Source organism: Juglans regia, chromosome 3 (assembly GCF_001411555.2).
Source record: "Juglans regia cultivar Chandler chromosome 3, Walnut 2.0, whole genome shotgun sequence".
Classification (NCBI taxonomy): domain Eukaryota; kingdom Viridiplantae; phylum Streptophyta; class Magnoliopsida; order Fagales; family Juglandaceae; genus Juglans; species Juglans regia.
Genome location: NC_049903.1, coordinates 13,715,070 through 13,851,543, shown reverse-complemented (window position 1 = coordinate 13,851,543; position 136,474 = coordinate 13,715,070). Strand labels below are relative to the sequence as shown.

The following is a 136,474-nucleotide window of genomic DNA, read 5'->3' as shown; positions in this document are numbered from 1 at the left end:
AATGATTTTAAATATTTTTAAAAAATAAAAAAATTTATAATATTATTAAAAAATACTTGCTTAATCACGAAGTAAAATATAAAATATTTTTATATGATTTTTTATTTTACTTCGTGATTAATGAAATATTTTTTAATAATTTTTTTTTACTTCTTGATTAAGAAAGTGTTTTTAATAATGTTCTAAATTTATTTTATTTTTTAAAAAATATTAAAAAATATTAAAAAAAATTATATAAAAAACAACTTAAAAAAAAACATATACAAAAATACACTACAGCCCCAGCGGGAGCCCCCAGCGGGGGCTGTAGCACGATCCATAATAATAATAATAATAATAATAATAATAATAAAATATTAAATAATAATAAAAGATAATTAAAAAATAATAATTAATTAATAAAATATTATAAAAATATTCTACTACTCAAACTAATAATGTTATTTTCTTTAGTTAGATGTTACTTTTTTAAAAAATTGTCCTAAACTTGCACACTACAACTTATACAAGGATTGATTCATTCTGAAAAGTGCTTAATTTAAAAAAAAAAAAAAAGAATTAATGGATTTTGTTAACGTGTAGGATGCTCGTTATTTAATGGGATCAACTGTCTACATTAATGCATCTAAGCTGGAAAAAATTGTCACATATATTTTACTTTCTTTTTTAATTTTATGAATAACCATCATGATAAAATTTATATAAAGCTTATCTAATTGTTTGTTTTCTTCACACAATAGAGGTTATTCATTTGCTTATAATTCGTACCAATTCGTCAAAATTAGCAGTTTCTAAAAGAGTGATGTTAGGTTGCACTCCAAAAGTGACCCTATTGCATTTATTTTTTAAATGTTAAGAAAATACACACAAAAATTTATTAGCTTTAAGTTTTTTATTATTATTTTTTAAGAAATTTAATTATTTTAATATATATATAGCCACTATCTCAGCTGAGTATTATTTATTATTTCACTATTCTTTTGTCTCTTTCTCGCATCTCTCTTCTCTTTCCAAATTTATATTTTTACAAAGAGTAATGATACATACACAATTATTTATATAAATAAAAAGCTTTACTTTTCTTGAAACATTCATCCTCCATATTCTGTCCCGGCCTTTAACCCTCTCCTCATGCCTTCAATTTTCACTTTTGAAGGCCTACCTTCTTTCCACCTCCAAATGGTATGCACTCTTGATAGAAAATAGACATTTTTTTTGAAGACCCCCATACTAATTTGTCATCCACCCCCATACTACTTAATGGAATGTTACAAATTTGGTTAGCTGCCGCCTCTTTACTGAAAATATTTCGAATTAGTGAGACATTCCACTCTCCTTTAAAGGCCTGCTTCCTTTCCATAATTTTCTTTCTCTAACTCCCCCCAAATTCATCCATCTCTGCTTCGATGGTCCCGACAAAGCAATTGATATTGGGTGTGGCAATTTTGAATTTATCCAAATAGTCAAGAAAATAATATTTGTAGTCGCAGGCTACGTAAGTATCATGTATTCATTTTAAAAAAATGTGTAAATATGAAATCTATGTATAAAATTTAATTTTGTAATGATTGATAAAGCCGATCTTTATCAAAATGAGCGTGCAGTGTTTATATAACCTGTGGCTATAGCTAACATTGTTCAATGCCCAAATTGAAACCCATCTTAGAGAATCAACATGTCAGCACGAGGTACTGTTGGAGCTTTATGAGGGGACATACGGGCTCGCGAGTTTCAGCATGGGCAGAGGAAGGCTTTGTGTTGAAGGCCAGAAAGTAGAGCTACAGCTCTTGGGTTTGGTGGATCTTCTTCTAATTAATTGGGTTGGTATTCGATCGTATCGGCTTAATTAGGCTTCTTGGGTGGAGGAATCATGCAAAAAGATCAAAGAATCATGCTCATGGTCCGGCCAATTAAAAATATTTTCCATGATTGTTTACGGTTAGCACTGTTCACCCGACCTGACCCGACCCGAAATTAACCGTTCTGACCCGACCCGAACCCAAGGCCATTCCGTTACCCGATTACCCGAATTACCCGATTGGCCGACCCGCACCGTGTTTTCGGAATACCCGATTACCCTTTTTTTTTTTTTTTTTTAGAAAATAGGTATATGTTAGTCTCTTAATCTTCTGACTCCAAGAATTACAAAAAATATGTTTGTAAATATCCACATAAAAAAAAAACTAAAAAAATTAAACCGGACCCACAAAAAAGTACTTCCATAACACAACATCTCTTACTTTAATCCTATTAAACACTTAGCGAGCACTTCCAACACAAACACACTTGGCATACATATCAATTAAACCAGACCCACAAAAAAGTACTTCAAGTAATCTGCATGCCCACAAAAAATTGGATAATGATACTAAAATTGGACATCCTCTATTGCTAAGAAAGAAAGTGAAGATTGAAGAACATGCCCACAAAAAAAAAAAAAAAAAAAAACAAAAGAAAAAGAAAAAATGGTCTTACTCTTGGATTAGCTAGTTTTGGTCCAAAAGTACTTCAAGTAATATTTTGCTTCTCTACGCATGACTTGAACTTATTAAGTCTTGCAGGGGAAGATTTCACATATTTTACTGCATTTCGAATCTTGACAATTGATTTATCAACTTCTTTCAATCCATCTTGAACAATGAGATTCAAAATATGTGCACAACATCTTATATGCATAAGTTCATTCTCTAATACCATACAACCCCTAAGTTTGGCAATTTTCCTCAAATAATCAATGGCCGTAGTATTAGAGGATGCATTGTCGACTGTGATTGTAAATATCTTCTTTATGCCCCATCCAAGAACAGATGACTCAATCTCTTTTCCTATTGTTATTCCTTTGTGATCAGGAACTTTCTTAAAATCTATAATCCTCTTATGTAAGACCCAATCATCATCAATAAAATGGGCTGTTATGCACATATAGTTAAGATTTTGAATTGATGTCCACATGTCAGTAGTGATGCAAATCTTATAATCAGATGCCATGAACATGTTCTTCAACTTATATTTTTCTAACATGTACATCTTCATACAATCTCGCATAATAGTAATGCGAGAGGGGATTGGAAATCTAGGCTCAACTACGGCCATAAAGTCTTTAAAACCTTGTTTTTCTACAAATCTAAACGGTAACTCATCCATGATTATCATTTTAGCTACCGCCGATCGTATTTTCTGTTCATTGTACTTAGCAAGTCCAACACTAGGACTGCTAGTTGTACCATCCACCCCCGTCTTCCTAGCCCCAGTCATTTTTGATTGGGGGTTATCCATTCCAACTCCACTAGCATTAAAGACTTTACATGTCTGATGATGGTACTTCAAAGATGAAGTACCTTGTTTTTTAGGATGACATAACAAAACCTTACCACAATAATCGCACGTGGCTTTGGGCTCATTGGGATCCTCGACATTCTCAATCCTCGTAAAGTGTTGCCATACATCTGATCTTCCCCGTTTTCTTGTGATAGGAGGGCGAACTTGAGGACTAGTTGTTGGGAGAGAGCTATCCAAAGTTGGAAGTTGAGTACTATCCAAATGAATCACATTGGGCATTGATTCAGACCCAGATGAAGGCATAACAGCACTATGTTCCATAGAGTTCAACTGCAGTATTAAAAAAAAAAATTACAATATTGACTAGTACATTTGATCTAGCCAAAAGAGGTTTCAGCAAATTCTTAACAAAACAATGGCAGGCCCTCACTTTCCAGAGTAATAAAGAATCTCTATCAGCCATGTCAAAGCAAATGAAAGCATGCTTTCTTTGTCATGCAATATCCTCCTGATTAAGGTATAATTAACATGTTGCTCATTGCACCGAAGGAAGCAAGGCTATCTACTAAGGCATTGCCTGCTCTGTATGCATGGAATATATCGAATCTTTATTATTTTGGATAGCAGTAAATCTCACATTATAAGCCTAGTAGGATTCTAGGCTTATAGGAACCAATCATGTATGTTTTCCAAAATGGGATGCCAGTGTAAGGCTGTAAGCCAAGTAAGAAAATAACAAATCGTGCAGGAATATCAATGGCTTTAAGTATTTTCACATAAACATTATGTTGTCTACCCGTCACGTCTCTCCAATAGAAAAAGAATGTGGAAATCCCTTTGTTCCAATGTAAAAGTAGAATTAAGGGAAAAAAAAATTACACCTCCAAATTTCCACTTCTGTGCTTTTTTGCCATTTTAATTTGCACCTCAAACTATCACTATTTGGGAATTTGCACCCTTGGTTAAGATTTGACAGTTAAGATTAATGAATATTGTGATCAAGGGTGCCAATTGCCAAAATGTGGCAGTTTGGATTGCAACTTGATGCTTAGTAGTTTGAAGTTCAAATTGAAAAAAAGGTGGTAGATTACCGGGAAAACAAAAGGTGGGACATTACCGGGAATTATAGTTCATTGAATGAAAATATTCTCCTATGCTACACTTCCAGTCTTCTTTAAGTAACTAGACCCAATTATCTCAGAAAAAAAAAAGAGAGCATTATTGCACATGCATTATTGCACATGCATGCTAGCTAGTGATATCAGGAAAAAGCTTTATTAGAACAGATCCTTAATAAATACCCCTTTTGCGTTTGAAGGTGTAAATTTGAAACGGCATATTAAAAGAACAGAAACTAAACTAAACCAGGTAAGAATGTACAATCCAGCTGCCAGAATAGTGATCCATCATGAACAAGAAACTGCATGCTGTGTAACTGGAAGGAGGAGATAAAATGTTCTCCATTTCTACCATGCAAATGCTTATAATGGATAGATTTAGTTGGTAGTTAGGCTTTACTGAAAGCCTTTTAAAATGTTCTCCATTTCGAGTTCCCTTGTGTTTTTTATAATGCAAAGAAAAGGGTACTCTAGGAAACAATGGCTACAGCAAATGAGAAAATGGGACTCGTTTCATGTTTGATGGAAGGTAATTGCCACCACAGAAACTTAAATTGCATCAGACTCTTTGAATATACATGATTATATTTCCTCTTTGAATAAATGATACAATTATTTGGAATATGTAAAGCAATAGCTATCTTCACCCTTTCTCTTGGCAGAGTGGTCTAGACTTTAATTTGAATTTTTTTGAGCTGTACATAAGGAAAAACAATTCCCACATTTACTTACAAGCTCGAATTTCAGTTTGAGACTTTACTGATCTAATTCAACACCAAGCTCATTTTTCACACAATCTTGTTGTGCCACCTACCCCAGAAGAAGCCCAACCATGGGACCCATCATGGGTTCTGTCTAACACTAAGTGTGTGTGTTTGTGTCAAATGAACTTTCACTATTTTTATTTTTTTAATCACATCATGCCATATTAAAGCAAACAAAAAGTCACCATATAATGGGCTAACGACAACCAAACTCTGTTAAGGATACACAAGATTTTAAAACATTTATTCTTGATACTCGTAGAGATTCATACAGCAATTCCCACTTAGGATTAATAGTCACTGGCTTGGTAATTGGTACCAAAGGTCTGGGGCCATCCATAAACTGAACCAGTACCATCAGCAACATAAAACCCTAAACCAGATACCAACTTTCACACACAGGGACTTTCTTTTTGTTCTTGTATTACAACCTCCATCATAGCAACTCTACCTCTACAGAGAAAATATTTATGCATTCCTACGAAAAGAGAAGGAGAAGAAAACCCTAAATCAGATACCAGAAATTTTGAGGCTGAAATCTACGACAGCAAAGTAGAAGAATTAATGGGTTTAACTCACTAACCTTGATTCTGAGTTGCGATGGAGAGAGTGAGATCGGCAAGAGTGAGCTGCGATGATGGCGAGAGCGAGCTTGCGAGGAGGAGAGCGGCTGCGAGGGAGAGAGTGTCGAGCGGGTATCGTGAGTTTTAGACGGAATCGGGTAAACGGGTAATACCCGTTTAAAAACGAATCGGGTAACGGGTATTCCGTTTCCGTGTAAAACAAAACCGGGTCGGGTAATTCGGGTCGGGTCGGGTCAGTAACTTTTTGTTCACCCCTATTTACGGTGTGTTCCTATGTATATATATATATATATAATATGATCATTTTGCTTGAAACAGCTAGCTACCAAACTCCTTAATTAGTTGGCAGCTTGGAGCTTGCTGCAATAACATGATCGACGACAAAGTAGCCGGTCCAAGATTCCAGTGTATCGCCAGAAATAGCCCAAAGCAATTAATGGAACAAGCCCCATGGGTCCTTGTTGCATTGGCCTCGTTTGCAGTCTTGTAGACATGGATGATGTATGGTGCCGCGCACAGCGTTGACATAACTTAAAGAGCATGCATATATATATGCGCACAAACATCGAGACCATGTGCACAAACTTGAATTATATACCCAGCTAGCTCATTTTTGGATAAGAAAAAGCTCTCTTACATTCAGTTATCCAGCGTACGTATTAGTAAATACATGATCAAAGTATACAAACTAGCTGGAAAACAGAAAACATGAAGATTGGAATTAGACTGAAGCTGGTATCGATCGAAAGGTTGGAACTCCAGCACTATCAAGCGCATAAATAGCCAGTAAATGCTTAGGAAGTTGAGAAGGGCAAGAGAATGATGCATTATTCCCTCGTGCACCATAGTTTGCAAGTCCATCAGCCAACGAGTTGGCCTCTCGATATACATGGCTGACCTTACAAAACATCATGTCATTACGAAGTTTCAAGATACCTTCCAACAGCTCGCGATATTGCAGAGGAGGCTGTGTCTCGTTATTAAGCCAGTTCACTACTAACAGTGAATCCGTCTCTACCACCACTTTGTGTATATTCATGTCTTTACAGAGCATTAACCCATGCTTTAAGGCCAATAGTTCCGCATTGACACTAGACGTTCCAGAGTCCAAGCAACGTGAAAAAGCAAAAATGAAGGCGCAATGGCATCTAAGAACCCATCCACAACCAGCTACACGTGGAGGATTACCTTTTGATGCACCGTCCACATTTAACTTAGCTTTACCAAACAGGGGAGCAATCCATCTAACTAAAAGAGGTCTCCTGTTTGGCTCCAGAGTGTTACAATTCAGATCATGCAGATTGTTCATGAGTGCTGCTGCTTCTGCTCCAGTGCCATAATATATAAGAAAGAAACGGTGTGATTATATATTATTCTCTTCCTTCTATCAAGAAGAGAAGCTTCACAAACCTCACATGCATGCAAGCGAAAAAATTGGAAGTTAGAATTATGGGTTCGCGCGCGGGGGTGATATTATTAAAACCATGCAGTCATGAACACAAATCCAGAACAACATTCAACAAATTTTATTTCTTTTTTAGGTTTTTTCCTTAATTAATATATATATCCCAAAAATGGAATCCAAACCTTTTCATAGGAGATCTTAATAGTTGCCAAAAAAGACAAAAAGTTTGAGTGATTATAATAACCTGATGCATGCATCCGTAGATTTACACTTCGATGGCAATTGGACATGAGTACTGTCATCATGTCATTTGAAAACCACTGCAAAATGAACGGAGAGAGAGAGAGAGAGAGTACAATTAATAATCCAATTAATAATCCCAGAAAAAGATCAAAAGCAGCAAAAGATATAAATAATTCTGATGGTCATGACCTCACCTTACCAAAAAAGTCCAGATTTGAAGCTAAAACCTGCGAACTTATCGTTACGATTTTGTAGCCGAGACGCGTTAAGTCCATACCCAGTGTTGAATCTGAAAAGAAAGATAATATATACAACTAGAATATATACACGATGAACCATGCACATATATATATAGACACACACACACGGATTGCAGAAAGATATATAAAAGATCAAAAGATCATCTCTAAATTAATTACCAATCTCATCGGGCCGATCGGGAATTATCTCAATCATCAGAACTCGATCGGAAAAGTTGCTGTTGTGGAAGTAACTAACATCTGCGAAGTACTCCGAGTGAGTGGTCTCGACCTCGTGAAAGCTGTCTTCCATAGAATCTGATCCCATGCCAGCCTTGCAGAAAGAGCACCAAACATTTATTTGTAGTAGATTGTAGAAGTCCTGCACAAATCACGTCAAAAGTTTCAGTTAACGCACGGAGAAATGAGGAGGCCGGCCAGCGGCCATGGGAGTCATGAAAGAGAGGACAACTCGGTCTCACCTTTTATATATGATTAACGAAAGCTGGCCATGGAATAATTAATATAATCATATATTATATATTATATTAGCTTCAAATCCCTTGTCCAGTAAGTATCGAAAGCTTCAAGGACAAGCTTCTATCATATAAATATATATATATATATACACACATACATATATGTGTATATATATATATATACACACAAGAAAAATGTAGCCAGAAACTTCGTACGGTCGAATTATTTGAGAGAAACTTTCTTCGTCTTTATCTAATAAAAAACAACCGTGTGTAATAGTTTATCATAAACCTGTTTTATTTATTTATGTTTCTCTAGATAGATTAATTTCACCCTAAAATTGTGATTAGGATATAATATATTATCTCAAAATTCCCTTTTCCCACCATTTGATCTTATGCATGACGCACTATTATTGTCTTAAATGCACAGTACTCTACATAAATTTCTTCATAAATTGTACATGAATTACATGATAATCATAATTAATTAATTAGTTAGTACAATATGATTTTCAAAAAGTAATGTTAGATATAATTCTAAGATATGCAAGTTTTGCATACTCATTTTAAAGAAAAAGTGAAGTTTATTATTAAAAAAATAATTTTTTCATCTGAATCTCAAATTTAATCAATTTTTTTAAAAAAAATATACGAGACTTGCACACCTTAATATTATAAATATCATTTTTATTTTCAAAAAGTGGGGTTAATTTGAAAAATCAGATCATATTTTGATGATCTAATTAGAGCCCAGTGTACATGGCCATGAGCATTCACATTATAAATATTGGGTTAAATATTAGATTATCTTTTAATTTTAGGCAATTCTTTACTCAAAATTGACTTGTACAAAAAGAAAAAACACTCACACCAGATTCTTCAAAAATAGTTAAGAATAAGGCTTGATTTAGTTAGATGAGATATGATAAAAATTAAAAGTTAAAAATAAAATAAAATATTATTATAAAATTATTTTTTAATATTGTTTTTTATTTAAAATTTAAAAAAATTAAATTTTTTATTATATTTTATATAAAAATTTAAAAAACTTATAACAATTATAAAAATAAAGATAGAACGGTTTGGTTTGTGTCACTAAATTGACTAATTACACCGTACAAATTTTAATTTTTAACTGCAGCATTTTTAATTGTCCAGTTTTTTATGGACCGTACAGATGTCACGGTCTTGATCAGTTCCCATGGTCAAAGATGGCAGGTTTTAATTCGGTTCCACCGCCCCCCAACTTCCAAATACTGCCAAATAATCATGATTAGGCTCCATCCAAAGTCAATTTAGTAAGCCACGTTAATATATATATATATATATACATATAAATTATAGATAGCTAGGTAGGTTCAGTCAATATATTAATATATCTTAAAATCTTAGGATTAGTTTGATTTTATAGATAAGGTAAAATTAGATAAGATAAATTGAGATTAAATTTAAAAAATTAAATAAAATATTGTTAGAATATATTTTTTAATATTATTTTTATTTTAAGATTAAAAAAAAATTAAATTATTTATTTATTTTATATTATAAATTAAAAAAATTATAATAATAAGATCAGATCAGATATTTTCTGAAAATAAAAAATATATCTTAGTAGATCTATATCATACGTGGTATTGGCCTTCAATTTACTAATCTATTATTATTTGTCAAGAATTATGAATATATAGTTTAAAATAATAAATAATTAACACAGCATACCTAATCGATAAAACAAATTAAACTACTCGATTTGAAAACACACGATCGATGTTTAGTTTTTAAATTAATTTAGTGATTATTATTGACATTATATTTATAAATCTCTAATAATTTTATCTGAGCGACGTCTCTAGCTAGCTGTCTAGCTCGTCAATGCATGTGTACAAGTCCTTGGGAGCAGGTGACATTGATTTTCCTGTTTTTCATAATTAAACCGTTTGGCGACAGACATGATCTTTCATACCCTACGTACTTAATTAATTACATCTTTAGTTAATTAACGACTTTTACGATTATCTAGAGAATAACATTCCAAGAGACATGGCCCAATAGCACTACTACTACGTACTCCTAATTTGTTTGACGTTCTTTCATGTTGATACCTGGACAGTCCTAAATGCAAAAAAGACATTTTGCCCTCATTTTCCTTACAAGGTCCAAGTTAATGTAAAAGATCGCACATTAGGTTGAAAAAGGGAGAAAAAATCATTCTCTGTATGTTATGACGATTTGGACTTGGATTGTTGAGCTTTGGAGCTCTCGGTGTAGTCCAGTGCAGCTGTGCGTACATCCATAATAGTGAATAGAAAATCAATACTAAGAATATAAAAAAAAAAGAGAGATACATAGATTTACGTGAATCAACTTAAAGCCTATGTCTATGAGAGTTTTGGGAGGAAATATCTACTATAATAATCTTATTTACAATCTCTCATAGTCTCTTGTCTTCACTGTACAATAGATAATGGAGATTTATCTTCTGATGGAGAGATTGTCTCTGGAGTTCATCCCTTCCCCTTGAAGAAGCCAAGGTCAAGATTAAAAAAGAAGTCGAAGTCCCCTATGGAGTCTTTTGGCCGTTTCCTTTTATCTGACCATCTTTCTGCGTGCCCTTAAGGAGTGGTGAGAATTGGCCGCCTTTCCCTTGCATGCGTGTTTGACATCTTCATTTCCTTTTCGCTTTTTACTTTCCCCTCGTATCTTTTCCTGATTTTTCTTCTTACATCATCCCTCTCATTGTCCCCTCCATGTTCCCCTTCGCCGTCTCTCTCTCTCGTCTCCTAGTGGTTGCTTTTTGGTGGGCTGGGTCTATTTATATGGACTTGGAATATTTTATCTCCTTCAGTTGCCTGTGATTCTTAAGGTCGATATGCTTCAAAATAGGGCATTGAGAATCTCTAAGATAAAATATACAATGGAGGTAGCGCGCAATAATCTATAACGAAATAGGTTTGCTTAGTGGGTCCCCAGTTCTCCGTTCTGCTTGCTTTAAGCGGAAAAGATTTCTCAATGTAGGATTAGGGGATGTGCGGGAGATAGACTCGACTGCGTTAGGTGGCAAGCGTGAAGCTCGGCTGTGGCTGAAGTTGTACTCGACTGCGTAAATGGTGAGTGCGGAGCTCGGTTGAGGCGGGAGGTGTACTCGATCGCGTAAATGGCGAGTGTAGACCTCAAGTGTGGCTGGAGGTGTACTTTACCGCATAAGTGTCGAGCGCAAAGGCTGGCTGTGGCGGGATGTGTATTCGACCGCATAAGTGGCGAGCACGAAGCTCGGCTTCGACAGTAGATGTGTTCGACCACGTAAGTGGCAAAGCTCGAAGCTTGACTTCGGCAGGAGATGTGCTCGACTGTATAAGGTGCGCACGATGGTGGTCCGGCAATCAAATGACTTGCTCGCTTATTCAAGCGCCTGGGAGGTCGGGAGGTTCCTGACCTTTCTTGCCTGTTAACTTGTTATGAAAATAGACGTAAGCTGAGTAGCCAAAAGACTGGACCCACCGCTTTGACATGATGGAGGTCGAGCAGTTCATAAGACTAAACTTGCTCGTCGTTGTCGAAAAGCATATATTCATCCGATGTTTTTGTTTTCGATGATTGATTACTCCCAAAAAATAACGCCGTTGTCGCAATATAGATTGGAGATGGTAGATGAATGTAAGATGAATGCTTTTTGACAAGAAATAAGTTGAAGACCCAAAACTTAATATTAAAAAGGTGTGGCCAGAGTTAATGGCAGCGAAGCATAAAAAATCCCTCACTTGAACTTGATAATTCCATTCATATTTGATTCATTGGATACTCAATTAAAGATCATAGCACCATACTCTCCAATCGAAAAATATAACATTACAACCAATTTTTTTTTTTTTTAAGTGTAATTCTAGAAAATCATTCTCTTCATTTGAAACCACAAATTGCTATCCTATTATACTCAAATTCAAAGATAACAATATACAAAATAGTAATATTGCATCAAAGAATCACACCAATAAGATTGACAATCAGATTTGGACATAATCAAGCACCTTAACAATTCTATAGAAAAAGCATGACTGCATCTATGAAAAGAATCAGTTTAAAAAATTATCCAAATACAAGAAAATGTCTATTGATAAGAGATGACAAAAAAGAATTATATCAGCATAAAAGTTTATTACATGAATCCAAAAGAATTGAAATCATCACCATTCAAGCAAGTTCATCCCTAGCTCCACCAAGGAATCAACCCTCCATTCGAAACAAGAAGGAATTCTTTTTTGAAAGATGGCTCTCTCCCAAACCCTCTCTACCTTCTTTTCTTCACCAACCACCCTCTTAAGGAAAGAAAATCACGTACAAAGCTCGCGTAGGTAATACTCTAGATTTCCAAGTGCAAATTGCGAGCCCTTTTTTCACTTAGTAAAAATTCGAATATGACAATAATACTGACGGCTGCTCAAAGAAGCTTCCAGATCGAGATTCTTGTCAAACCCATCTCTCAACTCATTTACTCGGCTCTTCATGTTAAAGGTTTTCTCTTTGAGTTGGATCAAGCCCACTTGAGTTGAAGGCTAACTATTGGGCTTTGGATATAGAAAATTCTTCATTTGATTTTGGTTTTCTTCCTTATTTATGTCAGGCTTGGCCCCATCGTTCTTAAGTTCATTCATGCTATAAAATCATTAAAAATGAATCAAGATTTGGACACTATGGAATTAAAATTCAAGTTGAGAAAAATATAATCGAGTTGCTCAAATAACACATATAATCTAGCAATTAAACACATAGAAGTAATGTTTAGAGTACACTTTCGTGTACTCGTCACACCCCTCAACTAGCTTATTGCTAGTCTCTAGCAATTCAAAAGACATAAATAGTAGAAAAAAATATACCCAACTCAAAATGTAAAACTTCCACATAAACAAGGTAGTAATATCTAAACATATCAAACAACGTATTCATAAGAGATCTGTAGCACTACCAAAGTTTTCCTATCAAAACATCTCTCGAAATTCGTGTGTATGCTAAGCCATAGCCATCTTACCAAAAACCCAAACACACAACTTCGAGCACACCCCCGACAAAAGCATTAACTCCACCTCTCTCATACTCTCCAACTGAAAAGGCTACTCACTCCAGTGTATAGGAGGGAGAAGTGTATATAGGCAAAATGACAAACAGACATGGATCTCCACAAATGAAACGTCAATTATTGAGAATTCAACAACACCTTCCACAAATTCACTTAAGATCAAAAGGTCAATAACAAAGGTTGTAATGGGGCTAAGGTCAAGTTAAAAAGGAGGACGGATAAGAGAATTCACAAGGGCTTACAAGTACATGCTAAAGGTGTTCACAAGATCAGACATTAAGCACAACTCCCTCAACTTCTTGTATCTTTCCTTCTCAACTCAACACCCATAATTTTCCCTTTTTCTACAGTACAATCATTTCCTTTCCTTTCCTTGTCTTCTTTTTCTTTTTACTTTTGGACCAACATTTAACATCCTTGGCACATACTTGAAAGCGAAAGGTAGCGAAAGGTAGGGAAAGATAGTAATTTAGGCTCAACTCCAATGTGGAGGGGGTGAGGGAAACATGGGTTTAAGAAAGAAAGGATAATTTTATTTTATCCTTTTATTTTGGCTCAAAATGACTTCTAATGGATAAAACATGGGTTAGCTTGAAAAGGTCAAAAGTTTATCCTAAATTGACCTTCATCATCTCCTAAGTATAGTAGACCAACATGCCACAAATCATGTAATAATATTCTCAATAATTAAACAGGTGAAAAGGGAGAACATGTTATAAGTCAATGAACTTCACTCAATGAATATCTCTCATAATTAGGCATGTGGTAGTCACCACTAATGTTCAAGGGTGTCTACTAATTGTACGTGTTTATTTTATCTTTTTATTTTGGCTCAAAACGACTTCAAAAGTTCATCCTAAATTGACCTTCATCGTCTCCTAAGTATAGTAGACCAACATGCCACAAATCATGTAATAATATTCTCAATAATTAAACAGGTCAAAAGGGAGAACATGTTATAAGTCAATGAACTTCACTCAAGGAATATCTCTCATAATCAGGCATGTGGTAGTCACCACTAATGTTCAAGGGTGTCTGCTAATTGTATGTGTTTAACATCCATCTTACCACAAGGCTTAGTTTGTGCTAAAAAAGAAGTATGAGAGTATCTCAATAGAGAACTGAGGTAGAACAATAGACTCAAATGACACACATTGAAATCTAGTCCAAATGTCAAAGCTCTATTCATGCAAAAATTATGCACTTGGGCATTTTCCATCCCCTAACCAAAAGCTGGCATTGTCCTCAATGTCAAAAATAGAAAGCACAAGGTTATAGAGATGAAGTAAGAAAGATATCACCTGGGAAGTGAAGGACAAATCTGAAACAACTCAAGGAACCCACTGTTGCAAAAAAGAAAAAAAAGAAAAGAAAAAAGCAAAGCAAAAACAAGAACAAAAACTAAAGTAAAGAAAAAGATAGAAAAACTAACTAAACTACAAAGGTGCATGCAATGGTACTAAGTATTGTAAACGGGGTCTGCAAGAAGAGTTTCCTCCTCTACAGGATCCAAGTGCTCCACAAGGGGCTTCAAACGGCTGTTAACACTTCTATTTTATTGTTAGTGTTGGAGTTTGTATGTGGTAACCCACACCAAGTGGTCAGGGAGCCCTTCGACTAATTACCATGGCATCTTCCACAAGATAGTTAGGGAGCTCGGAGGCTCATTAACTCCGAAGGCTCGTTCTCGAAGGAATTCCGTTGGTAGCGATTATGGCATGAGTGCATACACTTGGTGTTCGCTAGTGAAGATGTCATCCCCTGATCTTCTCATCTGCCCTCATAGACTGAAGGAAGGGATGAGGCAAGCCCGTGGAGACACGGTACTTGGCTCTCCTGGTTTTCTCGTCGACCTCGTAGATTGAGGGAATGAATGAGGCAAGCTCGTGGAGACATGGTACTTGGCTCCCTTGTTCTTCTCGTCGACCTTGTAGACTGAGGAAAGGGATAAGGCAAGTCCATGGAGGCACGATGCTTGGCTCTCATAGTCTTCTCATCGCCCTAGTAGATTGAGGGAGGGGATGAGGCAACCCTGTGGAGACATGGTGCTTGCCTCCCTTGGTCTTCTTCTCACCCTCGTAGATTGAGGGAAGGGATGAGGCAAGTCCGTGGAGATACGGTACTTGGCTCCCTTAGTCTTCTTGCCATTGGGGGTGTGGGAGTCGGTGCAGATAGTTAGGGCGTTTAACCGAGCTAGAGAAGTGAAACCGGTTAGCGTAAATAATTTCTAGCCATAAGTGTGAGATTTGTGTACCTGAACTGTCCTGTTGGATTGTAGAGAAACCGATGCAATTTAGCCATTGTGTGCAAATTTTGCTCTACTGAAATTGTCTGTTGATTGCCACTTCTCTTCTTCCTTGATCTCCTGTTTTTTCTTTGGCAATCTATGACAGTAGGTAGACCAAGCATGGTCCTCATCGTGGTGGAGGACTCGGGATGTTACAGGTTGCACGCTGCATGAAGTGCTGATCGAGGAACATAATCGAGCTTAATGCATTTTTCTGAGCAAGGGGTGGCCGAGCAAGACTGGTGTATCATGTTGCATGGGCCATGCAACGTGCCTTGGAGGTAGGCCGTGTTGGGTGAGGCAGCTCAGTCTGATGGTGGTCGTGCACGGTGTTGGTCGAGTGGAGTAGAGTCCAACAACAAGGAGTAAAGGTAAGTCAAGTTTTGGTCATGGAGGAGGAGTCTGTGGGCGACGAGTGTATTGGTTGATGAGTTGTTGTGCGAGGAGTTGCTAGGCTGATGAGTGGTTGGTCGAGGAGTATTTATGGCTGAGGATGGTAGGTCCTCTAGTGGGTGAGTACATGTTAATTCCAAGCAAACTTGGATGTCTGAGTGGGGTTGGGTGGTCAATGTTTTGCGCTACAATCAATTTTTTTAGTAAAAATCAAATTCACATAAACTTAAAGATAGACAAACCGGTGCATTTTAGTCATTGTGTACAGACTTTGCTCCACTGAAATTGTATTGGCCGACGAGTTGTTGAGCGAGGAATTGCTTGGCTACCAGTGTGCTGGCTGATGAGTGGTTGGTTGAGGATTGTTTATGGTCTAGGAAGGGAGGTCCTCCAGTGAGCGAGGGCTTGTAGGTGACAATGTGTCATCCGTGGTGGTCAAGGACCACGTCGGAAGGTTCTGACGACTCCGTTGGCCTGTGGGGTGGCTGCCGGTGGGTCCTCATGGCTCATAGTGTGTTTTTGTGAACGCATCGTGAGCCTTGGTGCATTGCTGAGGGCCACCACTGGCTCTTCTTGGCGGTCAGTCAGCCACCAAGGAGCTGACACATAAGGTCGGCGGTTGAAGCGGTGGTCGATGGCATCCCTGTAACGTCCCGGTCCCGCACAAGTCGGAGAGTTACTTCCTAGCACTTAAACTCACATTCCAACTATATAAAAATAGACTCCAAATTCCCAATATCATATAGAAAACTCGATTCAATCTAATTTCCTCAATATAACCAATTTTTCAAAATACCAAGTCATCACAACACAATAAAATTTCAAAATTCGACAATACTCATAAATAACTTCCTATGCTTGAACCACTACACTTAAATCATCTCACCCAATGCCTCATAATCTTGATCCTCAACTGAACCGTCATAATATCTGAAAAATATTGTGGAGATAAGGGGGTGAGTTATCAACAATTCAGTAAGCAGAGAGCATATACTAGCATGTAAACATGAGCATTTATAAAGTTCGGTATGCAAAACAAGACATTTACTTTCAGAATGCAGAAATAACAAATTTTCTTTTAGAATGTAGAAATAACATATTTTCTTTCAAAATGCATAAACAAAATTTGTTACAAAACATTAGAGCGAAATTTTCAAAAAACAAACTTGTTTCCAAAAAGAAAATCCATTGGCATTTCCAAATTGAAACATTATAATCATATCATCTCGTAGCATCACATCGGGACAAATACCATGTTTAACCACCGTGGTAGGGCTGTAAACCACCATTATACCCGTGGCTGGGCCATATTCCATGTTTCATCCCAGTGGTAGGGTTATAAACCACCATTATACCCGTGGCTGGGCCGTATACCATGTTTCACTCCCGTGGTAGGGTTATAAACTACCATTATACCTGTGGCTGAGCTGTATACCATGTTTTACCCCTGTGGTAGGGTTATAAACCACCATTATACCCGTGGCTGGGCCTTAACAGAAAACAGAATAGATATCATCGGAATCAGATCACCATCATATACAGAATCAGAACTTCATGCCAAGGTTTTCAAATGACACATCATATCAAAACAAAATACTTAATAGCTTTAGATCACTTCACATGTTCGAGATAAATAGAATCAAAATATTTTCATTTGTTCATAACAAAATTTTTAGATTTTCATATTCGCTCTTTTGCATAGTTCAAAAACAAAATACACAAAACTAGTTCATATCTACACCAGTCATGACAGAAAAACACTTTCTCTTATATTGAATTTATGCATATGCAGAATAAACATCTGAGGTTGTTTTCTGATAATTTCTTTTAAAAAATAAACATGTTTATTTTCAAAGTCAACCTCATTTTATTTCTTTTATGCAAAACTAGGATATGAACCCCGCTTACCTAAACAACTTAGCTTTTCAGAAATTTCTTAAAAAATGTCGAGTCGACTGTAAATCGTCACCTATAAAAAAATAATCACATAATTTTCGTAAGTTTTCAATCAATCACGGATTTCGATATTTAAGCCTATGCTTCTTAAATAACCTATTTTAACTCCTCAAAACTTAAAACATTCGTAATCCCAAAATATATCATCACTTCCTAAAATCATCAATATTCACCATAACCCACGTCAAACACAAAACATCAATATTTAAACCCGAAACAGGCAACAAATCTCATAGCATAAACCAATCACACAAACAACTCCATCATCCAATCCAACCGACCCCCTTACTCCTCGGACTCAGTCTGCCACAACCAACCAATTAACAGTAAATATAAGTTAGCGCAAAAATACATTTAAATCTCAAAAGTTCTTTATGAAAATATTTACAATGCTGTAATATAATTTTTGAAAAATCACGGAGGTGCTATAAGTGGCGGCATAGCAATGGAATAGTGCAAAATGCACTGTGGCCGTGGGTTTCAAAAACCCACTTTTGAACGGGGACAAACCAAGAACCAAGATTGATAGGGATGTTAGTGAAGCTAGTGGTGGTGGTGGTTGGCCGTGGATGGCGGTATGAGCGGCAGTTGAAGACCAAAAATACCCAAATCGAAAATGGGATTGGATGTGCTTCACCGGTGACGGATCGGAGCTGGGGTTGAGTCCATTGGGTTGCTAGGAGATGGAGGATGAAGTGGTGAAGAAATGGTGGCCGATGGTGGCGCGATGGCGGCGTAGCGGTGCAACAAGTGCCGCAGCTTTAAGCTGCTCGTGGGGGCTATCGGTGGCGATGGAGGAGCTGGAAATGGAGGGGTGGGGTCGCCGGCCAGTGGGGTTGCTGATGGGAAAGGTGGTGTCAGTCACCGCTGGCTCACGGCGGCAGGTTGGGGGAGAGGGGCGACGCACGGGAAGAGAGAAGGAGAGCGTCGAGCGGGAGAGCCAGGGAGAAAAAAAAAAAAAAAAAAAAAAAAGAGAAAAGAAAAAGGAAGAAAAGAGAAAGAGGAAAAGAAAAAAAAAAGTGAGGGAAAAAAATGAGGTTCAATTCTCACATCTTGGGTCACAAAAATTTCAATGAAAATTATTTCAAAACAACAGTTTAAATAAAATAAATTTAAACACAATGACTAAGTAAAATACAACAATTAAATCCAACAATACAATAATTTTAAAACCCACCAACGAATTTAAATTAAGAGAAATTTAAATGCAAAACAATAATTAATATTAATAAAGCATAAAAAAATAATTTTCACAACTTAAAAAAATTCATACAATAAACCAACGAGAAATCCAATAAATTTTAAAACAAGAGAACTAATATTTAAATTAATTAAAATAATCATTCAATTAAAATACACTAAAGATACAGGGTATCACAATCCCTACTAGCATCGTGGTCGATGGGCTAAAGGAGCCCTGCATCCTCGCTCCTTTGTTCTTCGTTTTTGCACAGTGGCCATTGAAGGCACTGAGCATCAGTAATTCAAGTGGTGAGGAACTTGTGATTTCCACCTGGGCCAGAAAAGGTTCACTCGCTCAATTTTTTGTAATAGTGCTGCTCATAAAAATAAAAGTCAAAAGATTGAGAATACTTATCTTAAAAACTTTTAGTTGCACGTTTGGAAATTATTTAGGGTGCTGAAAAATCATCATTCTCCTGCTCTCTGGTCTAGAAGGTAAATCAGATTATACAGACGACACGAACTGTTAATTCCAAAAATCGAACACCAGGCCGGAAAGGGAGAAACTGTCATTCTCGGCTCTCCATGATGATCTGGGTCTCGATTAGTATGGTCTAGATCCTTCAGCGTGGTCTGGTGCAGCTGTGTGTACGTCCATGGTAGTGAGTGGAAAATAAATATTGAGATTGTAAAATATAGGGAGACACATAGATTTACGTAGTTTAGCATAAAACCTACATGCACAGGGGTTTTAGGGAGGGAATATCCACTATAATAAACTTATTTATGGTCTCTCTTCCTAACTGTACAATGGATATCAGACGTTTATTTTTTGATGGAGAGATCGTTGCTCGAGTTGATCCTTTCCCCTTGAAGAAGCCAAAGTCAAGATTAAAAAAGAAGTCGAAGTCACATTTGGAGTTGGCTGACCGTTTCCTTTTATTTGACCCCTCTTTTCGTGTGCCCCTAGGGAATGGTGAGGAAAGACAGCATTTCCCTTGCGTGTGTGACATCTTGATTTCATTTTCACTTTTTCCCCTATGCTCCTATATTTTCCTAACTTTTCTTCTTACATCCTCCCTCTCATTGTCCCCTCCATGTCCCCTTCGCTGTCTCTCTCTCTAGTCTCTTAGTGGTGGCCTTTTGGTAGGCTGGGCCTATTCATATGTGCTTGGAATATTTTATCCCCTTCAGTTGCCCGTGATTTTTAAGGTCGATCTACTTCAAAATAAGGAATTGAGAATCTCTAAGAAAAAATATACAACAGAGGTAACGCGTAGTAATCTATAACGAAATAAGTTTGCTTAGTGGGTCCCCAGTTCTGCATTCTACTTGCGTTAAGCGATAAAGATTTCTCAACGCGAGATTAGGGGAGGTGAAGGAGATAGGCTCTACTGTGGCAGGTGGCGAGCGTAGAGCTTAGTTGTGGTGGGAGGTTTACTCAACCGTCTAAATAGCGAGCACCAAAATCGGCTGAGGCGGGAGGTGTACTCGACCACGTAAATGGCGAGCGTGGAGCTCAGCTGAGGTGGGAGGTGTACTAGACCGAGTAAAAGGTGAGCACAGAGCTTGGCTGAGGCGGGAGATATACTCGACCGCGTAAATGACGAGTGAGGAGCTCGGCTGTGGCGGGAGGTACACTTGACCGCGTAAGTGGCGAGCGTGAAACTCGACTGTGGCGGGAGTTGCACTAGACCACATAAATGGCGAGCGTGAAACTCGGCTTCGGCGGTAGATGTACTCGACCGCATAAGTGGTGAGCGCGAAGCTCGCCTTCTTGCATAGTGACTATTGAGGGCACTGAGCATGTTTAATTCAAGAGGCGAGGAACTTGCAGTTCCCACTCGAGCAAATAAGATTCACCCACCCAATTTTTTGTAACAGTGTTGCTCATAAAAATAAAAGTCAAAAGGCTGAGAATACTTATCTGGGAAATTTTTATTTGCTCCTTTGAAAATTATTTAGCACGCGGAAAAATCATCGTTCTCTCGCTTTTGGTAAAGAAAGTAAATTAGATCCCACACAGACAACGCCAATTGTTAATGCCAAAAATCGCACAAAAGGCCAGAAGGGGGAAAAAGTCATTCTCGGCCCGCCATGACAATCTGGGCCTCGATTGTGTGGTCTGGAGCCCTCGGCATGATCCAGTGCTGCTAGGTGTACGTCTATAACAGTGAATGAGAAATAAATACTGAGAATGAAAAAGAGAATGAGACGCACAGATTTACGTGATTCTTTATAAAACCTACATTCACGGGAGTTTTGAGGAGGAAATATCCACTATAATAAGTTTATTTACAGTCTCTCGTCATCATTATACAACAGATATCAGAGGTTTAGGCTTGGGATATTTTATCCTCATCAGACCAATTCAAAGCAAGTAGTTAAAAGATTCACATGATCGAAAACAAAGCAAAACAACATTATATTAAAAAATAATAATTAATTAATTAATTAATTAAAAAAAAAAAGCAAGACAACATTAATCTAGTACTCAACCATGTTGCTAGCCTGTTTATTTATTTTCTTTTGCGGGTCAAAACAAACTATGGATCATCCATCTTAGTCAGCATGTGACATGAGAAGAATGACAGTTATGAATATATATTCGCCGACAATATGTTCAAGATCGAATGCAATATTTGACTAATTGCATGATGATTCATGACTCGTTTCCACCCTAATTTAATTTAATATGTGAACAGAGAGCAAAGATATACAATATATATATATATATATATATTATATATATATATGCGCAGAACATCAGTACGTACTGATGATCATCAGGAGGTCAAGGGAATTGGAAGCTGAGTATGCAATGATCTTTTGCTCAGCAAACATGCTGATCTTCCCCATCAAACATATTGCTGATGAAGTTGTCTTTCTTTCGGTTGTTGTCGGCCTCATGATGATGAGCTGCTTGCTAGGCACAAACATACAGCTTGCTTCTGCTACTGTGCCTCAAGATGAAGGTAGGTTGATGCACCTTCTGGTTTGCTTTTCATCTAATTTTCTGAAAGCAATTGGCCTGAGGATATAATATATATTACCTCATGAGTTCCATGATGAATATCATGTACTGTTTACTGTTTTCCTGATCGAATAAGAATCTCTAAAAATAAGTAATTATAACTGGCTTTTAATCCCCTTGGCTGTACTGAAGAACCAAGCTGGAGATGATGATCACAAGAATTAATTAAACAGGATATATATTATATGGTACTCGTGGTCCTTATTATCTGTAGCTCCTGCTTAAATATTAATTAGGATAATGCAAAGAGGCCAGCGGGGTGGCTCCCACTGGGGTCTTTTATGTGTGTTTTCTTTTTGTGAAATTCTAAACACAATCTATCCTCACTTATCGTATGGTATATTTCATATATAGCACTTCTTCGAATCTTGGATGGGGGATGGTTTCTAGGATGGACATATTGCTAATCCATGTTCCACACGGCCAAGAAAGCATCGTATTTTAATCTCATTATGACTTGATTCTTTATTAAGATTCTTACATGTGAGATATACGATTCTTAAGCTGAAAGTGTTTTATAAATCGGCCTTCCTTTCTGGGAATGTAGTGAGCCATCTTCTTGCTCGAACTTGGCTTTCAGACTTGGCATAGTTCTTGTCAAAGCGAACAGGGTTGCCTCGCTTCAGGGTTACTTCAAATAGTATAGGCAAGAGCGAGCATATAGGCTTTATCCCAATAAGAAAGGAGACTGGTTGGGGGAGGGATAAGTGAGGAGATCACCTCATGTGCTTACTGGAGATTGGAACCACTATATATGCGATACTAAGGTCGAGTGGCTTGCTATCAAGAAGTAGAACCCCCTCATTCCATGTCTTTCATCATCCCCTCTGAAACAACCATGAAATGGCTGGTAGGAAGGCGAGAAATGCTTATGCAGTAAAGGGCATGGTAGCAAATTAGTAACAGGGAGGAAAGACCTACCAAATACCACCATTAATGCTAATCACATTACAAAATCCCTTCCATCAACTATAAAGTTGTATAGAGTCATAGACGGCTTTTCGGGGTATAGCTTCTATTGCCAAGCCGCTTGAGCTGGCTTATAACACTAGTCAGAGATGCTTTAGTCCCATACAACTTATGTATATATACTTTCTGCATCACTCATTTCAGTGTTAGTGTTAGAAAAAATAGTGTTATATCTATATATATATATGCTGGGATAAGTATTTGCAGTACTACCCTTAATTTGAATTAAGGTTGGGTATAATATACAACAAACATGCGTGCATGTGATGTTACTTAGATTGTGTGATATGTTTGTATTATTGCAGTCGCTGCTCTCCAGCAAATTGCAGAGACAATGGGGGCTACTGATTGGAAGTTTAATGCCAATACTTGCCAAGTCGAAACGGTTATGTCGGATCTGCCGCCGAGCCTTTCGGAGAAGAACGTTAGTTGCAATTGCCAATTCGAGAACAATACATGCCACATCATACACATGTATGTTATCATAATTGTATGCACTTCTGAGGTACCCTTGCTCTAGCTCACACATTAGGAAACATTGTAACATTGGACAATGGAAACATTTTGGACGTACGATTACACCCTAGACATTTGAAACAAGTCTTTGTCCTCCGATAGAAATATGCAAAGTATTAACTTTGGCGGTCATAATAGATGAAAAGTAGGTAGTATGACAAAATCTTGATGATGGGATCTCAAAAGATGTCGTAAAATATTCATTTTTTTCTATAATTTGATATTTAGATCAATACAAGACCTAAATAGTTTAAAGGTACAAAATTTATTTTTCTTTTCTTAAATTTCTTGAATCCAAATTTTAACTACCGTATTTTAAGATCAACCTCCTGGCAGCACTACGTCTCTATCCTAAGTTTATGACTTCTTGCTTGCTTTCTTGTCTGCATTTTGGTTTGTTGTTTGCAGAGAACTTAAGAGGTTCAGTCTTCCAGGTGTACTTTCTCCTGAGCTGGTTCGGCTTCGTTACCTCCAACACGTGTGAGCTATATTTTTATATGGACTTCAAAATTTTCTCTTTCTTTTCCAGGAAAGCTCAAAAATAATTTACAAACTAAACCCATATTCGCATTGACAGGGATTTGGCTTACAACTATCTAAATGGGTCAATTCCAATCCAATGGGTTTCAACGCAAATGAACTTTGTGTAAGCAATATAATTTACCTCTAGTTTTCATCAATTTAGTTGTTGAGAATACTCGATTTCTTTGATGAATAAACTCGACAGTATTAATGCAGCTCTCTTCTCGGAAACCGGTTGTCAGGGTCGATACCAAAGGAATTGGGTAACTTTAGCAGTCTCTGTCAGAATTAGGAAAGATGAGGCCGGATAGTTCTTTAGCTAAAATGCAAAGAAGGCAGAAACAGAGTATTGGAAGGGAAGAAAATTTTAACTGCATATATTTTGCACGTTCTTTCTAAGCTGTACAGTATACTATTTATAGAAAGAATTATATAATGTAAAAATACTGAACTAGCCCTAAAACGAATATACAGATAACATAATTATTTGCTGGGAGTTTGTTGGGAATTCTGTTGCATCTTGTTGGAGGCGTTTGGTAGTGCATCAGCTGAGACGTTTGGCAATGCAGCTGCTGTATCATTCCGTAACATCCCCCCGCAAGATGGAGAATAGATATTTTCTATTCCCATCTTGGATAGCAAAAAAACAAATTGTGAAGAAGGAAGTGCTTTTGTGAAAGCATCCGCAAGCTGAGAAGAAGATCGAATAAAACATGTCCGCAAGAAGCCAGCTTGTATTTTGTCGCGGATGAGATGACAATCCATTTCGATGTGTTTGGTGTGCTCGTGAAAAACTGGATTCTTGGCAATATGGAGTGCGGCTTGATTGTCATAGTATAAATCTATTGGAAGAGAGATGGAGAGGCGCAAATCATGAAGGATATAAGATAACCACTGTAATTCACATGAAGTTGTTGCCATGGCCCTATACTCGGCTTCAGTAGAGGATCGAGAGACGACTGCCTGTTTCTTTGAGCGCCATGAAATGAGTGATTGGCCAAGTAAAATACAAAATCCCGTAACTGAGCGACGTGAGTCTGGGCAAGATGCCCAATCCGAGTCTGAGTATGCACGAAGATTAAGTGAAGAACTGGAAGAGAAAAGAAGACCTTGCCTAGGAGCATTTTTAATGTATCGTAAAACTTGATGAGCAGCATGTAGATGTGTCGTCGTAGGGGTTGTCATGAATTGGCTCAAGTGCTGGACTGAATAGCAGAGATCGGGCCGAGTGATAGTGAGGTAGAGAAGTCTACCAACTAAGCGCCGATAGGGAAGTGGATCCGAAAGAGGATCACCCTCATCTTTGTGAAGTTTGAGGTTCTGATCCATTGGCAGTTTGAGGGGTCGAGAATCGAGTGTACCAGCATCAGCTAGGATATCGAGTGCATACTTACGCTGGCAGATGGAAAAGAATCCTTGCTGTGCAGTAAGGCTATGAGGTCTTGATATTGCTCTTTTGTCAACGTCATACTTGATTCGGAGGTAACTTCAGCAGAGGTGCCAAGAGAGGTTGCATTTGCTCTTGATTTGTGAAATTTGTGGTTGGGAGGGTACCCATGAAGCTTGTAGCATCGTTCAATAGTATGTCCAGTCATCTCACAGTGTGTGCAAATAGGAGCTGTGGCATTGCCTGATTTAAAACAATTTGCTAATGTATGACCCGTGATTCTGCAATGTATACAATATGGTTTGTCTTTACGGCTAGAATGTGGTGAAGGAGTGGAAAATATTTTTCGACTAGCAAGAGCTATGGAATCAGTGGATGGAGCTGAGGATGTAAACAAGCGATGGCGTTCTTGTTGTTGGATGTATGAAAAAACTTTGTTAACTGGTGGAAGAGGGTCGATTAGCATGATCTGGTCGCGGACATTGTTGAAGGAGTCACGTAGTCCCATTAGGAATTGAATGACGCAGTCCCGTTGGTATCGGTTCGTAAGAAACTTGGTTGAGCCATAAGAACAAACAGGTAACGGGTCATAAACACATAATTCATCCCAAAGAGATTTGAGTTTACCGTAGTATGTGTTTGCTGAATCTTCATCTTGGGTAAGAGTTGCCAAGGTCTTCTTGAGTTCATAGATGCGTGGGCCATTTTGTGGTGAAAAACATTCCTGCAACTCAGTCCATATAAGATGGGCATCATCGACAAATGCTACAGAAGATCGAAGAGGTAGGCTAATTGAATTTTGCAGCCAAGACACAACCATATCATTGCATCTTTCCCACAGCTCAAAAAGTGGATTATGAGGGTCAGATGGTTTGGTGAGAGTTCCATTTAGGAATCCGAGTTTGTTCTTGGCTCGTAGAGCACGATGGATAGATCGAGACCATGTAGAAAAATTGTCGGCAGTAAGGAGTTCTGTGACAAGCACAGTGCCAGGATTATCTGATGTCTCAAGTCGATAAGGGTTGGTTGGGTCTGCAAGGTTGGTATATTTGGTAAGAGGAGGAGGGGGAGGAGGAGGAGGAGGAGGAGGATCGATGGTGGCCATTTTCATGGCTCTGATACCATGTCAGAATTAGGAAAGATGAGGCCGGATAGTTCTTTAGCTAAAATGCAAAGAAGGCAGAAACAGAGTATTGGAAGGGAAGAAAATTTTAACTGCATATATTTTCCATGTTCTTTCTAAGCTGTACAGTATACTATTTATAGAAAGAATTATATAATGTAAAAATACTGAACTAGCCCTAAAACGAATATACAGATAACATAATTATTTGTTGGGAGTTTGTTGGGAATTCTGTTGCACCTTGTTGGAGGCGTTTGGTAGTGCATCAGCTGAGACGTTTGGCAATGCAGCTGCTGTATCATTCCGTAACAGTCTCAAATACTTGTAAGCTTTTTATTTTTACTTTGGGTATCCCAGGTTTTTTCTAGCAAAATGATGTTGAGCACAGGTTGTGTATCGCTTACGGCATAAGATATGTGCAATGGCTTATTTACTTCCCCATTGTTGTGGAATTTAAGTGCTTATAATTCTTGTACTTTTATATTTTTTGAACACTTTATTTACGAAACACAACACTGTTTGAGTTTGCGTGGTGGGAAATTATTAACAAACGAAATGACAATTTTTTTTTTAATTCAGGAGTCTTGAAGCAAATCAATTTTCTGGAACAGTCCCTTCAGAACATGGGAAGCTAGTTAATTTGGAGATTTTGTGAGTCCTTGTTATCATTTTATTAATTATTTATTTATTTATTTGATAGTCGTATGAACTGGTTGTTTTGCTCTGATTGTTGATTTGTCTATTTGGCTCCAATACTTGTCCTTCTAGGGTATTATCCTCTAATAATTTGAGTGGTAATCTACCAAAGGAACTTGGCGGCCTGAAAAACTTGACAGATTTGTAAGCTTTTCTATTACATCAAGCATATGAACTCTTGTTAATATATTGTAGGGTCAATGACGTTTTAATGTTCATTGCAGTCGCATAAACGATAACAACTTAAACGGAACGATACCAGATTTTTCAGAACTGGAAAAATCTTGAGAGTCTATAAGTTCCTAAGCTTTCAGAATTTCGAATGCATTTTCTGGATTCAAGACAAGTAGTATAACTTGGGCTTGTTATTATCTCCTGATTCTTTTTTTTTTCCCTCCATTGCAGAGAAATGGTTGCTAGTGGACTTGAAGGACCCATACCATCAACTATTTCTGTTTTGGAAAAGTTAAAAGATTTGTGAGTGAAGATATTCTCGATCACTCTGTTAAATGATACATGTATTTGTATTTTTTTGTTAGTTATACTGATTGTACTTGGAGCATTGTTCCTGACCTTAGCTTTACATACAGGAGAATTACCGATATAAGTACTGGGACAATTCAGGCTTTTCCAGAGCTGACAAACATGACAGGCCTTACAAGAATGTATGTCGAATGATGACAGGCCTTACAAGAATGTATGTCGAATGATTTTTGTAATTATCATGAATGCTTATGTTTATCTACTATCTGATTATCATATAAGAATTGGTCCCCTTTTTTCTTTTTCTTTTAGAGTTATGAGGAACTGTAATATCTCTGGTGAAATTCCTGACTACATCTGGGGAATGAATTCTCTGCTAACTCTGTAAGGACACAACAATGTTTATCTTTTTTAACTTTTGTTTTAGTATTTTTACCATATTCATCTTTTTCCTTTGAAATATTTATAGAATTGAGTAATAAATCAAGTCATTCCTTCGAATACAATGACTATCGGCTCAGCAATATTGGTTACATATATATGCCACTGTAATTTCACTAAATATTTGATAATAATGATCTCAATGTGACTTTAGTTTAATGATCTCAATTTATCTCAGTAAAGTAGTTCATACTCTCAATTTATGCAATGCATAGATGAAGTACTATACAATAAAAACAAAAAAGAAAAAAAATAAATAATAGTGCACTATTGTCTATTGATGCAGGAAACTAATTACTGAATGGAGTTAACCATACGCTACTGGTCTCAGTTGATTTCCTGAATATGATTTTAATAATGTTCATTAAATTTTTTATTATTTGTGCTGATGCTGCGAATGTGTTTTCTAGAGTCATCTATCCTTTCATATCTTGACAATCCCCAGCCGCAGCCAGGCCTGTGTTACAAATATACTTGAATGACTTTTACCCAGCAGGCTGGGGAGAATTCTCACCTAGAGGCATAATTTAGTTCTGTTAAAGAAATGGAATTATAACAACCTTAAATAACACTCAAAAAGCTTGCTGTGGGGCACCTGGATTGGGTATTAAGGTTGAAGAAAGGAGTATTTGCGAATGGCTTTATTCCTCAAAAACTTGAGCTTTCATGTTTTTCGGTGCTAATACATTATTCCCCACCATTAGTTCTTTATGGTTCTTGGTTCACTTGTACATACAAACTTAGGCTGCAAGAATGACTTATTCACATTGCATACAGCATATTACTGGACGTCCTATGGGACAAAGTTATAAATATATGTTTATCTCATGATTTTTGACAGGGATCTTTGTTTCAACAAGTTAAGTGGAGAACTACCCAGTGTTATAAGCACAGAGACTTTGAAGTTTATGTAAGTTATGATATCAATATTTCAACTTTGTAAACGCATACTTTTAGAATGTAATCATGTCCTGGTATAAAATCACGATACTAATTGTGTCAAGTGGCTTTCATCAATTTCTTAAGTGGCAACTCGCTGAATGGAGATGTTCTAGAGTCAATCTTGAAGAAGGGAACTAACGTGTATGTTTCTGATCTTGGATGCCCAGTGTTTTTAATCTTCTATTAGTTGAGAATAGATGTTTTTTTACCCCTGTAATAACAGTTGTTGACTGGTTGTTCTCTCTATCTCTTGATTTGTCAACTTTCACCAAAAATGAGGCTTGAGATATGTTATTTTTTTAGATATATGGAAGTGTAATGACAGTTGATTGATATTGGAACTCTATAAACTTTACTAGCTACTATTAAGTAAGAAATCAGTTCCCAGTTTAAATGGAGTCTCCATGTAGGGTTGCCGGGTAGGAAATTGTATGAATACATTCATGATTTAAAAGAATTTAATGAATCTTGAGATACATGTGTCTTGCCCTGTTAAGAAAACTTCTAATGTTCCTATCAAAAAGAAAACTTCTAATGTTAAATTTTAGAAACAAATGAAATAAAACTTTGAATGACAATAAAGAAATTTTTGTAGGGACACTCATCAAAACTCTCAAATTAAGAATTGACAGTCTTTATGAATCAAAATGTTTTATTTAAGAAGATGAAGTTCATCTTTTTCTTGTTTGGGAATGCAGGGATCTCTCGTACAATAACTTTACATGGCAAAGTGAAGAGAAGCCTGCTTGCCAAACCAAGTATAGAGAAATGATTCATTCTTCGTTGATATCATTATCTATATACTTTCATGTTTTATAATGGTAGAAAGTGAAATTTGTAATAATAGTTATTCACTTTTATTTTCTTTAACAAAGATCTGAACTTAAACTTGTTCCAAAGTTTTCCGTAGGAAAATGGCTTGTAAGTTACTTTTATTATCTTGTTCAGTTGTCCCCCAAAATAAGAAGTTTGATGAATTCCTTATCATACCTTGTTTTCTATTTTTATATTATGTATTCTCGAGTCAACCCCCTCCCAAAAAAGAAACAATCTTGTACATTCACCACGTAAAGCCAGTATACTTACTTTCTTCTTTGGCTTGGCCACTTGACAGTAGCTATATTTTTCTCCATGATTGTTTTTAATATTTAGCAGTATTACGTTGAATGATGTCTAGATAGTGCTAATCCTTCCGTTCTTCACTTGTTAAACCAGAAGGGCATTTCGTCCGTGCATGAAAGAGGATTTCAAGTGTAGTCAATGTAAGTGTGTGCTTTCTCAGTCTTACTGAAATTACAAGATTACACCTTGAAGGGGGTGAATAGGTGTATGTCACAATTCTTTGTTCTTTTAATTAATCCCAAGTTTAACAATGTTTATTAAATTTCGAATTAGCCAAATGCATCAAATCACAATATTGAACAGAGATATAAATATGAATGATAAAGCAAAACAAGCCAACCGCTAGACAAGAAATTTGGGTGACGGAGGTTAAAGAGTTTTTTGAAAGGAAAAACAACTCCAGAAAAAATCAATTACACTATTTGAAGATCGTTACAAGTAAGGTTTTTTACAAACTCTTTGTAATATGAGTCCCTTGCCACGATAAAACGACTTGTTTTGTCCCTTCTGCAGTAGCATCCAAAACTCCTGACAATCTTCAAACTTTACTTCTTCTCCTGGAACCTCCAATGGCAGATCACTCGTCAAAATCTTTGAATCTTCATTTTAGTCTTTAGGGTAGTTTCAAAGAACTCCAAGAGGTTGTATCTTTTGAGAAAATAGGAGAAAGACTCCTCTATGTTTATTTCCTCTCGGGACACACTTATGATTGATCAATATCGGATTGGGTAGTTTGGAAGTGAATTTCGTGCTCCTTTAAAGAGTCATTGGGCTGAAATAACTCATTTTTGAATTTTGAATTCTAGCTGTAATGACAGGTTGTCGAGAGGATGCTGTCTCTCATTCAAATCTTCTTATAACCTTATCAAACACCCCAACTTGAAATTCTACTAAAAAATAACTTATTACGGATTATCTTCCCCACTATTCAAATGCCAAACCCAATTAAAAATATAACACACTATAGGTGAGATTACTCACTCTCTAAAGCTTAATCCCAACAAATTAGAGATAATCTTGTCTATTGTGATAAGATTACCCACTCTCTAAAACTTGATCCCAACAAATTAGAGAAAATCTTATCCATTGTTTTGAACACCGAATTTGGCCTACACAAAAAGAAACTAACACTTACCATGTTATATTGCTTGAAAATATAAATATGGCTCACAATCGTTTCCTGGATTTCTTCAAGAATCAGGAAATCTTGGAATGTAGTCATCTTTAACTGCTTTACTGTTATCCCATAAAGTAGTAATTTAATTGACAGGAAATTTAGTGACATGCGGAGATGGCTAGAGTCAAGCACATGGACTATAATTGTAAGATATTTATGTTACTTCCATTTGGTTCTTGAGAATGTTATGTATTATATGGACTTTAGCTTGAAAGTTAGTATTCTATGATTTGTTTCCAAGATTTCTTAGGGAAAAGAAATGAAAACTCTTAGATTTTTAAACTTTTATTGTTCATGACTAAGAAAAGAAGACGCTTGACTCAATGATGCATAATTTTATTATCTGGTTTGCTATGTAGCTTACTTGAAATGAGATTTTGATTTTTGGAAGTTGAACATTGAAAGCAATCCCTTGGGGTTAGCTCAAGTGGTAAAGGCTTTGATTTTGGTGGTATGCTCTCTCTAGGTCCAAGGTTTGAATCCTCTTGGGTGCAAACAATTTCTAAGGGGCTATCGAACTGGGGGAATTTTCCCTTGAATTACCTGAGGTATACTTATGGGGAACTCATTGTTGAGAGCCTATGCACCCTTGGTAATAGTCGAGACTTTGTTCTCGGACATCCGTGCCAATAAAAAAAAAAAATTGAACAATGAAAGCATCTAATCTAAATTTCAATATATATTCTTTAGTCTGTTATCCCCTAAAACAACAATGCTTCAATAATTAAGCAGGTTTTATTTTAATATTTATCGCTAGCCATTCATGCAATTCAATGTGATGTTTAAAATCAATGATGTGACTTTGAGTGTGCACATTTGCTTGTGCGTGCATGTATTTGTTTGTTCTTGTTGTGGCCTATTTATTTCTGCACTATCTTCATAGAATCTTAAACTCTTTTATTTGATTCATTTTACCGCATATCGAATGGGGCAGATTCGCATTCTTTATACATAAATTGTGGTGGAGATGATGTTCAAGAAGGAGACATTGTCTATCAAGGAGATGCAACATTATTTTCTATTGAGAATGGTCACTGGGGACTAAGTAGCACGGGAGACTTCATGGATGACAATGATTTTTAAAACACTCGTTTTGTTGCAACTTTGACTTCACCAAACATCTCTGCATTGTATTCTGAAGCTCGCCTTTCTCCTCTATCTCTTACTTACTATCAATATTGTTTACAAAATGAAAGTTACACTGTGAGCCTACACTTTGCGGAGATACAATTTACAAATGAAAAGACGTATAACAGCCTTGGGAGGCGCCTATTTGATATATACATTCAGGTAAGCGATCACAATCATACAATATATGCTTACTAAATTTGTCTGAGTGCTTGAACCTTCATACTCCCATCTGTGTATGGTTCAAGTTGTCTGAGCATGGGAGACTTCAAGGATGACAATGATTTTCAAAACACTCGTTATGTTGCAACTTTGACTTCACCAAACATCTCTGCATTGTATTCTGAAGCTCGCCTTTCTCCTTTATCTCTTACTATCAATATTGTTTACAAAATGGAAGTTACACTGTGAGTCTACACTTTGCGGAGATACAATTTACAAATGAAAAAACATATAACAGCCATGGGAGGCACGTATTTGATATATACATTCAGGTAGGTGATCACAATCATACAATATATGCTTACTAAATTTGTCTGAGTGCTTGAACCGTCATACTCTCATCTGTGTATGGTTAAAGTTGTTTGAGCACAGGAGACTTCATGGATGACAATGATTTTCAAAACACTCGTTATGTTGCAACTTTGACTTCACCAAACATCTCTGCATTGTATTCTGAAGCTCGCCTTTCTCCTCTATCTCTTACTATCAATATTGTTTACAAAATGGAAGTTACACTGTGAGCCTACACTTTGCGGAGATACAATTTACAAATGAAAAAACATATAACAGCCATGGGAGGCACATATTTGATATATACATTCCGGTAAGCCATCACAATCTTACAATATAACTGCCATGGAATGCAATTTGGCTTGTTCAGGATGCAATTTGGCTTGTTCAGGTTAGACTGCCTCGTAGTGCGATGGAGCTTTTGGCACTTCAGAAGGGCAGGTTCAATTGTTCTTAGAGAGAAGTTTTGCGGAAGATGATTAAAGGTTGCTTATTGTGGTGTGTATGGAGAGAGAAATGACCAATAGTTTGAGGATAAGGAGAAGATGGTCACAGCCCTCAAGGATTTATTTTTCAGAACTTTGTATCATTTTTTTGGATGTTTGCTCATTTTTCATTTTTCTTTTTCTAACTTTCAGGTTTTCCTTATCTTTTTTTCTTCTTTTTGCTTGGTGTTTCTAGTGTATGCACTCTGTGTAGTGTAGCAACACATTCTTTTTATCATTAATAAAGCTCTACTTATCACAAAAAAAAACTATAGTTGCTAATTAGATAGTTTATTGTGCACGACTATAAAACTAAATTTATTCTTACAAAAATGGTTTTTAGTAGATCATTTTATTCAAGTAATAATCCTTCAATCGATGTAATCACTCCAAGATTCCTTTTTTTTATTACCACTCTTGGTCTTTGGTTAGCTCATTGAAGTGATTCTTCGGAATGCATCATCTAACAGTGTTTTATATTGCTGCTACTCCTTTTGATGCTTTTACAAACATATTTTGCCTCGTTTTATTTGATCATGTACTAAGAAGATACTTCTGATCTGTTCAATGTGGAATCAAGTGGAAACTTTTTTTGACTTTTTCCATAATTATGAGCTTTTCTTATCTAGGTTCAAGCTAGTTTTCAATTTCAGTTGTACACTTAAATCTATGTATGCTTTGAGATTCTCTCCTTATTTCTAAAGTTAACTCCTGATTCTCATACTCGCTTAGTTAGTTATTTTCACTAGACTTCGTACCTCCTCCAGAAGGGGGAAAGACAAGGATTGCACCAATTATTATAGGAGCTGTTGGGTCATGCCTCATATTCTTGGCATTGTGTGTCCTTTGGTAGAGCTGCTATTTTAGAGCCAAATCTGGGAGAGAATAAGGTTTGTGTGTTGTTAGATGCACATATTATTGCTTCAGATAAAATAAAAAATAATTTATTTTTCTATTTTTATCACCGAATCATTGTTTTGTGCACGAGTGCCCACTATCTTGTGAGATCTATTTTTCTTAACGATTTTTCATTTTTTTTAAGAATTTAACAGTGTTTATAGGATGTTTAGCTACACTGAAATTTATCAACTCCGTTTTTGCAATGATGTCTCACTTCTCTTAGGTAATAAACCTAGGATTTTCTGATGGCATTATAAGCACGTTGCTTGTTTGTATCTATATTGTTTATTAATCCTTTAAGAAATCATTTAATTGTTTAGTTAATAGTCTTTTCAAGCATGTGAAAATAAAGTATTCAGTTTCACATTGGTATGTGGTTTTTACTTGTCAGTTGGAGGGGTCAACAACTATAAAATTTAACGAAATCTGGTTGCTTTCTTCTATGAATGTCTAGAAATTGTTTATGATTTGCTTTTCTTTGATGGGGTACTTGCACTGATTTTTAAATCTGTTTTGAGAATCTTTTTGTTTTTGTTTGTTTGATAAACTAAAAGGGTATTATTCTAATTTCATTAACTTAGTTAAATGTATAGAGAAAAGAACTATGGGAAGAGCCGCTTTCTAATCTTCTTTCCAAGCCCTATGTTCCTGTTTCCTTTCTTCTCTTTCTCAGCACTCATCTTTTATTTCACAGAATACCGTTTCCCTGTTGCTACATTTTGAACAACTATGTAAGCAGAATTTCTAAATCCATGTGTTTGCATCTTCGAATTTCATAGTTGTCTTTCAATCAATTGTAGGATCAAGTGTGGTTTGTTAAATAGCTGAACATATCAATTAAGAAAATAGTTTGTAAAGTAGAAAGCTTGTGTATTTGGATGTTAGAACTTAGGCCTTGCTTTGTGTAGAATGGGATTCTTTGTAATAGTAAATTGGAATTATATTTGCTAATGTGCAAGTTCATTGACTTCTAAGGAATACTTTCTTCTCACTGAACAGATATTAAAGGACTAGAGCTCCAAACAAGTTCTTTTAGTTTAAAGCAAATTAACATTGCCACTAACAATTTTGATCCCGCAAACAAGATTGGAGAAGGTGGATTTGGACCTGTTTACAAGGTATTCTAGCTAAACCTGAGTTATGATAAATCATATAGTTGTATGGTTTTTTCTTCAAGAGTGTAAATTTTTCTCCTTTTCGTGACTGGTATGTAGGGTCTGTTAGCCGATGGTACTGTAATTGCTGTAAAGCAGCTCTCATCTAAATCAAGACAGGGAAATCGTGAATTTCTGAATGAGATAGGCATGATCTCTTGTTTGCAACACCCAAATCTTGTGAAACTTTATGGCTGTTGTATTGAAGGTGATCAACTGTTGCTCGTATATGAATATTTAGAGAATAATAGCCTTGCCAGAGCCTTGTTTGGTGAGAATTATGCTATGCAATTTACTCAATGGATGGTGTTACATTGCAAAAATAGAGTACAAACTTCACAATTGTTACTATAAGTTAATGGATTTTGCCTTGTCAATAGGCCCTGAAAAACATCAACTGAAATTGGATTGGCCGACTAGGCACAAGATTTGTGTTGGAATAGCTCAAGGTTTAGCTTTTCTTCATGAAGAATCAAGACTCAAGATTGTTCACAGAGATATAAAAAGTAGCAATGTCTTGCTTGATAGGGAGCTGAACCACAAAATTTCCGATTTCGGATTGGCTAGGCTTGATGAAGGGGAAAAAACCCACATCAGTACCCGAATAGCTGGAACAATGTAAGCTTCAAATTTTATTTCCTTTTTCCTGCATCCCCGACTGTTAAGAAAATTATCTCATCATCTTTTATCTTCATTCGCAGTGGATACATGGCACCAGAATATGCTCTTTGGGGTTATTTAACCTACAAAGTTGATGTTTACAGTTTTGGAGTTGTGGCATTGGAAATTGTTAGTGGGAAGCACAATATGAGTTTTGGGCCTGCAAGTAACTGTGCCTGTCTTCTAGATTGGGTAGTTCTCTACTTTTATGTCCTGTACTTTTTGAATCTAGTACGGATTCTGTGACTGATGCTGTGCTGCCTCTCAATCTGCATTTTAATTTTTTTTGGAATACTTAGAATTCTCTAACTCCACACATCTTGTGCTTTTATTAAACAAATTAATTCTTTTGTGTCTCTTTCTTAGAAATGCTAGTAATTGTTCCTTGAACCTAAAATACATTTCAAACTGTAGGATGAGGACATTGTAAAGAAGATGAAGCAGAGTATAGTTTGGTCAAGAGCGGGTGAAGAGTGTGGTGAAACAAAAAGAAAAGGAAAAGATTCAGATAATCAGAATAATTAGGTTGATAAAACAAATGTCAGATTTACTCATATAATAGCTAATTACTTACTCAATGTAATTATGACATGCTCATTCTATACTTTAGTTATTTTTATTATTTTTACACACCACACACTTTAGTTATTTTATTTTTTATTTTTCTTATAATATGATGTATAGATGATAAGTAGATCAATATCTCTCTTCTGATTTTAAAATATGTAAAGTATGCGGTGTGAAATAATGAGTCGCATCTCTCTTCTGAATATGAGGCATTTGAATATCATAAAATAGACCAAATAGTCAAATGTGAAATGAGAACTGCTTGAAGTTGATTGAACACTATCAAAATTAAGTAAAAGAGGGAGTTAAATTAGCTGGTGTTTTTGGTGATACGCCATACGGTAAGAAGTAATTCTCACCGTTGCCTACTTTTACAAGCTCGAAATTATTTCGCTCTGACCTTACCACATGTGTAAAACTGTAGCCTCTGTTCGGATTAGTACCAACTTTTCTGTTTCTGGTACACCCACTTTGGAAACAAAATGGTTTTCTGCGTGGTCTTTCCTATGTGCACACTCGGGGCTTCGAGAATGAATAAGGGGAAGATTCACATTCTATTTCTGCTCGGTTAGCTACCGGGGTTTGCACAACCCTACCACGGGGGTTAAACATGATATTTGTTCTGATATGATAAGATAAGATGCGATGTTTTTGTTTATGCTATGCTAAAGAGATTTTGATTATGAATATTTTCCGAACTTTCGCACTGATATTTTTTATAACATGTTCTGACGCTGCATTTTGAAAACATTATTCTGATTCTGCATTCTGAAAGAAAATATTTTTGTTCTGTATTCTGAACTCTGTAAATGCTCATGTGTACACACTAGTATATATCTTTTACTTACTGAGTTGTTGATAACTCACCCCTTATCTCCAATTATTTTTAAGATAATTTTGATAGTTCAGCTGGAGAACAAGAATAGAAAGTTTAGCAAGGTGTGATGATCGTAGTGGAATAAGTGTTTGAGGGTACAAATGCTTATTTGAGAGTCGTAGTTAGTAAACTGTTTTATTTTTCGGGTATTTGATTTGATGAGTTGAGGATGTTTTCGAGTTTTTGGAGAATGTCTAATTTATGTTATTGAGAATTTCTTTATTGTCGCCATGGAGGAACTTAGATTTTTGGATTGATTAAATGGATTAATATTTTATGGATTTTATAGTTGTGTTATTTAAGTTAATTTTAGGTATTAAGAGTTAACTCTCCGGATCTCCAGGAACAGGGCATTATAGAACCTCTAGAAATCAGTGTGTAGTATTTTGAATTGAATAATTATTCTTATCATTTTTACACACCACACACTTTAGTTATTTTATTATATTTTTTTCATTTTTCTTATAATATGATGTATAGATGATAAGTAGATCAATAACTCAATTATTTTAATAAGAATAATAAAAAAATAAAATATAATTTTAAAATATATAAAATATACGGTGTGAAATGATGAGTCGCATCTCTTCTGAATATGAGGGATCTGAATATCATAAAATAAACCGAATAGTCAAATGTGAAATGAGAATTGCGTGAAGTTGATCGAACATGACTATCAAAATTAAGTAAACGAGGGAGTTAAATTAGCTGGTGTTTTTGGTGATACGGTAAGCTTACTTTTACAAGCTGGAAATTAGCATTATGGTGGTAATCTTTACAGGCAACAGATTGTCAATGATCATGAGTGCTTTACAACCTAATGATTTCCATATACCCTCGTGAAAAGAAAAGGTGGTGCATTCGTGGAATTATTTACATTGGGTTTCAACATCTGCATGCCTTTCCTTCCGACTTTTGGGGCCAAGTGGCCTGCTGTCTTTTTCCCATTGCCAGACACCTCCTCTCTCGTTTGCAATGGTCAATGGTCAACTTAATTATTTTAATTACTCTTCGATCCTCTTTATTTATTGATATTGCTGCTTTTTTCTCGTCCTTTCCTTTTCCGAAGAATCATTCATTATTGCGTGGTAGAATTTATTCATTCGATCCTCATGCATGCATTTGCGTACCCACGTCGTTTTATGTCACGTTTGTCGTTTGTTCTATATCTCGCACACCTTAAAAATAAGAGGGATGTCGTCATCATCCTACGCTATATATTTTATATATTTTAATATTATTTTTTTATTTTTTTTATTTTTTATTTGATTTTATTTTTGTTAAAGTACATATCATACGTACACTATATATTTATTATAAAGAAATTAAAATAAATATAGTGTATGATATATAAAGATGATATGTAAAATTATTTTAAAAATAATTTATTTACTTTAATTTTTTTTTTTAAAAAGAATGTGCGAAATTTATAAATTTATAAATTTTAAAATTTACACTGGCCACATCTTTTTGTTTTAGACAAAAAGGGTTAGAGTGGGTGCGACGTTGCTGCATGGCGAGAAGTCGCAGATTTTTTCTAATTTCAGTTCTAAATAGGAAATTCAATGGATCTTTAAGAAGATGCTTGGGAAAGATGTTCTGTTAAGATGTTTTTATTGAGTTTTGGAAAAGAATAGAAAAAAAGTTAAATAAAAATATTGTTATAATATAGTTTTTAATATTATTTTTATTTTAAAATTGATATTATTTTTGTGTTTTATTTGAGCAAGTACTTATAATGATTGGATAAAAAATTAATATTTAAAATTTAAAAGTATTTATATTTGAGAATAAAATTATAAAAAATTTTGAGATGAGATTAAAATGATCGAAAAATTATTGAACCACTAGTACGTACCCTACCTTGATTGTAACACATATATACGTAGTTGATCAAATTGATCATGTGCCTAGCTACCTGGTGCATGTATTTTTGGAATATACAAAGTTCAAAATTGCTTTCTCTTCCTAATCAAGCCGCCACTGAAATTAATTCCTTGATTGTTTTTAAGAAATTTTTCAATTCATCTCATTTTATTTCATCTAATTATTATAATTTTATCAAATTTTTATATAAAATAAAATAAAAAATTTAATTTTTTTTAAATTTTAAAATAAAAATAATATTAAAAAAATATTTTATAAAAATATTTTCTTTAACTTTTAACTTTTATCTTAATTTATTTTATTTTATCTGTAAAAATCAACGGGACTTATCAATATAGTACGTACTCCTAATTAGTGCAAAAAATTAAAAAAGCATGCAAGCATTTGCATATTAAGGGCATGTTTGGGGAGTGAGATGAGAATTTTATGTTTTGTTTTAAAGTTTAAAATAATATGTTTTAATATTATTATTGTTTTGGGATTTGAAAAATGTGTATTAGGATTTGAAAAAATTGAATTATTTATTATATTTTGTATAGAGATTTGAAAAATGTGTAATGATGAGATGAGATGAGATGATATGAGAATTTTATATTTTGCCTTGTGTCCCAAACCTGTCCTTAATTGTTTTCGATTCTACACTAAGCAATCTGCCACACGTACGGAAGTTGTGAGACTTAAGTTTCGTTTGATCTATAAACTCATCTCAACTTATTATTATAATTTTTTTAAATTATAACATAAAAAATAAAAAATAATTTAACTTTTATATATTAGAAGCAAAGGTACACAGGAAATAAAAAGTTAGTAGTGATTAGTTATACAGATAGGATAGATAGGTGGTTTTCCACTAAGAAGATTCTTGTTATAGTCCAATTTCCAGCCATCAACAGTGGATTACCAAGAGAGAGGGTGGAAAGTGTCTGTGTCTTGAAACGCATTTTCACATCAGGGTAGGATAAAGATTTGTCCAGTGTCAACTGCCGACAGTGGTGGATTCAAAGCGAAAGAAAATTACTATCTTATTTTTTACTATTTTCTCATCATTTTATTATATAAAATTAAATAATATATTTAAAATATAATAAATAATCTCTACTAAATATAAGAAAATAATAAAAATTTAAATATGATTAACATTACTCTTTATAATTTATATATATATATATATTTATATATAGATTATTATTTTAAAATATAATTTATATATCAATTATTTTGAAACGATATTAATATTAAAATATTTATTTTAATATTTTTAGCAGTACCACATCGGATAAAATATTCAAAATATTGGATCGAACACTATCAAAATATTGCGTTTGAATATCTGCATGCCTTTCCTTCGGACTTTTGGGGCCAAGTGGCCTGCTGTCTTTTTCCCATTGCCAGACACCTCCTCTCTCGTTTGCAATGGTCAATGGTCAACTTAATTATTAAAGAGTAACGATATATTATTTCTTTATTAATTTGACCAACTCCCATGGAATAATTGAACTCTATAATTGATTCGCTCACGCTTGCATTTACGTACCCACGTCGTTTCATGTCACGTTTGATCTATATCCCGCACACTTTATAAATAATTTATTTGCTTTAAATTTATTTATTTTTTTAAAAAAGAATGTAGGAAATCTATAAATTTTAAAATTATTAATATTTTTTTTGTTTGTATAATAATCTACTTTTAATACATGCATCTTTGAACCACTAGTACGTACGTACCCTACCCTACCCTACCTTAAATTTGAGAAAAAAATTATGAAATTTTTTTAAATGAGATTAAATTAATAGTCCAAAAATTATTGAACCATTAGTACGTACCCTACCTTTATCGTAACAGATATATACGTAGTTGAATTCACGTGCCAAACTCGTACATGTATATTTGGTGGAATCTAGGCCTTTTTTTAATTTAAAAGTTTGTTTAGACAGTAAGATGAGATAAGTTAAATTAAATATTATTAAAATATTAATTTTTAATATTATAATTAATTTAATATTTTAAAAAAGAAATTATTTATTATATTTATATAAAAAATTAAAAAAATTTTAAAAATTATAATAATAAAATAAAATACGTTGAGAGTATGTACGTATTCAAACCGAGCGTTAGTTAGGTGGAGATACCCGGCCATCAAACTATACAAAGTTAAAATTACTTTCTCTTCCAAATCTAGCCGCCACTGATTTAAAAAAAAAAAAAAAATTTCAAGCCGCCACTGAAATTAAAGACGATGTACTCCTAATTAGTGCAAAAAATTAAAAAAGCATGCAAGCATTTGCATATTAGTTGTTTTCGATTCTACACTAAACAATCTGCCACACGTCCGGAAGTTGTGAGAGATCGAAGGACATGAACTAAAGTTGTATACTACAACCAAGTCTCCTTGTAAACTTGGTTTCTTGTAACGAAATTCATATTATATTCCAATTTCCAGCAATCAACAGTGGATTACCAAGAGAGAGGGTGGAAAGTCCAAAACTTGGAGGATTCCGAACATATCTTGCAGTCAAATCCGCATTATTAGGCTAGTAACTAGCGTCTCTGTTCTGAAACGCATTTTCACATCTGGGTAGGATAAGATTTGTCAAGTGAAAACTGCCGACAGTGGTGGATTCAATACGAAAGAAAATTTCAGTCTCATTTCTCGTTATCTTCTTATCATTTATAATAAATAATCTATTCTAAATGATAAAAAAATATAAAAATTTAAATAATGAGTCGAAACATGCAGGAAAGTTTAATAACTCGATTCCTACAGAAGCTCCGGTTGTTTTTGTCAAATTCTTGATCATGCTGGCAAAGAACCTCTTCGGTTTTACGATTTTTGCGTGGAGTTGCTTCAGGTTGCTTGGATTTGCGGAGGCAAGGGTACCCCAAGAAGAAGGTACGGGCTCTCTTCCATTCTCTTTGTTGAGGTAAATGAAAGAAGCTGAAAAGCTTAAATCTTGGGAAGCTCGTAGTACTGAATGTCACCCGTTAACCGTATGGACTATTTGTGCTTAGCTTATCATTTTCGTTGTAAGAAATCAAAGTGTTTCTTTTCTTCTCTTGTTTTTGTTTTGATTTTCTTGGTGACCAAACGGAAAGTTGGGTTTTCTTCCCCCTTGAAAATTTATGATAACATGGTGCTTAATTTGTTCATGATTTTCTGGTTGTCTGTTATTACATGGGCTAAGTTACATTCAGTCTAATTTGTCTCGTTCTTGCTGGCCTGAAATAAAAAATTTATAGCATAATTGTTTGGCTTTGCTTCTTTTTCTTCTATGTTTTTTTCAATTTTTACGAATTAATCATAACCCAAATCTGGAATTTCATATTGAGGCATGTGTTTGTTTGTGGAGGAAATGCAAGTTTGCTGATAGAAGTATATAAATGTTCTAGTTTAATCATGTGAATGCTTGGGAGTTTAATCATCTAAATGTTCTAGCTAGTTTCTATTGGATCGTAAGCTGATATCTCTTTAAAGAAGAAAGGGAAACTAAAAGCAAAAGTTATTTTAGGAAGACAAACATAAACCAAGAAACGTAAAAATTTCCTTTTAGTTCTTTGCATTTGCCTCAAGCCTGAAGGTTGCTTTAAATCTGGCATTTTCCTCGATTCTTTGTAACATAAATTTTTAAGTTTCATATGGCCAAATGTGGAGCAATGAAGTAGGATTGCCAATTTTTTTTCTAGTAAGTATAGTTGTACAATATTGGTTTGACGTGTGATGGTTATTTGATTGTTGACGAAGTTTAGTTGATGCACTCCAACAAATAACTAGTACGATGGGCGCAATGTATTGGAAGTTTAATGGCAATTCATGTGAAGTAGAAATGGTTGGGATAGCACCAGAGCCACCAAGGAATTCTGAGAGCAGTATCGATTGTGATTGCCACTACGAGAACAACACCGTCTGCCATGTCGTAACGATGTATAGTTTCCCCATCTTGTTACTAGTTAGTTTTACATCAAATCTTCCATCTTATGCATCATTGTACATCTCTATAATCTGGATGGGAAATCTATGTTAATATATATATATTTTTTTTCGGTGAGCAATCTTAGTTAACTCATCTAAGCCTTAATCTCCAATATTACATATATATATATATATATCTATATCTATTCTTTTGATTATTTTTATTATGTTGGTAAAATGTTTTTGGAGTGTACATTGTAAATGAAGCCCTGCCAAACATTGTTTTCAAAAGCAGCCTTTTTTCTATATCCATGGCATATGTAATTTAGTGGAAATTGATGGTAGCACACTATATATATATATATATATGATTTCCCATGTGTTTGTAGAGTGCTAAAGCGTTTCAGCCTTTCTGGCATGCTTCCACCTCAACTGGTCAAGCTTCCTTATCTCCAAAAAATGTAAGATCATTTGAAATGCTCCACTTTTGTGTATGAGTTTACAGAAATTGTTTCTAACGCAATTCACTAGAATTATTTCACTGTTTTCAATTTACACTGATCTTCCTCTCTTTTTAGTGATTTTGCATACAACTATCTCAATGGGACAATACCACTGGAATGGACTTCAATGCAATTGACTTTTATGTGAGCTCTTGTAAAACAATATCTATTAAGTTTTCATTTTGTTGCTTTTATCTTAAATTAACCAGCAAGTGACTTGCAGCTCTGTTCTTGTGAATCGCTTATCAGGGGAAATTCCAAAGGAATTGGGAAATATTACGACTCTCAAATACATGTGCGTTTTAATCTTTATTTTTCCTCTCTTTCTCTCTCTTCATTAATATATTGGACGACTTATGGTGATAAAAGTCTTCGTGAATTTGTTCAAGTTGTGCAATGAAGTAAAAGTCTCTGAAGTTTCTACTTATTAAATTGTTTTGCCATGACCTAAAAACCGCTGAAACATTTCCATCTTTGTCTATATGATTTCTTTGCTTTACTATTGGAGGGTTTAATCATGAGTTTAGTCCCCCTTGGGGTTTATTTATTAGTTATTTTTTTCCAAATAGGTGCCTTGAAGCAAACCGATTCTCAGGCATTGTTCCTCCTGAGCTAGGCAACTTGATCAATTTGCAGACTTTGTGAGGCATCTTATTTCTTCATTTTGGCGTTTTATAATTCTTTAGTTTTCTTTGCATTTTTTTCACATTTATGAAAATTTTTGTTGGTTCATTGTTGCAATATTGTAATTGCAGGATGCTCTCCTCAAATAATTTGACAGGAAACTTGCCGAAGACTTTTTCTAGGCTGCAAAATCTAACAGATTTGTGAGAATTTGTTATATTTTCTTCTGTTGACGTATTCATCTTTGCTTTAAAGCACACGTATCAAATATTGGTTGATGAACATCATTTTATTCCATGTGCAGTAGGATAAATGACAACAACTTCAAAGGAAAGCTACCTGACTTCATACAGAACTGGAAACAATTGACAAGACTGTATGGTCCTTGTTTCTCAAAAAATCTCAAGTGCTTTTTCTGAGATTTCAACATTAGACCTTAACCATACACATATTTCTATTAATTTCATTCAAATTTGAATTCCTGAAGAGAAATGCATGCAAGTGGACTGGAGGGACCCATCCCACCCAAGATATCTCTCCTGTATAATTTAGCTCAGTTGTGAGTACAAAGATTTCTTAAATCGATACATTTGTTTGAATAGGGTGTATTTTTTTAATTAATCAATAGATTTATCATCCTTTATACAGGAGGATTAGTGATATGGATGGGCCAAATCAGGACTTTCCTATGCTGAGAAACATGTCTGGCATAGTAAGATTGTATGTCAACTGGTTACATGGTAAAAATTGTATATGTTCGATCTGATGCTGGCTTACTTGATATAATTCCGTTCTAAATCTCAGGGTTTTGAGAAACTGTAAGATTGCTGGGGAGATCCCTGCATACATCTGGACTATGAAGAATCTGGAAATGTTGTAAGTAAAGCATGTGATGTATTGGAGCCCTGTGTTCTGTTAGCTTGCGATGGCATATGTGGGGGTGTGTATCTGCAAAATAAATAATTAAATAAAACATGTATTTTGTTGCAATGAACTAGAAAGATGGGGGCTATTCAAAAAAAAAAAAAAAAATTTGAAATGTGTTTGTTAAGTGAAAACTTCTCTGTTTTTTGAGAATTCTTGAGATAAATTTTTAAATGTATTTTATACTTGGTTTTGTGAAAGTGGGTTATAAAAAATTTATAGAAGTGGATAATAATATAGCTATAAATGCTGTGGACGGCCACTCTAGGCCCTAGAGTTTGGGTATGAACTCTTGGGGACCCAAATCCCAAATATAGTATGTTGTGTATTTCAAAGAAGTATTTCTAAATTTTGTTTCCAATGAATAAAAAGAAAAATGAAATACATGATATTTTCAATGGTGTTAGTTTCTCTTAACTGAAAATAGAAAACTATTTCTGGAAGTATCATTTATGCTCTTTGAAGACAGGATTATAAGTGTTGTTCGGTGCTTCAAGCTTTCAATTATCACTTAACAAGGCAAAAGAACATAGTAAATGTTCATGCAAAGATGATAAGCAATATCTCAACATTCATACTTCGTGTAAAGTCATCAGATAAAAAGAAAGGAATAGAAAATGGCTTTAATGAAGATGTAGAAATAAGTTCTGAGTCTTTTGCAAAGATCAACACAATAGAAAACAACCTGGCTCAAAAACACTATGAATATTGTGTTCTCCTTAAGCAACCTAATTACAGAAACTGAAGATAGCAATGGGCACATCTTTTTGTTGTTAGACATTTGGGCACGTACTTATGCAAATTACACAACATATTGGTGTGCAAATGTGTCCACATGTCATGACCCAAGGAATTGTTAGCTACATCTATGCTATACCATAAAAGACCAGTTGAAGTTGCACATGGAGCTTCCAGTAATACTTATCAAGCTCAGTTCTATATAGTAAACATCCATATGGAACAGAGCACCCTTGCAGTTTTTCATCACTGTTTAAGGTAACAATCTTCCCTCACTTGAATTCTTGACATTCTGGCTGTCCTGCCTTGTATGCAGTGCTCTGGTGTCATATGGCATTACTTTGTTGACCTTGATACCATTTGTCATGACCTTAAAAAGAACCAGTTGAAGTTATATGGAACTTTGAGGAATCACTTATAAAGGTCAATCCACCTAGTAAATATCCCATGTGGAACTTAACACCCATGCAGCACTTTCCCTACTTAGGGTATCACAACATATTTGTAGATATGTGGTTGACGTAAAATCAAAGTGCAGAGACCTATAGTTCCAAAAACACTGATAAAACTATGAAACTCATTTCTTTACTGCTGAACATGGCCCGAATTCCTTGCTGCTATTGTTTCTCAATTCTTTTCTTGTTAGTGTTGTCTGGCTTGCTCCCTGACAGCAAACCAATAATCTCCAACTCATCCATGACTCACTGCTCCACCTCAGCTGCACACGATGACAGCAACCAGCCTCAACTGCAAGAACCTTCCAGAAATATTACTTCATGAAATTCTGTTGTAAATTCTCTCTAGAATATTCTTGTAATCCTGTCTGTACAAAAGGTTATATTTTCTGTTATCACCATAATCTGTACAGCTAGCAATAGGCATCATGCACACCTCATGTTTGTTAAAATGCCAGACCACTCTCGGCACCCTCAGCTCTATAAATAGAGCATTGTGGAAACACTTATTAATCAAGGAAGATGAATATTTGAAATACAAAAGTCTCACATGGTACCAGAGCTATTCGAAAACTAGCGTCTCATATGGCTGAAGTTCCTCCTCCCCCCAAATCCTCACCCTCCAACCCACCTGCTCCTTCCTTTCTTCCTCATCTTTCTCACCTTGTCTCTGTTAAACTCACCAATGACAATTTTCTGTTATGGCGCACTCAAATGATACCTTATGTCACGGGGAATTTGATCATACGATTCTGTTGAAGGAGGGTGCTCAACCAGTTTCAGTTAGGCCTTATCGATATGCTCATTATCAAAAAGCTGAGATTGAGAAGATAGTGAATGAATTGCTCAGTAATGGAGTTATAAGGCCTAGCCAAAGTCCTTTTTCTTCACCTGTGTTGCTGGTAAAGAAAGCTGATGGTAGTTGGAGAATGTGTATTGACTATCGAGCCCTCAACAATGAAACCATTAAAGACAAGTTTCCCATACCTGTTATTGATGAGCTTCTTGATGAGCTTCATGGAGCTAAGATTTTTTCCAAACTTGACTTAAGGTCAGGTTATCATCAAATAAGGGTGAAAGAAGAAGATATTTCAAAAACTGCATTTAGAACTCATGAAGGCCATTATGAGTTCTTGGTAATGCCATTTGGGCTTACTAATGCATCTGCTACATTTCAAGGATTAATGAACCATGTCTTCAAGCCTTTTCTTAGGAGGTTTGTTTTGGTTTTTTTCGATGATATCTTGGTTTATAGTCAAGATTTTGCTCAGCATTTGGAACACTTGAAGGCAGTCTTAACTGTTTTACAGCAACAAACTTTATTTGCTAAGAGATCTAAGTGTAAATTTGCTGTCCCTGAAATTGATTATTTGGGCCATATAATATCGGGAGATGGAGTTAAAGCAGATCCAGCCAAGATTTCTTCCATGATTGATTGGCCAATTCCAAAAACAGTGAAGGCATTGAGGGGCTTTTTGGGCCTGACTGGTTATTACAGGAAGTTCATACAGCACTATGGCTCAATAGCTTTACCACTTACTCAGCTGTTAAAGAAGAACTCTTTTCATTGGAATAAAGAAGCTGAAGCAGCTTTTGTTCAGTTGAAGAATGCAGTATCCAAACCTCCTGTATTAAGACTTCCAGACTTTACAAAGGAGTTTACCATTGAGTGTGATGCCTCGGGAGTGGGGCTGGGTGCTGTCTTGATGCAGGAAGGCCAGCCAATAGCCTTTTTCAGCAAAGCTTTAAAAGGCAAGGCTTTGTTACTTTCAACATATGAGAAAGAACTTTTGGCCTTGGTTTGTGCAGTGGCACGATGGAGACCATATCTTCTTGGTCAAGTTTTTAAAATCAAAACTGACCAACAGGCATTGAAACACTTGTTAGAACAAAAGGCAGCAACTGAAGCTCAGCAGAAGTGGATTTCCAAGCTTATGGGATATGATTTCAAGATTGAATATAAGAAGGGAAGGGATAACAAGGCAGCAGATGCTCTTTCAAGGAAAATGATGGAGGAGACAGCTACATTAGCCCTCATATCTTTTCCTACTCCTATTTGGGTGGATGAGCTTAAGCAAAGTTATGTTCTTTCTGAGGATCTTTGCAGTATTATCACTGCCTTACAGCAAGGAAGTCCAGTTTCAAAAGATTACTCTATGCAGCAAGGTCTTTTGCTGAGGAAAGGTAAGCTGGTTATAGTACCTTCTTCCTCTTTTCAACAAAAGATTTTACACTATATCCATCATAACCCAGAAGCTGGGCATGTTGGGTATCATAAAACATTACAAAAGGCACGGATGGACTTTTATTGGCCTGGTATGAGAAGGGATATCAGAAAATTGGTGAAGGAGTGTCAGGCTTGTCAAGTGAATAAGCATGAAACAACCCATCCAGCAGGATTGTTGCAGCCATTGCCTATTCCTCAGACTCCTTGGCTGGACATTGCAATGGATTTTATTGAAGGCCTTCCATGTTCCAAGGGAATGACTGTTATCCTCACTGTGGTTGATAGATTGACCAAGTTTGGTCACTTTTTTCCTATGGCACACCCTTATACAGCTAGCAAGGTAGCTGAGGTGTTTTTTTCTGGAGTTTTTAAGCTTCATGGGCTGCCTAAGACTATAGTATCTGATCGTGATGTGGTCTTTACTAGCAAATTCTGGAGGCAATTATTTGAGATGCAAGGAACTAACTTGGCTTTTTCCTCAGCATATCATCCTCAATCTGATGGCCAAGCAGAAGCTTTAAATAAATGTGTTGAAGGCTATTTAAGATCATACATTGGCACCAAGCCAAAGAATTGGAGTGCTTGGTTACCCATGGCAGAGTGGTGTTATAACACTACCATGCATTCATCGATTGGTATGACTCCATTCCAAGCACTTTATGGCATCTGTCCTCCTAAGCTGTTGACATATGTTCCTGGTACTACTGCTAATGCTGCAGTAGATCAGCAGCTGAAGTCTCGAGATGAAGTACTTTCTCTTTTAAAGGAGAATTTGGAAAAGGCACAAAGTAGAATGAAATGGTATGCTGATCAGAAGAGAATTGAAAGAGTATTTGAAGTGGGAGATTGGGTGTTCCTTAAACTGCAGCCTTATCGACAAAAATCAGTAGCATTGAGAAGAAATATGAAACTGGCCCCTCGATTCTATGGTCCCTTTCAGATCATTGAAAAGATTGGTCAAGTGGCATACAAATTGAATTTACCACCTTCAGCAAAAATACATCCTGTTTTCCATGTTTCTTGCTTAAAAAAGAAACTTGGAGATCAGATTTCCCCATTATCTACCTTACCTCCGGTCGATAGTGAAGGAAATGTGCAACCTGAACCTGAACTGATTCTAGAAAGAAGAATGAAGAAAGTGGGGAATCAAGCTTTAACTGAGGTATTGATCAAGTGGGTTGGGGCATCTGTAGAGGATAGTTCTTGGGAATTGCTGTGGAAGCTCAGATCTTTGTATCCTCACTTGGTAAGCACTGTCTTGCAATGATTGTCACGGGTGCCTTGTGGGCAAGGCCTTGAAGTGGTGGAGATTGTCACGGGTGCTTGGCAGAGGCCTTGAAGTGGTGCAGATCAGTAAGGCTTGGAGGAAGTCTGTTATGAGGTTGTTAGGAAGTTAGTTGCAGCAGTTTAAGCCGTTAGGGGAACTGAGGTTTAATGAAACGAATCGTTTTAATTCTTACGGAAGTGTTGCGTTTTAAATTCTTAGCAACTGCGTTTAGTGTTTTAGTGAAACGTTGCGTTTCATGATGTAAACTGATAGTTGCGTTTTACATTTGCTTTCTTGCGATTGTTAGAAGGTTGTTAGACATCTGCTTCTATAAAAGCAGAGGTAAGTAGGATGAAAAGGCATTGAATAATCCTGAGAGTCTGTTTGGGAGGTTGAGAATTCCTCGAAAATTCTCTACAAGGTTTATGAATGAAATCTTGTTCAGTCTATTCTGTGTGTTGATTGTTTCTGAGGTTTTGTTACGAATTCCTGGTGCTGGTTCAAGAATTCAGCAGCTTGAACCTTACACCTTATCTCAAAGGACAATGGCTTTTTCACTACGTGGATGGCTCTTTCCAGCCCCCTCCTCGTCTTCTTGCTGATAACATCACCACCAACCCAGAATATCTCACCCAGCTTCAAACATATCAGCTCATCCTAAGTGCCTTAATCTCCTCCCTCTCCGACAACCTCATTGCCTAAGTTATTGGCCACACCAAACTGCCCGAGATGTTTGGGCTACTCTTGAAAGACTTTTCGCCTCACTCCCATGCCCCCATCATTCAATTACGTTATCAGCTCACCACAATTTCAAAAGGTTCCACCTCCATTTCCGATTACTTCCGCAAAGTAAAACATCTCTCAGACACAATGAGTGCTACGGGTTCCCCCCTTTCCTCCCTTGAATTCATTTCCTACCTTCTTGCTGGCTTAAACAACGATTACGATGCTTTTGTGAGCTCTATCACAGCTCATGTTGAACACTCTCCTCAAAAGAATTATATAGCCTACTACTCACTCATGAAAATTGACTCTCTCACTCCGATCATCTTCCTACTACAACAAATTTCTCCGCAAATTTTACCTCTAATTCTCCCACTCATGGCCGAGGCTTCAATCGCGGTTTCATCGCACACCATCTGGTTCTCCTCAATCATCCCACTTTCCATCTCCTCTGCCTCACAACAAACCAACCTGTCAGATCTGTGGCAAAGTTGGCCACCTTGCCATACGTTGCTACTCCAAGTTTGATCATGCTCTTCAAAGTGATCCCCCCAAAAATCTAGCAGCACACTACACTACCTCCAGCTCATCTCTTGACCTGTCCTGGTACCCTGACACCATAGCTACAAATCATCTCACTTTTGACTTATCAAATCTCAGCAATCAATCCTCTCTTTATTGTGGCAATGATCAAATCAGAGTTGGCGATGGAAATGCTCTACCGATTGCACACATTGGTAACTCTGCCTTTTCTACATCTTCTACTTCCTTTTTTCTGAAAATCTGTTACATGTACCACATATCACCATGAACATAATTTCGGTTAGACAATTTTGCATTGACAATTCTGTTTTCTTTGAGTTTCATGGTTCTCATTTTCTTGTGAAGGATTCAAAGACGGGGAACCTTCTCCTTCGTGGTCTCTACTCTTTTCCCACTCCTGTTTCGTCTCCTCAGGCCTTTGTTGGCGAGCGCACCACCACCTCTCAGTGGCACTCATGACTGGGTCATCCTTCTCTTTAGTTAGTCCACCGTATCCTCTCCACTCATTCTCTGCCAGTTTCTACTCGTGATGCTTCTTCCAAATGTTCAGCATCCTGCCAAGCCAAAAGCTCCCAACAACCCTTTCAGCAGGGGCGGAACTAGGATTTGGTGTTTGGGGGGGCGATTGAAAAAGTATGTGGTATGTGTGAGTATAAGTAATATGTGTTTTTGGCACGTGACTATATTATAAACAATAATAATATGTCATAAAATTGTATAAAAAAAATGCATGTCCATAAATCATCTTATAAGATAATTTTTCTTAGGATTTGCATAGTTTGCTAGAGACCATTACAAAAAGAAAAGAAAATGAAATATCAACTTAGGATTTCTTCTTCAAATTAAGCTCGACGACGATCTTTCATGGAATAAAATTCATCTATTATCATTTCTAAAGTGAAATTCTTGGCAATTTCTTTCTCAATATAAACTAACAAATGATCTGCAAGAAACTCATCTTCCATTCAAGTACGCAATCTAGTTTTTACAAGTTTCATGGCAGAAAATGCTCGCTCAGTACTAGCAGTAGAAACTAGAAGAGTTGATACTAAACGAATTAACCTGTCGATCAAATTTCTCAACCAATTTGCATATATCATCAATTTTAAATGATTTATATGCACCTTTAGGGTTTAAAGCAGCACTAAGAATGAGAAGTTCCATTGCATGGTCGTTAAATCTATTATTCAATTCTTGCAACTGGTAGTCTATTGTAGCAGTAAATATATCAATCCTAAAATGATGTCTTTAATGACAAAAGTTACAAAACTGAGCTTACTTTATTATAAAAAAAAAAGCATACGCTGCATACGGATGTCTTTAACGACAAAATAAGTGAATGAACAAATGAGATTATGAATTTATGAGAGTCATTGACTCACTGTCAGACCGTGTATCAATGTATGATTATCCTTCTAGTTCTGGGCCTCTTACTGGCTTCTTCCGAAGCATTAGCCAGCGTCCAGCGAGCGAGAGAGAGAAAGTGGAAGAGAGAGAGAGGTTGCTTTGCAAAGATGAAGGAACTGAGTTACTGAAGTGTTACCCAGCGAGAGAGAAAGAGACTGTCACGACTCACGAACTGACGCTGTGAAGCAGCAGAAAGAAATAGAGAGAAACTCAGAAGTTAGATGAAGGAAGTGAAGATTGAAGCATTTCCCGATGAGAAAGAGAAAGAAAAAGTCGAGTTTATACTTTTTTTATCGGTAACAAGCAGATTTTGGTAGATTTTGGCATCAGTTGTCACCGTGGGTGATGTGAGGTGAAGTGAAAAGTGAAATTAGTAAATATTGGGATTTGGGGGGACAATTTTAATAAAAATTTTAGAAATCTGAGTATTGGGGGGGCAATTTTAATTATATAAAGAAAATTTATAATTATCTACATACTATATTAGTGTTTTTAAAAAGTTTTGGGGGGGGCGGCAGCCCCCCCAAGCTATAACACAGTTCTGCCCCTGCCTTTCAGGATTCTCATCAACCAAACCATTGCAGCTCATCTATTATGATGTATGGGGCCCTACCCCTGTTATTTCTAGAGATGAGTTTCGCTATTATGTAGCTTTTCTAGATGATTTTACTCGTTAGACTTGGTGGTTTCCCTTAATACAAAAATATGATGTTGTCAAAGTCTTTCTTCGATTTCAAGCACATGTTGAGTTATTCTTTAATTCTAAAATAATATCCTTGCAAAGTGATTGGGGTGGGGAATATCGATATCTTCACTCACTCCTTCAAACAAAAGGAATTTTCCATCGTTTATCATGTCCGCATACGCACCAACAAAATGATGCCGTAGAGCGAAAACATCGGCACATTGTCGAGACCGGACTAGCACTCATGGCTCATGCATCTCTCCCTCAAAACTTTTGGGCCAATGCCTTCCATACGTCCGTCTATCTAATAAATCGGCTTCCCACACATTTTTTTCATCATAAATCACCTTTTGAAAAATTATTCTCCAAGCCACCCGATTACACTTTCCTCAAAGTCTTCGGCACTGCCTACTGGCCTCATCTTCGACGAGCACAAATTAGACCTTAGATCTACCAAATGCTTGTTTATTGGTTATAGCGATTCTCACAAAGGATATCGCTGTTTGGATCTTCCTACTGGAAGAGTCTATATTTCAAGAGATGTGGTCTTTGATGAATCTCAGTTTCCTCTTGCCTACTGCCCCACGTCTACACATACTAACCTCAAGCCCATCTCCACTCAACTTCCCTCAATTCTCAGCCCACCTCCCACCTTAAATTCTTCCACTCATTCGATGCTCCCCTCACAAAGGCCTCCTTCAGCCCACAACCTAACTTCCATTCAATCTACTCCTAATCCACCTCCTTAAAGTTCCAATCTCTCATCTTGGCCCGATATCAACCCAAGCCCAGACATTTCATCTTCCAATCCCTCATCTCACCCCGATATCAACCCAAGCCCAGATACTTCATCTTCCTCTCCCGATCCCTTTAGGTCGTCTTCCATTCCCTCTAAGCTGTCCGAAAATTCCTCCCACACATCCTCTACATTCTCACCCATCATAACCAGATCCCGTACAAACTCCAATCGTCCTTGCAAGTTCACTGACGGCACAGTCTTATGGCCACCCCCCCACCCCCCGCAGCTACCTAACCATAACCAACCTAATCCTGAATCTCCAACCTCTTACACTGAAGCCGCGAAACATCAGCCATGGAGGATAGCTATGTCTGATGAATTTCAAGCTCTTTTGCAGACTAACACATGGACTCTGGTTCTCTCCACTGGCATCACCAATCTTGTTGGCTGCAAATGGGTCTTCCGAACAAAAAGGCTCTTTGATGGCTCTATCGAACGACGCAAGGCCCGATTGGTAGCAAAGGGCTTCCATCAACAGGCTGGTATAGATTTCTCTGAAACTTTCAGTCCAGTGGTTAAACCTACTACAATCCGCACCATCTTATCTGTTGCTGTTACTAAAAATTGGTCCCTTAGACAATTAGATATTAATAACGCTTTCTTCCATGGGGACCTTCAAGAACAAGTGTATATGTCTCAGCCAATTGGTTTCATCAACTCAGACTACCCCAATCATGTGTGTCGCTTGAATAAGGCCATCTATGGTCTTAAACAAGTACCCCGAGCCTGGTTTTCCAAGTTGAGTACCCGACTCATTGAGCTTGGTTTCATTGCTTCCATTGCCGACCCTTCCTTGTTTGTTTACAATCGTCATTCTGTCATTATGTTTATCTTGGTTTACGTAGAAGACATTATTCTCACTGGTTCATGTTTAGCTACTATCTCGTCTGTTCTTCAATCACTCAGCATATCCTTTCCATTAAAAGATTTGGGTCCTCTCAGATGTTTTTTAGGTCTTAAGATTAATAAACTGCCCACTGGACTTCACTTATCTCAAACCAAATACATTTGTGATCTCTTGAAAAGAACCAACATGGATTTGGCCAAACTCGTGAACTCTCCAATGGCCTCTTCCGCTCATCTTTCTCTCAATGAAAGTCCAGAATTTTCTGACCCAACTCTATATAGAAGTACTGTTGGCAGTTTGTAATATCTGTCTCTTACACGTCCTGATGTTGCTTTTGCTGTGAGCAAGGTTTGTCAATTTATTTCTACTGCTGAATTACTCTGGATACAATCACTGCCCAATGATCTTGGTGTATTTCTTTCTCATCCCCCCACTTTATGGTGTGACAATTTGGGGACAACTTATCTCTCAGCAAATCCAGTTCTTCACTCCTGCACTAAACACATGGAAATAGATTTCCATTTTGTTAGAGATCGAGTTGCATCAAAAACACTGCATGTGTCATTCATCTCTTCTCGGGACCAGCTTGTTGATGGGCTCACAAAGCCATTGCCTTCCTCTCGGTTCTTTACCTTAAGATCGAGTCTCACCATGGTTCCCTTGCTGGACTTGCGGGAGGGTGACAGCAAACCAATAATCTCCAGCTCATCCATGACTCACTGCTCCTCCTCAGCTGCACACGATGACAGCAACCAGCCTCAACCTGCAAGAACCTTCCAGAAATATTACTTCATGAAATTCTGTTGTAACTTCTCTAGAATATTCTTGTAATCCTGTCTGTACAAAAGGGAATATTTTCTGTTATCACCATAATCTGTACAGCTAGCAATAGGCATCACGCACACCTCATGTTTGTTAAAATGCCAGACCACTCTCGGCACCCTCAGCTCTATAAATAGAGCACTGTGTAAACACTTATTAATCAAGGAAGATGAATATTTGAAATACAAAAGTCTCACATTTTCCATGGCTTACTAGCAAACATAACATATTGATAGAACCAGTGTTTTCTTTCATAAGCAAAATGACCTAGGCTACTTTCATAAGCAAAATGAGCTAGGCTACCTGAATATCCATCATGTAAGGTATTTTTTCAAATTATAAAATTTTAGATCACCTTTTTCTTAGGACTTTCCAGGTCAGTAAATTGTTTCTGAGGATGAATATTAATTATCTTGTCACTTTGTTATTGTGGTAGGGATGTCAGTTTTAACAAATTAATTGGGGAGATTCCAACGAGTGCCAACTTTGAGCGCCTGAAATTCCTGTAAGTATATCAAAATACAGGCTGTATTAATTTATATATTATAACTTCCATTGCTAACATACTTAAAAATATTTTTCAAAATCTAGAGGACACAATTTATACACACACAAACACCCGAACAAACATGTGCATGCGACACCTATGCCACGATGTTCTATAATCAAGCTTCCTTTCTGGGCAGAACTGTGTCATAAATGTTTTTGAATGCAGTATTATGTTTTCTGGTAGGATGTGTTCAAATGTTTTTGAGTTTTAGTAATTGGATAAAACACTAAACATTTGATTGCGTTTTTTGTTAGCTTTTTAACTGGCAACTTGCTAAGAGGAAATGTACCAGAATCAATTTTGAAGGCGGGGAGTAATATGTATGTATTTTTTTAATCCGGTATGCTTTTAATTTTGTTTCATCATTTGGATATATTGACAGTCTACTTTTCACTTGGTGCTATCCCCATGTGGTTTTGGTTTATCAGAAACAGTTCTTGTTATTATATATTAAAAGTGGAATACTACGAACAAACAATTTCCATATAATAGGGTGGAGCTTCCTGATTTTCTTTTTACTTAACTCTATTTTATATTTTTAATGCTATCAAGTTCACGAATGCTCTATTTTCTCTTCCGTTGATGGTCTGTCTTTTTAATGCATGTTTCGGAACTTAAAAATAGAATTTCCTCAAAACTCTTTATGGTTAATATTAATATATTTTGACATTTTGCATTGAGAGTCCCTATGCCAATAAAAAAAAGATTTGAGAGTCACTATATACACTAGATTACTTTTCCAGTAATATTCTGAGAGGCAAAGAAAAAAAAAATCAATATTAAGGCAGTTGAGAAGGGCCTTTGTTGCTCATCCTGCCCTGAGGTAGGTCTGAACAACTTCAGTATTAAACCTTCCTCCCGACATTGTCTGGGCTTTTCAGCATGTAATTATGCAAATTTGCTTTTATTTTCTGGATGGTGAGAGTACTAGCATTAGTGTTATATCTCGGCCATTTTGAAGAAATGGCATTCCCTGATAACATGCCTTTTGGGTTCGGATTCTTCTGAAATACTAAATAATAGTATTCTTAGATTCATGTTATCTTTTTTTTTTTTTTTTTTTTGTTCTAGTTTTGTATGTTTTTTATTTTTTATGTTTTATTAAAGGATTGACATGGTTTTCTCTGATGTATGGATGCAGTGATCTTTCCTACAATAACTTCACATGGCAAGGTCCTGAACAGCCAGCTTGTGGAGAAAACTTGTCAGACTACTTTTATACTACTTATTTTCATATATTTCTACTTTGACATGGCTTTAAAGCTGATAGTTCTTTGAACCTCTGTTATTTTATTAGGAATTTGAATCTTAACTTATTTCAAAGCTCCTTAAAGGTGGACAAAATGTAAGATGTTTCTGTTGTTGATTTATTACTCTGTTTCATAATAAGTTTCCAAGCAGCTAGAAAATGAGAAGAAGTTTTGTATAAGGTTAGGATTCCAAATATTGATTGACGACTACATTTCGTATTGATATATTCTTTTATGCTCATTTTTGTACAGAAAACAAGGTCCTCATTGCTTAAAGAACTTCAATTGTCCACGATGTAAGGATACATTTCTGGTGTTCCAAAAACTATTGACTGCTATGAAACTAACATCAATTCTCCAAGTTTTCTTTGAAATTTCTCTTTGAACTCTCATATGAAAATGCGAAATTGTTTTCATTTATAAGTATAGACATATAAACTATTTTAATCATTTAAAAACTGATGAAGCGAATCTCAGCTATCCCTACGAAAGAAATTCTAAAAACTTTAGGCCACTCTTAGTTTCTGCAGGTCACATGGCACATATGCATTAAATCTATATGATGTTTTCACATGGAACATTTGCATTAAATTGGAGCATGGAAAACTTTTACAGGGGCTTGGTGTGGGTTTGCCTTTTGAGTCCTTGTTCCCTGATTTATTTCCACCATTCAGAATAAAGTGCAACAATGACTAAGCATATGGTCTTGATGGGAGTAAAATTTAATTGGAATCTTAGGTTTTTTCAATCATTCTAAGATTGGAATCAGAACCGAATGAGGTCCTGATTCATTTATTTTATGGAGACTGCAGTTCTGATGAACACTTTCTGTGTTAGAAGTTGAGCTTGAGTCTTCGGTTTTGAGGTTAATTCTGACCATAAGGTAGTGTTTATAGTGACCGCAGCTAGTTTTTGCATTGTTTTGGTGGAGAGTTTGGTACAAAGAGGAGGCAATTTTATATCCGCCGTTTTTATGTGTAGAATGAATGAGGGAAAATAAATTATCTGTTTTTACATTGATGGTAACTACAGAGCTTTGGTTCGTGGTCATTTTTCTATTTGAGTATACTGGGTGATGCCTGCATTCCTGTGAGATATATTGTCAGCTTCTCTTGATGATGATTTAAAAGTAGGATGAGTTGAATGGCATAGTGAGCAGTTTCTCTTTGCTTGAAGTGGTGAATTTGGAATATAGGACTGTAGGGTGTGGAAAGTAGTGCTTCTGTTGCTAAATATGATTCCTTCTTAGATACCATCCATTCATTGAATTATTGGGTAGTTCTGGTAATATTTTCTTTTCAGTCTTTGCTTTAACAGTGCTTCTGTTGTAGAGCTCGCATGCTCTAGGGCTGCACCCTTATTTCTTGCATTTCTCCTAATCAGATTTGTAGTACTCGTAAAAAAATGATATTGTAAACATTGATAAGTTTTTAGAAGTAAAAAAAGTTTTATTTACTACCTTAAAGAATAAAGTATGTGGGGGTATACATTTGAAGCTCCTAGTAGCAGGAAGGAAAAAGAGCCAGAAAATCCTGGAAACTACTAGAAAGACATAAGTGGTTGACATCCAGTGGTAGGGGACAGTCTTGAGTTTCTCATGAGCATAGTTGAGGACATCCGAGGACTGCAAGGTGCAACAGACTCATGGACGGAGGCTTTCAAGGCTGATGAGGATCTACATGAGTAGGAAGATGCTGATAATCCTGATGCAAGGGAAGCACTCTTAGAAATCCACTGTGAGCATTTATGAAGAACCAATTGGAGAAGATGAAAGAGGATATTGATGGTTTATTTAAAAAAGGTGACTGTGGACCTGGGGCTCCACAGTTCGTTGAAAGGCCCATCTGGCTATTTGGCCCCATCTCTAATTGCAAGTGGGCTGGAGGGCACTAAACATGGGGCCACGTGCTCTATGGAAATTTAGAAACTTTCAACACAGAAGTTGGGGGCAATTCAGAAATGGTGTTTTTCCATTGAAAGGAGTTGTTGATATGTTGGATGGGGAGTTGGGTCTTGGGGAAGGATGTAGTGGGAGAATAGGAGAGCATCCATCTTCTTCTAAACTAGTCTTAATCACTAGGAAGAAAAATTATATTTGCAAGCCGGTGTGGAGGATACGCCCTCCACATTGCCGACATGACAGCCTTTGATTTGCAATAAAAGTTAAAATTTTGCAAGAAAATTTAATTTTAACTTTTATTGCAAATCAAGTCTTGCAATGTCGGCTGTATGGAGGGTGTATCTTCCATACTAGCTTGCAAGTAGAAGAACTCCACTGGGAATGAGCTGAGTATATGCAAGTCCTTAGACGGTAGACCTCCAGTTTCCATGAGTTCAGGGCCCTCCAACTGGGTGCGGCAGAAGGTAAACAATTTTCACAGATTTGTGGGGCTGTCATGTGTTGGCTTTGAGGATGATTTATTACACTCTTTACAGCTAGTGTTTCATTCTCTCGAAGCTTAATTTTGGAGAGGAGAGAGAGAATTGAATTGAAATGAAAGTGATTGAATTATTATGGTAGCGTGCTTTAAAGTAGTTATGAATTGCTGTGATCACTTGATAGTTAAAGACTACAAAGGGGTATATATGCGTATATTTCTGTGATTATCATAGATTTATAAAGCTTGCTTTCTAATAGATACTTTTAAAATTATTATTTTATGGCAGATTCAAATTGTTTGCATATTAATTCTGGTGGAAACAATGTAGCCATCAAGGAAGATAAAGTCACAGTTGTATATGAAGGAGATGCAGATGTTGAAGGTGGTGCTGCGGAGTACTTTATTCGTGGCAATAGTTACTGGGGGTTTAGTAGCACTGGGGATTTCATGGATGATAATAATTACCAAAATACACGTTACACTCTAGATCTCTCATCAGCCAATATATCTGAATTGTATGCCACAGCGCGAGTATCTCCTATGTCGCTCACTTATTTCCATTATTGCTTAGAAAATGGGAACTACACTGTAAATCTCCACTTTGCAGAAATAGTGTTTACGAATGACAAAACATATAACAGCCTTGGGAAGCGTGTATTTGATATCTATGTTCAGGTAATCTGTGACATTGATGGAAATTCTGTATATTTGAAGTTACATATCAAGGTTTAATCAGAACTCTTTGTCACAGGAAATATTAGTGGTGAAGGACTTCAACATTGAAGATTACACCGGTGTTGCTCAAAAGGCAGTTGTAAAACCTATATCTAATGTGATCGTCTCAAACAATATTCTAGAGATTAGATTCTATTGGGCTGGTAAAGGGACGACAAGAATTCCTGATAGCGGAGTTTATGGTCCCCTTATATCAGCCATTTCTGTAGTTTCTGGTGAGTACTTTGTGTGAATGTTCCTCATTGTCTTATTACCATCTATAAATACTTTAATTACTTGCACTAGGCCCCCATGATTTTCAACAAGAGAATATCATGGGAACCTTTTGGGGGGACAGGCTTTTGTATGGGAAAGAGAATATTCTATCTGTTTCATCTGACTAGGAAAAGATTACAGTGTTCGTTCTGTATTGAGATGCATGAAATCATTTTCCATCCATTTTGTTGGGGCTTATTTATGCACAGTTCAAAATAAGAAAGAGCATAAAGACAAATCTCAACTGCTATTTTGAAGTTGAATCAAAGGAATTCATCTGTGGTCTTTCAATCCATTGTTGTTAAATCATACCCTGTAAATTGAAGCAGTATGCATTTAGTTGCAAGATTAGAACAGTACAGCACCAACGTAGATATATTGCTCTTTAAATCCTTTGATTGGAAGCATAATTGGTTTAGTCTGTTTCTATGTGCAGATTTCAAACTCTGCCCGAATGGTGGAACCAATCGAACTGTTTATATCATTGTTGGAGTTACAATTGGAGCATTATGCTTACTACTCTTTTTAGGGGGAATCCTTTGGTGGAAAGGCTGTTTGCTGAGGAAAAGGAGGGGAAAAAAAGGTGCAGGCTATAATCAAATGTCTGATTCTCATATTGATTTAATTGCCTGTATACAGCCAAGTTGAATGACTAAATGATGTCCAAGGAGTAGGATGTCTTGACTTTTTGACTTTTGTGGTTGTGGTTTACACATCTTAACTTGCTAGAGAAATTCATCCAAATGTGCATTATTAAATTATTATACCTAATTTTATCAGTTGATAGCAAAATCTAGACTTAAATCTTCTTTAAGAAGTGTTTCCATAAGGAATATTTATTACAACAATCTGTCCATGAAGCATGGTTTTTGGCTCTTGAATTATGCTGCATTTGTTGGACCATAAGTTATGTAGGTATTGTTTTCAAAAAGAAAAGTTTCTTGAAGGAGATACTGAGCTAAATTGTTTGGGCATATTTTGTTTTTCAATGGAAAAGGATTCTCAAGCATGAAGATATTGAGTTCTGATACAAGTGGTTGAAGTATTGCTTTTTAATGGTCAGATTTTGTGAATGAAGAGTTGATAGCATGTGTTAGAAATCAGTTTATGACCATGATATATAGAAAAATAAGAAAATCCGTAGGCATATTCCCCGTGGTTTGCTATGCAGATGAGCTTTTAATCTTTCCTCAAGTGTAACCTGAGCAAGTAATTACAAAGAAAGTGAATTCCTTGGTTTACTGGTTCTTATGTGCGTCCTTGTCCTTGTACAGACACTAGACGACTAGATTCGGTGACGGGGACTTTTAGCTTAAAACAGATAAAAGCCGCTACTAATGATTTCGATTGCGCCAACAAAATTGGAGAAGGTGGCTTTGGTCCTGTTTACAAGGTACCATAACTTACTTCACTTAACTTATTCCATTTGAGTATGGATTTTCCTGCTTATTTGAGTAAGGTTGGGTGCAGGGTCAATTACCTGATGGCACTGTCATAGCTGTTAAGCAGCTCTCGTCTAAATCAAAACAGGGTAATCGGGAGTTTTTAAATGAGATGGGAATGATTTCCTGTTTGCAACACCCAAATCTTGTGAATCTTCATGGATGTTGCATTGAAGGGGATCAATTATTGTTGGTATACGAGTACATGGAAAATAATAGCCTTGCTGGTGCTCTATTTGGTGAGTAATATGTCATTCTGCTCAGCTATGAGATATTATGACAAAAATAATATTGTATGAACTATTTGTGATTTGAAGTTTTATGCAGCTAAAGTTTGCCTCAGCTGAGCTTATCCAGCTTTCAAATCTTATATTCTTTTCGGTTTCTCCTTGAATGTTTCCTGTGTTCTTGTGTCTTCAGGTTTTTTGTTTCTCCTTGTATGTGTTCTTGTATCTTCTTTTTTCTGGTTTTTCCCTGTAGGTTTCCCGGATTTTTCAGATAGTCATTGTTTTTGTTTTTTATTCTTTCAGTTTTGGCAGTTTTGTTCAGTTTGGTTTCTCTTTGTACTGTGTTCTTGTGTCAGTGTCCCTTTTTATGCTTTTTCAATGAATTTCTTGTCCTTGTACATCCAGAAAACAGTCAGCTTAAACTAGACTGGCCTTCAAGGCTTAAGATCTGTATTGGGATAGCAAGAGGTCTAGCTTTTCTCCATGAAGAATCAAGGCTCAAGATTGTTCACAGAGACATCAAAGCAACTAATGTGTTACTGGATGGAGATTTGAACCCTAAAATATCCGATTTTGGATTGGCTAGGCTCGATGAAGAGGAGAAGACACACATTACCACCCGAATTGCTGGAACCATGTCGGTTTCTAACTTATCTACAATCTCATAGTTATTTATGTGGCAAATTGGCATTAATTGCATACATGATTTTTTGCAAAGTGCTTTAAATTCAGTGATGAATTACAAGACATTCAGATTTTGATCTGCAGAGGATATATGGCTCCAGAATATGCATTATGGGGTCATCTGACATACAAAGCAGATGTTTACAGTTTTGGAGTTTTGGCCTTGGAAATTTTCAGTGGAAAGAACAACAATAATTATATGCCAAGTGACAACTGTGTTTGTCTTTTAGATCGGGTACTATACGACTTCGTATCCCTGTTTGATTGTTACTTACTCATTCCTGAAGCTACCATAAATTTTTACAATATGGTAATTGAATAATTTATATTGCAGGCCTGCCATTTGCAACAAACTGGAAAATTGATGAAGCTCATTGATGAGAGGTTGGAGTCTGGGGTTGACGAAAAGGAAGCTGAAATTATGGTTAAAGTAGCTTTGTTATGCACAAATGCATCCGCATCACTTAGGCCAACCATGTCTGAGGTGGTAAGCATGCTTGAAGGGCGATTGTCTGTTCCGGACCAAATCCCAGAAGCAAGCACCTATCATGAAGACCTGAGGTTTAAGGCCATGAGAGACCTCCATAAAGACAGGCAAAATCAGAGTTCGAGTGGAAGCCAAACCCACAATTCAACAGCAGCCCACACATTTTGCTCTACCTCTACATTTGGACATGACTTGGGCGATATCAAACCATACTCAGAATCTTGCGGAGAAGTGTGAGCATTCATTCCTCTTGGTAGCTCTGTAATCAAAGTAGACTTTCTTTTACGAGAAATGATATTTGCAGGTCATAGAGTATGCAAGAGTTTCACACTTCTTTTGAAAAAAATGAATAAATACTAAATATGTAATCTATATGAAAAAATTAACTTTTTAATGATAGACGTTATTCTTTTTCAAAACGCTACTCTTTTTCAAAAAGAGTAGACGATGTCTACACAATTAATAGTTGTATCTAGTATTATTTTTATTTCGTATGTATTTTTTTTTATTCTAAAAATTGGTGGAAGGTAATTTGATTACAATATATCAGAATACAAAGACATGAAAATCGATCATTGTTGCGATTGTTAGCATTTCTGAGAAATAGTCACGTTCTCCGTTGTCTAGCTTTCTGAATCGTACTGACAAACATCAGTATCATATAAGAAAGTCCATACCATATTTACTAGCAATTTAGACCATCCATGAGCAATCCTGACAAACTTTACTCCAAAGAAGGCAAAAAAGAAGGGCATAAGAATAGTGGTGTCTCATCTTCAAGACGTTGCTGCCCAATAATGACCGTCGGGCGTGATGTGCTGTTTAAGTAAAATTCATATTTTTATTTTTTTTTCTATTTTTTCATATTTTTTAACATATTTAAATATTTTTTAAAAAAATAAAAATGATAAATTTTGGCAGATGAAGAACCAAAAAAAAAATGTGTTTTTTCTAGGCCAATGCTAGAAATGTGCTTACCAAATATACAGACCAATATGAATGAATTTTTTTCTTTATTTCAAAATACTTTTTACACATTCTTAATTATTAAAAGTAAATAAAAATGCACGAATGAAGAATTAAATGGTCTTAGAGAGGTTAAATAGTGAGTTGAGATGATATGAGATAAAATAAAAATTTTAAATTGAATAAAATATTATTTTTTAATATTATTTTTATTTTAAAGTTTGAAAATTTTAAATTATTTATTATATTTTATATAAAAATCTAAAAAAACTATAATAATTAATAAAATAAAATGAATAGAATAGAATAACTTGTATTCAAACCTCTTTTACCATCATTTTTCTTTTTTCCAATGTCTCGATAATAAGATATTAAGATCTTGGTTCTAGCATTATTCGAAATTCCATCAACCGTACAAGAGACAAAACTTATGAATCAAGCTCTAATTTTTAATGGAGTGATAATTTTCGGTTTTTTCTGAGCATGTGTTGTGCAGAGGAAAGATATAAGGTACCCATACAGAGGCCTTATTTGGATTAAGAGAGCATTTTAACTCATCTTATTTTATCTAATTAAGGATAGACTCCCACTTCAACGGAGTCGGAATATTCATCTCCGACTCCGAATGGGGTCGGAGGTCAAAATATGCTCCGACTCCAACTCTAATTGGAGATCGAAGCTCCGATTAGAGTTGATTTAATGTAAAAATATATTATAAAAAAATAATGTAAAAAATTTAAAAAAAAATCTAAAAATAAGTTAAAAAACTAAAATTTAAATACAATGACTAAATCATATACAATACAAAAATATGTGATTTAATGTGTGTAAACGATAAATTTAAATTTAAAATTACAAATTCGCAATAAATTTAAATTTACATAACCAAAATATAAATAGTGTCCCCCGCATAAGTCCTGACAGTCCATGCATTTGAGTCAATGACTCAACAGTAATTTTTAATTTACTAACATGAAGTTTTATTGATTAGATGCACTATATTTTCTTTAGTCATTTAACTTTAGACTTCTAAGCTATCAGCCAAGTGACATATGACATAAAATAGGACACATTATGAACTCACATCCACCTCTACCTATGACAAGTTTTGCATGATTTATGGTATTGAGTCTCTCACCAGTAAATGGGTCATCTAACGGTGCACTCGTCTCAGTCATCCACAATTAGTCTGGAGTTCACAGCTAGATTTACAAAATGATATAAATTATAAATTAAATAATGAAAACATTAAAACTATGTTACCTGATTCAAGCATATAGCTATTTGCATCAACGATATCTATTCCAATGGGCGCTGAACTTAATCAGTTATGTATGCAAATGAGGGTCTTGATGGAGGTCGGAGACAATGAACTCTGATAAGCATGCAAAACACGACCTCTGGTGCTAAATGCCGACTCAGAGGCAACCGCAGTGATAGGAATGGCTAGTACATCCCTGACTATTTGAGAAAGGACTGAAAACTTGCCAAAATTCACTTTCTACCAAGTTAATATTTGGAATGTTTCACTAGGTGCCTCGACATATTCTATAAAGTAAAGTTTAAGCTCAGACTTACATTACATAATATTCCTCGATGCATAATTTTGATAATATCCTCGTAGCCGTAATAAATTTGAACTCTATGCATGTGTGTCATCTAAGGAAGATATCAAGCCGGTCAGGCGTGAGGAGCTATCACATTTGGTTGAAGACTGACCACTGCTGTTGTAATGACTATATAAATCATCAATATCACATTTAAACGATCTAATAAACTGATCAGCGTCCTCATCACTAAGGACGTCCCTAATCCAAAATTCTACAATCGCCAACTTATATTGGGTGTTAAGGATCGCAACTACAAATAATAATTTATTTATCTTCTCTACATTTCCATTATTTATTATATTTGTATTTCATCCTCATAGTCATTGCATTCAACAAACTCACATTATCAGTACAACTCTATTGCAAATGGTCATAAAGTCCCAAGAGCTCCTCGAAGTACATATTTGTAGTAGAATATTTTGTCTCAAATATCCACATAATTATGTCATAAAATAATTTCAAAAATTAAACAAAATACCTGACATTGACCTAATCAACTGTATCTGGCGCATCGAGCCACATTCTCTCCCCATCTGACTCCAACAAAGCATACCTCACGCCCTCATCCTCAACCTCCATCCTCTCAAACATTGTTTGGTACTTTTGCGCTACATCCAACATCATGTATCTAAAGTTCTATCGAGTTGAAACATCTAGTTATAACATATTGACAAATGAGATCTCAAGCTTTCTGACTTGTACTGACAAACATCAATATTTTATAAGAAAGTCCATACCTATATGTGTGTATATATATATATATATACACACATACAAAATTACGAGCACACATACAAAATTACGAGCAATTTAGACCATCCATGAGCAATCCTAACAAACTTAACCCCAAAGATGGCAACAAAAGGACATAATGATACAAACAATTTCAAATTAATTATTACAATTTTTTAAATTAATTATTATAATTTTTTCAAACTTTCAAATAAAAAATAATTTTTTTAATTTGTTCAAATCTCAATATAAAAATTATATTAAAAAATTATATTCTAATAATATTTTAATTTTATAATATTTTTTATTCAACTTTTTTCTTTCATTTGTCAAAAATTAATAATTATTTAATTAAGTTCTCTCATTACTATTCATAAACCATCTTATTACTATTTATAAAATTTTTATCTCATCTTATTTTTCAATCATTCTTAAGATGTTTAGATAGTGAGTTGATATGAAATGAGTTAAGATGAAAGTTGAATAAAATATTATTATTTTAAAATTTAAAAAATTAAAATATTTATTATAATATATATAAAAATTTAAGAAAATTATAATGATAAAATAAATTGAGATGTAATAATAAAATAAAAATTTAAGTTGAAAATGCGATCTTGCAAGTCCAACTTTATCGTGTCCCCAAGCCAAAAAATGCAATGTATCATTCCTGCTTTTAGTTACAACGCATAAAGATGAAGGACCAAGTACCTTGAACTATACCTTTGAACTGCTCATAATCACATCATACTGATGGCCAGTACCTGACCATATATCATGCACGTGAATCAACGTCGTTTTGGCGGATGAAGACAAAAAAAACCCGTGATGTTTTTTAGACACGGCTAGAAACGTGCATTTTTTTTTTAATAGTATGTTATCTTAATCTTATTGAACGGCTTAGTTTGTTTTGAAAGATAAGATAAAATGAGTTGAGGATAAAATTAAAAAATTAAATAAAATATTTTTAAAATATATTTTTTAATATTATTTTTATTTTAAAATTTGAAAAAATTGAATTGTTTATTTTATTTTATATTAAAATTTGAAAAAATTGTAATGATTAGATGAGATGCGCTGAGTTAAGAAATTTCTTAAAAATAAACGAGACTGTAGTGAAAAAAAATCGTGGTTATAATAAGACACTTAGGAATACATTATAATAATAAAATAATCAAATCCAGATGTCAAAATTATTAAGACATTTGATTACATAACAAAATTTTAATGAAAAACATAATATACCAAAACTAGCCTTTGTATCACCAACCCTAGACAAAACAAATAAAACCTGCAAACAAAGACACATGCAAGTAAGAATTAGTGAAGCAAATAACCTAGAAAAAAATACGTACCAAGAAACTCATTACGAGATCCGCAAATAAGGAAGACCACTTCAATCCAGGCGAAGAAGACTTCTGAGACTAATAGGCAGCAAATAATCACCAGACCAGTCCAAATTTCAGCCACCGACTCTCCACTTGGCAAGAAGGTTAACCACGACATTACATTCTCAAAAAAACATGTCTCATTCTATACTCCATGTAGTTCAAATATACACGTAATTCATCCAAAAAATCTTCTAAATATCAGATATTACATTCACCATTAATGAGCCAGTTAACCAGGATTTTAGAATTAGTCTCAATCTCAACCTGAGAAAAACCCAAATGGTAGCATCTACAAACATCATCCAAAAAACTTCTCATTTCAACAAAATTATTAGAACCCAGGCCCAAAGCCACAGAATAAACCGCAAGTAACCTGCCGCATCACGAATGACACCTCCAACTCCTGATGGCCCCAGATTACCAAAACTACTACCATCCGTATTAAGTTTCACCCAATCCTGAGGAGGCCGAATCCACCTCACCACATGAACTTTTTTAAGTCTAAGTTTCAGGATTGGGATTGCCAACCTTTGTAAAACAGCAACATCCTTGGAAGAAATGGTAAAAACTTTAATGATCAAATCCATAATACGACGAAGCCATAATTTAATAACATGTCAAACTGACTCAACTGTGTCCACCTTATCTTCGTGCCAAGCCTTACAACGCCTATCACAAAGCTTCCAAGAGATGATAGATGGGAGATGGAAAAAATTGATCTGCACCTGGGAAGGCTTACCAGCTTGACGAAACCAAAAATTAGTTTGTTCCAGCCATGTATGAAAAACACTCATATGCACTCCTAGCTGAGTCCTAGCCAACCTCCAAATACATCTGGCAGAATATCTAGTACAAAGCACATGATTCAAGTCCTCCGTATCTCCCCTAGTATAACAATTACATTTAGAGACCATGGGGATGCCAATCCTTTTAATCCTCTCATCGATGCTCAAACAATTATTAACAGCCTTCCACATCATAGTGGAAATTTTCTTGAGAAGATTGGTATGCCAAATCCACTTAGCCCAAGGTAATGGAGGAGCCATAACCCTAATACAATCCTAAGCACTTTTGGTATTAAAATTTCCATCATTATCTCTCACCCAAATTGAAACACCTTGCCCCTCCTTCTTTCTAGCCAAAAACTGGTACAGATAAGAAGTTTTCTGATAACCCACAAGCCTTTCCAATAACGGAATATCCTACCCATTTTCAATACAACAATCTTTTCTTTTCAGCAAAGGATTCTCAAGCACTTTAAAAAGGCCATTAAGAGGGCCTCCCTCCTCCCATTTATCATACAAGAAAGAAATATTACCATCTTTCACAATCTATTTAGAGCCATTTAAAACATTCGGGATACTACAAACAATAGACTTCTAAAAACGGGTGCCCTTATTAGGCACCAAAAGGGATAAGTCATTACCCTTAACATACTTGTCTTTAAAGAAATTTGCCCATAAAGATAGACCCTGCATGAGAAGCCAAGCAAATTTCATATGTAAAGCTCTTTGGATGTCTCCAAAATCCCTAATATCCAAACCACCTTTGTTAGTCGTCCTACAAACATGCTTCCAAGAGACTCACTTCCTCTTACCTTTACCATCAAATTCACCACAAAAGAAAGAACTTAGAATCTTATTCAACTCCATGAGCACAACATTAAGAACATATAACACAACAAGAAGATGAACGGCTATACTGGATAAAACATGACGTAAAAGAATAATACACCCACTAGCCAAGAGCATTTTTATCTTCCAGCCCGCAATTTTCTTATTAACTCTCCCAAGCAAATCATTAAAATGGTTTAATGGCTAGCCTTAAGTCTACCCACCACTATAGGCATACCCAGATATTTAAAAGGAAAAGATCCTTAAAAAAAAAACCAGTAATATGAAGAAGATAAAGCTTCTTGGAGGCGGGAATTTTATTAGAAAAATAAATGGCACTTTTATCCTTATTAAGAACTTGACCTGTCTGATCTTCATAAAACTTCAAAACCTTCATCAAATTTCTCAAAGACCTATTACAACCATTAGCAAAAATAACAATATCATCAGCATACATAAGATGAGAAATGAGGGGGTACCTCTAACTTGAGTAAACTGATCAATTTTACCATTCTCAAAGTGTTGTTTGAGAAGGCGAGAGAGCACCTCTTGCATAATGATGAACAAACAATGAGAAAGAGGGTCCCCTTGTCTCAAACCAAGCTCACCCTTAAAGAACCCCAAAGAGGTACCATTCATCATGATAGAATACCAGGGTGAGGAAATACACAACTTAATAAGATCACAAACATGAGAAGAAAAGCCAAAATTAGCCAAGACATGTAATAAAAATTTCCAATCCACTCTATCATAAGCCTTAGACATGTTAAGCTTCACTAAAATATTTCCCTCATTAGAGCTTTTGTTAATAGAATGGATCATCTCCTAGGTAAAACTAATATTTTCAAATATACTACGACCTGAAATAAACGTCCATTGCTCATGAGAAATCATCTTAGAAAGCAAGTTCGTCATACGACCCATAATAATCTTAACACAAATCTTATAAATCACCTAATAGATGCTAATATGCCTAAATTTATCAAATCCAAAAGGCTTATCCACTTTAGGGATTAAAACAATAGAAGAAGAGGTGTAAAATTTGGGAAACGAGTGATTGTTAAAAAAATCAGTATTGGTTTCCAAAATATCCCAACAGACTCTAAAGAAACCAGAACCAAAACTATATGGTCTAGGACTACTATCAATAGGAATACTAAAAAGAGCATCCTTAACTTTCTTCAGGGAAGGGGCGCTACAAATAGCCCCATCTTCCTCTTCGAAAATAACCGAATGAATTAAATCACTTAAACTAGGCACTTCACGACAACTACTATGACCAATAAATTTTGAAAATAATCAATTATAGCCTTATGAATGTCAAAATGAGTATTTAAAATAGTACCATCAGCTAAGCGCATGTCCTTAACCCGCTTATGATACTTGGCATTTAGATAAGCATGATAAAATTTAGAATTTTGATTCTCATCTTTAAGCCAACTTTTCTTGGCTATATGAGAAAAACGAGTGTCCTCCCTACCCATCCAGGTTAATAACTCCAACTTAGATGCCAAGAGGTCATTATCATCCTCTTCATTAAAACAGACTTGAAGACAATTTTCCATATTATCAATATGTTTTTCTAACTCTTTAATAATGATATTAGTCCTTTCAAAAAATAATGGGACTAATCATATATTAAGTTTAGATGGGCAAATCACCGCCCTGGTAGAGCTCATTTTTTGAAACTTACCAACTGTATTGCTTGGGCCTTTCAAGTCAGTACAATAATCCTTTCGCACGTCTTCCTTTAAACTATCTCTCTTAACTTCAGGTTTAGATTGAGAATTATCTGGTAAGACCATTTCATCCACCACCTTAGCAACCATGGGCTGCTCCTATGTATTAATCAAACTAAACCCAGTTGCTTCACCTTGGGCCTTAGGCCCACACAACTCCTCCTGCTGATCGACATGCACCACATCATGGAATTCACTCTAGCCCACAAGTTGCTCCGTTTTTAGTCCCATGAGCTATTGATCACTCTAGTCCGCTGTCTTTTCCACCCAATAGCCCACAATCTGCACTTCACCTTGGCCCATGGACTAAATCGCACATTGGTCATGCTGGCCCACTGATGTAAACCACTACCTGCATACTCAGAAATGAAATTAGCTCTTCCTGCACCTTGCAACGTTGGAACCGCCATAGACCCCTGCAACCTTTCTTGTTGAGTTTCAAAGATCTACGTAATCACCATACCCAAGCCATTGTCATCTTGTATTTGTTCATCTATGACTTTATCAATATCAAATAACACACGCGACTTCTTAACAACCTCCTACACTACAATTTCAGTAGATGCTAAATAACACATGTGACTTCTCAACAACTTTCCTGCAACCCAGGTCTGTCTATCCAAAAGTATGAAAGAGGGTCTTTAGATGAATATATCTCAAGACATACTTGAGCACCACCTGTTCTAGTCACACAAGTGGTGGAGTTATCCAATATATTTCCCAATCAACATTGTACGCAGCTTAAGCATAGATGAATGATAGAAATTGGGTGGTAGCCCAGGAAGAAATAACCAAATCGGGACACATGGAGGTTTGAAATCTTCATCAAAATCTAGTGTCCGAGCAAATGATCTATACTAAACTACATTCACATCACAGGACTCCCTTGATAAAGCCTTGTTGAATTCATATTTAGAGGACATCCGAATAAAAACATTTCTCAGACATTGCATGGTAGAAACTACTAGCATAGTGGACAAACCCCATCGGCTACGGATGAAGGCTCTCATGGCGTCTAAGGATGGCTCTGCCAAAGGAACTTTAGCACCATGGAATACCGAAAGGGTTGAGTAGTTCTCACTAACTTCTCTGCTGAAAACATGAAACAAACTTCACCATCTATGACTTTCGATGGACAGAAAGGTACCTTTATCTCCGACAGTGGCTGCGGTATAGCAGATATGATGTCGGCAACTGAGGCTGGCCTGCCGAAAGCGGCATGGCACAGCAACCACCATGCAGAGCACGTAACCCTAGCATGGAAGCAAAAATTGTAACCCTAGCAGAGCATATTTTCAAGAAAGGAAAATTTTTTATGCGCTTTGCATTCCAAACATAACAAAAGTATAAGTGAGTTTTTAAAAATATTTTTTAAACATTCTTAATTATTAAAATAAATAAATAAAATAGAAATTTATTAATAATCACTTCTTTAATTCTTAAAAAAATAAAATATACAAATAAACATATTTGCTATACACATTCGAAAGTCTTACTATCATTTTCATTTTTTCCAGTATCTCAATAATAAAATCTTTGTTCTAGCATTCTTTGAAGAATGATCCTACTTATCATTCCCACATACCAAACTCCACACTTTTTTTTAATTTTTTTTTCTTTTTCCTATAACAAGTATGTGTTGTATGGATAATTTGTAGAACAACTCAATTAGTTTAACAATAATAAAATAAAAAAATATAAAATATGTGGTATGGAATTGTAAATGTAAAACTGGTTGGCTAGAATTAGATGACTAAGACGATAGAGATTTATTTAAGTTGGGAGATTGTTGATATTGGATGAATGTAAATATTTTATCTTTAACTAAGAACACTTAATTTGAATTAAACAGTTATTAGATAATATCTTAGATAAGTCATGAGAGTGTGTATCCGAAGTTCAAGAAGTCTGAAATTATCCAGTTGAATGGAAACTATATCTGATAAGAAGACTCAACGCCAGGTGTCAATAAACGCGTCAGCAGACTCGTTCCCAACAGAGTCCTCCCATCAGTAGATTCCTACTGCACCTAAAATTCCTAACAGACTCAGTCTGTCAACAGAATCCTTCTGCAGATCAAATACTGGGCATATTATTTAATTGAGGATTTCGACATAGGGTTGGATCTTTTGATCAGTTAATTTTGAGAGAGCTTGGAGATCTAAGAGAGATCCAAGAGCTTGAGTGTGAGAAGATTCTTGTGAAGAATTTTCTAGTATTTTTCTCTTTCTCTTTTTGAGTGCGTGCATACTCTGTGTCGGAGTTGAGGTGATCGAGTTCAGCCACTAGAATTCCAGGAGGGAAGTCATTAGTTTGAACATCGTCAGAGATTCTGGCTGCTACAGCGGTAGAAGACAAATGAGTAATTTGTCTGGACAAGTAAGAGAGTCAAGTTACAAATGTTTTGTAATTGAGAATTATTTGTAATTGATTTTCAAATAATAAGATTGACTTTCTTGGGTTTGGCTGCCCGTAGGATATTACTTTTTAAGAGTTCTTTAAAATGTTTCACTTTGTAACCAAAATATATGTTACGCACTTCGTTTATTTTATGTATTAGATTGTTTATCAAATTATTGCATAATTAATGACTAAACAATTTGTTGAGTGAATTAGAAGATATTTCCTTCGCGCTACAATACAGAGATACTTAGGTAATTTCAGAAATGATGAGTATCATCTATCTTATTCGAAAGAGAAATGTTAATTATAATCATAAAGTGTACAAATGCCGCACAACTATTTGAAAAAGTATTAAGGAAGGAGAGACCATTTTTATTTTTTAAACATTTAATTTTATTTCATTTTTATTTAATAATTAAGAAGTATTTTTTAATGAGTTAATAATTTTTTAAAAGAAAATATTTAAGAAATTTTAAAAAGTTAAAAATTTTTTTTTTTGAACATTCGACGCACCTATAAATTTCCTTAATCGGTGTGATGTAGCATCATCCAACGGAAAATACGTTTTGTACGAAGTTGATAAATTCTCACCTCGTGTTTCGGATATGGCAATATTTACGGAAGGAGAGACCGATTTTTATTTTTAATGTTTTTGCCCCTTTTTACCCATTTATTTTCTTATCAGTGTTTCAAAATAATTCATTTTACAATCTTTATAAAACGATATTTTAAAATGAAAATATTTATATAAAGTGATTTATTTTTATAAAAATACTTCTTATTTAAAATATATATAGTTGTATAAAAGATTTTATGCTATTATTTTTTCTAATATTCGAATATCCATCGGTACTATTTATATATCAATAATAAAATGTCATCACCATATTCTACAGGGTAAAATAATATCAACGATAAGTACAAAAATGGCCACACAAAACAAATATATATATCTTAAAGATGCATGGGAGTGACTGTTGTAATATTTGGAAAGGAACAAACATAAACTTATAATGAAGAGTGGCAGAAAAATTTATAAGCAGATCAACATGATATATCTAAAATGATCAGGCCGTTCTTTGAAGATCTTGCAGAAACTTGGATTTGATCTTGTTGAGTGCTATTGGAATACTTCTTGTATTGATCCTCTCTTCAGGTGAATCTACGCAACAGTCCAAAGCTAGTCCCATGATGGATGATACTGTGTCCATCGTAGCTGCATCATACCTTTCGTCTCCCAGCAAACTGGCATCAATGATTTTGACTATGGAGACAACTAGAGATTCCTCAACCCAGCGCTTCAAGTTCATCTCTTCAACAAACATGTCATCTATAGGCTTCTTTCTCGTGAAAGTTTCCATAAGTAAAATGCCATAGCTATACACATCGCCTCTTGCAGAAACAATCCCTTCGGATCCATACTCTGCATTATAGAATAGTACACATTCATGTTTTAAAATACATTAAACAAAAGAAAAAGGTGTATAAATCAATATTATATGATCAATGGAATGCAAAAACAACAACATTATAAGATCACCTGGTGCCATATACCCAATAGTAGCAAGGGTCATGGTTCGCTTTATAAGATCCTCATCTCCTAAGAGCTTGGCTATTCCAAAATCAGCAACATGTGCAACCATATCTTCATCCAACAGTATATTGTTAGGCTTCAAATCACAATGCACAATAGTTTTCGAGTAACCGAAATGAAGGTATTCTAGTGCTGTTGCCACATCAATCATTATGTTTAGCCTTTGTAACATACTCAAAAAGCGGTCATCAGAATAAAGCCAAGTCTCCAAGTTCCCATTAGGCATGTATTCCAATACAATGGCTTTGAAGTCTATGTTACTGCAAGCACTAATGATTTTGACAAGATTTCGATGACGAATATTACTTAGTACTTCACACTCTACATCAAAGCTATGAAATGCCCCTTCTATTTGCAAATTCAAAACTTTTATTGCAAAATTCTTACCATCCAAGAATGTTGCTTTGTACACAGACCCAAAACTCCCTTCTCCAATCAACTTATTTGGATTAAACCCTTCTGTTGCTCGTAGAAGCTCTTGGTGAGAAACTCTTCTCCATGGTGCTAAAGGAGACAAGTCTACCGAATCTGTTGACTTCTTTTGGCGTTTTTTTGAGATTAATACAAGGGTTGCTGCCACAAGTATTAATGTTAATCCAACTGCAGGTAGTAAAAATGTTAGTATATGCCTTATTCTGGACTTTTTTGATCGAGAAGCATCTCTTTTACAGGGGAGAACTTTCAATTCTGGAGCACCACAAAGTGCATCATTTGACATAAATGATGCAGCCGAGAAGTTTACAAATGGTCCTTTTGTAGGAATTTCTCCTCGTAGTCTATTGAATGAGACATTTAGATATTTAAGATATATGAGTGCTTCTAAGGATTTGGGAATCTCTCCAGATAAATTATTACCGGAAACATCCAAGAGCTCCAAGCTTACCAAATCACCGAATGATTTAGGAATTGAACCTTCTAATTGATTTCCTGCTAAGGAGAGATTATGTAGATCTTTGAGACTACCAATTGTCATCGGAATATCACCTGATAATCGATTGTTTGATAAATCCAAGTTTCTCAGTACCTTCAAATTTCCAAGCTCTAATGAGAGGGGGCCAATTAGAGAATTCGATGATAGGTCAACCTCCAATAAATCTGTCAATTTCCACAAGCTCAAAGGAACTGTAGAAGTTAATTTGCTTGAGCCTAAGTGGAGGTATCTTAGCGAAGCTAGATTATTTATGCATCCAGGAATTTGTCCAACTATCTCATTGCCTCCTAAATATAACTCAAACAAGCTCTTTAAATGACAAAGATTTGATGGGATGGGACCCTGCAATCTATTATAATCCAGGTACAAACCTTGGAGCATTCCCAATTTCCCCAGTGAAGTTGGAATCGGTCCAACCAACTCATTGTTCCCTAAGTCCAAACTTGTCAAGCTGCTTAAATTGCCAATATCTTGGAAAATGCTGCCCTTGATATTGCAACCACCCATTAAAATTTCCTGAAGTGAAGTGGAGAGATTTCCAATGGAATTGGGAAGGATAGCATTTAGTGGATTTTCTGTAAAAGATAATATTTCCAGATATTTGCAATTTGACAAAGATGAGAGAAGGCTATTCATTTCTGGAGATCCGATAGTCAAATTATTGATTTCTAAGTTGAGATGCTGGAGGAGACCTAAATAACCAATTGTATTAGGAATGAAGCCAGAGAATGAGTTCGTAGGCAAGTCTAGATGGGTGAGTTGTGATGCATTGGAGATGGAGCTGGGAATTGTTCCATTGAGTAAATTTCCCCCAAGCAGAAGCCACTGAAGTTTTGGAAGGAAAAGGCCTAGATTTGATGGGAGAGGACCAGAGAGATTATTCAAAGGCATTACAATGATTTGTAGTGTTGAGATATTGAAAACCTCACACGGAATTGGTCCAGAGAAATGGTTGTCTCCGATATTGAGCTTCTCCAAGTTTTGTAGATAACCAATTTCATTCGGAATTCCACCTGCCACATATCATGAATAATCATGAGTACGTTAATTCATCAATAAATAAATAAATAAATATGATTCTATAAATCATATATAGTGAAAAGGAAAAGGGCCATATGTCCAATAACGTTCGAATCTGCCATGCATAGTTAGGACATACGGAGCTTTGCTCATTCAACAATTGCGTTTGGTTTTTTTATTTTTTAATTTTTAATTAAAGAGTTGAGAATCATCTGTCCACGAGTGATCCCGTCTCAATTTTATTAATAAACCCTCACTTATGACGGAGGAAAATCGTAATTACAGACCAATAATACCTGGGGATACAATATAAATTTCGGAAACTAAATATCAAAATAGCCTAGTTTTTGCTACCCAAAAAACAAAAAGATAGAGAAAAAAAACAAGCAACAAAACCCCACCTGCAAAAATAAAAACGTTAGCACAACACAAATAGACAATAAAGTCTTACCAAACCAACAACGACAAAACATCACCTGAGGGTTGACTCTAACAGCAATGCAAAGATGGTAGACCAAGTTTATCCAATCGAATTAATCCTCGAAGGATCCCAGGCAAATCCCCAATAATATTTCATTCTGTGTTAAGACTAGCCGCCTCGCTCCGAGCCAACCAGTCAGTAACTTTATTTCCTTCCCTATAAACGTGCGAACTATGCAAATCATCGAGTCCATAATGATAAGAATATCCTCCCAAAAATCCTCCAAATACTATACTCCACATCTCCGCCTATTCCACCACGAGATTACCACTTGAGAATCTAATTCTATTTCCACAAAATTAATCCTTAGATTATTGTAGGCTTTAAGACCTTGCAACAAAGCTAACAACTCAACTCTATTATTTGAATCGAAGCCAATATGAGAATTAAAAGCATGAACCAAGTGTCATTGATCATTTCTAATAATACCACCCATCCCTGAAGAACCTGAGTTTCCTAGACTACTACCATCTGTATTCAATTTAAATCACCCCTGAGCAGGTTTTTGCCAAGTCACAAGTTTTAAATACTACCTCACGAGGACTTTAGGCGTAATTTGCAAAGCTTGTAAAATCTTCAATTCGTACGTAGAACATTTCTTAACCTTTTTCATGTCTTGACTTATTGAACCCATCCAATTCTTAATAGTATGCCAAACTGCACTAATAGATTGAGTGCGCCCCACCATATGAGCAGTGTATCTTCTACACCAAAGATGCCAACTAATAATCGAAGGAAGTAGCCCCACAAAAATCCCCACTTGAGAGTCGGTTGACGCACATCTAAACCAAGCCGTCACCGTCTCCATCCAAGTATGACCAAGAGGTAGACCAAAAATATTACCACAATAACGCCATATGTTAGCAGCAAACTCTTCTCCAAACAGAACATGATTTTAATCCTCATACTTACCTACTTCACAGCAATCACAACACAAAACTATCGGGATCCCAATCCGTCTAAGACTATCATCAACGCTCAAAGCCATATTCCATGCTATCCACATAAAAACCGAAATTTTAAGAGGCAACAACCTATGCCACATCCAAAAATGCCAATCCAAACTTGAACCTCTTATTTGAATGCAATCTCAAGCTGATTTAGTAGAAAAAATATCACTCCCATGTTTAGTCCAGATCAACACATCAGACCTCTCCTTACAACCGGCCAAAGCCTCAATAATATCATCCACATTGTCCTAACCCACTAACGAAACCAACAACTCCATATCCCAACTATTATTCAGTTTACACTCCTTAATTTTAAGCAACGGAGTCCCCACAATCTGGAAATCCTCAAATAACGGGCCCCTATTTCTCCATTTATCATACCAAAATAAAATATTTCCCTCCCTCACTCTCCACTTTGAATTATTCAGTACATCGGGAATACTCTTAACTATCATTTTCCAAAACCTCGTTCATTTTTTCGTATCAATAAGAGACCAAGGCGAAGAGCCCACATATTTTCCTTTAAAAGAATTTGCCCATAAGGATTTACCTTGAATTAAATTCCATGCAAGCTGCATATGCAATGCTTTTTGCATATCCTCCAAGTTACGCAAGCCCAGAGCCCCTTGCTTTACTGGCTTACAGATATTGTTCCATACCACCCACTTTTTTTTTTTATTTACCATTCACCTCAACCCAGAAAAATATACTCATCATACAGTTTAACACTTTAATAATAGATTGGGGAACTTGCAAAACAGCAAATAAATGTAAAGCTATACCAGAAAGCACATGCCGAAGAAGTATTAGACAGCCACCCGAGGAGAGAAGCTTCATTTTCCAGCTACTAATTTTGTTCCAGACTTTGTTAACCATCTCCTCCAAATGCACATGCTTTAGACGCCCCAATACAATCGGAACCCCCAAATATTTAAAGGGAAAAGAGCCTTCCGAGAACCCTATAAACCTTTTTAGAGCTCTCTTACGAGCAACGAAAATTTTTGAAGAGAAAAATATGTATGTTTTTTTTTTTATTAATCATCTAGCTAGACTATGCTTCATACTTTTCAAACACCAATAAAAGTTCCCTAACAAACTTCTTACTCCCATTCAAAAAAAATCACAATGTCATCCTAGTACATAAGATGAGAAATCTAAGGAGTATCTCGAGATTGAGAGAATTGTCCAATCTTGTTTGCCGCCACACTCTATTTCAAAAGATAAGAAATGACTTCCTGAATAATAATAAATAGATAAGGTGATCATGGATCCCCCTGACATAACCTCCGACCACCTTGAAAAAAACCTTTCATTGTACCATTTAGCATTATAGAGTACCAAATATCCGAAATGCAAGCACAAATTAATTCACAAAAAGGAGGAAATCCAAAGCAACAGAGGACCTCCAACAAAAAATTCCAATCTACACGATCATATGCTTTGGCCATGTCAACTTTAATCATAATATTGCCTCCATTAGAAACCTTATTCAGAGAATGAACCATTTCCTGAGTAATACTAATATTCTCAAATATACTCCTCCCAGGTATAAAAGCTCGTTGCTCAAGGGATATCAATTATGGAAGAAAACCTGCTAGACTATTCACAATAATTTTTGAACAAATTTTATAGAATACCGAACAAAGACTTATCGACCTAAATTTATCAAATCCTGTAGGTACATCTGTCTTCTAAATAAGCACAATGAAAGAAGCCAAATAAAACCTTGGAAGTTTTTTAGAGAGAAAAAATTCAGAGATAGCTGCCAAGACATCCATCTTAATCACCTACCAACAACTTTTAAAAAAACTGCTACAAAACCATATGGCCCAGCAGAACTTTTTATAGGAATAGAAGAAAGAGCCTCCTTGACTTCATCCAAGGAAGGGATACAACAAAGGCAGGTACAATCCTCTTCTTCAATAACCGGTGAAATCAAATGTGATAAATCCGGAAGTGCTCTTAACTGATTAGTATTTTTAAGGAAATCCGCAAAATAATCAATGGCACCATTATGAATTTCTTCCGGTGAATTGAACTCAATCCCGTCCAGAGTTCTCGTTCCTTGAATTCTTTTACATCTTTTATTAGCTAACCACACATGAAATAATTGAGAGTTATGATCACCTTCCATATTCCATTTTATTTTAACCATTTGAGCTAATCTGATATCTTCCCTACATCTCCAAGAGGACAACTCGGCAGAGGCAACCACAAGCTCCCTCTTGGCATCTATATCCCATTCTCTTTGCAGATGCCCTTCAAGCCTCTCAACCTTCACTTCGAGAGATGCAATATGAGCATTGGTCCTTCCAAACACCTGCTTATTCCATTCACGAAGAGCCACCTTAACCTTTTTAAGCTTACTAGCAAGCTTAACAAGCCCCATCCCAACGACCGGTATAGACCACACATTCTTTACAAAATCTATAAACTCTGGATGCTCAACCCACATTTGCTGAAATCGAAATGGAGAAGGGCCATAGGAATAAGGATCCTTAAGGAACTCTATTAGCATGGGACAATGATCCGAAGTCGTCATCGGCAAATGTGAACAAGTCACATTAGGGAAAGTAGACATTAAATAAGCATCAATTAGAACACGGTCCAGTTTAGCCCAAGCTCTAGCTAATCCACGCTGACCATTACACCAAGAGAACTTACTACCATGTGAATTTAAATCAATCAATCCACCCTCATGAATCCATCGGTTAAAATCATCCATAGCAGCTATTGGCCTTGATCTATCACCACTCATTTCCAAATCCAAACGAATAATGTTAAAATCTCCAGCAAACAAACAAGGATCCTCACTCAGATTATTCCACCTCAACTCCTCCCATAACATCCGCCTATCCATCATATTACACTTTGCATATATAAAGTTATCCAAAAACTGAAAATCACCCTCCGCTATACTTAAAGACAAGAATTGCGATGTCATCCAAATAACCTGCACAACCATATCATTCATCCATAAGATCCATATTTTTCCACCAACTTCTTCATTAGATATTACATTATCAAAGTGAGGAGCCCGCATGTAAGATTGAGTTTCATCAAAATTCTGGAAAAGCTCCAACAAAACCACTATCTTTAGTTTAAACTTATTAAGCAAATTCTTTAAACTTCCCATAGAAGTTCCGAGTCCCCTGATGTTCCACACCAAAATAGAACCTGTCATAAAGAAATTTTTTTGGATCGAGTAATCAGTAGATTAGAACTCCTGATTTTCTCAATTTTTTTTTTGTTATATTTCCTCTTCCTGGGTTCTTCCTCTGTTTCCGTATGATAATCTTTGTCCTGCAAAAACACTTCGGCATGTATATTAGGTTCCAAATCCGACAGTGACCCTTCTTCCAAATAGAAAGCATCCTCTTTCATTTGGTTCTCACCCCACTGCTCTGTATCCACCTCCGTATCATTAATAGATACATCCTCAACCAACGTTTCTGTAGCCACCTCCGCCCCCTGCATCAGAGTAAATGTATCCTGCATCACGTCATTCCTTTCCATTATTACCTTATTTTGCCTCTCCTCTACAGAACCCTCCGTATTAGGATCCTCACCATGTTCTTTATCCACATCCAACTCTTCAATCAACAAAGTTGATGCGGAGGCCCTAATTACCAGATTAACCTCTGAATTAATATTTTTTGCATCTTCTTTTTCCGCAGTAACTGAAGGAAACGTTACATCTTTTGGTTCCTAAACCAACATTGTTTGATCTTCCACCCTAGGTTATTCTAAAACAGGTTCTTTCGGCTCTTCAACAACAGTTTCTTGTTGCCGAACCCAAGATTTATTTTCTGGTTTCTTTTCCTAGTCCGACAAGTGCGCACGTTATGCCCCTGAATTTTACATTTAAAACAGAATGCGGGCAAGGTTTCGTACACGATATCTTGCTTACGAATAGACCCCAACCCAGGAGTCCCAATCCAAAAATGAGAAAGAGTCTCAATGGCAGCATCCATCTCCACACAGATACATGCACCATCGGTGCAAGTCGCACAACGCATGTGATTATCATGCCTAATAAATCTACCTATCGGGGCTGTTAAAATTTTAAGAATAGATTCATGATAAAAGTTAGGAGGCAAACCTGGTAATACAATCCAGACCGGAATAATAGATGGTTCTTCCTCCTCCTTAGAATCTAGTGTCCAATAGAACGCACGGTATGGGATCCCGTCAATATCGCAAGCTTCCCTTGACAGTGCTTTTATGCAATCTTCCTCTGAAGCCATTCGTACAAACACATTTATGGAATGCCTCATGGTCGAAACGATTGGAGTGCCTTCAAGACTCCATCGATTTCGAATGAAGGTCTTGATGGCATCCAAAGAAGGCCAATTTCGAAGAAACTTCAAAACTATCGAGTTCCTGTAAGGTTTTGCCAAACTAAATATTTCCTCCTCGGAGAACTGAAAGAAGAGCTCACCATCCTTGGTTTTCGGCGCATGGTGTGACACAACCAACTCAGGAAGAGGCTGGGATACCACCGAAACTAAATCCACAAACCGTCGACCAACATTTTCAGTGGCTGCCATGCGGCCTTGCATGAAACTGGAACCAGATCCTTGCAAATGAAAACTCAAGAAGAGTTTTCAAGAAGTCCGCATCGTTCTTGAAGCGTCAAGAAGAGACCGCATCGTTCCCAATTACCACACCATCTCCGTCTCGTTTGCCTCCTCGTAGACTCCTTGACCCACATTGCTCGCCTCGTACAACTTTATGCTCAGAGCTCTTATGTGCTCAACGTCGGACTTCTTCAAGAATCTTGGAGAGAGACCTCGACTTTGGAGTTGGGAACGACAAAGACTGCGAATCACAGAGTTCGGCAATCCTCAAGCACTACCACTGCTTTCTGAAATGGATTGGATTTACTGAAATGGAAGAAGAATAAGAGAGAAAACGGATAGATTCTCTCTGTTTCTCTCGCTCTCTGTTTCTCTCTTTGATTTTTGGGTGAAGTGGATGTGTTTTGTGGAGACTCAACAAGAAGAGATGAGATGGACTTGGTAGGTTCTGAAGGGGGTAGAAAGGATGACTCTGGTGGTTGCGACATAGGAGGAGATGGGCTTGCCACTCGTAATGTGGATGGTAAGGGAGTAAGATCAGCTTGAACTAAGAGAGGCTTGTCTTTGACAGTACTGAATGGAAAATTGGACTCATTAAATACCATAAAAAGTTAAATTAATCTCAACCTACTTCATAAATTTTAACCTAAAAAGTTAAACTCTTCTCAACCTAAAAAATTTAAACAAATTTGGTCTCGTTTGGATATTAAGCTGAGTTGAGTTCTTTATAAATAGTAATGAATTGAGATATGAAATAAGTTTTGTAGGGTCCACCTATGATGAGTTTAGATGTGTTTGATGTTAAGATGAGTTTATATATATTTATGAGAAGTTAAGGTTGTGCGTCCCGCGTGTAAAGAGTTACTGAGTTAAAAAAGATTATAAGTCCCACGTATAAAGAGGTTGGAATACAATGTACACAATAGTTTGTATTGGAAAAATTATATAAATAAAAAATATATCTATGAACAATTTTTTTCTTTAAAAAAAAAAACAAAAAGCAGTAATAAACAAATTATTTCTATCCACCGCGAATTTTAACTTCTTCTTCTCCTTCTTCTGCTTCTTTTCTTTTTTATTTAGAGGACTTCCTTAAATTCTTCTAGTTTTCTGGCCTGTACGTGTTGATCAGTACTATAGCTAGCTTGCACATGCATTCAATTGAAAGGTGATCACCCTTTGCAGAAAAAGAAAAAGAAAAAAATAAAATTGAAAGGTGACCCATCCGAAAAATTGAAAGGTGACCCATACGTATGTTCATGCATCTGCTAATCAATGATGCTTTCCATAATTTTAATGCACAAATTATATATAAATGACTAAATTAATTAACATACCAGCAAAGTTGTTTTCGGCAAGGTACAAAGTCCTAAGCATGGTTAAGTTTCCGATTGTCGGCGGTACTCTTCCGGTGAAATTATTAGCCCGCACCGACAAATATTGCAGTTGTATGCTGCTGAACAAAGTGGATGGAAGTCCGCCATAAAATCTGTTATGAGAAATTTGAAGCCATTGTAAGTTGGGAAGATGATCAAACGTATCCGTTGGAAGTCTCCCCGAGAGCTCGTTGGAGTAGAGATCAATCTTTTGCAGGGAAGGCATGTTAAACAAAATAGAAGGCATCGGGCCCGAAAGCTTATTATCTCCAAGATCAATATCTTGCAAGGTAGATATGTTGAAGAGGGAGGAAGGTATATAACCCGAGAACCCATTGAAGGCCAAACCAATCCTTTCCAAGGAAGACATGTTCGATAAGGATTGTGGGATAGCACCTGTGAATCTATTGCCTGATAGAAACAAATCTCGAAGTTTAGACAATAGTCCCAAAGATGATGGGATTTCTCCACTGAAGTTGTTGAATCCAAAGTCCAAGTTTTTCAACCGGTAAAGACGAGACAACTCATTGGGCACAGAGCCATGAAAACTATTGTTTGTTAGTCTTAGACTAACAAGAAATGAAAGGTTTCCTATCTGTGGAGGAATGGTACCCTCAAAACCCATGTAAGAAAGGTTCAAGGCTATGACTCGGTGATGTTTAGAACCACAAGTAACACCAATCCAACTGCAAACAGATGTGTTGGTCGACCAATTGCTCGCTAGAATATTATGAACAGGGTCGGGATGAGAAATACCAAACTTTAAGGCAAGAAGAGCAGATTGATCTGTTGCAATATTTGGAATGGTTGCATCAGCTGAGATAGCCACATTGCAGCATCGTACCAAAAACAGTATCACACAAAGGAGGAGGACTCTATCCATGACTGATGTATCTCACGACCACTTGAGGTAGAGGAATTAGTAGTTATATATAAATTTATATATATATATGTGTGTGTGTGTGTGTGTGTGTGGGCACTAGGTTGATGGAGCATTAAAAAATTAAGGTTCCGTTTGGATGTTGAGCTGAGTTTGGATGAATTAATCAGTTCTTTATAAATAATAGTGAGTTGAGATGGTAGTGTGAGTTTTGTAGGGCCCACCTAAGATGAATTTAAATGTGTTTGGATGTTAAAATGAGTTTAGATGTATTTATAGGATGTTGAAAAAGGTTGTAGGTCCCACGTGTAAAGAAGTGTTAAGTTAAAAAAGATTATCGGTCCCACGTGTAAAGAGATTTTGAATGTAGATGAGTTTAGTACTTTAAGATTTGAGTGTTTAGATGTTAGACTCAACTTAAAATTAGACCAAACTGAGTTGATCTCAGTCAAGTCTAAGGGCTTAAGAGGATATTTGGGTTCGATCTGAAACTCACCTCTCCTTAACTTATCTCATCTCATTATTACAATTTTATCAAATTTTCACATAAAATATAATAAACAATTGATCTATTTTTTTAAATCTTAAAATAATAATAATATTAAAAATTAATATTTTAACAATATTTTATTCAATTTTTAATTTTCATTTAAGACGCTCTTCTCAACTGATTTCACAATCGAAATGGGACCATAATGTTCCTTACACCTAAACTAATGACAATGCACCTATATATGAAAGAAAGACAAGTGTAAAGATTACTTGACTTAATTGGGTTAACGTGCATATGGGTGCATAAAAAAGCAAAAGAAAACAGGAGTTAATATCCCACTTAATTTCCATCACTCCCAATTGGAGACGACTGATGAAGACTGAAGCAAGTGGGTAGCTATTGACAATTGCTTGATTGAATGTCTTGACACTTGAAGCAATCGTACTAGCATGGCTCTTTTCCCGTTTGTCTTTCTTCGCAGCATTCATTAATTCCATTACGAAACCAAAACTTCCACACAACAGGACGTAGCTAGTTTACACTAGGGGCCCGCAAACTTATGTGTTAGCTGTTGAATCAACTTAATTTTCAAATAATTAGTAGTTTCACATGATGATCACTAGATCGGTTCGTTCTTGCCTGGCTATTCATGATCTGATGAATCGAATTCCACATTTAAGTTAAATATAGTCATATTAGTCATATTCGTTAATGACACTAATCTAGTTCATCTAGTAGTATACGTTCTTGTAAAAATCATATTACATATATTAAATCTATAAGTCCAATTAAATTGTAATTGTTTTTGAAGATCAGTTTGATTCAAATTGGATGCATGGCAAATTAAAGAACTAGCGATTTAATTTGCTAGACATCTCGTGGGATTTTAATTTCGGTTAAGCAGAGATGGAATTACTTGACTCCCCGCTGGACACGTAGTACGGCCGACCGAGCTAATTACTATCTTATCTTGCCGCATGCACGCTTGTGTAGAAAACATACCATTAGCATTTCGCAACCATATTAATACATCCGCCCCTGCTTTAATTCGTCCCAATTCCTCCATTATTTGATCTGATACGAGTGAATTGGTTCGCTCGTGATACATATATCCTATCATCAACTGAACAAAGTCATATATATTTTACTCCACTAGGTTTTTTGAAACCTAGCTGATCAACTCCGATATTTTGAATCCTATCAATACAAACTATATACTATCTTGCTGATTTTTTTATTGAAAATTTTAAAAAATTGTAATGATGAGATGAAATGAAATGAAATCATTTCTATATTTAAATTGGGTCTAACTTATTTTGGAGAGTGGGTGAGTTCATGGAATTTCAATGGAATAGACTAGGATCATTCATGGCCAAATTTAGGATTTTTTTTTTTTCGTCTAAAATTTTTCATAATTATAACAATCTCAATTTTTTCAAAGTACTTGATTAGAAGCAATGGTAATTTACTCTTTTTCTAGTCAATAAATTAAATTATAAGACGGGTTAAGGTCCTCCATGGTTTCAAAGTCTTCATGCGTGGGACCATAATATTCTGGCATAACAGTTTCGTTTGATTGAAGACTACTTAACTTTCCATAGAATTGATTTTGAAGTGACCTGAGACCAAGCAATAATAGAGTTCAGACTACGTACCCTAGATCGCTTGTGTGATTTAGGATGACAGGAATGTACCATAGATTTATAGAAAGCTGGTAAAAATAATGGAAAAATATTTGCATCAGCCCCACACCAGCACACACTCAACCTATTGAGTGTAAAAAAAAAAAAAAAAAAGTGATGTGAAGTGTGTGCTGGTGTGGGGTTGATGCATAGCATTTCCCAAAAATAATACAACAAATTTCTAGCTATCTTTTCTAAACAGAGAGAACACCGTTAGGCTTCATTTAGAATCTACGTTCATTTTAACTTATTTCAACTCATCATTACAATTTTTTTAAATCTAAACATAAAATATAATAAATAATTCAACTTTTTCAAATTCTAAAATAATAATAATAATAATAATAAATAATATTCTAACAATATTTTATCATCTCAATTCAACTCAGTTCAAAATTAAAACACAGCTTAATAGATGTTATGATAAGTCGTCGAGAAATGCGTAAATAAATTTTATAAAAATAAATTTATATATTGATATAATGTGTAGTAGGTAATGTTATTTTTATTATAAAATTAATATAACCTCTTACATGAAGTAACATCATTTTATAAATTTATTTTTAAAAAATCTTTTTATTTTTTAAAAGTGTTATAACCACAAAAATAATTTATAAAAGTAATTTTACAAATTAATGTAATTTTATATGATATATTACATTTATTTTATAATAAAATAACCGTACCATGTAGGAAGTCATTGCATCATGAACCACTCCATTTCTAGTGATATATAATTTATCGTCTACGTACGGTGACAACAAAGCAATGATAATAGACAATATATTTTCGGTAGCCTCCAACAAATCTATTTTATTTGGGAAGCCAAATGCATGAATCAATCTTAAACAAAGTCCTTCCCATAATATATATATATATATATATATATATATATATATATACTAGCGGTAGTGTAACGTCCAATGGAAGTTTGCCAAATTTTTTTTTTTTTTTAACCTAGTGATTAAGGAAGTGTTTTTTAATGATGTTGTAAATTTTTTATTTTTTTAAAAAATGTTTATGATGATTAAAAATATACATAAAAAAAAGAAAAGAAAAATAAAAAAGTGAAATACATATTCAGTGTGGATTTTTTATATGATGGTGTAAGATTTATTTATATTTAATCTCAATAACTCATGCAAATAGTAGGTCCAGTTGTGGATTTTTTTAATTTTTTTTTAATAGATCCAAAGTATGCGACCAGTTGTGTTACCAAGCTATGTTATTGTCGGTTCTAATATAGACAAAGTAAAATCTTGGGCCGTCCATACGTTATCTGTTGGGCTTACAAATCACCATCCCCATCATTTATGTTACTACATGGCTGTCACGGGTTCAGGTTCCATCTACTGCTTAACCTTAGCCCCACATATTTATAGTTGACAAACACTCCTCACATAAGGTGGTTGAAAACAAAAATAGTGCGGTATTTGTTCTACTTATGAGTCCTATTTTTTTAAAATTAGTAAATTTTAGATCTATTATGTTTCATCAAGTTATGTTAATAATTTAAAGTTCCTATTAGAAATATATATAATATTTAGACAGTCTTATACACTATATAGTGATTTACATATTTTTTGAAAGATTTAATAATCTGATATTAGATCTTTCAAAAAATAAAAATTTATTATTATTAATTAAAAACAAAGATTGTTTTTTACAGATTAATAATTTTTTTAATGATTTTATACTTATTTTTTTTAGTGATTTTATACTTATTATTATTTTTTTTCCTCACGCTCTCTTCTCTGGTGCCCAATTCATCCCACGGACCTCATTTTATACTTTTTTTTTCCCCTCACGGTTTCTCTCTTCTTTGGTGCGCGATTCATCCGACGGAGCCATTGTGTTTCAGCCCAGCTCGGCGCCGCCGTGCGTCGGCCAGCGTCACCGCCTCCACCGGCAAGTCCCCCTCACGCCGGCGACCAACGCAGCCACGACGGATGTCCCCTGCTGTGTCTCTCCCCGGCGGAAACCCATCCGAAATGGGTTTGTTCGATTTCTGTGAACGTGAGCCGCCGTACGCGGCCACCCACGCCACTGCACCTCCACCACTTCACACCGGCGACAACCTCCACCAGACCCGGCCACCACGAACCTCCGTTTCTCTCTCCGTCGCACACTACCATTCGGACACACACGACAACTTTCTCTCTCGCTCTTTTCAAACCAAAAGCAAACGAAGAACAAAGAAAACATATATTGCAAAACAAGAAGAATTGCCGAAGAAGGGAAACGAAGAAGAAAAACAAGAAGAATTGCCGAGAAGAATATGCGAGAAATAGAGAAATATGCGAGAAAGAGAAAAACAAACAGCACTGGAAAAGTATGGAAAGAAGATATAGAAGTAGAATTAGAATAATTTTGCATACCAAAAGCGTGAAGAATCCTCAAACAGCACTGCAAAATTTTTTTCTTCTTCCACTTCAGTCCGAAAAATCTGCAAATGCTTGAAAAGCACGAGATATATATGGACTGCATGCCTTCTATCGACACAGCTTAGATATTTCCGACCGCCACAATATATTGCTAACTAGATGTTGATACTCAACGAAGAAGTAAAATTGTGACTGAAAATAAAGGAAATATCATGCAGAAGAATGAGACGCAGAAGAGAAAGTGTTGGACGCATGACATACTGTTTTAACTGTTCATTACTGTAGATGTTATACATGCTTTTAAGTTATAGGCAAGATATATATATATATATATATATATATATATAAACAGTCCTTGATGCTCCCACATTAATTTCCTTGATCTGTATGATCAGCTTGAAGAAACTTCATTTTTATCTTGTGGAGTTTGTCTGAAACATTTTTAACATTAATTCTTTGTTCAGGTGACTCTGCACAACATTCCAAAGCCAATCTCATAATAGAATATATAAGCTCCTCCATGGAAGCATCATCTCTTTCGTTGCTCAACAGATTGCCATCAATAATGTCATTACCGAAAGTACTAGTAATGATTCCTCTATCCAACACTTCAAACTCATTTCTTCTAAAAATATGACATTTGTAGATCTCTTTCTTGTAAAAGTTTCCATGGTAAAATGCCATAACTATACACATCTCCTCTGGTAAAAATAATTCCTTCCGATCCATACTCTATTAAGCAATAACAGTACAACTTATCATGAGCATATACATTCAAGTTTTGTGCACATATCAATATTATACACAAAGACTACTTACAAACACACACATTATGTATATTTATATGAGTTGAGAGTGATGGATATGCAAGTTTCAGATAGATCACCTGTCCCATATAACCGATAGTAACGAGAGTCATGGTTCGCATCATAAAATATCCATTGCCTAAGAGTTTGGCCATGCCAAAATCAGCAACATGTGCAACCAAATCGTCATCTAGTAAGATGTTACTAGGCTTCAAATCACAATGAACAATAATTGTTGAATAACCATAATGGACATATTCTAGTGCTGATGCCACATCTACCATTATATTTAGCCTTTGTAAGACATTCAAATAATGATTATGGGAATACAACCACTTCTCCAAGTTTCCATTAGGCATGTATTCCAAAACAAGGGCCTTGAATTCAATGTTGCTACAAATGCTGATGATTTTGATAAGATTTCTGTGACGAGTGTAACGCCCCGTCTCCGAGGGTCTGGAGAGTTAACTCATGTCACCTAAAAATCATTTTCCATCCGTATAGTACTCTTATTTTTTTTTCTATCGCACAAAATACTCATTAATTCGTATTAAATACTCCAGTATAATTATTCTAAGAACATACAGAGTTTTAATATAAACATCAACCTCCCAACAAATCACATCATCAGAGCACAACAAGTTTACTGAATAAAAATCCTCAATACTCATATAAATTTTCTATGCTTAAACCATCATTCTTAACTCCTCTCACCCATGCTCCATATTCTTGATCCTTAACTGGAACATTCAAATCATCTGAAAAATATTGTGGAGATAAGGGATGAGTTATCAACAACTCAGTAAGCAGAGAACATATACTAGTATATAAACATGAGTCATTTTTAGAAAGTTAGGTATGCAAAAAAAAAATATTTCATTGTCATATACACATCTCAAAACATATTATCAGAAAAATCAAAGCGACTTTTCAATCTTTTCATATTCAAAACCCATTTTCGTATTCAAAACTGCTTTGGCATAACATAACTGTACATCTTCATCTTATTATGTTATATCGTATCGTATCATATCATATACCATGTTTAACCTCCGTGGCAGGGTTGTGCTATTCCCGGTGGCCAAACTAGACAGTATCATGTTGTGAAACTTCCCATTTTTCAATGTCGGAGCTCTGAGTGTGCACACAGGAAAAAATACATATAAGACCACTTTGTTTCCAAAGTGGGTGCACTCATATCATATCATGTTGGTACCAAACATATCACGTGAACCAGTACCATCATATCAGAACCATATTCAGAATCAGAATAAAAACAGATAAGTATGCTAAAGGTTTTTCATATCCATATCATATCAAACCACATGTTGAACATATTCATATCATTTCCATTTAATCATAGACAAACCAAAACATTTTTATGTCATATGTACAAAAATTTACAGATATCATATTCACTCTTTTGCACTTTTCAGAAACATGTCAAATATTGTTTATGTCTACACAATTCATGTCAAAAGCATTTCTTTTCTCTTTCATATGTATCTCATGAGTGAAAGCAAAACATATACTGAGGTTGTTTTTCACTTTTTATTTTTAAAATAACATGTACATTTTTACAAACCAATCTCAGTTCATTTCTTTGTATGCAAATCTAGTATAGGAACCCCACTTACCTAGACTTCTTAGCTTTCCCAAAAATTTCTCCGAGCCGAACAATTATTAATCGTCACCTATAAAATAATCACGTAATTTCCATAAATTTCAAATGAACATGTATTTTAATATTTAAACTTAAGCTTCTCAAATAACTTATTTTAATTCCTCAAAACTTAAAATTCTCATAACCTCAAAATGTATCATCACTTTCTAAAATCATCAATGTCCCTTTAATAACTTCGACTAAAACATTAAAAAAATCTAACTTACTTACTATTGAAGTGTAACTATAAAATCTAACACTATATAATATAATTATAAAAAGGATTTTAGTCCAATTACTCATATTTATAACTGTGAAACTTTAGCTTGCTAAAAAAAAATCTCAGCCCAATAAAATCACTAAAATAGTTCATCAAACATAATAAAATCAAGCCTAATAAAATATACAAGTCTATCAAAATGATGTATGTCTAATTAATCTCAAGCCCAGCCCACTAGAAAAAAAAAAATTAGCTCACTAGATTTAAACACCAATAAAAAAAAATTGAGCCCATCGGTATAAGTCTTGTAGTCCATTAAAAGCCTTTCCAAAAATTAAAGCATGCCTTTAATTAAAAGGGTAGAAAGGTAAAAACCAAAACACACTCTTCTACCTACTGGGTTCACCGATATATATATACCATATGTTTCCTTTTTAAACAACTATAAACAACTACCAAAAATAAAAACATGCAGAGGCCCGAAACGTGAGCAGCGACAGGAGCTTACTCATGGAAAACCGAGGCAGTGGCACCGCGGGAGCGCGACGGATGTTGGGCTGAGGTGGTGGTGACTTCCTCGAGGGCATCGCATGGGGAGAGAGAGAATGAGAGAGAGAGCGGAAACCGAGAGAGAGGGAGCTAATGTGAGAGAAGAGATGGAGGGAGAGCAAGCCGTAGGAGGGAGATACGGAGAGGGAGGTTGGTGGCTTACCGAGAGATTGAGGTGGCATGCGGCGGACAGAGAGTGGTGGGACGACGGGTGGCGGCATGGGTTGGTAGGTTGATGGCACAAGGTGAAGGAAACTTCTCTGTTTCTTGGTGTAAAAACAGGGGTGGTGGTCTTCACCGACAGCTGAGAACCGGATGGGATACTCGGAGGGACGGTGGCGCACGACTGGGGTGGTGAACTCAGAGTGACTGAGGTACCGGCGTGGGCTGTGTTTGGTGAGTTGCAGCTCGTGGATCTGCTTGGTGGTGACATTTTACTGGTTGCTAACCGAGCTCTTCGATTTGGTGTTTTACGGAGGAATGATGGCTGGTTGCGTGCTGATGCAGTCTGGACTGAGTTTCACAGTGAGAGGTGGAGGCTCAGAAAAGTTTGGGTGGTTGAGAGCGTGAAATGAGAGTAGCGACACTGAATCAAGGTCAAGGATGCTTAACACCTACATATATAAGCTATAAAAAGTAAAGGGACAAAACCTAGAGGAAAGGGATGAACGGGCATGTATGAAAATGGAAGGTGGATGTGAAACCGTGCGACATGAATTCTGGAAATGCTTCCACGGGCCTGGGCCTGACAGTGGGCTGGGTCTTACAACGAGTATTTCGGAGTACCTCACACTCTACATCAAAACTCTTGAATGTCCCTTCCACTTGCAAGTTCAAAACTTTTATTGCAACATTCAACCCATTTGAGAGTGTTCCTTTATATACTGATCCAAAACTCTCTTCGCCAAGTAAATTGTTCAAGCTGAGCCTTTGTGTTGCCTGTACAAGTTGCTGTTGGGAAATTATTTTCCATGTCACTGGCGGTAATGGGTCTGCCTCAATTGGAACTTTGGCATTCTTTTTTTGCATCTAGTCCAGGCCAATACAAGGGCCACTACAAGCAATATTGTTAACCCAATTCCTGGTAGTACGTACTTTAGCACATGCACCACAATAGTCTTTTTCTTAAGAGGAGAATCTTCTTTGCATGGGGGAACTTGCAGTTGTGGAGCACCACAAAGTGCATTATTTGACATAAATGATGCAGCTGAGAAGTTTTCAAATGGTCCTCCTGTAGGAATTTTTCCTTGTAGTCTATTGAAAGAAACATTTAAATATTTCAAATATGAAAGTGCTTCTAAGGACTTGGGAATGTCGCCAGATAACTTGTTATTGGAAAGATCCAAGAACTCCAAGCTTACCAATTCTCCACATGCCTCAGGAATTGATCCTTCTAATTTATTGTAGGCTAAGGAGAGATTAACTAGATCTTTGACTGCACCGATTGTTGTTGGGATATCACCTGATAACTGATTTCTTGATAAATCTAATATTCTTAGGACCTTCATATTCCCCATCTCTATCGGGAGAGAGCCAACTAGAAGATTTGATGACAAATTGACCTCCAAGATATACGTAAGGTTCCACAAGCTTAAGGGAACCATAGAGGTTAACTGGTTGAAGGCTAAGTAAAGATTTCTTAAAGAATTCAGAGTTCCCATGCATTCAGGAATGCCTCCGGTGAGCTCATTACTAGCTAAATTTAATTCTACCAAGCTCTCCAAATTACAAAGATCAGATGGGATGGAACCTTTAAGTTTGTTATTTTGAAGGTATAAAGCTTCAAGCTTGTGCAATGTCCCCATTGTAGTTGGAAAAGGTCCGGCAAATTGATTGTTATCAAGCAACAAAGTCGTCAAGCTGCTTAAATTGCCGATTTCTCTCGGAATGTTGCCATTTATAATGCAATGACCTATTCCAAAGTATTGAAGAGAAGTAGAGAGATTTCCAACAGAACTGGGAAAGATGCCATTTAGTGGATTATCCGACAAAAGTAACATTTCGAGATATCTGAAATTTGAGAAGGTAGAGAAAAAGCTTGATTCTGGAGTAGAAGATTCAATAGTCAGATTATTGCTTGCTAGGTTGAGCAGCCTGAGGAACCTTAAAATTTAAATTGCCAAGTGTGTTAGGGATTAAGCCCGAGAATGAGTTGCAAGCCAACTCTAATTCAATGAGCAGTAAAGCATTGGAGATAGAACTGGGAATTATTCCACTAAGTTGGTTTCCCCCAAGATATAGCTGCTGAAGATTCGGAAGAAAATTTCTCAGATTTGATGGAAGATGGCCTGAAAGATTATTTAATGTGACTCCAATATACTCACTATAACACAATTACTTTTTAGTGACGGTTGGAAAATTGTGATAGTCCATAAACCATCACTAAAAGGCATTTTCTATGACGGTTTCTGAAAACCGTCACTAAAGACAGATGAGATTTTTTTTTACGTTCCAATATATGAGAAATTTACCTTCGAACGTCACATATACGTTCGAACCTTGTGGCTACTTATGTGCGAACATGAAATGTTTTGGCGCCAACGTTTGAATGTTAGTAATTAACGTTTGAACATGAAATGTTTTGTGCCAACGTTCGAACGTTAATTACTAACGTTTGAACGTTAATTGTAGATTTAAATTAAATATTACTCTAATTTAAAAATTATGTGATTTTTATAGTGCATAATTTGTGAACAAGTCTAAAAAATTGACTTGTAATAAATATACACAATTTGTAATATATAAATATATATTTATATTTATATATATTTGAAGTGCAGTGATTTAGTATTAAAGTTGAAAAATATAACATTAAAGAAGATTGAAAATTGAAATTAAAAAACGATAGAAATATTCAATAATATTTTTCTTTATAAATATTAAAAGTAAAATACAAAATATGATAGAATTTAGTAAACAACACTCAGATAATAATGTTGTCCGCGAAAGTCGAACTCCGTACCTCCTCAGTCAAGGTATCAACCTTGTCGTTGAGGATAGTTACACGATGGGTGAGCTTGACAACAAACACTGATATAGCCGCGAGCGATCAATCGATCTTATGATCGATATGCGTAGTTAGCTGTGAGATCATCGCATCAACCCAAGCAGGCCGCGCATCTCTTGCAGATGTATTCGGTGTATGCTGACTACTACTCCCCACATGACCTGGCTCAGGCTGCGTCGGAGGATCTAGATCCTCTACAAATCAAAACACTTCAGTAACGTCATCCTCAACACCTTACAATTTTTCAGAAATAATAGGAATATTTAAAACTAACAAACAGAAAATTAGAATTCAAGATTTACAACAAGAAATCAGTGAGATAAAACAAGAAATCAGAAATTTAAAAACATCAAATCTTAAACTAGAAGTTTCAAATGAACAATTATTACAAGAAATTATATTATTAAAAATAGAGAAAAACGGAAAAAATCTTCATGATAAAGAACATAATATAGAACAAGGAGAATGTTCAACATTAGTTATAAAAGATGAAATTGACAATTTCATTAATATTCTTGAAAAGATAAATTTTCAAAAATGGTATGCTGAAGTAACAATTTCCATTAATCAAGAATTCTCTTTTACTACAATTGCCCTATTAGACACAGGAGCAGCCTTAAATTGTATACAAGAAGAATTAATACCTTCTAAATATTTTGAAAAAACAAAAGAAACATTATCCCAAGCCAATGGAACAAAATTAAATATAAATTATAAATTATCTAATGCACATATCTGTAATAATGGAATTTGTTTTAAAACAACATTCATTTTAGTAAAAAATATTAATACTAAGGTAATACTAGGAAATCCTTTTCTTGCCCTACTTTACCCTTTCTATGTAACATAAGAAGGAATTTTTACTAAAATACTTGGACAAGAAATTCAATTTAAATTTCTATTTCCCCAGTATCAAAAAAATTAACTCTTTAAAGGAAGTCTCATTAACTAGAGAAATTAATTTTCTAACAAAAAATATAATTAAAAGAAAAGAAAACCAGATAAATTTCTTAAAACAAGAATTAAAATATAAAAGAATTCAAGAACAATTAAAAGACCCGTTATTAACCCAAAAAATTGATAATTTTAAGACTATAATTGAAAATGAAGTATGCTCTAACCTACCTAATGCTTTCTGGAATAGAAAATAACATATAGTTGAATTACTCTATGAAAAAGAATTTTCTGAGAAAAATATCTCAATCAAGGCTAGATCTATCCAAATGAATAATGAATTATTAGAATACTGCAAAAAAGAAATTAATGATTTAAGAACAAAATGATTAATAAGGAAAAGTAAATCACCATGGAGTTGCGCTGCCTTTTATGTTAAAAAACATGCAGAATTAGAGAGGGGAGCTCCTCGTCTAGTAATAAATTATAAACCCTTAAATAAGGTATTACAATGTATTAGATACCCAATTCCTAATAAAAAATATTTATTATCCAGATTATATGGTGCTACAATATTTTCAAAATTTGACATGAAAAGCGGCTTTTGGCAAATCCAAATTGCTGAAAAATACCGATATAAAACTGTCTTCACAGATCCTTTCGGACATTTTGAATGGAATGTTATGTCTTTTGGATTAAAAAATACTCCTAGTGAATTTCAAAATATTATAAACAAAATCTTTACCCCTTTCACTCATTTTTCGATTGTTTATATAGACGATGTATTAATATTCTCTTCATCCATTGAACAACATTGGAAACATTTAAATACTTTTGTTCAAGTTATTAAACAAAATGGATTAGTTTTTTCATCATCAAAAATAAAATTATTTCAAGAAAAAATTAGATTTCTCTGACATGAAATCTATCATGGAACTATTACACCAATTAGTAGAGTAATATAATTTCCTGATAAATTTTCAGATGAAATAAAAGACAATAATCAATTACAAAGATTTATTGTTGAAGCGAAGAACTAGTCGTACAAGCATGGTTAAGTTCCCTATTTCTTGGGGTACTCTTCCTGTGAAATTGTTGTAGGATAATGACAAAAATTGCAGCTGTTTGCAGGTGAACAAGGCAGATGGGATTGCACCTGGGAAACCGTTTACCGTTCAAAAATAAAAGATCGAGTTTTTTCTTATAACCCAGTAATGGAAAATATAATCGACCAACCAAGACTATATATACCTTCAAAGTTGTTGTCGCTAAGGTCTAGAAATACAAGCATGGTTAAATTCCATATCTCTGGGGGTACTCTTCTGCTGAAATTATTAAACGACAACGACAAAAGTTGTAGCTGTGTGCACCTGAACAAAGTGGATGGGAGTTCTCCAGAAAACTGATTTCCAAAGATCGAAAGACGGTTTAAGTTGGGAAGATGATCAAAAATATCCATTGGTAGTACACCAGACAGCTGATCATTATCAGCAAGATCAATGATTTGCAGTGAGGGGAGGTCGAAGAAAATGGAGGGCATCGGGCCCGAAAGCTTGTTCCCTCCGAGATAAATTTCTTGCAAGGTAGACATGTTGAAGATGGAGGAAGGTATGGAGCCAGAAAGCTGGTTAATACTACAACTAAGACGCTGCAATGAAGATATGTTAGATAGGGATGGTGGGATAGTACCCGTAAAACTATTACCATGTAGAGCCAAATGTTGAAGTTTTGACAACAATCCGATCCATGATGGGAATTCTCCGCTGAAGTCATTGAATCTAAAATTTAAGGTTTTCAATCGGCGAAGATGAGCCAATTCTTTGGGTATTGAGCTATGAAAGCTGTTGTTTCTGATGTTTAGTCTAACAAGAAATGAAAGGTTCCCCATTTGTGGAGGAATTGTACCTTCAAGGGCCATATAGGAAAGGTTTAAGGCTGTGATTCGATGGTGTCTGGAGCCACACCTCACACCTACCCAGTTGCATACAGAGTTACTACTGGTTGACCAATTGTTTGTCAAGACATTATGAGGATCATATTGAGAAATACGAGCTTTTAAGGCAAGCAGAGCATGTTGATCAGAGGCAATGTTTCTGAGAGTTGCTGCACCAACTAAGCTGGGCAGGTAAGATTGTGCCACAAAGAGCGTAACAAAATAGAGGAGAGAAAAATAATAAGCTGTGTCCATGAGAGTAGTAGTATATGTTGGTGAGTTACAAGGATCAGAGCATCCCCATCCGGATGTTTAAAACACTGTTATCCCTAAAATTTAGAGATAAAATTTAGAGAAACTTGAAAATGAGTCTCCCATCCCATTCCCTAAATTAGGGATTTGTTTTAGGGGATCTACAGTCGTTCCCCAAATTTGGAGAACCACTGTACATCCCCAATCGACCGAACCCCAAATCTGTTGCCGTTGGTCCCGCGTGTTCCTCTCTTCCTCTCGATTGCCCTCGTTCGTGGATGAGGCCCTCTCTCGAACCGTTTGCCACCATTGACGGTGTCTTCTCTTCCTCGACTCCACACGAATGTAAGTTATCTCATCTCTGTGAACCCTTCTCTCTTCTTCTCTCCATGGATGGACTCTGTCCTCTCTCGCATAAATCGAACACACTGAACCTCTTTCCCATGGCAAATCTTATGCATTTTCGAGATTTATTGAAAAAAATTATTGTATTTGTCACTTTGGCCACTTGAAATCACGAATGTAAGTTATATTTTCTCTATGAACCATTCCCTCTTCTTCTCTCTATGGATGGACTCTGTCCTCTCCCGCACAAATTGAACACACTGAGTCTCTTTGCCATGGCGAATCTGATATATTTTCGAGTTTTATTGACAAAAATTATTATATTTGTCAGTTTTGCCACTTGAAATCCAAGAACCCTAGATTTCAATTATTATTCTAGGGTATGAATATTCATGGATCTGTGACCCATATTCACTGGACAATTCATGCATGTATCTGCCATGGTTTTCATTGTTGCTGGATTTATCGACTTCGTAGTTGTATTTCATCAATCGACCTGCTTCTATTGAGAACCCTGCTTCATTTTCCTTCCATTTTGTTGGGGCATATATACGCAGAGTTCAAAATAAGAAAGAGCATAAAGACAAATCTCATGAACTGCTATTTTGAAGTCGAATCAAAGGAATTCATCTGTGGTCTTTCAATCCATTGTTTGTTAAATCATACCCTGTAAATTGAAGCAGTATGCATTTAGTTGCAAGATTAGAACAGTGCAGCAACAATGTAGATATGTTGCTCTTTAAATCCTTTGATTGGAAGCATAATTGGTTTAGTCTGTTTCTATGTGCAGATTTCAAACTCTGCCCGAATGGTGGAACCAATCGAACTGTTTATATCATTGTTGGAGTTGCAATTGGAGCATTATGCTTACTACTCTTTTTAGGGGGAATCCTTTGGTGGAAAGGCTGTTTGCGGAGGAAAAGGAGGGGAAAAAAAGGTGCAGGCTATAATCAAATGTCTGATTCTCAAATTGATTTAATTGCCTGTATACAACCAAGTTGAATGCCTAAATGATGTCCAAGGAGTACGATGTGTTGACTTTTTTACTATTGTGGTTGTGGTTTACACATCTTAACTTGCTAGAGAAATGCATCCCAATGTGCATAATTAAATTATTATACCTAATTTTATCAGTTGATAGCAAAATGTAGGACTTAAATCTTCTTTAAGAAGTGTCTCCATAAGGAATATTTATTACAATAATTTGTCCATGAAGCATGGTTTTTGGCTCTTGAATTATGCGGCATTCGTTGGACCATAAGTTATGTAGGTATTGTTTTCAAAAAGAAAAGTTTCTTGAAGGAGATACTGAGCTAAATTGTTTGGGCATATTTTGTTTTTCAATGGAAAAGGATTCTCAAGCATGATGATATTGAGTTCTGATACAAGTGGTTGAAGTATTGCTTTTTAATGGTCAGATTTTGCGAATGAAGAGTTGATAGCATGTGTTAGAAATCAGTTTATGACCATGATATATAGAAAAATAAGAAAATCCGTAGGCATATTCCCCGTGGTTTGCTATGCAGATGAGCTTTTAATCTTTCCTCAAGTCTAACCTGAGCAAGTAATTACAAAGAAAGTGAATTCCTTGGTTTACTGGTTCTTATGTGCGTCTTGTATAGACACTAGACGACTAGATTCGGTGACTGGGACTTTTAGCTTAAAACAGATAAAAGCTGCTACTAATGATTTCGATTGTGCCAACAAAATTGGAGAAGGCGGCTTTGGTCCTGTTTACATGGTACCATAACTTCACTTGACTTATTCCATTTGAGTATGGATTTTCCTGCTTATTTGAGTAAGGTTGGGTGCAGGGTCAATTACCTGATGGCACTGTCATAGCAGTTAAGCAGCTCTCGTCTAAATCAAAACAGGGTAATCGGGAGTTTTTAAATGAGATGGGAATGATTTCCTGTTTGCAACACCCAAATCTTGTGAATCTTCATGGATGTTGCATTGAAGGGGATCAATTATTGTTGGTATACGAGTACATGGAAAATAATAGCCTTGCTGGTGCCCTATTTGGTGAGTAATATGTCATTCTGCTCAGCCGTGAGATATTATGACAAAAATAATATAGTATGAACTATTTGTGATTTGAAGTTTTATGCAGCTAAAGTTTGCCTCAGCTGAGCTTATCCGACTTTCAAATCTCATATTCCTTTTTTTTTTTTTGGTTTCTCCTTGAATGTTTCCTGTGTTCTTGTGTCTTCAGTGTTTTGTTTCTCCTTGTATGTGTTCTTGTATCTTCTGTTTTTCTGGTTTTTCCCTGTAGGTTTCCCGGATTTTTCTGATAGTCATTGTTTTTGTTTTTTATTCTTTCAGTTTTGGCAGTTTTATTTAGTTTGGTTTCTCTTTGTACTGTGTTCTTGTGTCAGTGTCCCATTTTATGATTTTTCGATGAATTTCTTGTCGTTGTACATCCAGAAAACAGTCAGCTTAAACTAGACTGGCCTTCAAGGCTTAAGGTCTGTATTGGGATAGCAAGAGGTCTAGCTTTTCTCCATGAAGAATCAAGGCTTTAAATTCAGTGATGAATTACAAGACATTCAGATTTTGATCTGCAGAGGATATATGGCTCCAGAATATGCATTATGGGGTCATCTGACATACAAAGCAGATGTTTACAGTTTTGGAGTTTTGGCCTTGGAAATTTTCAGTGGAAAGAACAACAATAATTATATGCCAAGTGACAACTGTGTTTGTCTTTTAGATCGGGTACTATGCGACTTCGTATCCCTGTTTGATTGTTACTTACTCATTCCTGAAGCTACCATAAATTTTTACAATATGGTAATTGAATAATTTATATTGCAGGCCTGCCATTTGCAACAAACTGGAAAATTGATGAAGCTCATTGATGAGAGGTTGGAGTCTGGGGTTGACGAAAAGGAAGCTGAAATTATGGTTAAAGTAGCTTTGTTATGCACAAATGCATCCGCATCACTTAGGCCAACCATGTCTGAGGTGGTAAGCATGCTTGAAGGGCGATTGTCTGTTCCGGACCAAATCCCAGAAGCAAGCACCTATCATGAAGACCTGAGGTTTAAGGCCATGAGAGACCTCCATAAAGACAGGCAAAATCAGAGTTCGAGTGGAAGCCAAACCCACAATTCAACAGCAGCCCACACATTTTGCTCTACCTCTACATTTGGACATGACTTGGGCGATATCAAACCATACTCAGAATCTTGCGGAGAAGTGTGAGCATTCATTCCTCTTGGTAGCTCTGTAATCAAAGTAGACTTTCTTTTACGAGAAATGATATTTGCAGGTCATAGAGTATGCAAGAGTTTCACACTTCTTTTGAAAAAAATGAATAAATACTAAATATGTAATCTATATGAAAAAATTAACTTTTTAATGATAGACGTTATTCTTTTTCAAAACGCTACTCTTTTTCAAAAAGAGTAGACGATGTCTACACAATTAATAGTTGTATCTAGTATTATTTTTATTTCGTATGTATTTTTTTTTATTCTAAAAATTGGTGGAAGGTAATTTGATTACAATATATCAGAATACAAAGACATGAAAATCGATCATTGTTGCGATTGTTAGCATTTCTGAGAAATAGTCACGTTCTCCGTTGTCTAGCTTTCTGAATCGTACTGACAAACATCAGTATCATATAAGAAAGTCCATACCATATTTACTAGCAATTTAGACCATCCATGAGCAATCCTGACAAACTTTACTCCAAATAAGGCAAAAAAGAAGGGCATAAGAATAGTGGTGTCTCATCTTCAAGACTAGGTTGCCGTTCAGTAATGTTGGGCTTGCTGTGCTACCTAAGCAAAATTTATATTTATATTTTTTTTTTCTATTTTTTCACATTTTTTAACATATTTAAATATTTTTTAAAAAAATAAAAATGATAACATATTTTCTAATGAAGGATGGACTCCCACTTCAACGGAGTCGGAATGTTCATCTCCGACTCCGAATGGGGTCGGAGGTCAAAATATGCTCCGACTCCAACTCCAATTGGAGATCGAAGCTCCGATTAGAGTTGATTTAATGTAAAAAAAATATTATAAAAAAAATAATGTAAAAAATTAAAAAAAAAATCTAAAAATAAGTTAAAAAACTAAAATTTAAATACAATGACTAAATCATGTACAATACAAAAATATGTGATTTAATGTGTGTAAACGATAAATTTAAATTTAAAACTACAAATTCGCAATAAATTTAAATTTACATAATCAAAATATAAATAATGTCCCTCGCATAAGTCCTGATAGTCCATGCATTTGAGTCGATGACTCAATAGTGATTTTTAATTTTCTTGCATGAAGTTTTATTGATTAGATGCACTATATTTTCTTTAATCATTTAACTAAAGACTTCTAAGCTATCAGCCAACTGACATATGACATAAAATAGGACACATTATGAACTCACATCCATCTCTAACTATGACGAGTTTTGCATGATGATAATTATGGTATTGAGTTTCTCACCAATAAAGGGGTCATCCCACAGTGCATTTGTCTCAGTCATCCACAATTAGTCTGGAGTTCACAACTAGATTTACAAAATGATATAAATTATAAATTAAATAATGAAGACATTAAAACTATGTTACCTGATTCAAGCATATAGCTATTTGCATCAACGATATCTACTCCAATGGGCTTTGAAATTAATCAGTTATGTATACAAATGAGGGTCTTGACGGAGGTCGGAGATAATGAACTCTGATAAGCATCCAAGACACGACCTCTGGTGCTAAACGCTGACTCAGACGCAACCGTAGTGATAGGAATGGCTAGTACATCCCTGGCTATTCGAGAAAGGACTAAAAACTTGCCAAAATTCACTTTCTACCAAGTTAGTATTTGGAATGTTTCACTAGGTGCCTCGACATCTTCTATAAAGTAAAGTTTAAGCTCAGACTTACATTGCATAATATTCCTCGATGAATAGTTTTGATATTACCCTCGTAGCCATAATAAATTTGAACTCTATGCATGTGTGTTATTTAAGGAAGATGTCGAGTCGGTCAGGCGTGAGGAGCTATCACCTTTGGTTGAAGACTAACCACTACTCTTGTAATGATTATATAAATCATCAATATCACATTTAAACGATCTAATAAATTGATCAGCGTCCTCATCACTAAGGATGTCCCTAATCCAAAATTCTACAATCGCCAACTTATATTAGGTGTTAAGGATCGCAACCACAAATAATAATTTATTTATCTTCTTCACATTCCCAATATTTATTATATTTGTATTTCATCTTCATAGTCATTGCATTCAACAAACTCACATTATCAGTACAACTTTGTTGCAAATGGTCATAAAGCCCCGAGAGCTCCTCGAAATGCATGTTTGTAGTAGAATATTTTGTCTCAAATATCCACATAATTATGTCATAAAATAACTTCAAAAATTAAACAAAATACCTAACATTGACCTAATCAACTGTGTTTGGCGCAACGAGCCACATTCTCCCCCCATCTGACTCCAACAAAGCATACCTCACGTCCTCATCCTCAGCCTCCATCCTCTCAAACGTTGTTTGGTATTTTTGCGCTACATCCAACATCATGTATCTAAAATTCTATCGAGTTGAAACATCTAGTTGTAACATATTGACAGATGAGATCTCAAGCTTTCTGACTCGTACTGACAAACATCAATATTATATAAGAAAGTCCATACCTATATGTTATATATATACACACACACACATACAAAATTACGAGCAATTTAGACCATCCATGAGCAATCCTAACAAACTTAACCCCAAAGAAGGCAACAAAATGGCATAATGATACAAATAATTTCAAATTAATTATTACAATTTTTTAAATTAATTATTATAATTTTTTCAAACTTTTAAATAAAAAATAATTTTTTTAATTTGTTCAAATCTCAATATAAAAATTATATTATAATAATATTTTAATTTTATAATATTTTTTATTCAATTTTTTTCTTTCATTTGTCAAAACTTAATAATTATTTAATTAAGTTTTCTCGTTACTATTCATAAACTATCTTATTATTATTTATAAAATTCTTATCTCATCTTATTTTCTAATTTCTTAAGATATTTAGATAGTGAGTTGATATTAAATGAGTTAAAATGAAAGTTGAATAAAATATTATTATTTTAAAATTTAAAAATTAAAATATTTATTAAAATATATATATATATATTTAAAAAAATTATAATAATAAAATAAATTGAGATGTAATAATAAAATAAAAATTTAAATTTAAGAAAATTTAAGTTGAAAATGCGATCTTGCAAATCTAACTTTACCGTGTCCCCAAGCCAAAAAATGTAATAATCATTCCTGCTTTTAGGCTTCGTTTGTTTTGGTAAAATATTTCATTTCATCTCATTTAATCATTATAATTTTTTTAATTTTTAATATAAAATAAAATAAATAATTTAATTTTTTAAAATTTTAAAATAAAAATAATATTAAAAAATATTTTTTAATAATATTTTATTTAATTTTTTAATTTTAATCTCATTTCATTATATTTCATCTTAAAAAAAAATGAATAAAGATGAAGGACCAAGTACCTTGAACTGAACCTTTGAACTGGTCATAATCACATCATACTGACGGCCAGTACCTGACCATATATCTTTTTTTTTTTTTGATAGAAATACTCTCATTTCATTAATGAAAACGAAGTTACAAATGTGACTTAATACATGGACAAATCCAAACTATAAGCCAACTGCGCCTAAGCTCTGGGGCTTCCCCACACACAAATTTCTTTGTAGCGGACATTGTCTTAACTTCTCAATAAACTTTCTCCAGACAGAGAAAGCGTTCTGTAAACAAAACTAGAAGGCCCCTCTATCCTCCTAAAGAGGAAAAGTATGGGACACTACTATGGATACAAAATCCAATAGCAACCACTAACTAACAACTACTAACTAACAACAAAACTGCAAAGCCACAAGCCTCGGTGTGACCCGGACGACACGTCCACCGCAAGCATCGGCATCTCGAGCCCTGATGGAACGCGCACCCAGCTCACGCACGGACACAACAGCCTCCACTACGCAGGTAGCACCTACGCACGAACACTGGTCGTACGATATCACTGGCCATGACATCGCCCCCCACTCTCGAAAAGCTCTTACCCCAGATTACGTACGATCCAAAGGCACAACACCTCACTTGGGTCAACAAAAACACAAGAACACAAAAACAGACGCTACACAATACTAGAACAGAAAAAACAGAAACCCAAATCGAGTGAACAGTGCACGAGCTTCGGCAGTGGCGCGTGCGGGTGCAAGTCACTCTGGGAGGAAAACCGCCGGTCACTCGTGGAAGCCCCGGAGTCAAGGAGGCCAGAGAAGCCGAGCGTGGCAATGGCAGAGGGCTCCCCGGTGGCGCGTGATGAGCACGCGTCCACGGGATCCGGAACTTCGTCCCGCGCGTGCGGGCTACGCTCCACTCCGATGAACGCCGTATTTGGTGGACTTGAAGATCGGCGGCTGGGCTTCATCCCGGTGGGGCGCGTGTAGGAGGTAGACGGCTGCAAAGACTCGAACGGCTATCCTCCCTTATTCGGCCTGAAAACAAAAATAAAATAAAAATACTACACAGATAAACCTGGACAACCGAAATGGGGAAGGGGAAAGGAGAAAAGAGGGGGGAGGAGCCGGAGCTCCCACCCCCTTTTGATTCCAAAAATTGAGAACTTAGGGTTTTGAGAGACGGAAGAGGTTTTTTGTACCTGACCATATATCATGCACGTGAATCAACGTTGTTTTGGTGGATGAAGACAAAAAAAAACCCGTGATTTTTTTTAGACACGGCTAGAAACGTGCATTTTTTTTTTAATAGTACGTTATCTTAATCTTATTGAACGGCTTAGTTTGTTTTGGAAGATAAAAGATAAAATGAGTTAAGAATAAAATTAAAAAATTAAATAAAATATTTTTAGAATATATTTTTTAATATTATTTTTATTTTAAGATTTGAAAATTTTAAATTGTTTATTTTATTTTATATTAAAGTTTAAGAAAATTATAATGATTAAATTATATGCGCTGAATTAAGAAATTTTTTAAAAACAAATGAGACCGTAGCGAAAAAAATCGTGGTTATAATAAGACACTTAGGAAGACATTATAATAATAAAAGAATCAATTCCAGACGTCAAAATTATTAAGACATTTGATTACATAACAAAATTTTAATGAAAAACATAATATACCAAAACTAGCCTTTGTATCACCAACCCTAGACAAAACAAATAAAACCTGCAAACAAAGACACATGCAAGTAAGAATTAGAGAAGCAAATAACCTAGAAAAAAATATGTACCGAGAAACTCATTACGAGATCCGCAAATAAGGAAGACCACTTCAATCCAGGCGAAGAAGACTTCTGAGACTAATAGGCAGCAAATGATCATCAGACCAGTCCAAATTTGAGCCACCAACTCTCCACTTGGCAAGAAGGTTAACCACGACATTACATTCTCAAAAAAACATGTCTCATTCTATATTCCATGTAGTTCAAATATACACGTAATTCATCCAAAAAATCTTCTAAATATCAGATATTACATTCACCATTAATGAGCCAGTTAACCAGGATTTTAGAATCAGTCTCAATCTCAACCTGAGAAAAACCCAAATGGTAGCATCTACAAACATCATCCAACAAACTTCTCATTTCAACAAAATTATTAGAACCCGAGCCCAAAGCCACAGAATAAGCCGCAAGTAACCTGCCGCATCACGAATGACACCTCCAACTCCTGATGGCCCCGGATTACCAAAACTACTACCATCCGTATTAAGTTTCACCCAATCCTGAGGAGGCCGAATCCACCTCACCACATGAACTTTTTTAAGTCTAAGTTCCAGGATTGGGATTGCCAACCTTTGTAAAACAGCAACCTCCTTGGAAGAAATGGTAAAAACTTTAATGATTAAATCCATAATACGGCGAAGCCATAATTTAATAACATGTCAAACTGACTCAACTGTGTCCACGTTATCTTCGTGTCAAGCCTTACAACGCCTATCACAAAGCTTCCAAGAGATGATAGACGGGAGATGGAAAAAATTGATTTGCACCTGGGAAGGCTTACCAGCTTGACGAAACCAAAAATTAGTTTGTTCCAGCCATGTATGAAAAACACTCGTATGCACTCCTAGCTGAGTCATAGCCAACCTCCAAATACATATGGCAGAATATCTAGTACAAAGCACATGATTCAAGTCCTCCGTATCTCCCCTAGTATAACAATTACATTTAGAGACCATAGGGATGCCAATCCTTTTAATCCTCTCATCGATACTCAAACAATTATTAACAGCCTTCCACATCATAGTGGAAATTTTCTTAGGAAAATTGGTATGCCAAATCCACTTAGCCCAAGGTAATGGAGGAGCCATAACCCTAATACAATCCTAAGCACTTTTGGTATTAAAATTTCCATCATTATCTCTCACCCAAATTGAAACACCTTGCCCCTCCTTCCTCCTAGCCAAAAACTGGTACAAATAAGAAGTTTTCTGATAACCCACAAGCCTTTCCAATAATGGAATATCCTACCCATTTTCAATACGACAATCTTTTATTTTTAGCAAAGGAATCTCAAGCACTTTAAAAAGGCCATTGAGAGGGCCTCCCTCCTCCCATTTATCATACAAGAAAGAAATATTACCATCTTTCACAATCTATTTAGAGCCATTTAAAACATTCGGGATACTACAAACAATAGACTTCTAAAAACGGGTGCCCTTATTAGGCACCAAAAGGGATAAGTGATTACCCTTAACATACTTGTCTTTAAAGAAATTTGCCCATAAAGATAGACCCTGCATGAGAAGCCAAGCAAATTTCATATGTAAAGTTCTTTGGATGTCTCCAAAATCCCTAATACCCAAACCACCTTTGTTAGTCGGCATACAAACATGCTTCCAAGAGACTCACTTCCTCTTACCTTTTCCATCAAATTCACCCCAAAAGAAAGAACTTAGAATCTTATTCAACGCCATGAGCACAACATTAAGAACATATAACACAACAAGAAGTTGAACGGCTATACTGGATAAAACATGACGTAAAAGAATAATACGCCCACCTGCCAAGAGCATTTTCATCTTCCAGCCCGTAATTTTCTTATTAACTCTCCCAAGCAAATCATCAAAATGGCTAGCCTTAAGTCTACCCACCACTATAGGCACACCCAGATATTTAAAAGGAAAAGATCCCTAAAAAAAAACCAGTAATACGAAGAAGATAAAGCTTCCTGGAGACGGGAATTTTATTAGAAAAATAAATGGCACTTTTATCCTTATTGAGAACTTGACCTGTCTGATCTTCATAAAACTTCAAAACCTTCATCAAATTTCTCAAAGACCTCTTACAACCATTAGCAAAAATAACAATATCATCAGCATACATAAGATGAGAAATGAGGGGGTACCTCTAACTTGAGTAAACTGATCAATTTTACCATTCTCAAAGTATTGTTTGATAAGGCGAGAGAGCACCTCTTGCATAATGATGAACAAACAAGGAGAAAGAGGGTCCCCTTGTCTCAAACCAAGCTCACCCTTAAAGAACCCCAAAGAGGTACCATTCATCGTGATAGAATACCAGGGTGAGGAAATACACAACTTAATAAGATCACAAACATGAGAAGAAAAGCCAAAATTAGCCAAGACATGTAATAAAAATTTCCAATCCACTCTATCATAAGCCTTAGATATGTTAAGCTTCACTAAAATATTTCCCTCATTAGAGCTTTTGTTAATAGAATGGATCATCTCCTAGGTAAAACTAATATTTTCAAATATACTACGACCTGGAATAAACGTCCATTGCTCATGAGAAATCATCTTAGAAAGCAAGTTCGTCATACGACCCACAATAATCTTAGCACAAATCTTATAAATCACCTAATAGATGCTAATAGGCCTAAATTTATCAAATCCAGAAGGCTTATCCACTTTAGGGATTAAAACAATAGAAGAAGAGGTGTAAAATTTGGGAAACGAGTGATTGTTAAAAAAATCAGTATTGGTTTCCAAAATATCCCAACAGACTCTAAAGTAACCAGAACCAAAACTATATGGTCTAGGATTACTATCAATAGGAATACTGAAAAGAGCGTCCTTCACTTTCTTCAGGGAAGGGGCGCTTCAAATAGCCCCATCTTCCTCTTCGAAAATAACCGAATGAATTAAATCACTTAAACTAGGCACTTCACGACAACTACTATGACCAATAAATTTTGAAAATAATCAATTATAGCCTTATGAATGTCAAAATGAGTATTTAAAATAGTACCATCAGCTAAGCGCATGTCCTTAACCCGGTTATGATACTTGGCATTTAGATAAGCATGATAAAATTTAGAATTTTGATTCTCATCTTTAAGCCAACTTTTCTTGGCCATATGAGAAAAACGAGTGTCCTCCCCACCCATCCAGGTTAATAACTCCAACTTAGACGCCAAGAGGTCATTATCATCCTCTTCATTAAAATAGACTTGAAGACAATTTTCCATATTATCAATATGTTTTTCTAACTCTTTAATAATGATATTAGTCATTTCAAAAAATAATGGGACTAATCATATATTAAGTTTAGATGGCTAAATCACCGCCCTGGTAGAGCTCATTTTTTGAAACTTACCAACTGTATTGCTTGGGCCATTCGAGTCAGTACACTAATCCTTTCGTGTGTCTTCCTTTAAACTATTTCTCTTAACTTCAGGTTTAGATTGAGAATTATCTGGTAAGACCATTTCATCCACCATCTTAGCAACCATGGGCTGCTCCTATGTATTAATCAAATTGAACCCAGTTGGTTCACCTTGGGCCTTAGGCCCAAACAACTCCTCCTGCTGATCGACATGCACCACATCATGGAATTCACTCTGGCCCACAAGTTGCTCTGTTTTTAGTCCCATGAGCTATTGATCACTCTAGTCCGCTGTCTTTTCCACCCGATAGCCCACAATCTGCACTTCACCTTGGCCCATGGACTAAATCGCACATTGGTCATGCTGGCCCACTAATGTATCAGAACCACTACCTGCATACTCAGAAATGAAATTAGCTCTTCCTGCACCCTACAACGTTGGAACCACCATAGACCCCTGCAACCTTTCTTGTTGAGTTTCAGAGATCTACGCAATCACCATACCCAAACCATTGTCATCTTGTATTTGTTCATCTATGACTTTATCAATATCAAATAGCACACGTGACTTCTCAACAACCTCCTACACTAAATTTTCGTATATGCTAAATAACACATGTGACTTCTCAACAACTTTCTTGCAACCCAAGTCTGTCTATCCAAAAGTATGAAAGAGGGTCTTTAAATGAATCTATCTCAAGACATACTTGAGCACCATCTATTCTAGTCGCACAAGTGGTGGAGTTATCCAATATATTTCCCAATCAGCATTGTACGCAGCTTAAGCATAGATGAATGATAGAAATTGGGTGGTAGCCCAGGAAGAAATAACCAAACCGGGACACATGGAGGTTCGAAATCTTCATCAAAATCTAGTGTCCGAGCAAATGATCTATACTAAACTCCATTCACATCACAGGACTCCCTTGATAAAGCATTGTTGAATTCATATTTAGAGGACATCCGAATAAAAACATTTCTCGGACATTGCATGGCAGAAACTACTAGCATAGTGGACAAACCCCATCGGCTACGGATGAAGGCTCTCATGGTGTCTAAGGATGGCCTCTACCGAAGGAACTTTAGCACCATGGAATACCGAAAGGGTTGAGTAGTTCTCACTAACTCCTCTGCTGAAAACGTGAAACAAACTTCACCATCTATGACTTTCGATGGAAGGAAAGGTACCTTTATCTCCGACAGTGACTGCGGTATAGCAGATATGATGTCGACAACCGAGGCTGGCCTGCCGAAAGCGGCATGGCACAACAACCACCATGCAGAGCACGTATCCCTAGCATGGAAGCAAAAAGTGTAACCCTAGCAGAGCATATTTTCAAGAAAGGAAAATTTTTTATGCGCTTTGCATTCCAAACATAACAAAAGTATAAGTGATTTTTTAAAAATATTTTTTAAACATTCTTAATTATTAAAATAAATAAATAAAATAGAAATTTATTAATAATCACTTCTTTAATTCTTAAAAAAATAAAATATACAAATAAACATATTTGCTATACACATTCGAAAGTCTTACAATCATTTTCATTTTTTCCAATATCTCAATAATAAAATCTTTGTTCTAGCACTCTTCGAAGAATGATCCTACTAATCATTTCCACATACCAAACACCACAGTTTTTTTTTTTAATTTTTTTTCTTTTTCCTATAACAAGTATGTGTTGTATGGATAATTTGTAGAACAACTCAATTAGTTTAACAATAATAAAATAAAAAAAAATAAAAAAATAAAAAATATGTGATATGGAATTGTAAATGTAAAAGTGGTTGGCCAGAATTAGATGACTAAAACGATAGAAATTTATTTAAGTTGGGAGATTGTTGATATTGGATGAATGTAAATATTTTATCTTTAACTAAAAACACTTAATTTGAATTAAACGGTTATTAGATAATATCTTAGATAAGTCATGAGAGTGTGTATCCGAAGTTCAAGAAGTCTGAAATTATCCAATTGAATGGAAACTATATCTGATAAGAAGACTCAACGCCAGGTGTCAATAAACGCGTCAGCAGACTCGTTCCCAGCAGAGTCCTCCCATCAGTAGATTCCTACTGCACCTAAAATTCCTAACAGACTTAGTCTATCAACAGAATCCTTTTGCAGATCAAATACTGGGCATATTATTTAATTGAGGATTTCGACAGAGGGTTGAATCTTTTGATTAGTTAATTTTGAGAGAACTTGGAATTCTGAGAGAGATCCAAGAGCTTGAGTGTGAGAAGATTCTTGTGAAGAATTTTCTAGTATTTTTCTCTTTCTCTTTTTGAGTGTGTGCATACTCTGTGTTAGAGTTGAGGTGATCGATTTCAGCCACTAGAATTTCAGGAGAGAAGTCATTAGTTTGAACATCGTCAGAGATTCCGGCTGCTACAGCGGTAGAAGACAAATGAGTAATTTGTCTGGACAAGTAAGAGAGTCAAGTTACAAATGTTTTGTAATTGAGAATTATTTGTAATTGATTTTCAAATAATAAGATTGACTTTCTTGAGTTTGGCTGCCCGTAGGGTATTACTTTTTAAAAGTTCTTTAAAATGTTTCACTTTGTAACCAAAATATATGTTACGCACTTCGTTTATTTTATGTATTAGATTGTTTATCAAATTATTGCCTAATTAACGACTAAACAATTTGTTGAGTGAATTAGAGATATTTCCGTCGCATTACAATACAGAGATAGTTAGTTAATTTCAGAAATGATGAGTATCATCTATCTTATTCGAAAGAGAAATGTTAATTACAGTTATAAAGTGTACAAATACCGCACAACTATTTGAAAAAGTATTAAGGAAGGAGAGACCATTTTTATTTTTTAAACATTTAATTTTATTTCATTTTTATTTAATAATTAAGAAGTATTTTTTAATGAGTTAATAATTTTTTAAAAGAAAATATTTAAGAAATTTTAAAAAGTTAAAAAAAAATTTTTTTTTGAACATTCGACGCACCTATAAATTTCCTCGATCGGTGTGATGTAGCATCATCCAACGGAAAATACGTTTGTACGAAGTTGATAAATTCTCACCTCGTGTTTCGGATATGGCAATATTTAAGGAAGGAGAGACGGATTTTTATTTTTAATGTTTTTGCCCTTTTTTACCCTTTTATTTTCTTATCAGTGTTTCAAAATAATTCATTTTACAATCTTTATAAAACGATATTTTAAAATGAAAATATTTATATAAAGTGATTTATTTTTATAAAAATACTTCTCATTTAAAATATATATAGTTGTATAAGATTTTATGTCTAATATTTTTTCTAATATTCGAATATCCATCGATACTATTTATATATCAATAATAAAATGTCATCATCATATTCTACGGGGGAAAATAAGATCAACGATAAGTACAAAAATGGCCACACAAAAAAAATATATATATCTTAAAGATGCGTGGGAGTGACTGTCGTAATATTTGGAAAGGAACAAACATAAACTTATAATGAAGAGTGGCAGACAAATTTATAAGCAGATCAACATGATATATCTAAAATGATCAGGCCGTTCTTTGAAGATCTTGCAGAAACTTGGATTTGATCTTGTTGAGTGCTATTGGAATACTTCTTGTATTGATCCTCTCTTCAGGTGAATCTACGCAACAGTCCAAAGCTAGTCCCATGATGGATGATACTGTGTCCATCGTAGCTGCATCATACCTTTCGTCTCCCAGCAAACTGGCATCAATGATTTTGACTATGGAGACAACTAGAGATTCCTCAACCCAGCGCTTCAAGTTCATCTCTTCAACAAACATGTCATCTATAGGCTTCTTTCTCGTGAAAGTTTCCATAAGTAAAATGCCATAGCTATACACATCGCCTCTTGCAGAAACAATCCCTTCGGATCCATACTCTGCATTATAGAATAGTACACATCCATGTTTTCAAATACAGTAAACAAAAGAAAAAGGTGTATAAATCAATATTATATGATCAATGGAATGCAAAAGCAACAACATTATAAGATCACCTGGTGCCATATACCCAATAGTAGCAAGGGTCATGGTTCGCTTTATAAGATCCTCATCTCCTAAGAGCTTGGCTATTCCAAAATCAGCAACATGTGCAACCATATCTTCATCCAACAGTATATTGTTAGGCTTCAAATCACAATGCACAATAGTTTTTGAGTAACCGAAATGAAGGTATTCTAGTGCTGTTGCCACATCAATCATTATGTTTAGCCTTTGTAACATACTCAAAAAGCGGTCATCAGAATAAAGCCAAGTCTCCAAGTTCCCATTAGGCATGTATTCCAATACAATGGCTTTGAAGTCTATGTTACTGCAAGCACTAATGATTTTGACTAGATTCCGATGACGAATATTACTTAGTACTTCACACTCTACATCAAAGCTATGAAATGCCCCTTCTATTTGCAAATTCAAAACTTTTATTGCAAAATTCTTACCATCCAAGAATGTTGCTTTGTACACAGACCCAAAACTCCCTTCTCCAATCAACTTATTTGGATTAAACCCTTCTGTTGCTCGTAGAAGCTCTTGGTGAGAAACTCTTCTCCATGGTGCTAAAGGAGACAAGTCTACCGAACTTGTTGACTTCTTATGGCATTTTTTTAAGATTAATACGAGGGATGCTGCCACAAGTATTAATGTTAATCCAACTGCAGGTAGTAAAAATGCTAGTATATGCCTTATTCTGGACTTTTTTGATCGAGAAGCATCTCTTTTGCAGGGGAGAACTTTCAATTGGGGAGCACCACAAAGTGCTTCATTTGACATAAATGATGCAGCCAAGAAGTTCATAAATGGTCCTTTTGTAGGAATTTCTCCTCGCAGTCTATTGAATGAGACATTTAGATATTTAAGATATACGAGTGCTTCTAAGGATTTGGGAATCTCTCCAGATAAATTATTACCAGAAACATCCAAGAACTCCAAGCTTACCAAATCACCAAATGATTCAGGAATTGAACCTTCTAATTGATTTCCTGCTAAGGAGAGAATTTGTAGATCCTTGAGACTACCAATTGTCATCGGGATATCACCTGATAATCGATTGTTTGATAAATCCAAGTCTCCCAATACCTTCAAATTTCCAAGCTCTAAAGAGAGGCGGCCACTTAGAGAATTCGATGATAGGTCAACCTCCAATAAGTCTGTCAAGTTCCACAAGCTCAAAGGAACTGTAGAAGTTAATTTATTTGAGCCTAAGCGGAGGTATCTTAGCAAAACCAGATTATTTATGCATCCAGGAATTTGTCCAACTAGCTCATTGTCTCTTAAATATAACTCAAACAAGCTCTTTAAATGGCAAAGATTTGATGGGATGGGACCCTGCAATCTATTATTATCCAGGGACAAACCTTGGAGCATTCCCAATTTCCCCCATGCAGTTGGAATCAGTCCAACCAACTCATTGTCCCCCAAGTCCAAACTTGTCAAGCTGCTTAAATTGCCAATATCTTGGAAAATGCTGCCCTTGATATTGCAACCACCCAATAACATTTTCTGAAGAGAAGTGGAGAGATTTCCAATGGAATTGGGAAGGATAGCATTTAGTGGATTTTCTGTAAAAGATAATATTTCCAGATATATGCAATTTGACAAAGAAGAGAAAAGGCTATTCATTTCTGGAGATCCAATAGTCAAGTTATTGAATTCTAAGTTGAGATACTGGAGGAGACCTAAATTACCAATTGTATTTGGAATGAAGCCAGAGAATGAGTTCGTAGACAAGTCTAGATGAGTGAGTTGTGATGCATTGGAGATGGAGCTGGGAATTGTTCCATTGAGTTCATTTCCCCCAAATAGAAGCCGCTGAAGATTTGGAAGGAAAAGGCCTAGATTTGATGGGAGAGGACCAGAGAGATTATTCAAAGGCATTCCAATGATTTGCAGTGTTGTGATATTGAAAACCTCAAACGGAATTGGGCCAGAGAAATGGTTGTCTCCGATATTGAGGTTCTCCAAGTTTTGTAGATGACCAATTTCATTCGGAATTGCACCTGCCAAAATATGAATAATCATGAGTACGTTAATTCATCAATAAATATAAAAAAGATTATGTAAATCATACTAATAACCCAAAATAAAGATTATGTGTTTGTGTGTGTGTGTATATATATATATATATATAATACAGAGATATATAATTACATTTTCTCCAATGAATTAAAACGACCCGGTGTTAATTATTATCTCTTAATTAAAATTCTAGTGAGCATGGAATAGTACGATCGATGTACATAATAGTTTGACTTCTTTTTCCTAGAGTCTGACTTCCTTAAAATCTTCTAGTTTTCTGGCCTGTACGTGTTGATCAGTACTATAGCTGGCTTGCACATGCATTCAATTGAAAGGTGACCAATCCGAAAAATGTACAGTCACGTACATGCATCTGCTAATCAATGATGCTTTCCATAATTTTAATGCACAAATTATATATAAATGACTGAATTAACATACCAGCAAAGTTGTTTTCGGCAAGGTACAAAGTCGTAAGCATGGTTAAGTTTCCGATTGCCGGCGGTACTATTCCGGTGAAGTTATTAAACCACACCGACAAATATTGCAGTTGTTTGCAGCTGAACAAAGTGGATGGAAGTCCGCCATAAAATCTGTTATGAGAAAGTTGAAGCCATTGTAAGTTGGGAAGATGATCAAACGTATCCGTTGGAAGTCTCCCCGAGAGCTCGTTGGAGTAGAGATCAATCTTTTGCAGGGAAGGCATGTTAAACAAAATAGAAGGCATCGGGCCCGAAAGCTTATTATCTCCAAGATCAATTTGTTTCAAGGTAGATATGTTGAACAGGGAGGAAGGTATATAGCCCGATAACCCATTGAAGGCCAAACCAATCCTTTCTAAGGAAGACATGTTCGATATGGATTGTGGGATAGCACCTGTGAATCTATTGCCAAATAGAAACAAATCTCGAAGTTTCGATAATAGTCCCAAAGATGATGGGATTTCTCCATTGAAGTTGTTGAATCCAAAGTTCAAGTTTTTCAACCGGTAAAGACGAGACAACTCATTGGGCACAGAGCCATGAAAACTATTGTTTCTTAGTCTCAGACTAACAAGAAATGAAAGGTTTCCTATCTGTGGAGGAATGGTACCCTCAAGACCCATGTAAGAAAGGTTCAAGGCTATGACTCGGTGATGTTTAGAACCACAAGTGACACCAATCCAACTGCAAACAGATGTATTGGCGGACCAATTGCTCGCTAGAATATTATGATCAGGGTCGGGATGAGAAATACCAAACTTTAAGGCGAGAAGGGCAGCTTGATCTGTGGCAATATTTGGAATGGTTGCATCAACTGAGATAGCCATATTGTAACATCGTACCAAAAGCAGTATCACACAAAGGAGGAGGACTCTATCCATGAGTGATGTATCTCACGACCACTTGAGGTAGAGGAATTAGCATATATATATATATATATGGCACTCAAAGTTGATTGAGCATTAAAAAATTAAGGTTCTGTTTGGATGTTAAGTTGAGTTGAAATGAATTGAGTTCTTTATAAATAATAATGAGTTGAAATGGTAGTGTGAGTTTTGTGGAGCCCGCCTAAAATGAGTTTAGATGTGTGTGGATATTAATATAAGTTTAGATGTATTTATGAGATATTGAAAAAGGTTGTTAGTCCCGCGTGTAAAGAAGTATTGAGTTGAAAAATGTTGCAGGTCTCACGTGTAAAGAGATTTTGAGTTAAGATGAGTTTAGTGATTTGAGGGTTGAGTGTTTAGGTGTTAGACTCAACTTAAAATTAGACTAAACTGAGTTGATCTCAGACAAGTCCAAATTCCAAATAGGGCCTAAGAGGATATTTAGGCTCTGTTTAGATTGGAAACTCACATCATCTCAACTTATCTTATCTAATCATTACAATTTTCTCAAATTTTTACATAAAATATAATAAACAATTCAAACTTTTTCAAATCCTAAAATAATAATAATATTAAAAAATAATATTCTAATAATATTTTATTTTATTATTTACAAATCATCTCAATATACACATCTTTGAGTCCAAACAGGATCTTGAGTAGGGAGTTGACAAATAATTAATGACTTGAGAGTTGTGATCATATGTACCTAATTAATGCTGGTTCCATTTTCTTGTTCAAGTATTGGTTTCTTGATCACCTTGGAAATACATCAAAGACAATTAGGCTCCCGTTTGAATATAGAAATAATTTTATCCTATTTTATTTCATCTCATTGTTATAATTTTTTTAAATTTTTATACAAAATATATTAAATAATTCAACTTTTTCAAATCTTAAAATAATAATAATATTAAAAAATAATATTTTAATAATATTTTATTTAACTTTTAATTTTTATCTAAAACACTATCTCACTATTCAAACAGGACTTTAATGTTCCTTAGACCTAAACTAAAGACAATGCACCGATATATGAAAGAAAGAAAGGTCTAAAGATTACTTGATAATTGGGCTAACGTGCATATGGGTGCATAAAAAACCATAAGAAAACAGGAGTTAATAACCCACATTTCCCAAGTAGAGACGACGACTGATGAAGACTGAAGCAAGTAGGTCGCTATTGACAAAATCAATCGTCCTCGCATGGCTCTATTCCTGTCTGTCTTTCTTCGCAGCATTCAATTCCATTACGAAACCAAAACTTCCACACAACAGGCCGTAGCTAGATTTTACACTCGAGGAAGACTTATCATGTGCATGCTAGCTCATGTTGAGTCAACTTAATATTCAAATAATTAGTTGTTTCACATATTGATCGCACGATCGGTTCGTTCTTGCATAGCCATTCATGATCTGAATCGAATTCGACGTTTAAGTTTAATTTAGTCATATTCATTAATGACATGACTAATCTAGTTCATGATCTAGTATTATACGTTCTTGTAAAAATCATATTACATATATTAAATATATAAGTCCAATTAAATTGTAATTTTTTTTGAAGATCAGTTTGATTCAAATTGAATGCATGGCAAATTAAAGAACTAGCGATTTAATTTGCTAGACATCTCGTGGGATTTTAATTTCGGTTAAGCAGAGATGGAATTACTTGACTCCGGCTGGACACGTAGTACGGCTGGCCGACCTAATTACTATCTTATCTTGCTGCATGCACGCTTGTGAAATGTCCCATTGAGTGAATTGGTTCGCTAGACACCCGTGATACATATATACTAAGCATCAACTGAACAAAGTCATATATATTTTACTCCACTAGGTTTTTTGAAACCTAGCTGATCAACTCCGATTTGAATCCTATCAATACAAACTACATACCACCTTGCTGATTTTTTTATTAAAAATTTAAAAAAATTATAATGATGAAATGATATGAAATGAAATCGTTTCTATATTCAAATCGGATCTAACTTATTTTGGAGAGTGGGTGAGTTCATAGAGTAACCTAATAAGATATAGGTTAAGGTCCTCCATAATAAATTAAGATAATAAGAAGTAATAATAAAAATTAATATTTATATATTTTATAACTATATATATAATATTACTCTTTGACAGATAAGAAGCAATGGTAAGTTACTCTTTTTATAGTCAATCAAACAAATAGGACACAGGTTAAGGTCCTCCATGCTTTCAAAGTCTTCATGTGTGGGAGTTCCCATAATATTCTAGAAAGGCATTAATGGTTTCGTTTGACTGAAGACTTCTTAACTCTCCATAGAATTGATTTTGAAGTGACCTGAGACCAAGCAATAATAGAGTTCAGACTACGTACCCTATATTGACTTCAGTGCCAAAAGTTCAGAGGTCAGACTCGAACCCCGTTGCCCTCGATACATCGCTTGTGTGATTTAGGATGACAGAAATGTACTTAATCACATAGATATATAGAAAGCTGGTAAAAATAATACAACAAATTTCTAGCTATCTTTTCTACAGAGAGAACATCATTAATAATGGATGTCATGATTATAAGTCATCGAGCAAAGTGTAAATAAATTTTATAAAAATAAATTTATAAATTAATATACTAAATTTAATTTGCGATATAATAACCCTACCTAATTTATAATCTACGGCCACAACAAAACAATGATAATAGACAATATCTTTTCAGTAGCCCCCAACAAATCTATTTTATTTGGGAAGCCACATGCATGAATCAATCTTAAACAAAGTCGCCCCGGTATTCCCACATTAATTTCCTTGATCTGTATGATCTTGAACAAACTTCATGAAGTTTCTTGCGGAGTGTGTCTGAAACATTTTTAATATTAATTCTTTGTTCAGGTGACTCTCCATAGTAATCCAAAGCTAATCTCATAATAGAAGATGTTTGGAACCAAAAATCCTCTCAACTCATCTCAACTCATCATTACAACTTTTTCAAATCCCAATACAAAATATAATAAACAATTCAATTTTTTCAAATCCCAAAATAATAATAATAATAAAAAATAATATTCTAACAATATTTTATTATCTCAACTCAACTCAACTCAACTCACTTCAACATCTAAACGCAATCATAAGCTCCTCCATGGAAGCATCATCTCTTTCGTTGCTCAATAGATTGCCATCAATAATGTCAGTTACCATCCAAAAACTTTTATAATTTTATCTCATCTCATCATTATAATTTTATCAAATTTACATATAAAATATAATAAACAATTCATGTAACACCTAGACCCAGCCAAGCACCATTTTTTTTATATATATTTTTGGACTTATGCATATGAAAAACCCAATTGAGTGTTTGAATATTTTTTTTAAATAGACTACGGGTATAAAATCTTTATTTTGAAAGACTATGATATTATTGGGCTTCATAATTACGTTAAATTTTTAAACTCCCACCACACACGACTCTAGCAGTACTCCCATGCACGTACGCCTATCTTCTCCTTAGCTTTAGGGTTTTGTATTTTTTTTTTTTTTTTGTGTTTCCAATCACCCACATATTTACACGTTAACTTCACAGTTCACGCACGTTTTCATTCTATTTTCACGGCAACCGTCCCCATATATATACAGAACTCATACATGGAAGATGTAAATGATCTTTAACCTAGACTAGAGTGCCACCACACCACCAATTTTAACCTTCTCGGACCGTTCCTCCACTGGCCAGCAACCATCATAAAACCCCTGTCAAGCTCTCCCTGTTACCGTCGAATCTCTGTGCTGTCCAAGCTTCTCTCGGCTTCCCACAACCACGAGTGAGCCCTCCATTTAAAACCACCACTGCCGCAACTAGCATCTCCAAGCCTCCACGCCTCCTATCCAAGAACGCCATGCCTCCTATCCAGGAACACCCAGCAACCAGCAGCATATTGGTTGTTTCACGCACGCTACCACGCACCACCCTTCATGCGCTTTCACCAATCTAGCCATGCGTACCACCATGTGATAGCCACTACCCGAGCCCTACGAGAAACCGCACAACTACCACTGAAGGGTAGTCCCACTGCCAAGCTCTTCCATGCTGCAACTGACACGATTGGCCCTTGCACGATGGAAGACACTAGCCCCGAATTGAAAGCTACCAGTCGTTGTCCTATGTTTTTCCCACACCGAAACAGAGCCACCACTTACAACCATCCCCAGCTCCTTCTCACTACCATCAACCACAACAATTGTATACAAAAACTGTCGGCGAAGACTTCCCGTCACCCCAATCTGCGGCACGCTGCCTCAGGCCCCTGTAAGCTCAGTCGTTTCTTTTTTATTTTTCTCTTTTCTCTCAGTCTCTCTTAGTCTCTCCCTCACTCTCTCACCGTGTGCTTCTCTCGATCATCTCTCTCTCTCCCTCTCTATCATTTTCAACTGCCTAGGCCCCACCCTCACCGCCGTCGACCTCTGCCAGCTCCCTGCGCCGTCACACGTTCCCTTCTCAATGAGCCCTTGCCATGCAAAACTAGTTTCATGCAGGTTTTATATGTTTTCAAAGAACAAAATGCCTAACTATACCTTACCGAATAGTTGGTCTATTAATTAAATGAAATTACATTAGTACTCTTTACTACAAGTTGTATTAATGTGCATTTAAACTTTTATTATGTATTAGTACTCTCTAATTTTTTTATGTTTTACAGAAATATTTTAAGTAAATTAAATTAGTATGAAGCAAGGTTTTCTTTCAAAGAGTAAACAATAATGTTGTATTTTATTATTATGATCTGGCTTATTATAGTTGTAGCTGTTTAATTTTAAAATACTTTGGTATAAATATATTAGCTAGTATTAAATTTTATAATTTGATTTCATTAGTAAATAAGTTAGATTTGTGTGTTTTAGTCAGACTTACTAATTGGATGTTGATGAATTTAGAAATGTAACGATATTTTAGGATTACGTGAATTTAGATTTTGAGGAATTAAAATAGATTATCTTAGAATCTTAGGCTTAAATATTGAAATATGTGTTCGAATGGAAATTTATGAAAATTATGTGATTATTTTATTGGTGATGACTTTTAGTTGATTTGGCATTTTGAGGAAAATTATGAAAAGCTAAGAAGTTCAGGTAAGTGAGGTTCCTATGCTAGACTTTGTATAAAATAAAATAAAATGAGATTGCTTTTGAAAATATGCATGTTTGTTTTGAAAAGAAATCAGAAAACAACCTCAGATATGTGTTCTGCATAGACATGAAAATTGTATAAGAGAAAGTATGTTCTATCATGACTGGTTTAGACATGAGCTAATTTGTGTATTCTATTATGATCATGCAAAAAGAGTGAATATGAAAATCTAAAAGTTTTTGTTGTGAATAAATGAATATGTTTTTATTCTGTTTATTTCGAACATGTGAAATTATCTAAAACTATTCAGTATTTGGTTTTGATATAATGTGACATCTGAAAAACTTGGCATGAGATTCTGATTCTGTATTTTGATTAAAATCTGATTCTGATGATTATGTTATGTTCTTATAAGGCCCAACCACGGGTGATAATAGTGGATACAGCCCAACCACGGGTAATAATAGTGACATACAGCCCAACTACGGGTAATAATAGTGGATACAGCCCAACTATGAGTTATAATAATGGATACGACCCTTCTATGGGTTATAATGATGGTTTATAACCTTACCACAGAGGTTAAACATGATATACGGCCCAACCACGAGTTATAATAGTGGATACGACCTTTCCACGAGTTATAATGGTGGTTTATAACCCTACCACGAGAGTTAAATATGGTATATGTTTCGATGTGATGCTCTGATTGATGAAGATGAGGTTTCAGATTTGAATATGCCAAAAGGAATTTGGAATAAGAATGTTTTTCTGAAAGTTTTGCTCTGATATTTTTGTAATATGTTTTGATATTTGCATTATGAAAGTAAATGTTTCTGTTTCTGCATTCTAAAGATAAAGATTTTGTTTTGCATTCTGAATTCTGAAAATGCTCATGTTTACATACTGTATATGTTCTCTGCTTACTGAGTTGTTGATAACTCACTCTTTATCTCCTAATATTTTTTAGATAATCTTGATGGTTCAACTCGAGAACAAGAGTAAGAAGTTTTAGCAAGGTGTGATGATCGTAGTGGAATAAGTGCCTGAGGGTACATGTTTATTGGAGAGTCTTATTTAGTAGGTTTATGATTTATGCTATTTGATATTTGGAGTCCTAGATATTTCTAAATATTTAGTAGAGTTTTAAATTATCTCATTGATGTATTTATTTGGTATCCTTGTAGAAGAACATATATTTTTTATTTGAATAAATGGATTTGTACTTTTTTGAAAATATTGGAGTATTTAAATATGTTATGGAAGTTGAATTTAGGTTACAAGAGATAACTTTCTAGACCTCCGGAAATGAGACGTTACAATTCAAGATTTTCAAATTTCAAAACAATAATAATATTAAAAAATAATATTCTGACAATATTTTATTCTACTATTTATAAACTATCTTAATTCATTTCTAAATCCAAACGAGACTTTAAAGAGTAGGGAGTTGACGAATAATTAATAACTTAAGAGTTGTGATCATGTGTACCTAATTAATGCTGGTTCCATTTTCTTGTTCGAGTATTGGTCTCTTGATCACCTTGGAAATACATCAAAGATAGTTAGGCCCACCGCGTTTGGATATAGAAACGATTTCATTTTATCTTATCTCATCTCATTTTATCATTATAAATTTTTTAAATTCTTATATAAAATATAATAAATAATTCAACTTTTTTAAATCTTAAAATAATAATAAAATTAAAAAAAATTACTTGATTGAATGTCTCGACACTTGATAGCAATCGTCACTATAAGAAAATGGCTCAATTGCGGCGATTTTTCATCTGTTGCAAAAAAAAATCGCCGCAATTGGTCTTTTTAGCGGCGATTTTATTTTTCGTCGCATAGAGTAAACAACGCCTTTCGATTTACTAAGAGTCGATCACTGTACATCTCAATTGCAGCGATTTTGGTAGATATTGCGGCGCTGTATTTCGCTGAAAAGTTAAAAAATTATTGCGACGGTCAAACAATCGCTGCAATTCATCTCTAGGGCGCTTAACTCACGTATTGTTTAATTTTCCCCCAGAAACGAAAGCACATTCCCTCTCTTTTTTTTTTTACTCTGTTCTTCCCCATCCCCGAGTTCCTACGATCGCGCGCTGTGATACCCACCCACTCATCTCGCTGTGATACCCACCCCCTCATCAGTGGCCATTGTTTGCAGGCCAAAATGGGAGATCACTTCGCCCATTTCCTTCTCACAAAACCCACTCAAGCCATCTGATTGCATTTTTCTGCCCTAGAGTGTCTGTTTCCTTCGCACAAAAGCCGTATAGGTCGTTCCTCGTCGACGCAACACCACTCAAGGCAGACAAAGAGTAGCCATTGAAGCAGCTCAGAGATGGAGGCGCCTTAATGCAGTCGAGCCCAACTCAAGGTCCCTCCTCCTCACCTACCCTTCTAATCTGACCAAATCGTGACCCCCTTTGTGTGTTTTAGCTTTTATTTTGCTTTTTTTGTTCGGATTCTCTAATTGGTTTATGATTAATTTTTCATAAACCTTAGATTGATTGTATGGATCAGAAAACTCATTTTTATCTAGTTTATTAATAAATTATTAGTTAGGCTCTATTTCTTGCTTGTAAATAAAATCGTCTCATTTCACTTTGAAATTGGGTTTAATCACAGCAGTAGCCCATAGCAGCAGCAGTCCATCGCAGCAGCACCAACACATCCTGCCGTGAGTTTGGAAACATAGGTAAGGGCTTTTGAAATTTAATTTTCTGTGATGTTGGTTGAATTTGTATGCTCTAACATCCAAATAAAAAAACACAATAGGTCATATGACTAACTCAGAACCTAGCATCACGAACCATTGGCAGAGAGATGACCTAGAATCAATTGTTTTTTGTACATATGCTTTCTTCAAGCACACAAAGGTGTAAAGTCATGTACTTTTCAAGCTAATTAGTCCTTATTCTGTTTGCTTAATATTTGTATTTTCTTTTCAATTATAGCTGCATCCAACTTACACTAATTTCAATCTTAAGCTGCTACTTGTATATGGTCTTCTATATACTTTCTAGTTTATTGGGTTGATAGTTCTTGTAATTTAAATTGTTGTCCTATGTACAAAAACCCTCCAAGATACTAATGAATTCTGATATTTAAGAACAATGGAAGAAATTGGAGCATCATCTTGCTGACATGGTATTGTTTCTTACAGTAACTACTCTTTTACCAAACTAAGCCTTAGGTGATGACTTTATTGGTAGATTTAATTATATCTCACCGTTATATATAAATATATTATATAGCTTGGGTATAGTTGTTTGATATAGGAATGTGATTGTGTCTCTGTTAAGTGTGTAGGATCATAGGCCATTCAACCAGATTTATGCAAGTTGCTTTCCATCGGTCTCTTCATGCGCTGTACAAACGTAAGTGCCTTGCATTTGGCCTGATAGATGTTAAGTCCAGTTTGGAGTTTGAGTATATTAATTGGTCTTATACATGTGGCTGGGCAGCAGCTATGATTTTTTATTTTTGGGTAAACATTGCTAGTATTTGCATGTGGTATGTATGGTAGCTAATACTTGGCAGTTTTTTTTATTTGATACTAGAACTGGATAGTTTTGTATTTAGATAGAACAACTAAGTTGAGTTCACTGAAATGAGTCCAAAACTTGTTCTTTAATTAGCAGGCAAAGAATGGCTAATCATCTTTCTTAATCAGTCAATATTCCCTTTAAAAAAACATGTACATGAGGTAAAGCAAAGAATCTTAGTGTCTGGGCAACCCCATCCCCATGTTACACATCCAATCCATTTTTCCTTGAAGTGTATATATTTATCTAAGGGTGGCAAGTTAACTTTCTTTAAGAGTTAACTTGCCACTGCTGGTGCTGCCATTAGCTCTCATATGGACATTGATGGGGTAGTTTTTTATTATTTAATTACTTTGATATATCTTTTTTAATTATTGAATATTTTGGAAAAGTCTAGGGCCACTTCTATATTACTTTAGTGTCATCCTCAATATATATATTTATTGCATTTTAATTAGAAAACTAATAAAGAAATTTCATAAAGAAACTAATTAGAAAACCAAGTTCTGTTCTCACAATCTCATAAAGAAATTTCTCCTTTATTTGGATTGAATGAACATATTTGATTGTATTTGGCTTGTTTTGTTATATGTTTCTTATCAAACTTTTTAAGTCTCAGGTGAAAAGGCTTCTTTAGGGTGAAACATTGTTCCTGAATGAGCATCATAAAAGAAAGTTGCAGGATGAATTTGGTAAGGACAAGTAGCAATTGATTTTTCTCTCTTCCTTTGTTCAGCTCAAATATACTTAAGCATATGAACTTATATATTTGTTGTTTCAGATTCTGTGATCCCATTGTGTGTTTCTTGTAGAACTTTTTGTTTATTTTTTAAGTAAGAAGATTTTATTAATAAGTGCAATGGTGAACCCCCACACACAAGCTGAGTTTGGTGTGGTAGAGTTTGATTTGCTTATGCAGAATGTGGTACTGTACTGGTCATATGACTAGTTCACTATGACCAGTTCTTAGAGAGATTCAGATTGAGGAACAACTCAAAAAACCCCAGTAGAGAAGTAAATAAAATCAGATGTTAAATACTAAGTAACCATGCCAAAAAGTTTAATATATAAACTGGACTAATAGCTTTGTAATGTCATATTTTCAATGACAGATTATGTATAATGTTTATGTAAGTTAGCATTGTTGTAAGTATTGCAAATGTAGTCCTATCACGTTTTAATGGTTATCTTGTTGATATCCATGATATTCATATTAATTGAAACTAACTGTTTATTAATTTTCTATCTTTATATATTGCGTTGGACAATATTTTTCTGTATTCATCCATGATATCCATGATTTTGCATATGAAGCATTTCAAAGCATATGGTTATAAGTAGTTACTTATAAAAAAAGACATGTCCTAATCTTACACTTTTCTTGCTTGCAGGTAGAACCTGCTTTTGCTGATAGGTAGAGCTCTACATGTGGTTCATGCCTTCAGATGCTCTACATGTGTTTAACATGTAGGTGGATTAATATCATGGAATGTGCTACTAGTACGTGGATCCAGTACTGGATTTGATGTTGGAAATATTATCCAATATTCTTTTGTTTTTTGTTGTTTTTATCTTCTTCTAAATAACTCTGATAAAAAAAAAATAACTTTCATTTGTTGGGTATGATAAGATGTTCTCAATGAAAGAAGTTTCTGAAATTATATTTTAACTACACACACACATATATGACTTACTATTTCCAGCAATTTAGATCAAATCATGGTTTAAATGTTTGTGTGTCTCTCTTATATAAATTAATTTCTTCATTTGAGCAGATAAGTACTGATCGAATTCTCCCTTTTCTTTTGGCTTAATTCTGAAGTTTATAGCAGGTACACAACCAATAAACACCTTAGCTTTTGTTCTTGATGGTGTGAACTTTGGAGCATCTGACTTTGCATATACTGCATATTCAATGGCAAGTTCACTAAACCCTCTTTTCCCATATACGTAAATATATATATATATATATATTCAATCTCTGTTAATTTAATTATCTTTTAGAACTTTTCTTTAAATAATTAAAAATATTCTTGTTCAGATTATTATGGCTATAGCAAGTATTACCTCAGAATACCTTCTGGCTAAAGCCAGAGGTTATATTGGACTCTGGTATGCCTTAATCATCTACATGGGTTTGCGCACAGTTGCTGGTGTTTGGAGGTGATTTTCCTTGTAATCCATATTCCCTAGCTAGCTAGCTAATGAAATCTATATATAATCGAGATATATATTTCAAGTTTCAATCTCCATTTTTTATAATAGGGTAAGCATTTGGAATATTTTGAATGATATCTTCTTTCTTTCTTTCTTTTTATTTAATTTTGATTAATTGCAAATGGCAGGGTGGGGACAGCAACTGGACCTTGGCGCTTCCTCAGAGGCAGAATGCTTTCATAAGAGTTGTTAATTCATGTATTTGCTTTACAAGAGGCTCCTTATAAATATTTCATACTATTTATCTAGCTTTAGGGTTTAGCTCATATGTTAATTATATCTTATAATTATATATACATATATTATATATAAGGCTCTCTAATATTAAGTATAGCTTGGGTATAGAAAATCGCCATTAATTTCGTGCAAATTTTTTTTTATTTTGTTAAATATCTTTTCCGGCGATTACAATTCGCCGGAAATAATTTTTGGTAGACAAATGCTATTTCCGGCGATAACATATCGCAGGAAATACTTATTGCCGGCATTCTAGGGTATTTGCGGCGAACAATATTGGCCGCAAAAAAAATACCAACGATGTTATGATCGCTGCAACTGAGTTCACAAAACCAATAATTCAATTGCGGCGATTTTAAAATCGCTGGGATTGATATATACCGGCGCATTTTAATCGCTGCAATTGTTATTTCAAAACCATTTAGTCAATTGTGGCGATTTAAAAAAATCGTTGGGAAATTATATTTCCGGCGATTTTTCCTCTTTTAGCGACAATATTAAATCGCTGGAATTAATTTTTCCCAACGATTAACAACTGAACCATATCTTGCAATTGCAGCGATAAAATGTACCATTTGCGACGAATAAAAATCGCCGGTAAGTAAAATATTTGCCGGCGATTTTTGGCTTCCGTTGGAGTAGATCAAAAGTGGGGCTTTAATACCAGCGAACGTCCAGCGATTTATAAATCGCTGGAATAGGTCATAGGCGGCGATTTTGTTGGTTTGTGTCAACGAAAGTGAATCGCTGGGAAATGTGATTCTCCTTGTAGTGCGTACTCGGATGGCTCTTTTCCCGTTTGTCTTCTTTTCCCTCGTCTTTCTTCGCAGCATGCAATTCCATTACGAAACCAAAACTTCCACACAACAGGGCCCAGGCCGTTGCTAGATTTTACACTCGAGGAAAGCTGTTGAATCAACTTAATTTTCAAATAATTAGTAGTTTCACATGATCGCTCGATCTGTTCGTTCTTGCCTAGCTATTCATGATCTGGATCGAATTCGTTTAAGTTTAATTTAGTCATATTCGTTAATGACACTAATATAGTTCATCTAGTGTCCGTTCTTGTAAAAATCATAATATTACATATATTAAATATATAAGTCCAATTAAATTGTAATTGTTTTTTAGGATTGTAAATTGGATCATAGACTATGTACCATCTTGCTGATTTTTTTTTTATCATCTTATTTTAATTTTAAAGAGTGGGCGATTTAACGGATGTGCCGGAGTTTCAATAGAGTAGACTAGGATCGGATCATTCATGGCTATTGCTATATTTATATATATATATATATATATATTTATAAAAGATGCCTAAGTTTGGAGCTGGAACTTTTTTATTCTGTTTTATTTTTGTTCCTCTTAAGATCGTAAATAGCTAGCCATATTTCAATTCATGATTACCGTACTGTGGCATGTTACACCAGCTTTACGTACGCACGTTAAGCTTTTTCAGTAGCCCCCAACAAATCTATTTTATTTGGGAAGCCACATGCATGAATCAATCTTAAACAAAGTCGCCTTGGTACTTCCACATTAATTTCCTTGATCTGAATGATCTTGAACAAACTTCAGTCTGATCTTGCGGAGTGTGTCTGAAACATTTTTAATATTAATTTTGTTGATGATCTTTGAGGATCCTCTGCCTTAATCTAAGACCTTTCATATGTGCATCCATTGACCCTCAATTATAAGTGTTTGTTTAGCTAAATCTTTCTATTTATTTTGTAATCATCATTTATGTGTAATTACGCCATTATACAATCTGTAAATGCATGTATATATGAAAGGCTCCCACCACTCAAAAGTGGTGGTTTTCAAACATTCTCATGGTATCAAGAGCATACCTGGATTAGCATCCCACGATCCCCAATGGCCTTTGATTCTTCTTCCACCCTCCTCCCCTTCAACACCATGATTCACATGGTTACCATCAAACTCTCCTCCTCCAACTACCTCCCATGGAAGAGCCAACTTCTTCCACTTCTTGAGAGCCAAGGTCTGCTGGATCATGTGGATGGTACCCTTGTGCCGCCACCTCCATTTGATCCTCCTACCTCTCAGACACCAAATACCAAACCCCTGGCGTGGAAACCCACCGATCAGCGCCTACTAAGCCTTCTCCTCTCCTCTATCACAGAAGAAGCCATGGCTGAAGCCGTTGGCCTCTCCACTTCCCACAAGGTCTGGACTGCCCTCGAAAATACCTTTAGTCATCGCTCCAAAGCCCGTGAAATACGCCTCAAAGATGACCTCCAATTGATGAAGCGCGGCACCCATCCAATCACTGCCTATGCCCGTGCCTTCAAGGCATTATGCGATCAGCTTCATGCCATCGGTTGCCCTGTTGATGGAACCGACAAAGTTCACTGGTTTCTTCGTGGCCTAGGACCCGATTTCTCCAGCTTCTCTACTGCCCAAATGGCACAAACCCCTCTCCCCTGTTTCTCGGATCTTGTGTCCAAGGTTGAGAGTTTTGAACTCTTTCAAAAGTCTCTTGAGAGTCTGGCGCCTTTAGTTGCAGCGTTCACCGCTAGCCGTGGCTCTTCTCAACATGGGGGTGGCTCCTCTCGCTCCAGACGTGGCAGCGGAAATGGCCCCAGCCACGATTTCTCCAGTCACGGACAGGGCCGTGCTCAACCCACTCAAGGTCGCCGTCCACCACGATGCCAGATTTGTCGCTTGGAAGGCCACTACGCTGATCGGTGCAGGCAACGTTATGATCAGCACCAGCATGACCCTTCGGCGCACCTTGCAGAAGCTTTCAATGCTTCATACTCTGTGTCTAGCAATGAAGCTTCCGACTGGTTCTTGGACACATGGGCTTCGGCCCATATGACTCCAGCCCACTCCACTTTGGACCAGTCCACCACTTACATGGGTAAGGATTGTGTGATTGTAGGGAATGGTGCGTCCCTACCCATCACCAACACTGGTAAAATTTCCCCTTCCCCAAATCTTCATCTGTTAGATGTTTTGGTTGTCCCTCACCTTACTAAAAATCTTCTGTCTATTAGAAATTAACGCATGATTTTCCATTATCCGTTACATTTACTAATAATTTTTTCACTGTTCAGATTCGCCAAACGGGAAGGATGGTGGTAACCGGTAAAAGAGATGGAGGCTTATATGTGCTAGAGCGCGGAAATTCCGCTTTTATTTCTGTCCTTAAAAATAAATCTCTTCATGCTTTGTATGATTTATGGCATTCTCGCCTTGGATATGTGAATCATTCTGTTATCTCTTTTTTAAATAAAAAAGGACAGCTTTATCTTACCTCTTTATTGCCATCTCCTACATTGTGTGATACATGCCAACTTGCGAAAAATCACCGTTTGCCTTATTCTCGTAATGAACATAGATCGTCTAATGTTTTAGATCTTATTCATTGCGACATCTGGGGTCCTTCCCCTGTAAAATCAAATTTGGGTTTTTCCTACTATGTCTTATTCATTGATGATTATTCTCGTTTCACTTGGCTTTATCCATTGAAATTAAAATCTGACCTCTATGATTCTTTCATTCATTTTCAAAAATTTGTGGAAAATCAACATTTTGCTCGAATCAAAATTTTTCAAAGTGACGGTGGTGCAGAATTTACTAGCAACTGCTTTAAAGCTCATCTTCGTACCTTTGGCATCCATCATCAACTTTCTTGTCCATATACTCCCGCCCAAAACGGTCGTGCAGAAAGAAAACACCGTCATGTGACTGAGACCGGCTTGGCCCTGCGTTTCCATTCCCACACTTCCCCTCACTTCTGGGTTGATGCCTTTAGCACTGCAGCTTATATTATCAACCGATTACCCACACCACTTCTTAGAGGTAAGTCCCCCTTTGAGCTTCTATATGGTTCCATTCCAAATTATGAAAATTTTCATCCATTTGGTTGTCGTGTTTATCCTTATTTACGTGATTATATGCCTAACAAATTTTTCCCTCATAGCATTCCTTGCATTTTTTTGGGTTACAGCCCCTCTTACAAAGGGTTCTGTTGTCTTGACCCTACCACTTCTAGGCTATATATCACCCGTCATGCTCAATTTGATGAGACTCACTTTCCGTTCCTCGATACCTCCCAGGCTCAACTCATATCCTCCCTCCAATTTTCAAATTTTCTGGAACCCAGTCTTCCTTCTATAGACATGTTACCATCTTCCCTTGCGCCTCATTTCCGGCACATTACACAATCCAGATCTACTCCGTGTGGTATTTGTACTGATCCAGTGGATGAGTCTTTGCAGGAAAATGATTCTCTTGCAGGTCCATCTCTGCTGCACTCGGATCCTAGCCTTGCTTCTCTTGAACTACCCACCGAGCTGCCTACTCTTGCTCCTGTTGCGGCTACTCCGATGGCCTCTCATCCCATGATTACACGAGCCAAAGCTGGAATTTTCAAAACTCGCCACCCGGCGAATCTTGCTCTCTTGGAATCCTCTGGTCTTCTCTCTGCCCTACTTGCATCCACTGAGCCCAAAGGATTCAAATTTGCTACTAAGAATCCCGCTTGGCTCACTGCTATGGATGAAGAAGTTCAAGCCTTGCAAACTAATCGTACCTGGATTTTGGTTCCTCGACCTGCCAACACCAATATTGTGGGTTCCAAATGGGTGTTTCGGACTAAATACTTGCCCGATGGATCTATCGAACGTCTCAAGGCTCGCCTTGTTGCCAAAGGCTATACACAGATACCTGGTCTCTACTACACTGACACTTTTAGCCCTGTTATCAAGGCTACCATTGTTCGTGTTGTCCTCTCTCTTGATGTGACCAACAAATGGCCTCTTCGCCAACTTGATGTCAAGAATACATTTCTCAATGGTCATCTTACTGAACATGTCTATATGGAACAACCTCCTGGGTATATTGACCCCCGCTTTCCTAATCATGTATGTCAGTTGAAGAAGGCTCTTTATGGCCTCAAATAAGCTCCTCGTGCCTGGTTTCAGCGATTCAGTTCTTTTCTCATTCAGCTTGGTTTTTATTGCAGTCGTGCCGACACATCACTCTTTGTCTTTCACATGCAGTCTGATGTTATTTATTTGCTTATTTATGTTGATGACATCATTATTACAGGCAACAACTCATCTCTTCTTGACAGCTTTGCTCGCAAGCTTAATTCTGAGTTCGCTACTAAGGATTTAGGTTCTCTCAGTTACTTTCTTGGTTTGGAAGCTACATCCACCACTGATGGTCTTTTTATTAGTTAGCTGAAATATGCATGGGACATCCTCACGCGAGCTCAATTACTTGACAGCAAACCTATTCACACCCCCATGGTCGTTTCTCAGCACCTGTCTTCTGATGATTCTCTATTCTCAGATCCCACTCTTTACCGATCTCTTGTTGGTGCTCTCCAGTATTTGACTATCACACGTCCTGATATTGCTTATGCTGTAAACTCTGTCAGTCAATTTCTGCACTCTCCGACTGAAGACCACTTTCTTGCTGTTAAGCGTATTCTTTGCTATGTTAAGGGCACACTGCATTTTGGCCTCACTTTTCATCCATTTGTTGCTCCTGGTGCTTTAGTTGCTTACTCTAATGCAGACTGGGCAGGATGCCCTGACACTCGTCGCTCTACCTTTGGTTATTCTATTTATCTTGGTGACAACTTGGTTTCCTGGAGTGCCAAAAAGCAACCAACTATTTCTCGTTCAAGCTGCGAATCTAAGTATCGTGCCCTTGTTCTCACTGCCTCTGAACTTCTTTGGCTCACAAATCTCCTTCGTGACCTTAGAATTTCT

The 136,474-nt window shown here is 35.7% G+C and overlaps 5 protein-coding genes and 2 pseudogenes across 13 annotated transcripts; 3 read left to right on the top strand and 4 right to left on the bottom strand.

Moving 5' to 3' along the window:
* Nucleotides 1-6,319: 6,319 nt before the first annotated feature.
* LOC109020418 lies at nt 6,320-8,101 on the bottom strand. The gene is made up of 4 exons (XM_019002870.2): nt 7,813-8,101; nt 7,588-7,682; nt 7,395-7,470; nt 6,320-7,068 (listed from the first exon to the last, which is right to left on the bottom strand). Exons 1-4 carry the CDS (start codon nt 7,958-7,960, stop codon nt 6,467-6,469), a joined length of 921 nt encoding a protein of 306 aa, XP_018858415.1. The 5' UTR covers nt 7,961-8,101; the 3' UTR covers nt 6,320-6,466.
* A 13,668-nt stretch (nt 8,102-21,769) lies between these two features.
* LOC109012736 lies at nt 21,770-36,780 on the top strand (annotated as a pseudogene).
* Nucleotides 36,781-41,920: 5,140 nt separating this feature from the next.
* LOC108996695 (probable LRR receptor-like serine/threonine-protein kinase RFK1) lies at nt 41,921-64,564 on the top strand. 8 transcript variants are annotated; one of them, XM_035688111.1, is made up of 25 exons: nt 41,921-42,117; nt 42,325-42,477; nt 43,332-43,506; nt 43,884-43,955; nt 44,073-44,141; nt 44,221-44,292; nt 44,567-44,638; nt 44,753-44,824; nt 44,926-44,997; nt 45,109-45,180; nt 45,270-45,341; nt 45,426-45,497; nt 56,495-56,563; nt 56,863-56,928; nt 57,750-57,812; nt 57,906-57,953; nt 58,111-58,154; nt 60,526-60,914; nt 60,991-61,189; nt 61,666-61,812; nt 62,504-62,622; nt 62,700-62,910; nt 63,304-63,535; nt 63,667-63,817; nt 63,917-64,481. In XM_035688111.1, exons 2-25 carry the CDS (start codon nt 42,384-42,386, stop codon nt 64,304-64,306), a joined length of 3,042 nt encoding a protein of 1,013 aa, XP_035544004.1. In that variant the 5' UTR covers nt 41,921-42,117; nt 42,325-42,383; the 3' UTR covers nt 64,307-64,481. The 8 variants fall into 8 exon arrangements, with proteins under 8 accessions (XP_035544004.1, XP_035544003.1, XP_035544001.1 ...); XM_035688110.1 differs by having other exon boundaries at nt 41,921-42,162; XM_035688107.1 differs by lacking the exon at nt 41,921-42,117 and having other exon boundaries at nt 42,169-42,358; nt 42,409-42,477.
* A 10,886-nt stretch (nt 64,565-75,450) lies between these two features.
* Nucleotides 75,451-86,357, bottom strand: LOC108996727 (probable LRR receptor-like serine/threonine-protein kinase At3g47570). Of its 2 annotated transcripts, XM_018972742.2 has the most exons (4): nt 85,417-86,357; nt 76,505-78,061; nt 76,064-76,168; nt 75,451-75,946 (listed from the first exon to the last, which is right to left on the bottom strand). In XM_018972742.2, exons 1-4 carry the CDS (start codon nt 86,336-86,338, stop codon nt 75,591-75,593), a joined length of 2,940 nt encoding a protein of 979 aa, XP_018828287.2. In that variant the 5' UTR covers nt 86,339-86,357; the 3' UTR covers nt 75,451-75,590. The 2 variants fall into 2 exon arrangements, with proteins under 2 accessions (XP_018828287.2, XP_018828286.2); XM_018972741.2 differs by having other exon boundaries at nt 76,064-78,061.
* A 4,906-nt stretch (nt 86,358-91,263) lies between these two features.
* On the bottom strand, nt 91,264-100,221 carry LOC108996693 (LRR receptor-like serine/threonine-protein kinase GSO1). Its single transcript, XM_018972718.2, has 7 exons — nt 99,285-100,221; nt 99,045-99,189; nt 95,179-96,142; nt 94,883-95,071; nt 94,607-94,746; nt 91,781-92,123; nt 91,264-91,626 (listed from the first exon to the last, which is right to left on the bottom strand). The coding sequence occupies exons 1-7, from the start codon at nt 100,219-100,221 to the stop codon at nt 91,264-91,266; spliced, it is 3,081 nt and encodes a 1,026-aa protein (XP_018828263.2).
* A 123-nt stretch (nt 100,222-100,344) lies between these two features.
* LOC108996689 lies at nt 100,345-103,946 on the top strand (annotated as a pseudogene).
* Nucleotides 103,947-115,615: 11,669 nt separating this feature from the next.
* Nucleotides 115,616-119,601, bottom strand: LOC108996734 (probable LRR receptor-like serine/threonine-protein kinase At3g47570). The gene is made up of 4 exons (XM_018972752.2): nt 118,679-119,601; nt 116,662-118,218; nt 116,221-116,325; nt 115,616-116,103 (listed from the first exon to the last, which is right to left on the bottom strand). Exons 1-4 carry the CDS (start codon nt 119,598-119,600, stop codon nt 115,748-115,750), a joined length of 2,940 nt encoding a protein of 979 aa, XP_018828297.1. The 5' UTR covers nt 119,601; the 3' UTR covers nt 115,616-115,747.
* Between the last annotated feature and the right edge of the window lie 16,873 nt (nt 119,602-136,474).

Excerpts from the sequence above, each read along its gene's own strand:
- LOC108996695 (XM_035688108.1), top strand. The coding sequence starts at position 42,279 with ATGATAAAAAAATATAAAAATTTAAATAATGAGTCGAAACATGCAGGA. Across the intron at positions 45,342-45,425 it reads ATGTCTGGCATAGTAAGATT|GGTTTTGAGAAACTGTAAGA; the intron begins GTATGTCAACTG and ends TCTAAATCTCAG. Across the intron at positions 62,623-62,699 it reads GCTTTGGTCCTGTTTACAAG|GGTCAATTACCTGATGGCAC; the intron begins GTACCATAACTT and ends GGTTGGGTGCAG.
- LOC108996727 (XM_018972741.2), bottom strand. The coding sequence starts at position 86,338 with ATGGATAGAGTCCTCCTCCTTTGTGTGATACTGTTTTTGGTACGATGC. Across the intron at positions 78,062-85,416 it reads TGCCGAAAACAACTTTGCTG|GTGGAATTCCGAATGAAATT; the intron begins GTATGTTAATTA and ends GATATGTGGCAG. Across the intron at positions 75,947-76,063 it reads TATTGGGTATATGGCACCAG|AGTATGGATCCGAAGGGATT; the intron begins GTGATCTTATAA and ends TCTATAATGCAG.
- LOC108996693 (XM_018972718.2), bottom strand. The coding sequence starts at position 100,221 with ATGGACACAGCTTATTATTTTTCTCTCCTCTATTTTGTTACGCTCTTT. Across the intron at positions 99,190-99,284 it reads TAGCGACAACAACTTTGAAG|GTGCAATCCCATCTGCCTTG; the intron begins GTATATATAGTC and ends ACGGTTTCCCAG. Across the intron at positions 95,072-95,178 it reads TATTGCTTGTAGTGGCCCTT|GCAACACAAAGGCTCAGCTT; the intron begins GTATTGGCCTGG and ends CAACTTGTACAG.
- LOC108996734 (XM_018972752.2), bottom strand. The coding sequence starts at position 119,600 with ATGGATAGAGTCCTCCTCCTTTGTGTGATACTGCTTTTGGTACGATGT. Across the intron at positions 118,219-118,678 it reads TGCCGAAAACAACTTTGCTG|GTGCAATTCCGAATGAAATT; the intron begins GTATGTTAATTC and ends ATATTTTGGCAG. Across the intron at positions 116,326-116,661 it reads CAAAGCAACATTCTTGGATG|ATATGGTTGCACATGTTGCT; the intron begins GTAAGAATTTTG and ends TGTTGGATGAAG.
- LOC109020418 (XM_019002870.2), bottom strand. The coding sequence starts at position 7,960 with ATGGGATCAGATTCTATGGAAGACAGCTTTCACGAGGTCGAGACCACT. Across the intron at positions 7,683-7,812 it reads CGATCGGCCCGATGAGATTG|ATTCAACACTGGGTATGGAC; the intron begins GTAATTAATTTA and ends CTTTCTTTTCAG. Across the intron at positions 7,471-7,587 it reads ATCTGGACTTTTTTGGTAAG|TGGTTTTCAAATGACATGAT; the intron begins GTGAGGTCATGA and ends TTCATTTTGCAG.